Source organism: Haemaphysalis longicornis, unplaced genomic scaffold, assembly GCF_048455015.1.
Source record: "Haemaphysalis longicornis isolate Haplotype H1 unplaced genomic scaffold, Haemaphysalis longicornis Haplotype H1 scaffold_4, whole genome shotgun sequence".
In the NCBI taxonomy this organism is placed as follows: Eukaryota; Metazoa; Arthropoda; class Arachnida; order Ixodida; family Ixodidae; genus Haemaphysalis; species Haemaphysalis longicornis.
Window position 1 is genome coordinate 184,601,748 of NW_027526361.1, and position 144,179 is coordinate 184,745,926.

The 144,179-nt window shown below is 47.2% G+C and overlaps 3 protein-coding genes across 3 annotated transcripts; all 3 read right to left on the reverse strand.

Moving 5' to 3' along the window:
• Nucleotides 1–2,638: 2,638 nt before the first annotated feature.
• Nucleotides 2,639–36,211, reverse strand: LOC144179563 (dermonecrotic toxin LspaSicTox-alphaIA1i-like). Its single transcript, XM_077707967.1, has 7 exons — nt 36,064–36,211; nt 31,947–32,031; nt 22,538–22,826; nt 16,288–16,419; nt 14,625–14,747; nt 12,303–12,534; nt 2,639–3,017 (listed from the first exon to the last, which is right to left on the reverse strand). The coding sequence occupies exons 2-7, from the start codon at nt 32,004–32,006 to the stop codon at nt 2,831–2,833; spliced, it is 1,023 nt and encodes a 340-aa protein (XP_077564093.1). The 5' UTR covers nt 32,007–32,031; nt 36,064–36,211; the 3' UTR covers nt 2,639–2,830.
• Nucleotides 36,212–45,269: 9,058 nt separating this feature from the next.
• On the reverse strand, nt 45,270–108,954 carry LOC144179565 (dermonecrotic toxin StSicTox-betaIB1i-like). Its single transcript, XM_077707968.1, has 7 exons — nt 108,244–108,954; nt 65,091–65,165; nt 61,239–61,518; nt 54,829–54,960; nt 54,032–54,154; nt 49,849–50,086; nt 45,270–47,852 (listed from the first exon to the last, which is right to left on the reverse strand). The coding sequence occupies exons 2-7, from the start codon at nt 65,148–65,150 to the stop codon at nt 47,501–47,503; spliced, it is 1,185 nt and encodes a 394-aa protein (XP_077564094.1). The 5' UTR covers nt 65,151–65,165; nt 108,244–108,954; the 3' UTR covers nt 45,270–47,500.
• Nucleotides 73,764–81,889, reverse strand: LOC144180142 (uncharacterized). The gene is made up of 3 exons (XM_077708534.1): nt 81,467–81,889; nt 80,893–81,321; nt 73,764–73,787 (listed from the first exon to the last, which is right to left on the reverse strand). Exons 1-3 carry the CDS (start codon nt 81,887–81,889, stop codon nt 73,764–73,766), a joined length of 876 nt encoding a protein of 291 aa, XP_077564660.1.
• Nucleotides 108,955–144,179: the final 35,225 nt, after the last annotated feature.

A 144,179-nucleotide genomic window follows, 5' to 3' on the forward strand; every position in this document is an offset into this window, starting at 1 on the left:
TGCTCATATGCCGTTTTCAGTGTGGCTAAGCGAAGAAATCGCCCGCTAAACTTTTCACTGAATACCCTCTATTAGTTTATCCCTGTTTCGACCTAAAACTTCACAACAACAAATGCAGTTCCTACTACAATGGCCAGATTCTAACGAGTTTGCTGTTTGAAAAAGTGGGTGTTTCTCAATTTCAAGCCCCTCTCAACTTTCACACTGACTTTTTACCGGAAGAAATATTTTATATTTCTTCCAAATCAAGCTGCTGCAAACAACGTTCCAAATTCGGATGACTATTACGCACGAATTTCTGATAGCATACCCAAAAAAATAAGTTTGTTGCGCTTGTTTGACCACTGCGAAACTTCGAAAAAAAACTCCCACCTCCCCTCGCGGGAACCCCCGTGTAGATGCGACGCATAGGCGGAGCGGCTAAGGGACCGCGTTTTATAGCGCGCATAACGTTGACGGGACTGCGTAAGCCGGTCCCACTCGATGACGACGTTGGCGTACTTATAAAGCGGCGTGGACTCTAGGTGTTTGAGCCAAGCGTGGTTGTTGCTTCGCCGGAGAACGGCACACCGGTTATATGCGCAGCGCGCCCGAAGGAGAGGAAACCGCGGAAGAGAGAGTACTGCACATGCGTCGGCCCCAGCGCGTCTGCCGCGGCTATGACGCAACACAATCCAACACAATCCACTTTAATCCAATCCAATCGAATTCAATCCAATGCCCATCGCGAGAGAGTGTTCGCTATTGGAGAGGAGAAGGGGTGAGCGGCGGAGAGCGCAGCTGGCGCGGCGAGGAGAATGGGGGAGGGGCGGACAACGCCGACGACGCCGGAAGGACAAGGCGAGTGAATCAGATGCTCTGCATCTAAAATGCCCTCATGCACCCCGTACAACTGTTTAACCAGGCAAGCTTTAACGTGCTACTGAATCCGCATCCGCGTTGACGTTCCTCCTCCCGCACTGCAGCCGCCCCTTGCCGCCGTGGTCGCCTTAGCTAAGCCTCACGCATTAGCTCGCTGCGAGTGCACTTTGGTGCCGCAGAGAGTTTTTCGCTCCCTCGGATGCGCCGTTCCACGTTGGCAGTGCCGCTAGATGCGAGGGCGCCGCTACGTTATGAATAAATCCTGCCACTCTCACCTCTTACTCTTTCCCAAATTGTTTTGTTTGTTTTTTTCTTCGTGATCACGGGGTTCCTCCGTGGGAGATTACTGCTTACGCGGGACCACGGGATTTGCTCTTCGCCTAGTTATATGAAGCGTAGCTTTCAAAGCAATGCTAAATACACCAATGAAGAACCTAGAAATCCAATGCTCTGACGATCGACTGACTTTTTAAAGAAAAGCGTCACTACTTTCGTCCAACCATTTCATGGAGGATGCGCAAGTCAGCCGTTTGACTCGAGACACACCCCCGGGGACACACCCATCGAAGCGCATCGCGTAATTCGCAGGGCCTGCTATTGGCGCTGTGCACAACGCCCCGTTTTCAGTCGTTGTGCTCGCGTAGCAGCGGCGGCCGTGACGGAAGCAGCCGCTCAGCTGATCGGCAGCCGACCAAACCCGCAAACTCCTACACACGCATGCGCCGTTGAGTCATCTCGGGCTGTGTGACTCATCTTGCGCCGCGTTCGCCGAGAGTGAAGGCGAGGCCGGACCTCCTTCTGTGAGCTTTGCACGGGACCGAATGGCTTTGAGCCGTGGTCGGTGAAACCAAGACTCAACCAGACTAAGCCAAGCTTTTACTTTGCATATCCAGGGTTAGGTGAGCTGAGCTGAAACAATTTTTAAAGCGCAGCTTCTTATCCCTTAATGACGGCGTCCGATGTCGCGCCAAATGCACTGCAGTAAATGCAACTTTACACAATGGGTTTCACAAAACGATGATGATGATAAGACACGCCTCAAGAAAAACACGCTTCCCGTTGTCGGGTTCGAACCTGGTACCTGCCCATTATGAAGCCAATGTCTATCCCATTGCGCAGTTATGACACGGTCGAAGCAGTTTCGCGTTTTAACCATCTTTGCGGTAAGAAAAAGGAGCTTGATTTTACTTGGAACACACCCAGTATGCACTTACTCGGCCTCTTCTCGGCGTTCTGTGGTGGTGTTACCCTAAAACACTGTAGTAAACAACTTCCGAGGAACATTTAGGGGGCCTTCGTATTGCAAAAAAGTTGTAAGCGGCGCTTTAGGACACCTCATTTGTATTTGCTTGTGTGAGATATGAAGTTTCTGGGCTCATAATCGTCTCTCACGCTTTAGATGCTTTCATGATCTGGACTATTTTTTGTGTCTCTCTATCTCTGCAGACATACCTAGTTCCTCCAAGCAAAAGTATGTTTGTCAGCGCAACGTATGTGTAATTGCTGCTTTCTTAAATTCTTTATTGTATAGCCATACGGCTGCGTTTAAGAGTGATGGGCAATTTTCTCTAGCCGACACTTACTATAGCTGGAGAATTTCTAAATTGCTCCTCAATAACTCCTCCCTCCTCCTTTGTAGTGCTGTTTTTTTTTATAAGTGGAACTTCTTCAGTGGAACTTCTAAGGGGAACTTTCTTCATTATAGCATTCCCGAGCAGTGTAGTTTCATGCGTCCTCATATGTAGAAGATGTAGAACTTAAGCCTTAGAACAGAAACACTCGCAAAAGATTGGCAAATGTATTCAGCTGTGACATTTTGTAAACTACTTCAGCGTATTGACTGACTGACAGTAACATACATGCATCAAGATCACAATACTTTGTTCCAACATGAGGCGCATCTTTTGCTCCGCTGCGTGAATAACAGCGCACATTCCATTTGAAAGAGAGATCTGGCGGTCTCTGAGAATCACTCTCCTCCCAACAGTTCAGGAGTGGTGTCCCTATGCACTTCCACGTCCTCCAGTCCTCTGTTGAAATTCTGCCATGGGTTGTCGGTGATGTCTGCAACCTTGAGGATGTTTCGGAACTCCGGGCTTTCCACCACCATGCGCACATTGTCGGGACGATTGCTAATGATGCCGTCCACACCATGTCTGCAAGAAAACCGTAAAAATGACGTAAGCGTTCGATTCTTCGACATCCCTTGCTTGAACTATGTTTATCACGAAATACATCGCCGTTACACGGCGATAATCTTTGTAAAGCTGGCGTACAAAAACGCTGATTGTAATCTTTTACCTAGTTTGAACCTAAATCCGCAAATATGTTAGAGCAAAAACCGGAACTAGTGGAGGTGATAAGGTTTGCTAATGGTATATAAGAAACAATCAATAAAATATTGCTCCATTTATTTTTTGTTTACTCTATTATTTGAGTCTTAATAAATTTTGCGACCCGTTTAGCGCAATTGTGTTCGCGAAATGCAATGTGCCTCTTTGCCTGAAGAAGCAACGTAACTGCTTCTTAGAATACCACAAGCCAGGACACTGTAGCTGACAAAGAAATAGCCCAAAAGCCGACTGTATCATCTATGACACATTCATTAGATATTTACTGATTTGAAATTTCATTTTTTTGCATGAATGAAATCATATTAGCCCTAAGTAAATGTACACACGTGCCCGGTATTTTTATTTTCTTAAAATTATGTTTTCGCTTTGTGGGAAAATCCGTGACTTTGTTTAGGCATGACCCTGTCTACTGTGAATATTGTGGCTCAATACAGCAGGTGCCTCCTATTTCTATAAACTCTTCCTCAAATCGCGCACATCCTTCTCGATGACAAGGTGTACTATTGTTTCAACAGACTACACCCAACGTCCATCATCTTGCTCGCACTGCTTGAAATTATTCATGGGACTTCGTCTCCGCCCTTTCATTATCTTACTATATAAGTGAATTCACATACTTTGAACACGAACCAACACAAGCTCCTCGCAAATTTTTCACCTACAAGAAGTCTAGCACTACTCGCGTACCGTAGGTCTTCTTTACGAAACATTGAAGTAACGATGCCCTCCTGCCGTTTCTTGAGCTCCTCTCGCAAGTCCCTGCGACACATGCTCTGTTTTTAAAGGGACACTGAAGTCATTTGTAAACATTGCTGGATTACTAGCGCGAATTGTAGTCCGGAGCCACCAGGCCATGTTTCGACCACTCTGGGTGCGTTTACGCGAATTTATTTATAGAAAAATCAATTCAAAAATGCTGTTCTCCCCTCTGCATCCTCGCCCATTTTGTGTGGCGTTTTTCTTAGACGTCAGAAAAAAATGACTTGACGTGACCGCGCTAATGCACGACTCGCCGACCTTACGACAGAGTCAGTAAGCCCAATCTAGTAGGAAACTCCGCCGGCCGCCGACGGGTCGTCGCAATTCGTTCGCTCAGTTGAAACTAAGCCACGACACGTTTGTGAGCGAAAGAATTTGCCTTTCTTTACTTTGTTAGTTTGTTCACTGTGTCAAGCTTCAAATCCAGGCCGCTCCACAAAAGCGCTGCACAAGTGCGCATGCGACGCTTGCTGACTGCTATGCTAGTAGGAAAATTTAAGGTCAATTGAAGGCGGGAGAAGAGTCAGCGGAGTTAATATAGGAACTAAGGAAATAAAATCAACTGAAACTTTTACCCTACAGCGCAAAACTAGGGTGCAGGAAGCACTTTATGGGCTGGGTGAACAAGCACAACGGTAAGCAGCACTACCACGCATCTGCGAACACTTTTCCATCTAAGAAGTGCAAATGGTAGATGTAAGATCGTGGGGAAATTTGGGGGACGTTTACTGCACGAGCGTTACATAACAGTCAACTAAGCTGCTTGAAATGCTAAAAAAAATGTAAACTGGCTATACATTGTATACCTTATATTTCCAGCAGCGGCAGTGCTGACTGGTGGCCAAGTGTCTCCTTCCCAAGTACTGACCGAGCCCAATGATGCTTAGCTTCGGTGATCGGACGAGACAGTTCGCAAACCAGTTTCTGTTTTGACGGGATGCAAAAGATCCCTTTTTGCGCACCGTTTGCCAAGTGAGACTAGGCAGGGTTTTGCCTGAGTGGTCTGTTACGACATTGCGCTTGCCAGGAGGTATGCGTGGCTATCTAAAAGAAGTTGTAGACTCATTACGTTTTCTATGCGCACGGTTTTCGTTAGAATATTTCAGCGTAGTCACTAGGAAGAGACTGTAATACGATCTCTGCGACACTGTTTTTCCCATTCCTATGTACAGAATAGCTCACTCTGCTGGCACAGGTCGGGATATGTTAAAACGGGTTAAAAAATGCTAGTTGCACCGGGACGTAAAACATTTCTCTTTCAACTACACACCGGAACACTGCCTGAGAAAATATGGATTCAAGAAAAGGGCCTTTTTTATGCCGTGGGGTGAAGAGTGTTGGTTGTGCAACAAACCGGAAACCATTGAACATGTTTTCATTGACTGTTGGGACGGGGTCTTCTTCTGGGATGTGCTGCAACGAACCCTGGAAAAAGATCTGAAAATCGATGCTCATGGTATTCGGTATTTTTCTGTTGAAACTGATGACAGTGGAGTTTCTCTAGATATAATATTATTACTAGGTCTGCACAGTATATGGAGGTGCAGAATGGCAGTCCGTCACTCGGACATTGATGCGCGCCCAGTAAATGAGTATTTCCGAGAGGCCACATTCTATTTTTTTTTTTGAAGTGCAAAAGGCACGCCAATGTGTTCCAGACTGGTTGTCATAAGCGGAGAAGTTCACAAAAATGAAAATATTTTAGCAGCCATCACTGTATCCCAGAGTGCAACAGTGATTTTATGTCTTAGTGCAATGGTTTTTTTGTTGTTGTTGTGGTTGTGTATTATGTTCGTAACAGCGGTGTTTGTCCGAAAATAAAAAAAAAGACTTGTGGCCGAGTGGTTCGGAGCGAAAGGAAGTTTGAATTCCCGAGGGTACATCTCTTTTTCTTTGTAAATTGATATCTACATTTTCGGCTGCTGTTTTTTGTACTATTTTTGGGCCGTAACGTTCATTGCTCCACGAACGAGTTCCGAGAACGCGCGCAGACTGACACTGACGCGCTAGCCAGTTCTCGTTGGCGTGCTCTTGCCATAAGTACTGACTTCTTGAGTGCAGTGGGCACAGACACGAATCAGCAGACCTTTCGCCTGGTGCGAACAAGCTTTTCATGGTACAGGCATGAGTGAGGCAAGCTTCAAAAATGGTGGAAAAGCTCATGGCATTTGAGCGTCTGCGGTGACGCGGAAGGCGTTAATCCGCTTCGTAGGCCTCGTCTACTGATTGCTACGATTCCAAGCCGTCCGTCCTGGTAGGCTTGTCTGAGGCATTTCACAGCTGACAACATGACGGAAGCGTGGTAAGGCGAATATTGGGATATCTAGAATGGTCATCCAACGATAACGCCGGATTTCAAATATGTTGTTTCACAGAACCAAAACCGAAACTTGTTTGAATCCTAATCTTGCACATTGTGCAATCACGTGGCACATTTACCTGACGTTATTGCGGTTAGTTGGAGCGGGCGCCGCAAACCACGCACGGAAGTTTTTCTTCTTTCAGGTTTACAAAATAAATACCGCCTTATCACCCGGATAAACGATAAAAAGTGTGTTCATTTGAGCCAGTCTACGCAGTGCAAGCAAAAACGGGAACTTGACAAATTCACTTCAGTGTCCCTTTAATGGCGGTTAACGCTGGTTTCAGCGTCCCCTTCCTCCCAACCACTTTCTCACCATATCCAGAGCGAAATAATGTTACAACAATAAATTGTACTACAACAGTGACGCAAAAAATGACGTCCACTGCGCCCTCCGAAGGTGGATGACCAGTACAGCTGAAATTATAAATGTTAAAAAACTTTCTAAAGGTCACTTTATAGCGTCCATCACTTTAGGGGAGAAGCCCTTTAGTGGCTGGGGCTGTCGGCGTCTTCTGTCGTCGTCGTCGTCGTAATCGTCGTTCGTCTCATGTAGCCACGGCACTAAAACACCGAAAAACTATTTTAGGGCTCGCGCTAGAACGTAACGCGTACTAAAAACAGCGCGGTACTCCTTTATGCCTTGCGCTAGAGAGCTTCGTGCTTAAAAGACAAGAGACTTTTACAGCGCAACTGTGTACCTGTACCCCCCAACGCTTTCATCTCCGTCGGCCAAAACGCCAAGGTGCCAAGACTACACTTATACAATGCATGATTCGCCACTCACCAGGTTTCACGTTAGTAGAGATGACCCGGGATTTTTCCCTTAGTTTTTATCTCTACTCAGGGAGCACGGTCAGAATGACCTTATGGTCTCTGTGATATCACTTATCGGCACGTTTCAAACACAATACACTATCTTGGATGCCAAATCGATGGGCGTACTTGGTCAGTTTTTCCGGATTGGTGCTGCATCGCAGGCCGAACCTCCCAACGCGAAACTCGGAAACCACTCCTTTTGTTCTCGAACCGGTCACATTGAAATCCCGCGAGAAGCGTAGACATGAAACTTTCGACGCCGCAGTGAGATGCACTGGGATATAGGTACCCGAAAGATGTCCCCATCTGCGCGTCGTTTGTACTGCGTACACGCCCTCACACGCAGTAAAACCTGTAGCCTGCGATTTTATGGCGCACTCTAGCATGCGCGCTTTGTCCTTTCCCCATAGCACAACGCACCCACGCGCGAGTCCGCACGCCTCTCACTCACGATTCCGATGTAAGCGTTCACTTGGAACAACGCATAGTACTACGTTTTCCAGGGAAACAGCCCGGTATGTTAATCAACTGAAAATATCTGCCGCTTATGGTCGACGCCTTGGCCGTAATCTCTGGTGCGGTACTTTTTTTTTTCGTGCACGCCGTCGTCGGTTGTTGTCTTGTCCAAGTTTGTGACGAGGTACTCTCCAAAAAGCCTAGGCATGCATCATAATGCAGAACGCAGAATGCTGATGGCTGTCAAATCTCTGCATCAATCGTCTAAGTTCATCACCTCGTAGCGCCTCTTAAGTCCTTACCATCTATCGTAACACACAGATCGGAACGCCAACAGCTGTCAAAATTCGATGATGTAAGATGCGCAAAATGAAACAATTCTTTGCTTTTACGAATATACCCTCGAAAGATTTTGCCCACCGTCATAAAGATTGTGTTGTGCTTTATCTATTTACAGTTCCGCTGGAAAAAGCAATGGGTAAACGTCAGCACTATCATCTTTATTCTTACCTTCCGCAACCACCACATAATGTCAGCGATGGCAAGCCACTGCGTCGGCTGCGCGAACTGCTTCTCAGGAAGTGATCACAATCTGCGTCTCGGGAAGGGACCGCAAATTGCGTTTCAGGAAGTGAAGGCGCCATCGTCGAGCGCACGACGGCCCGTGCTGCTATGGAGTCATCTCGCAGCGCGTCGCCACCGCCCAGCATGTCTCTCTGCCTCCACCGCACACTTTCGCCATGTGTCGCCGCTGTGGAGCGCCTCGCGCCGGATAGATAGGCCGCCCTCCCCCTGACACTTTCGCCGCGCTTTCCTTCTTCGTTTTTTTCTATCTTTGGTTCTCCCTCTGTTCGTTCGGTAACGAGGCCAATGCCGCCGTCAAACCACAGTAGCGGGCACCAAAGGCCGGCGTACTAAAAAGCAATCATGTCCCACCGGGTAACCCCTGAATCCATATTATCCGATTCGAAAACGGCCATTCCAAATTTCGCTGTGGGCGCCATCTCACCTCAGGCTCTAAAACGCCGCACCTACCTCCCACCACCCAAAACCGAACTGATCCTGACTCGCGCCCGCACTAGGCTTGGAGCCAGCTCATTCAAACAGTCCGAGCACTCAGCGCACAGGCATACATCAGCCCAATCACCTCCCTCGGAACCAGGTCAGATGGCGACAGCCTCTCGGGCTACCACAAGATCACCCCGTGTTACCGCCTCTCCCGCCTCCGATACCACCCCGCCCACTCTTCCCTAAGCTACACGGAAGGTTGGTTCTGGAGACTCCTATAAACAGAATACCTAACAGAGCTCTTCTTCACCGTATTCACCCCTCGCTATTCTCCTCTCCTAACTGCACATCATGTGGTACCCAGGCCACCTTGCAGCACCACATGTGGGCCTGCCCCTACGACCTTCTACCCCCAATAACCACCCCAGAATTATGGGAGGCGGCGCTGGGCGGTGAGATGTTTGACTGGCGCCCCCTGGCTGTGACGTCGGCTTAGGGACTCGCGCTCCTGTCGTCTGCTACCCTTCGCTTATGAGGGGCAGCAGGGCCTGTGCTAGAAATCTCCCGCTTCGATGCTTTAGTGCATTAAAAAGCGTATTTCTGGTAAATCAGTTGTTTTTGCCATCTTCTGACACATCTGAATAATTTCAAGCTGTTTCATCTCAAAGTTTGCAACACACAAGGAGAGAGAGAACACCTTTCTTCAAGTCATCGGTCAGAAGATCGTCTGTAACTCGTCCTTTCTATACTCGGTGACAACTTAAGAACGGGACCGGAAGTTGCCGCTGTGCCTTATCACCGTAGCCAAATGTTTCTCCGCGCGGCGCAAGTAGGGCTTTACTGGGAATAGTTTGAACATGGCGTGAGCCATTCCCGTGATTTTTTTGGACTTAATATGCTTATAAACGACTACAGTGACGACAAACAAACTGCGTGAGACAAGGCAGACGATATCACGCATTCATAGCAAACCCCTTTCAAAACGCACACGCACTGACGTCACGGGACCGGCGCTTTGGCGGAGTGATACACTACATGAGGTGGTCCCGTTCTTGAGTTGTAACCGAGTATAGCTTATTCGCGAGGTTTAGCGCTCAGAGCTCCTCGGTCAGTATTCAAAATGCGTAGGCTTCCCTACAGAATTTTTGAGATGCTCTTCTGAAGACTCAACAGTCTAATGCTACGTACCAAGCAGCAGGCCCCTACATGCGCATCGCACAGCAGAAAATAAAGCAGCTGTCTTCTATTTCTTTCGTTGTTGTTGACTTGTATGATAATAATGTGTTTTATCATGTCCCCAACGCATTAATTTTTCTGCTGCTTCACAAACGTGTTATTAGTAGGGGGGATGTTCGGGAGGCTCACAAAGATCGTGTGGGTATTTTCGTCAGCCTGTATGGCATTCCTTCTTTACAAATTGGGTTTCGTATGGCTGCGTAAAAGAAGCGGCATATTCGCAGCGGGCGTTGTTTATTTGCATGCAAGTACAATGAGAAGGTTTGTGCTAAACCACCGCGATGGCGCCCCAGACAACGTTGTCTAGAGTACTCGAAGGGGGCTTTTGTGCTTCGAATTTCTATCGTAACCATCGATATCATAACGAACTGAATCTCAATCTGCACAATTATGACATGATTCCGGTGTTGAAGGCTTGATTGTAGCAGACAGTTGTCTAACAAATTCATTAAAAAATGCTTCTAAACTTTGTATTGAATACTCTTACTCTTCCTGTTGTTGCTATTTTTATGTCTGTAAATGAATTATTCCATTTATTATATGTTTACTGCATGTATAGAAGATGTACCTATAACAATAATTTGTGTGTTTGCTAGCTACAAACTATTTTTATTTGTATTTAAGGATCCTACAGCTGTACGAGAGAGCCTGTGAATATATGTATTGATCCCCACTCTCCTCACCCTACTCACGTTTCGAGTATATTTTTGTGTGTATGAAATTGAATGTATTGTGTTGATTTCTGTACTGCTGGATTTCCCCGTGAAGCAAGAGCCTCTGTCCGGCTGTAGCATTAAGCTCTTGCTTCACTTTCCCTCATTGTAAAGTGAATAAACTTGAATAAACTTGAATATATTGCTAACGAACGCAATAAATAGTATACGCGTGCATATATTACAAGAAATTCGAACCCATTAATACTTCCAAACAGCTCTTTATTGTTTTCCAACCCTTCTAGCCGTAAAGAACAAATTCTGGCCTACTCGGTATGCCTTTGTATGAATTGAGGAAAATTACTCTTACTCTCTTGTCCTGAACTGAGCCCGACCCACTACCCAGCTCGAATTTTCTTTTAAATAAAGTTTTCACCTCCTCCTGGTCCTCTTGACTGCAATTTTCCTATAACGCATATCTGAATATTGGCATGATATGGCTGTGGAAAATATACCGAAATATCCCTCCAGGTCTGAGCAAACATAGCGTTGCTCTATTTTTGCCAAAGGCGTGACTCGTTTTCCTCAATAAATCTTCGTACTGGTTATAAGCCTGGCATAAAACCAGCACGCGCCTGTACACACAAGTGGGTTCTTTGGAACTAAACCTAGAGTTTTTGCCGCCCATAGTGCATGCCGGCATACTTTCATGCCATGGCGACGTAAAGTGTTGTTATACAATAATTTCAAGCGTTCGGCAAGATTGCAAAACTGTTCGTAATGCCTTCTGCCAAAGCCGACCACCCCGAATGCCTGGAATTTGTTTTGGTCTTGTATTTGCGCTGTTCTCAGTCTCATATTTTCGCCGGGAGCTGTCTGCTTCCTTTGTTGAAAGATTGCTGAATACAGAAGCTCACGCCTAACTCCGACTCTTCGGGCTCCGTATAGCACCGGCTTCGCGTGAAATGGGGCCGGCATGGACGGCAATGTTTCTCGCGTAGTGGTATCAAAAATAGTTTAACTCAGGCCTTGAGCTAGTGCATACGATTTTAAGTCTATTATTTTGATTAAAAGTTACGCGCACGCAAAATATGGTGCGGGCAAGCATCATACGTCAACCGAGCGCAAAGAAAAAGCAGGGAGATCGAGCTCCAGTGGAGCAGACGACAAATGAGAGAATCCCTAAGCCGACGTCACGGAGGCGCGCTTTGCAGCGCCGCCCGTGGTCGTGCTCACCGCCAATAACCTGAGGATGCAACAAGGCCTTACGGACAAACAAGCCAAGGTCGCTGCGAAGCAGCGGCTGCTGGTTATTTGCCCCGCCTAAGAGGGCCCGATATTAATAAAGTCTCTCTCTCTCTCTCTCTCTCTCTCTCTCTCTCTATCTCTCTCTCTCTCTCTCTCTATCTCTCTCTCTCTCTCTCTCTCTCCCTCCCTCCCTTCCCCGCTCTCTCTCTCTCGCTCTCTCTCTCTCTCTCCATCTCTCTCTATATATCTCTCTCCTGAACACCCTGGACGTCCATGTGCACCTAGTGACGACTTCAGCGTATCCAATAACGCCAACCCCAGCTCAAATGCTCAAATGATTCGGCGAGGAGCAAAAATGCATTCTGCCTCGTTAAAAAACAAGATTATACGCGGCAGCTGCGTACGTCAGCATGAAAGCCAGGAAAAGTTATAGCCGGGGACCTGATTTGATTAGTAATGTCTCTATTTTTTCACAGTAGTCGTTAGCCACGCCACACAACTCGCAGTACAAATAGTGTAATATACGCACGTGATACCAACGCTTACCTTATGCTTCTCGTTATGTAGAATGGGAAGTCTATAGTCCAGTGATACACCTTATCTATGAAGCCTTTTCCTGCATTCCTGAGCCGGATCGCCCTGAGCAACCTTTCCACAGGCATGATAAAGCGTACGCAGTTGGACAAACCGTCACCCTGCCATCGGTGTTGCCGGATCTTTAGCCGTTTATACATTTGGCTGATCTTGTCCAGTGGTTCGTTTGCGCCTACATCAAATCCTGCAATTAAGCATTAGAATAATAATAGCACAAGAATGGTAACAACAGGTAGCCAATTTTTATATGCAGTGCCCAGGATCAATGATGCTGTGTAACACAATACCAAGATCGAAACAATTACATCAATAACACAATGACGGCAAAAAATAACATTGTTAGGACAATAACGCACTGCGTAAGAACTCTGGCGGAGCCCCAGCACTTACGATCGCCTGCTGCCGCCTACAGACGATCCCCAGGGGGAATTGCGCTGCGGCTGATCCACCACCGTTGAGTGTTGGCCACGCGGCTCCAGCGTGGCACCAGCCACGAGCGAGAAATAAACTGGGACACAAGTCTGAGTTCACGGACGAAAGCTTTTGAACGTATCCCGCCTCGTATCTTCTCCGCAATCGCGACACAACAACGTTACAAAACTAGACGTCGCGGAGGAAAGAGTCAAAGCTAGTACAACAAGAACCTAACATTACATACTAAGAAAAAAGCCAACCAGCAAAAAATGCTCCGAAGGAGAGTATATATTAAAACAGAGCAGACACAAGTAGCATTGCTAGGATCAGTATCACTGCGCAGCTCTGAGTAGAACTGTGACGGGATCTGCAAAATAGTTTTAAGTGTTCACGGAGCACATTTTAAAGGCTCTGCAGTGGGTGAAAGGGGAAAGATCTGTTTCCAGTTAATGTAGTACGAAAGGAATGGCGCCATGCTTACACTTTTGGCTAACTCGGTCTAAAACTGTTGCCGTTACACTTCCGGGTGGTTAACGACCCCGTGAAAGAGTCTGTTGAGCAACATTCAGCTCAATCACATCGGTAAAAAAGCACTACGTGTTAGTACTTAACGTGGCTACTTAACGTAGCGAACTGAAGCACTGCATGCAAGACGAGTTCCGCGTGGGCGCGATAGATAATGTCAAGTAGAACGTCAGTAACGCTGTGGGAGTATGGCGCCGTGACAAAATCAGGCCTGGTCTGCTTATGACGTAGTGTAACTTCGTACACAATGCTCCGCATATTTTGGAAAACCGCAAGTATTTTTAACATACGATTTTTATTTACTAAATTGCTTGTTGATTTGTTTGTTTACTTTGGGAAACGGCTAAGTCCAAGAAACACGCTTCCGGCCATGTAGTATTTATATGCAGAATGTAGAAAGACGCGGTGCACAATTTTTTATGTGAGCATTATTTCACCAAACACGAAAAATAAAGTTATCAGAGCCAGCTTTAACATTGTAAAAGTGTCTAATATCTTTAAATATTACGTCCTTAAACCGTTGAATTTCTGGACCATTCCGTTCTAATATTGTCCGAGAAGTAAGCGAGAAATGAAACGCATACTTTCGGCACTCGCATCATGGTTCTCGAACACTGATATCCATGGCTGGGGAGTACCAAGAAGATAACTCTTTATAATTGTAATTTCGACTGTTACTTTTGTTCTTAAGTAATTTAAATAGAAAACTCAAGCGGGCAGTACCATTTCGCTCTGAAGTTCGTCATACGCTCACCCAGTTTACAAGTTAGACGAAAAGCGATGTGGAACTATAACTATCAAAAATAAGCCCAGCAGCCTCTTTTCAACTCTATTTTGTGAATATTAATTGCAACGTTATGATCCGAATGATTTTCGGATTACTCTGTATATATATTTAAAATCAGGTTGTATATGCCATGAGCCGAGTTAGACGGGAAGAAGAGCAACGTTATCGTTAAGCAGTCCGATGAAGATATCCCTTTTCTTGAAGTGTGATCATTATGTTAGGGGTTCATTAGATATTAGGGCGTCAGATATAACGCCGCTAATATCTGGACTGTTTGACGTGCCTAACATGTCAAAATTCTTACCATCTGTGAAATTGTTCAGAAGAAAAGGTTGTCTGTTTTTCATTACGGATTAGATAGCACCGTTTTTACCATTTACCAGCATCTGCCAGGTGCTGTACCACTTAATTATGTCATCCAGTTTCAGCTGGCCATTAGGCGACTCCATTACGGAGTATACTAAGAACTGATTGAGATACGCTGTGACTTTGAGATCACAAGTGAAAACGTTTTTTTTTTTTTTTGCTGTAGAACGGTGCCTTCTTACCGATGTTGTCTAAGAGTTTTGGGCTGGCTTTCTGCATAATGTAAGCGATAGCCCCTCTGATGACGTCTCTCTCCTTCACCGAGGGAATCGACAAAAGGACGTTGATCCTGTTTCTCTCGGTCACTGTATGAAAACGAAGACGATAGAAATCAGAGAGTGAAATCGATAAATAATAGTGCTGTAAGTTTCAACACCCTGATGACACCAGCCCTACAGATAGGCGTTCCGTTTATTTTCTCCACCCGTGAATATTAATGGGTTATTGGGTGAACTAGCATCATTCCCAGTTTCCAAGTTTTCGTACTAGCTATGACGGTCGTTGTATGCATACAGTTCAACCTGGATGTAACAAACCGTAAACGTAACGAATTCCTGGATTTAACAAAGTTTTTCAATTCCCCATTGCGAGCCCCATTGAAACGCGTATGCGTTTACGACCACTCTGTAACAAACGCGTTGCGACGGTTAAACGTGATGTAAGGAATTCCCTACGTTCATGAGCCATTATTTTTCGCACTTTTTCTGAAAAATCGGCTGGGGGAATGCACTAATTTAGCGAACCTCACCCGCACTGCCAACCACCGTGCGTTTGCAGTGTCAGTGCGGTGTCGATAAGGTGCTAGGATAGTAGTGAGCCTCCACTGCTATGTGTGGTGTCGGTTCGTCGGTGATGAGTTCTGTTGCAAAAAAAAAAGGAAAAGTTTTGTCTTTTTAAGACAAGCACTTAATTTTAAATGGCAACCCCACCAGCAAGAAAGAAGAAGGTCGCTGCCCCGTACGGTATCCCAGCTAGCCCCCTCTCAACTATTTTGAGTGCTGCAAAGAGCAACAAAGAGCAACAAAAAATTAGCAGAGGCTTAGCTCGGCTATGCCAGGATGTACGTAGCGTGAACTGAGGTTCAGCTGGTTATTCTTAGCTTTCCTGGTTGTCTACAATTAGCTTCATTATCATGCTTATTGCTGCTCCAATGACACACACACGGTATTGGCATTATGTGACACATGCATGCAGGCGCAGCGTCATCAATCGCCCCAGAGCTAATCTGGTTCCACGGGCACACGCCGGTGTTGCTGCGACGCACGAGCCATCGCTTGCACACCCGGCCACTCCTCGCATGATCATCAAGTGGACCGCCCGCCACGTGCGGAACGGAGCTCAGCGAAGACGCCAAGCGCGTGGGGTGTGTGAGAGACACCGGGCAGCGAGCAACGTTCTGTGCGCCGCGTGACGTCACTGCGCCTCGCGCATGCGCAGCACGGCTCTCCAGGAGCCACGCGAAACTGCTCAACCTGAGCTAGTGTAGCTCACGCTACAGTAGTTTACACTAACGAATGCAGTGAAGCTTCTACAGCCCGCTCCTAACGTTAGGCAAATGCGACGAAAGTACGGGGCTCCAATTTTGCATTGCGCACAAGATCAAGGATGCCTGGTTAAAACATCGCAGTAACGGCAACATTTAAATGCAGCGAAATCGAATCCAAATCTCCTGAGCCACGTTTAGTAGTGAGTAAGAAAGGCGCCAAGGAGGATACCTCTAATACGAAAAATACTTGCAGTCCACATCCGTCAAGAGAGTGGGCAACCCGATAATTTAACGGCAAGGCAATGCAAAAGAAACAACATGTGGCGTTTGCTGGCATGCGTCAGAAAGCCGCTACTTGCCGTCGCTCCAGAGGTACTCTACTAGGCTCCTCGCAATGTTGATTCCAGCCTTGACCTTCGCCTTGTTTGAAAGCTTGGCTGTCCTCAAGTCCAGGAACAAAAGTGTAACCTTGCCTTTGTGTTCCGAGTCAGCTGCAGGGCAAAAGGGTTTTCTGCAGCTGAAATAACGGCTAGAGGATATTTGCCGGCAAAAAGTACCGTAAAAATTTCAAATTTGCCGTTTGGGAAAACCAGCAAAAACAAAACACGAGGACACAAGTAAAAAATAACGCACTCGTCTTTTATTTGACTTGTGTTCTCGTGTTTTTTTTTTTGTCAGAATTCACTAATTGGTTCAACAAGCTACACTTAAAATTTGCGCTTGAACATGTCGTAATTCTCATGAACTCCATTTTATATCCAATGCAGGAAGAAAAGCACTCCTACAGAATTCCTAGTTCAGCTATGAACGACGTCAAATGCCTTTCTTCGAAACCAAATCTACCCTCTCATTCTTCAACTGAGTAATATGTATCCCCTTGCTCGTAGCCCCATCTCCTGGTGGCCATTCCGCCAACCTGGAAGTCCATTGGCCGTCATTTTTGCGTACTACATGGTCAAAATAAAAATTCTATTCTTTATCTTTATATTCTTTATCTTTAGAGTTCTGATGTCTTCTGCCCCCAGTTTGCTGTCTTGCAAGACAGTCGTTTCCTATCGCTAAGTACTCTGCCATCACTTTTATTTGTGCGGTAGGACTCATCTTAGAATTCTTTCCAACACATATAGTTGTGCAAACGGCTTCCGCCACGTGGCTACCACCCAGCAGTCTATTTCGAAGAGTATCGTCGAATAATACCGCAGTACTTGTTTTCTATACCACAGTAGCTACTCGACACTTGCAGCAAATACAGTTCTAAAGCAAAGCTTTCTGCCCCTACCATCCAATTGTTCTTTCGTGGAGTGCGGGACAAGAAACTCCCAACACGGCTGCGGAGGGAAGGGCGGTTTTCACTCACGAAGCACAATGTAGATGGTATGTCGAATTTACCCAGCGTTCCCCGCGCGCGCACGCCGGCGGGCACCTAAGCGCGACGCGGCTTTGTCGTCTGCTTTAGCAACGGTTGTTTGGTTCAGGCGCAGCTTCGTGTCCATTGCGCGCTTCCTTCGCACGCCTTGAATAAATTGTTCGACAGCACCTCCTGGGTAACCCGGACACGACGGAATTAAGTGGTCTTATTCCAAAGATACGTTAAATATTGGTTTGCAGGGCACGAAAACAAAATGTAGATACCACATACAGACAGCTGGCCGCTAAACTAACAGTACCTATTGCGCACTGATTACCACGAATTGGACTCCGTTTCCTAATTTGGTGAATGCCGACTCAGTTTTATTTTAACAGCTATTACAAAAGGCGAAAGCAGCAACTGGTTTGGTTAAATCGCGATTATAAGAGATTCCTCAGCTTTCTCGGAATTCTCACACTTACCAAACAAACTAGTTTAAATCCGTGTAAATGGAATCATTGAGCTCACATGCCGAATTGTTTCGGTGTCCGCGCTTGTGTCGCGCCGTGATGCAGCCCCGAGCTAGCCCATCAGGATGGCTGGGTTCCGCTGTCACGCCCTTCGAATGACGCTCCTCGAATTTTCTTTCTGCCGACGCACTCCCGGCTACCGCGCCGCCGTCCGCCGCCCTAGCCCGGCCGTGCCTAACGATTCGGCGTTGGGGACGCCGGCCCTGCGAATTCTAGGTACCGGAAGGCAAAATCTCTCGTTTCATTCTTTGTAGAGCCACGTGCGTGAATTCAAGTGACGTTGCATGCGCAAGTGTTGTGGGTGTCGTTTACATCCTTGCTTTCCAACCACCTTCACAGGGTGGATTGGAGACAATTTTTTTTTCTATTATGCACACTCAAGCAAAATCCTTCCTACTTGAAATATAGAGGTCGTATATAATATTAGATCTTTGTGGCAAAACAAATCATCACAAATTCCGACGGGTTTATTTGCAATTTCCTTCTACTTTTCTTTCTCGTTATTTTTTCAACTGAAAATTTTTGAACGTGTGCGCGGACTGCAAGAAATCGCGTTAGGTGGTCTTCACCACAACGCTCCAGAACTATGAATCAGCGTGAGCAAACGTGTGAATCTGGCATATGATGACGCGGAGGATGCCATTAAAGTAAAAAATACAATCTTTGTAGGGGCAAACAGCGAAAACGGGACCTCGGCACGAATTTTTACTCTAATCCCGTGCTGTACGATCACTGCCGTAGCCCGTACTCTGTCCGGCTGATATGTTTAATTTTCGCGAACACTTGTACGCAATGTATGAATGGTATGAACACGGGTTTTCAACGCCTTCGAGCGGGTTTGGACATGGCTATTAGTTTTCATTAGGACCTCGGCGTTGGAATGCATAATTGCAGCGTGGCCTTTTGCTTGTTTACAGTGAACCTGCCTTTCTTTAGCATCAATTTCGAAACTCACGATTGCTCACAGAAGGCGATGCTGTGTACTAGGCGAAACACGTCGTTAATAATTTGCGGTAATGGGGAGTTTTAGAATAGGAGAACCGAGCGTTGGGTGCCCTCCAAGAACTTTGGGGAACCCAAACGCGACACGCGCGCGCGCGACGAGAGGGTCTTCAACAACAGCTCGCAGCCAGCTTCGGATGCACTTTAATCGAATGTTGGGGGCTTTAGGCTTGGCGTCGCCGCACATATTTCATCGCTGCTATCGTTACAGTTGCGAATGACAATCGCCCAGTCTCCTGCTCACGCAGTGGTTTCAGAAAAAAAAACCATATCTGTCGTCAAGCGTTACCGAACTTGCCAGAAACCCCAGTGCTAATGCTAAAATTGAAGAGCCATCCTGCTTGGGAGAGGTCACTGAGGGCACCGAATCCTCGAGAATTCATTATGGATCATTGGAGACATGGCTACAAGAGTGCCACTCGTTGCCGAGATGACTTGCAGAACCCGCTACCACTGCCTCGAGTCGATGGCTAAGAGCTGACGGAAACCTACAATGCTGAGGATGACTTTGCATTCACCACTCCCCGCGCAGAAGAGAACGACCTCTCCGATTTATATGACGAGGATTACTAACACCGCAACTATGCAAGTAAACAATGATACCGAAGCTTAAATATGTGTCGGGCAATGCTACAACAGCTTCACGGGTGAGGGCGAAGCTTGAGTGATTGATTATGAAGTTTAATGCGCCGACGCTACGCAGTCAATGAGGCGCGCCGCAGTGGAGGGAGCTGTAGGAGGAAACACTTTATCTCATCCGTTGAGTGCAGTCACTCCAGACCAGTGAGGGGTGTCTTCAGTTCACGACTCCCTGGCTGCAACCGGCCTTCCGGTTCCTCTTCACCAGCCGAAGCTGGGAACAGGGGTCGGAGCTGTGAGGGCGCCAAATTATTTTGACCACCTGGGGACCTTTATAGCACGCCGAAATCTCAAGCAGACGGGACTTGAGCATTTCGCATCCATCAGAAAAGCGGCCGCCGCGGCCTGCAATTGAGGTGAGTGAGGGGCTCTCTCCCTGTCCGGCTCCGCCCCCACTGGCGCTCTTCGGTGTGGCTCGGGTTTCTCAGAGAGTGAATTGACTGTTGTCAATTCTTTTACTTTCCTGGTGGGCTCTCGCTGATTTGTTACAGCATTTTTCGGCCGCAACGCACATTTAGCCGTACTACCACCTTCACCCGTAATGCAACGCTCAGGCGTAAACCGACTCTCAGTCCTAATGCGACTCTCCGCCGTAGTGAGACTCTCCGCCGTAGTGAGACTCTCCGACGTATGGCGACGCTCAGCCGTAACGCACTTTTCGCCTTAATGAGACTCTCTGCTGTGTTGCGACGTTTAGTCGTAATGCACTTTTCGCCGTAAAGCGATTGTCCGCCGTAGTGGGGCAGAACCGTGGAAGACATTATTGCAGCTTGCAGCAGTAGTGCAAGGTTGAATTAACAGTGGAGCTTGGGACCTAGCTTCTTTATTTATTTGTTTATTCTAAATAAATAAAGAAAATGTAACGTGGCGGAAGATGACATGAACCATGAGGCGATGAAGCGATGTATTTACAAGACTATTTACAGGCAACCATAACCAGCACAGCTTGGCTGCGCCGCGCACACAGCTCTTCGTCGTCATCATCCTTGGTGGTGGGCCGTGCTACTCCGTGCTACCGTTCGTAACGTTCGCTTACAACACGGCCGTGCAGACCACTACAGGTTTTTCACCTTTCTTTTTGTTATACGGACGGGAGCCATCGTGTACAATGGATACCATCCTTCCCTACAGCCCTGATCCGTCCGAATGCCATCTCCTTTCCGACGCAACGCGCCATGCAGAAGAGTGCCGCCTGCTCGCACGTTCGTTTACGTCGAACGACCAAGCTCAACAGAAGCACCGTCATGACCAGGAGCACTCATCGACTTCTTACAGTGCTGGCGATCTCGTTTGGCTGTGGATACCATCTGACACTCCTGGTCTCTCCTCAAAGCTCCTTTCTAAATATCACGGCCCCTACCGTGTCATCGATTCTTCCTCCCCCGTTAACTACGTTGTAGAACCACTGAAGCCAACGGAAGACCTTCGCCGTCGCGGCCGCGAAACTGTCCACGTCTCTCGCCTAAAGCCCTATTACGATCCCCTTGTGCTGCACTCACCGTAGGTCGCCAGGGTGGCTCTCTCTTCGGCGGAGGGTGATTGTAATGAAGAGAAGTGAAAGGACTAACGGACCTCGATCGTCCAATCCCTGTTCGGGTATGTGCCGGAAACATCAAGCTGGCATCATCTCTGTGCGTCCTTGTGGTCAGATCAGGGATCCCCTATCCGGTTCACCTGGAACAGACTGCGCTGCTTCCCGCCTCTCGCTTTTACTGCTTGTTAGCAATTAAACCGCCTTTCAAAAGAAATAAAGAAGGTAGGTTTAGCTGCCAGCTCTTTAATAAGTTTATTAGCTCTTTAGCCAGAAGCTTAGGAGCTTCTTCCGGTTTTGTTAAGTTTTGCTAGGTTTAGCTAGGCTGTGCTTGGTTTTGTTAGGTTTCGCAGTGTTCTTGCTAGACTAGGCTAAGCTTTGAGAGGTGGTGGCAAACTTTAGCTGGATTTTACAAGGCTGTACGCTCTAAGAAATCTGGGGAGTAGTTGAAGAGTCCAACAGTCATTGTACTCTTGTGAGCGTTGGCGTACTCCCCCAGAAAGCTACAGGGAGTTGGATGCAATGTTCGCTCCCCATGAGGAGGAAGCGCAAAACTGACCGCGTATACCAGTCGGTCCCAACACTGACAGCGAATCTCAAAGGGGAAGAAGCTTAGTCGACGCTCAGCTCTGCTGATTATCCAGCCTTGCACCACTAGCGGAAGCAGAGCCAATTTTTTGACGTTTGAAGAGACCAAGAAGGACTATCACCTTTAAAAAGGTAAATTAAGGGGTGTGCATACGCGTATGTACCTCTCGCTCACACTCGAACAGGCGCGAAAGCTGGCTTCACTATTATGATACCCTATCGTTGGTGGAGCACCCCTTACTAGAGGCGATGTTTTTTTGTATTTTTTTTGCTCACGCCACCGGACCTACCTCAGACTTACGCAGCTCCACCGTTAAAAATAATTTCAACCGTGACGTATTTGACATCAGGCCATGACATGAATGAGTCGCATTTCCTGTCATGCATAAATATACGCTCAGGATTTTGTGTGTTTGAACTTAAAATATCAGCTGTAGCGACTTTGTACAACTCTTCGTAGTTGCCTGCGTTTTGAAATATTCACAGAGACCTTCGAAGAGTGGGAGGGAAGAGCAGATGCTATTAGGCGGCCTAAGCACGTCTAAATCACCGCATAGCCACTTCCTCGAAACTTTTCCGCGACGTCACAGAATCTTGTTTGTCCGCCCGGTGGCCGCAGGATGGCCCAATCGCTAAGACACGTGGCTGGAAGTTTGTAGGGGGGGGGCTCTTTTTTCTATTGATCGCATCAGTTGAGTCTTGTTAACGCGCTGAAAATTGTTTGTCGTGTTCTCCCACACGACATCACCTGTGCTTATAACAGGGCACTGTAACAAAAAATTTGAACGTTCATCAATACTTCTTGCGTTTTCTCCGTTAAAAAAACTTCTTTCATGGCTGGAATGATGTTAAGAGAGGTAGTGAAGCCTAGTTTTCACAAATTAAACCGCGTTGTTATTCGCCTTCATGGCTCCTTCAAGACACTAGTAAAGCAAATAGAAATGTCACTGGGAATTCCTCGGTTAGCTTACGGAAACTGGTGACATCCCGAATGAACTCGAGGAAGTCGTCGATTTTCTCTCGCTTCATGCAGGTGCGGAAGCAGTCGCAGGGAGCGCCATGAAACGTGCCCAGAACAGTGCCGTTGCTGTCGAACTCTATGTTGGACTCGATGGCGTTGGCGCCTTTCGTGAGGTACTCGTCCACCTCCTCCAGCGAGTTCACCATATGGGCGATGATGTAGAAGGGCCGCCGGTGATCCATATTCGGGTGCTGGGGTCCGCTCGGACCGCCTTTACTGTCGTCGGGGCTGCCACCTTTCTGCCGTGTCGGAAAAACAACAGAGTTTACGTTGCTGGAATTTGATACTGTAGCAGGTTTTTTAACAGCCATAGTGCTTTTCCTCCTCCACATGACGTTGTAGACAGTAGATAGAGGTCGCTTTATATCTTCATATGTATAGTTGGCTTGAAATGTCCACAATTGAACTCACTTTTTTTTCACATGTGCAAAACAAACGTTCAACACTTCAAAAAAAATCGGTAATAATTACTTTGTTTTCACATTTTTTCGCAAAATTGACCACAATTTAGCTCATGTTTTTCAAATCGGCACGACAAATGTTAAACACTTGATTGGAAATCGGTAATAATTACGTTGTTTTCAGGTTTTTTGCATAAGTGGCCACAATTAACCTCACGTATGTCAACTGTGCAAGACAAATTTTAAACACTAGCAAGAAAATCGGTAATAATTGCGTTATTTTCAGGTGTTTTCGCATAAGTGGCCACCATTAAGCTCACGTTTTTGAGATGTGCAAGACAAATTTGAAACACTTGCAAGAAAATCGGTAAAAACACGTTCATCTAACGTTTATTTTTGGAAATTTAAACATACTATAATTTTTCTCAAATGCTTTTTGTGCGTCAAAAATGCCCAATGGCCCAATACAACACCCTCCGTAAGTGCTGCTTTCGGCTGGTGCGGAACGCAATGGTTCCTCTTAAATGCCGTAAACTGTCTCTCTTTTTTGTTAACCCTGCGAGGATTTCAGCAACATCGTTATTCATAAATAATGATCTTAACTGCTAATATTGTCAAGTTGCATTATTTGCAGCGATACTTCGGCCGAGCGCTAGATGCGAGCACCGACATCACAGGCTTCTGTGGCACCGTGAGTCGCACTGACGTGCCTCACCACCGCCTAAAACGTTATTCTTTGAAGATGCACGCAACTGTGCGCACCAGTGCAGCGAGCACACGAGGACCTATTTTTCACGAATTGCCTGATTTTTATCTAGATCACTAAGATTGTTTCGAAGTGACGCATGCCACACGACGTCAAGGTTTTTGCATCCGGCACGATAACGTGGGTAAGGGGGAGCCACTTAATGAACAACAAATATGAACAGGATTTTGAAACTGACCCCAATTCGCATCGCTTATACGAAATGGCGTAACATTGTGGGCAGCCAAGATATGGCCGCAACTACCCCATTAGACCACACATCGACACAATTCTTCACGCAAATCGCTTTGTACCGACGCAATATTTATTTTAATAGCGAAGCTGTTGAGCAAATCGTTTGTGTATGGTGTCCGCAGTTTTAACCGAGCGCTCCTGCACGCGTGCTTCGTGCGCACGTTTGTCAAGGTTAGCGTATACCCACTTCTGGCAATTGGCCAATATTAGGCAAAATCTCCTGCTGTCGCGGCGTGCCTCGAGAGAGAGAGAAAATGACATTTATTTGTGTCCGGCGTGCAGCGGCGGGTCAGGCCACGCAGGGCTTCACCGCCCCCTATCGGGAGGCTAGACCTCGGGGAACTCTCGGCCAGTGCTCCAGCTTCGGCTACTTGGCGAGCGCGCTTCCTCCCGCTAGGGGATGGAGGGTCTCCCGTTCGCGCCTGCTGGGCAAGGGCGTCCTCGAGCCGCTGGACGGCGATGAGCTGTTCCTTCGGGTTGGAGGAACTAACGTAGTCCACCATGTCCGGAGGCAGTGGGTCCGACACTGCACTGTAGTCACTCGCACCACACCCCCACACAATGCGGGCCAGAGTTGCAGGTTCGTCCGCGCACACACTGCACAGCACTTCCCCGTAGAGTTCGGGACACATGTGTCGAGCCAGGGCCGGTGTGAGGACTGTCCTCGTCTGCAATTGTCGTAGCAGCACCCCCTCTCTTCTGTTCAATCTTGGGTGGGGCGGGGGTAGTTGCGCCCTTTCCACTCTATGCCAGGCCAGGACCTCGCTGTAGTTGAGAATGGGCTCCATGTCAGGGGCGCTCTCCATCGCAATCTGAGAGGCGAGGCGGTGGGGCGCCGCACGGCGCGCGAGCTCTCGTGCGACAGCGTTCGCCTTCTCGTTGCGGTTGGCAACACCTCCGGCGATGGGTCCTACATGAGCCGGGAACCACCTTATGTGCGTTGTGGTCTCTTTGTGCTTGGGGAGGATGCGGGCTGCCACCATTCCCACCTTGCCTCTGGAGTAGTTGGTGATTGCCATTTGCGAGTCGCTCAGTACCGTAAGGGCCTCGTCGCCGCCGCACAGAGCTAGGGCGATAGCGGCCTCTTCCGTCTGCTCGGCATTGGTGGCTTGGAGGCTGCACGCATTGACTGTGTTTCCGTCCGCCGCGCGAATTACCACTGCCACGAAGTGCTGTGGTCTTTCCGGCATCTGAGCGACATCGACGTACATAGCCGTGCGGTCGTTTTCGTAGGTCTCGGCCAGCGCTGTGGCCCTGGCCTGTCTGCGCTCTTTGTGCCTCTGCGGATGCATGTTGCGCGGGAGCGGCGAGATCACCAGCTGTCTACTAATGATAGCCGGCAGCTTCTTTCTTTGTATGTTAGCCTATTCTTCTTCTCTAGTTGTTGTCGGGCTGAGGCCCGCACGCTGTAGAATATTCCGGCCAGTCCTGGTGTTCTGTAGTCGTTGTATCTGCGCTGTACGCTGAGCCTCGCATATCTCTTCGAGAGTATTATGGACTTCCAAGGACGCCAAGGCCTGGTTGCTAGTACATGGCAGGAGTCCAAGGGCCGTTCTGTATGCTTTCCTTATGGCTGCGTTAATCCTATCCCGCTCGTACTGCAGCCATCGCTGGAAAGAGCCCACGTACGATACGTGGCTCACCGCAAACGACTGCAGTAGTCGCAGGAGGTTGGCTTCCCGCATGCCGTCACGCCGCGTCGAAATTCTCTTTATGAGGCGGGTGGTGATGCCTATTTTCGTTAGCAGCTATTCGAGCGCCGTGTGATTACCGTTGCCTGCGTCCATGTGTAGGCCTAATACTCTGATGGTATTGACGTGCGGGATGGTGGTTCCGTCTTTGGTGTAGAGGTTGATGTTTCTGTGTGCTTCTTGTTCTCCCTTCTTTATTTGGTGGCCGGAGGGTGGTATGATCAACAGCTCCGATTTTTGAGGTGAGCAGTGTAGCCCTGTGCCGTGGAGGCTGGTTTCGACGGTATGTATTGCCTGCTGCAACGTCTCCTCGATGTGTCCGTCCGAGCCTCCTGTTACCCACAGCATCAGGTCGTCTGCATATATGGTGTGTCGTAGGTCCTGCAGCTGGGCTAGCCTTTCGGCCACCGGTAACATTACTAAGTTGAATAGTAGTGGGGAGAAGACCGACCCCTGTGGCGTGCCTATGCTGTCCAGCTTTCGGTTTTCGAACTGTAATTGCCCTATTTGGATGCTGGACGTCCTGTGTGACAGGAAGGCTCGTATGTAGTTATCCATCCGCTCTCCTAGACCAAGTCTGTTGACCTGTTCCAGGATGGCGGAGTGACGGACGTTATCGAAGGCGCTTTTCAAGTCTAAGCCTAGGATCGCCTTGCAGTCAACCTTGCTGGGAGTTTCGAGCATGTCATGTTTCAGGAGAAGCATTGCGTCCTGTGTGCAGAGCTTTGCTCTAAATCCCAGCATGGTGTCGGGGTATATGTCGTTCTCTTCCAGGTAGTCTTGCCACAGATTGTTCAGGACATGTTCCAGCACCTTCCCTGCACATGATGTGAGTGAGATGGGTCGTAAGTTCTGTATGCTGGCTTGCTTGTTCGGTTTTGGGATCAGTATTGTACGGGCTGTCTTCCATTGTTTTGGGAGCTCACCCGAGCGCCAGCATTTGTTGTACATCGTTAGGGCTTTGATTGCCGTCTCGTTCATGTTTCTTAGAATCTTGTTGCTTATGGCGTCCGGACCAGCAGCCGATCTGCAGTTCAGTTCCTGCGCCGCTCTGCCGACCTCCCATTCTTCTATGTCTTTATCGAGTTCGGGGTTTGCCGTTCCTCTATAATGTGGGTGGTCAGTGTTAGGGGTGCCAGGCAGCTATTGTTCATTGAGTAGCTTGGCAAGCTTTTCAGTACCGTGCGTCTTGGTTGCCTTGTAGACGATCTGGGAAAGTCTGTGATGTTAATAGGCCTTGCTTTGCGTCCCGTCCTGCAGGTGCCGGAGGAGCTTCCACGTCTTGCTGGCGTGCGGCTGTCTGTCGGCCTCGTTGCGTATGGCGTGCCATTGTTGAGCGCATAGCTGGCGACTGTACTTCTCGAACTCTCGGGCGAGGTGCGCTATCCGCTTGCGCAGGCTTCGTAGATGTCGGCGTCTCTTCCATCGTCTTTGCAGGGATCCTCTGGCCTCGATCATATGGGCCAGTTTAGGGTCCATGACATGGATCTGTTCGTCGGTTTCAATCTCCTTTGTGACTTGTTTGCTGGAGCGCACGTTCGTCAAGCCAAGCATATGCACAGGGAGGGCAGCCAACATTGGCCACAAGAAGATTTTGGCATTCGGCGTGGGTATCATGGCAACACTTGCTGGGAACACGAAAGACACGTCATAGCGTGATCCCCTCGTTCGTTCGTCCTTGTGTCGTTGTGCGCATGCGCTGTGCCCCGTAGAGGAGCCGCGACTTCAAGGTCGAAGCTGCTGTAGGTGATCAATCAATCCACATGGACCGGCCGAGGAAGAGGCGGCGCTCCGAGGGGCTCAGCGTGGAAAGCACCTGCTAGAGACGATAACTCACGCTGGTAGAGTGGGGTACCAAAACGCTGACCTAAACGACGAGCTCACTCTGGCCTTGCTCAACTTAAGGTCATTGAAATTCCATGCCGCCGCCGTCAACCACGACACGACACTGATATTAAAACTCAACTTTCTGTCCGTCAGTGATCACCTACAAAGCTTCGCCATTCAAGTTTTGCCCGTGAGTGCAAGCCTACATGAATTTTTTTATCGGTCCAAAGCCTTCCATTGTGTACGCCGTATACAGCTAATTAGGAAAATGAGCAGCCCTGAGTTAGATGGAAAAAAATTGCTAATGTAATGATGAGTTTTTTGGTCATACTCAGTCAGAAAGTAAAAATAATCTATCCGCTCCCTGTCGAGTTAGGTTAGGGGTGCGTCGATGATGGGCGTTGGCCCCTTTATTAACACGATAGCGTTATTAGGCTCATTTTACGATTTCCCCGCGGCCCCTACCCGTCCGCTATCAGCCGTGCTCATTAGACCTCCATGGAAATAAGTACGTCACCACTGCCGCCCGGAAGCTACGACTGCTGCAGCAATATTCGAGGGCTCCACTGAACCTGTAATGTGGCGCTATGGCACAGAAGTTTGGAAACGAGCGCAACAATACAACGTCGGATACGAAAGACAGGACACGCATTTTCACCAGGTGCCGTGCCTGCGCGGTGAAGTTTGTTCTATGCCCAGTCGGTGGTAGCATGCGTGGCATACACGGTCTCCAGCCATGGCCGCAACTGCACCATCACACCAAAGCGCGTTTCCACCAGAAAATCAAAAATATACATTTAAGATAATTCATGCCCCGAAGCTACTCGTGGGCTATTAGACATGTCGTAGAGAAAGTCTCGGGAAGAGTTTTGACCACTTTAGAATCTTTAACGCGCGCCGAAATCTCGACACAATGGCGTTTTTTTTCCTTATAACCTTTCGTGCTCGTAAAGCATAGATCGGAAATGCAGCAGATACCTAAGAACACGTTCCGTGGGAGTCGAAGTCTCGCCATCGCACCTTACATCTTAGGATACAAACGCAGATGTCTCTGCAATTTTATTCCTCATATATTAACGATACAGGATGAATATAAGTTCAAGAATATGGCTATTTTTCGATGACTGTGTGATTTATAAACAGGTAGCCACTCCGCACGATGTAGCGATTTTTCAAATAGATTTAACGACCCTCAGGGAATGGTTTCGTGTATGGAAAATGGAGGACAATGCAGAAAAAAAGCGAACTCATTACCTTTTCTTCTCTGTTATGCCCTCCATCTAATATGCATACACTACGCAGTAACTTAATTGAACGAAACCCTTTATTTAAATACTTCGGTCTTTTATTGTTTTTTTTTTGTTGTTTATTTAACGTCTGATTTTGGCAGGAATATGCACGCTGAACATAATACTCCTAAGCTATTCAAAAAACATGTCCCAATCCACCGAGTGAAGGTTGTTGGAAAACGAAGGTGTAAACGACCCCCACAACGATTACCCATGCGACGTCACTTGAATTCATACACCTGGCTCTACAAAGAGCGAAACCAGAGACGACTGAAATGCACTCAACCTTTATTACTTTAAAGAGATATTCCTTGCTAAGGTCAAATCAATGCAATATTCATGAATAGTGGGTGTTTCAGTTGTATTGGTGAAGCCCACGAGTGGGAAATTTTTTATGAAATATAAAGGAAGCTCAATCCTAGTGTTAGATGACGTCACTTCTAATCTAGCAGATTTAAGGGAAATCCTCAAGATGGAGTAAGTTCGCACGATCTCGCACGCACTCACTTCTACGTGTCTACCGCCGCCTACGGAGGCAACGAGATCGGCGGCAGAGACGGAGGAGACGTGAGATGCCATGCAAATACTAACTCCAAGCGCATGCGCAAAGTGCGCACACGGCCGCTAAGCCTGCCGTGGGTGGAGCGCACAGCGGCGTGAGAGGCAACGTGACGCTATGACGTGGCATTCAGCGAGAAAGCAGGGGTAAACCCGCAAATGTGCTTAGTGAGTGTACCGTATGCCTCTGCCATCTTCGCGTGGGCTCGTAGCTTAATCGGTAAGAGAGAGAGAGAGAGAGAGAGCAACGTTTATTAGGCGAAAAAGTAGGTAAGACAACTGGCTCTTGCTCCGTTTCTCTATTTGTTCCAGGTTCCATTGCAGGCGGGGCCAGTAACTTTTTTTGCTTGTTCGCAGGAGCTTTCTGTTGACGCCAACGGTGGCGGCAGGACCCTTGGGTGGTAGATGTAAAAAATGTAGCTTTAAAAATACGAAGAAAGAATACCTAGCGCACGTGAGCGTGCGCATAATAAGCAGCGCCCGGCGTCAGCCAACTCGACCTTCCAGAACACTCTGCCCGGTGTTCGTGCTGTAATATCTCGCGTGCTGTCCCCCTTGCGAGTTGACGCGAGTTGACGCCTGAAGTGAACAGCACTGACGCCGTATTCGCGCATTAAACGCTGAGTTCGCGATGCCGGCTGCAACTGGTTCTAGCGCGTGCTAACTCGGTCCACTGCGGGAGAGATGCGAAAGCCTGTGGACAAAATCATTCGCGCCTGACAGTCATGGGGAACTTCCAGCAGCAAGTTCGGAAATTCATGTGAGTTACAAACGTGCTGAAGCCGTCATGGAGAACTTCAGCGAAAACATCAGTGGGCGAATCAGCGTCCTTGAGGTTGGCTATTGGCGACCAGTCAGTGTTCATTAGAAAGTGAAATAAACCAATGTGGTCCCCGCGAGCAAAGCTGTAAGCATGATTTTGTGATGTGCGAACAGAAGGACTGTGGTGGGGGATAGATGCGTTACACAAAGAAATTAGTACAGGGAGATGAAACTTCTCGGGATTTAACAGTTCAATTCGGCTGTGCGAAACACAGGTGGCTTCTGAGTTATTCAAACACGTCTAAAACATTCCCACATGCATTCCCAACGGAATTACATGGCAACAATTAGGTAAAGGAAACAAAATCTAGTAAAATGTCACACTTCTTAAGTATCGGATAGTATAGCTGAATAATTATCATAGTGCCCCATAAATTCCCAGCAAGGTTGAAGTCTCTATGGACGAAAATTTTGTGATTACGGTGAGATGTTCAATAGTTTCAGTGAAATGTAGGGTTCGTTTAAAGTTATGCGGATGAATCTTGGGTGATATGTAATACGTGCGTAGCAAGAAGCGTTTACCCGAGAACATAGAACCTCTAACGAGGTTGACTCAGCGTATTCTTCATGGTCGATGCGGCGTGTACACTTTATCGAATTATGAAGGGCAACAAGCACACCACGACCACTTCGTTTGCCGTGCAAAGGATCACGGTCATGCCGGAAAACTTGATAATTTGAAGGGAAAAGGTGAAGTCGAAGTAATGTCAGGGCACAAAAAAGTCTCTGTCAGAATCATAACAGGAAAAGATAATGAAGCAACATTTGGAAAAAACACAGCTGATTTAGTTCGAATAATCGAAGCCGTACGTAGTTTTTTGCCGTTAGGATGCTTTTCTGCATGAATAATTTGACCATGCAGCTCTCCATGGAAAGGCTTGTACAAAAAGTGCCTAGGGCAGAGTGCAGGGTCTCTCAGTCGCTGGAAACCAGCGTCGTCGATGGCAATTGAAAAGGACGCATTTGAGTCATGTCGCGTTTTGAGTCGTTTGCACAAAAGCGGCACCCCCCCGGCAGACAAGTGTGCAGAAACTAGGGATGTTGGTCGTGGCCGCCAGTTTAGTGTATGTCTTACAAGTGACAGGTATTCTTCGTCATCCGATTCTGCCTAAACCTTTGAGGGCCATATGTGAATGCTGGGATCAACGAAACACGGTGCGGTCTTCTCTCATTAACCCCCACGCCGTCCGTAGCAAATGGCATGGCTCTTCTTGCCGAGTTCCTGCCCATCAAAAAAACATAATTCAAATTCTGTAGTTTTAAAATGCCGCAGCTACACGTCGGGAATCAGTATCGCCGTGGTGGAAGGCTCAGGAATAATTTTGACCACCTGTGGATGTTTAACGTGCTCCCAAATCATGACACACGGGTGTTTTTGCTTTTCGCCTCCATCCGAAAAGCAGCCGCTGCAGCAGGGATCTAATCCACATTCTGCGGCACATTTGCACAACGTTCTAACCATTGGGACACTGCAGCGGGTCTCTATTAGGACGACAGAGGCATAACGGCCTCGTGATGTGCGCTTACGACCTCGATAATGGCTTCCTCTATTTAGAAATGCCCTTTTCTAGGAAAACAAATGTGAGCATCCTCTTGAGTAAAGTAAGGGCTTGTTCGACCTCAACTCGTGTAGCCTGCGAATACGCCAGCGCTCGAAGCTTCACGAGTGCAGCTCGCTGCAGACTCTAACGATTATATCCAATTGAAAGTTTCTTGCTCGCTAAACCTTTTAAAATTCTTGCTTTCATGTCGTGATACTTTTTGTACTTACCTCCATACAAATGATGCTTCCCAAGAGAATTACCGAGGAGAATAGGTAGCACAGTATCATTTCGCCCTTTGCCCTTGAAGAGTCACTGTTGGATGTAAAATAGAAAAAAGTTTCAAATGGTGTCATAATACGATACGCAATAGGAGCAGGGTGCACGTTTAGCGTATGTTTTAGCTGCTAAACATCGGCTCAGAGGAATTCCCAAACAAAAAGCTCACTTTGTCGTTTCAACTCAAGCGAAATAAATCATGCAAGAGGAAAAAGAACAAAACCGCGGAAGGCCGCTTGGCTAAGTTCCGACTTAGTTCATACCCATTTATAGTTTATTTCTTTGATACCCGGTGCACGACACAACGCTCGCTGGAACGTGGCTCGTCGAGGCAGTGGCACCAGGATTTTTCATATTGTATATTACTATAAAGCTCTATGCCATTAGGTGAACGATTGGCAAGACACATCGGCCTGAGTCCCCATTTCGGCCAATAGTCTTAGAGAAGAAGACTTAACAGGAGCGAGTCGGGCAGTGTCTTCAGCGCAATTTACGTCAACTGCCCCTGGATGACCCGTACCAAGTGCGGAGTGCAGCGGAGGTTGTGCAGACTTTGGCGTAGGAGAACTGGAATGGTGTGTGCCTTTTCTCTGGACATAGAAGACATGCACGACTCGATCCCTCATCGAGGCTTGTTCAGTGCTATGAGGGATAAGGTCACCGACTTCGGCGAGCTACGGTTCAACTCTGCGATTGGGATCCCCTATGATCGGTTTCTCGAACGTTTGGACTTCTACCTTAAGTCTACTGTTATTAATTTTGATGAAAAACATTATGTGAAAGCAAGGGCCTTTTGATTGGCTCGTCACATTCCCCCGTTCTGTCAGATATTTATATTAGCACCTTTTATAAACGTGTTCATAGCAGTCTGGATCAGACAGGTGCTGTTACGGTGATGAGATACGTCGTTGACTACCTGGTAGTCATTAACGACGTACCGTAATTGAGGTTAGAACCCACCGTTGAGAAGGCAATCGACGCGTTTTCGACACCAGCACTCGACACCAGCACATTGACCTACGAGCTGCCGAGTGATATGAGCATTCGATTCTTACATTCGAAGCTCACGTTGCGAAGTGCGCATGTGTGCTGGGAGTACCAGCCACGCTTCAGGAAGCAGGTAATTTTGTACGAGAGCTCTCATTTGAAAGTAATTAAGACCGGAGTAGCCTTGACGTGCCTAAAGAAAGCACTAGGCAAGTCTTGCAATCACAAAGTGGAAATCAGCTTCAATAATTAAGTGGCAAGGCTCAGGAAAGCAGGATTTCTGTCGCCCATGATTTCCAGTGTTTGTGATGGCGTCTTCAGAAACAGAAAATTACGCCCATCTTCCCGCGAGGGAACCATGATGTGATGTGACGCATCAGAGGGGAGCGTTTGGACTGACGCTGGTATTGGATTGCGTCAGTCCACTCGCTGAAGGGACTGCTGCTTCCATCACGTCTTCATCGGAAGATCTTGCACGGAGGATACCTCCGTGCAAGATCTTCCGATAAGGCAAAGTCAAGTCAAGTGCGAGAGCGAGCGCTGGACTGATCCGGCGCCGTGCGCTCCCCCGCTTATATTACCGCTTTTGAAAGGAGAGGAGCCGGGGGCGAGAATCGCGAGCATGCGCACACATGCGCTTACCCAGAGCAGCGAAGCGCACACGCGCAGCTGTTGTTATGATAATGAGACGGAGTGAGAGTGTTGCGCACAGCTGTCGGAGAGAAGAACGGAGGAGAGTTGCGCATCTGCAGTGAGCGTGCCGACAACGCCGCGACAACGACGCTGGAGTGACATACCCGCGAGCAAGAGATGCGTCGCATCTAAAAAGGCAGGCGGGGACAACGAAAGAAAGCTTGCTGACAGGAAGGGTGTGCATGTGATCCCGTATTGGCACAGGGCATCTCACAGCCTTAAGATGGTCGCACAAAGGCATAACGGTAATGTAGTTTTCAGAGCACCTTGCAAAATGGTCAAGATATGCCCGATGATGATCAATGCGAAACCAACCCGTTTCTCTAAAAAGCACGCTGTGCAGTACACGCAGTGTACGAGGGATGTGGTACATGAAATCCCACTGAACTTGCTCATGTAGGGCAAACTGGCCGTTGCTAAAATTAAAGGGCACGACAACACCATTGGGCTGTTAATTATATTTCCGGGGGATATTTGAAGTAAAGTGTTTGTCAAAATTTTGTGGGCCACGGCTACCGTGGCTGGAGCAGGCGCGCGGCCAAGCAGGGGCGCTGCGCTTGCCGCTGTCGGCTGGTTACGCGGCCTAAGTAAGTGAGGGCAACTTTCGCGCTCCCTTTCGTACCACGGCTGGTGCAATAAGTGCAGTGGGGCAGTCAGAGCAGGCACACTTTGCTTCAGCGCAGGCACTTTGGGCAGCACTTGTTGCCCCGGGCACACGACAAAAGCAAGAGCAAAAATTCTTCTCGCATTTAGCCGCGCAACCAGCCCACAGCGGCAAGCGCAGCGCCTCTGCTCCGGCCACGGTCGCCGTGGCCCACAAAATTTTGACAGACTGTACCATTGCAAGCTCTGCAAGAGCAAACCTATTCTGATTGATACGAATTTTCTTGCACGTTCCAGTGACAAGCTTGAGAGGGAAATAGTGGAACCTTTCCCTATCGTGAGGGCTGGCGACAAGTAAATTAGCTCCCCTCCCCGTCTGTGGCGCTTGCCGATAAGGAGATAGCCAGTAAATTAGCCCCCCTCCCCGTATGTGGCCCTTGCCGATAAGGAGATAGTCTTTTTCATGCAATAGGAAAATCTACATGACCCGACTGCATGTGGTGTAATTCTCGTTTCCAATGTATATAAACCTTCGTTTGTTCAAATAAAAATTTAATTGGACGTTAGCGCCAGTCTGTTGTACTGTACTCCTTCGGTCCGTCTGCGCTTTCTTTTCTTGAGGACATCTTTGAGATTACCGTGACACCCATGCAGGCTCAGTGCGCGACTAGACACTTTGGAACGGTTTGGCCACTAGGATTATTTTATGAGGTAGTCACTAATTAGGAGTAGGGTGTGTGTAGCACGTCATGTCATAGGGTAGAAAATAGTTTAGGGTTAAACTCATTATTCTGTGGTTTATTGTTTGTATAGCTCTTTGGGTTCATTGCTTTTTATATTTTTGTATGTGTTCACTCTATGCTTGAATGGAGCGGGTATGTTTTCGAGGCGTATTCGTGTCCCTCTTTGTCGCGTTCCGGTGAAGGGCCAGGCTTCTAGGTTCGTAGCAGCCTTCAAAAAACTCCCACATTTAGTAATACCTGCTCTTACAGCTACCCTTAAAAACGCCTAAAAGACAGCAAAAAGCACTCCAAATGCAACCTTTATAAGCTACAGGTGGGTAGAAGAATAAATGAAATTGTCGCAAACAATGATTCATGTTTTCAAAATAATATCAGTTTATAGGACAATCCCACTCGAAGGGCTATACTGTATGAAGATGTGTTACCATGTTACCATGTGTTACCTTTACAATTCAGGATTACGTATACTGTGTGTGTGAAAAAGTTAATGCCTTTTTAGTCTGTCGCTGAGGGGCGAACGGGCCTCTTAACGAGAAATAGATGCAGTTTTCTAGATTTTATGCACGACCATCAAAACAATAAACCTGGTTTCACTGCTCTCATAAATAGGCACTCTAGATGATTTTGCAACGTTAGTACGACATTCTTAGCAACCAAAAGCCCTTCACTGTCTCTAATGGTCAAACCATTTTTTGCTACACAAGTGAAAACCAATGTGACGCCACTCATTTTTTTTATCTGTCAAAGTTGAAAATATAAATTATCTATCTCGGTCCGTTTGGCAGGCCTACATGTTTATCTCAAAAACTCTTTTTGATAATACTTCGCGCGTATTTGTGTTTAGGTAATCGAAGAAATAAAATTTAACGTTCTCTGAGCACCACCAAGCTCGTGTTGACACTAAGCTCCTGTTAACTGAGTTCTCAACATATTTACCCTCCCAATTTCGTACTTTTCGGTGTGCCACTGTCGCTAGGTTCTTGCAATTAAATGAGGAACGTCTTCATGTAGGTGCACAAAAGATAAATACACGAGTTCCTACCTCAAAACAAAAACCCGTTTGCGGCAAAGGGCTGTTCCCGTTGTTTGCCACGTTCCCCGTATTCCGGTGGCGATCCTGTGGACACATGTAAAGCTTTTCGGCAGCTGGAGGGCTCAGCTGTCGTTTTCATATTTGTTTTTGTTAACAATCGCAGTACACCGCGCAGGGAAGCAGCTATTATTATTCTGGGTTATACAGACACAGATGGACGTGCGTCAGTCACAGCGGCTCTGCAGAGCCGCGACAGAAACCATGAGCACAAAGGCGCAGCTTCTCTGAATAAAAGGCGCTCTCTCCGCTTTGTAGGCGGCGGCGACAACTCTGGTGTCCAGTTTCCCCAACGCCCACAAAACTCCACACGGCATTCTAGGCGCGAGAATGGTTGGAGCGAACATTCAGGGCGCATCTGTTCAAAATAAAGAAAACTAAAAAAAAAAAGACAGAAAATCAGCACGTTTTTTCAATAGTTGGCTTAACGGAACTATTTATCGTGGACATTTTATTTTCGCAAAAGTGCGCGCAAAGACGAGACAGAAGAAAAGAAAGAACACATATTTCCTTGGCCTTTAGCAGCTAGTGGGTGCAGAAATTTGCGTGCAGAAATAATGATTAAAATTGCACCCACCAAACATCTGACTAATTCATTCGATATAATACGCCATTAGCAGTACCCATCCGATCTTAGATTTTGGAACTTCGGTGCGCGGATGCTGCTAGCAGAAATTGTTAGACATATACCACATTTTCATTATTCTATTCAATTCAGTTCTCTTTATTCACCAGATTGGACTCGTTGGTTGCCTGGCCTCAAAGCTGTGCGAGCAACTTGACGGGGTTCCAGGAAACTAGTACAAGGCTGCAGAGAACGATGCATCAATACTTCGTGTGCCATTGGCAACTAGATATCGGCTCGTGTGTTACACCTGGTATAAATATACAAATGTTGCAGGCATATAACTATGGCTATCGCCTTCAGTGGTGGTATACACAATTGTACATATCAAATATTGCAGATGAGCGAGCGCCTTTGCTTTAAATTGAATGGGTCGTCATGTGTACATTGCCGCATGTCTTTTAAGTAGACAACTGGCGCCAGCCAGTGGTTTCGCACCGAAGCTGCAGCCAAAGAAACTTTTAAGGTGTATCTATCCCTCCAGCTTTTATGGAATGGTACGCGAGTCCATGCGACTATTTTTGTTTGTACGCGCATATAATGCTTTACAAGAATGTTGTTCATACCAGCTGAAAGTATAAGATATGCTTCTAACAAGGTTACAAAATTGTCAACCATCATGCCGATACTATTTTGAAAGGGAATTACTCCACTGGCATCAATACAAGAACTTACGCTTTCAATACAAGAAGTTAACATTGTTAGAAGCGTATCTTAGCAGCACTTTTATATCATTTGACAAAGCGCCTGTATGTGCAGAAAAGGGTATTTGTATTGGTTCGTGCCTCACCTCTATCCCGTGCAATATATTCTTAGAACAGATAGACCAGGCCTTGAAGCGAGTTTTTAGTCCTCTTTTAGTGTTGAAGGTTTTTAGATATGGAGATGATTTTTAATTCTTTTTAGCAAACAGTTCTGTGACACAACCTGACTTGGTGAAATGTGTTTTAGACGATTTTAAGCGCCTTGGAAAAGGCCTGACCTTTACTCATGACTTGCCTCATGATGATGCCATCTAATCCTTGGGCCTGAGAATTAAGGTGTTGCAGGGGCATGTGTGTTGGTCTTTTTAACCTCGGTCCCGTAACGAACCGTTCCCGTATGACTCGGCACACTCCAAGTTAGTTAGGCGGGCTATTGCCAGCCTCTGCCTATAATCTGCCTTGCGGAAATCGTGCGCACACATGATGCAATCAAGTTTTCAAAATCAGGTGCAGCGACTTTTGTCGGCTGGCTTTCCTCTGTCGGTCGCGAATGCGGTGGCGGAAACCCTCCTTCAAAAAGTGAAGGGTAGTAAGCCTAGGACGAATGCTCAGCAAAAAAATGACAAGTGACCTGAAGTGGTTCCGTACCTACACAAGGTGTCGCATAAACTGAAAAAGGTTGCGACGAGGTATGGCGTCGCTGTCGGTTTTCGTGCCTCGCGTTAGCACGGCCAACTTTGCTCTCGCATCGCTACTAGTAGCAAAAAGAGGGCCTGTGAAAAACGACATGAGAAGCCATTCGTTGATTGCGCTTTAGGGGTGGTTTGTGAAATCTCCCTCACCTGTGGAAAGTCCTACATCGGTCAAACTGGGAGATGGGGGAACGACCGCCTAAGGGAGCATGCGCAAAATTTAGAGTCTAATAATGATGCACATTTGACAGCGCATTGTGATTACTGCACAAACTGTGAGCCACGATTTTCCGAGACAAAGACACCGGGAAAACGATGATGTCAGCAGGCCCGAGAACTGCTCGAGGCGCATCGTATAAGATTGAAGGGACGTAACTGTGTTAGTGATACTTCGGTGGTATTGTTGAAAGCTGAGGGGCAGTTTTTAAATAAATTCTTCCGCTGACGCTGTGGGCACGTCTGTTGCCCTTTTCGGGATGTATGTATAAATGTACGTTGCTGTCGCTGCTATTAAACTGTTGAAAGTGTAGCGCCCGTCCGTGTCTTCTTTCTTGTGTATTGTGTATTTGCGCCAATCAGTACGTTCGTAAACCTAAACCAACACGCCCAGCAACACGTTCTCTTGAACACGCTAGAGGTTTGCTCAAGTAAATTTTAATTTACCGCGTTCTACTCCTCCAAGTCGTGTGCCTCGATGCCAGCGCTGCCGTACGGCGCAGAAGAACGTGAATCGAGGCACCTTACTACAACGTTTACAGAACCACGTTGCTCTATTCCATGAGCATTCCGAACGGAACGTGAAACCTATCTAGTGGAACCTTTCGTTGCTGGTGTCGTTTGATTTTTTTAAATGCCGCCAGGTAGCGCGGCAACAGCAGGCGGAAGTTTTCTGCAGTTGATGTAGTATTTTTTCGCTATCGCAAAGCCCGAGCATCCGTGAAATATTTCATAAAGGAACACTGCAAATTTCACTCATGTATTGATTTTCTGCCCTATATTTGCGTAATGTCTTGTTCATGTTCAACATTGTTTACAAGTATGAACATTAACACCGGACTTCGACGTTTGGATTGGGCTGTGGGTGTATAGGACTATTGCGCAGTCCTTGTTTCACTTTGGCCGGCTGGCTCAATCAAGTCACAGACAGACAGACACTGAAATTTCTGCGGGAAGTAGCCCAATAAAGACTATCGTCTTTAAAATCTCGTTTTAATTCATATCACTGACTTCGGGTTCATTTTTAAAGCCATATTTGAAAGAATCACAATCGTCCTTGTTATTTATCTGAATTTGCGTCTCAAGGGGGTACAGTAAAGGCGACAGCAGAGGAGAAAAGAGGAGCAATGGGAATACATAACCAAAATACATACCCACGAACAGTTGTGAATTAAAGGGAAAATGACAATAAAAACAGGTAAACACTCAATCTTGATCTTAACATATATTTCTCGCAATTCCTTTAAAGGAGGATGCATAGTCTTCCATATTTGATCAATATAAAAGTTAGGTTAAGTTTCGACATACAGTTTTTATATTCGGTGTGAAAACGAGAAATCAGCCTCTGTTGTGCGTGTTAACAGGATGATTATTAACTTTGTAATGATGAAGAAACTATGAAAAATTGGGTAAATGCTAGTGCATTTACACAATGCTGGTGAATTCTGGTGCATGGAAATTATTCGTGTTCTCAGCCATGATTGTATTGCCGCGAACCATGCATTAGGTTTTTTATATATGTTTTTGGTCTTCCTTTGATAGACAAAGGCTGGTATAGGCGATTAATTTTTGCAATCGCTTTGCTTTTGAGCGAGAACGGTCCCCAAGCCTATATCACTGGCGTCCGTATGCATTTCTGTTTCCGCGTTTTCGTCAAAATGACCGATCACAGGCGGGCATTGCAGGCGCTGCTGCAGCTCGCAGAATTCTTTTTCATGAGCGCTTTCCAAGCAGAAAGAGATGCTATTTTTCGTCAAGCGCGTGAGTGGCTCTGCAATGCGTGCGAAGTTTGCGATGAAGCGCCGGTAGTACTCGCATATTCCGAGAAATCTTCGTACACCCTTGTCTCTCGGTCAGGGGAATTTCGCATGGCTGTAGTTTTCGTCGGGTCAGGCAGGACTCCTGCGGCGTTGACGACGGGGCAAAAAAACTTGAGTTGCTCGTACGCGAAGCGGCACATTTCAGGTTTCAGCGTTAACCCCGACGTAAAGAAGGCCTCGAGTACAGACTCCAACCTTGCAAGGTGTTCGTCGAAAGTCCGGGCGAATACCACAACTTCGTCGACGTATACGAGGCAGGTGTGCCACTTCAGGCCAGTTAGCACAGTGTCCATGACTGAAACGTGGAGAACGTTGTCGAAGAAACAAAAAATCAAGTTAGTGACAAGGTGACACCCTTCCCATATCAAACAATATTACCCGACGCGACGTATCCCAAAAAGAGCAAATGGGCGCTTCGGTTGAAACACCAGATAACAAGACCTCAGGCGGCCACGGGCGGTTATAAAACCAATAAAATAAATCCTAAGCGATAGTTCGTGGAAAAAATGAACAGTAAAAGCACAAGTACATCACAAAGCTTTTTTTACATGCCAGCCTGAGCGCGAGGTACTACATGTTTGTAAACAGGTAATGAAGAAGAGCTACCAGCGTAATGATCTAAGAAAAATCCGGCTTTAAGTTGGCCTTGCGTAAATATAGGTCCAGGAGGCTCTCAAAAGAATGCATTGTTTTTTTCATTCTCACGCACATTGCATTCTCACACACTGTCACATAATAAGAATCGAAGCTGAACTCTCCCGTGCCTTGCCTTGGAATGTCGCGTTTCCATTTCTCACAGAGCTCGCCGTCTCTCGGTAAAGAGAACAAGGAAACTTTTTCTGTTGTAACATTGTACCCGGACCGACACCCCGGACACAGCACGTGTTCGGCATCGTCGTTGCACTACTTGGGTCGCATTACAATAGCGTGAGATGGACGTTATATTTCTTTCCTGCACAAAACAAACACAACTCGCCTAGTCTCCGTCGTTCTAGCCAGCGCAACGACGCCTGAGGATTGACCTCAGACAGATGGTGGCGCCACCACGCGGTGGCCGAACGCAGCATATGAAGCTCTCCCATGAGGTTGCGGAGCAGTTTAGAGACCAGTAATGTATTGGAGGACTCTGGTAGTAGTGAGCCAGACGAAACTGTAAGTGTTCATAACGGATGCAAACACCGTAATAAATCTGCAATTTGGTTTCTAGATGCGACTGCATCTCATTCACTCGCCTTGTCCCACCATACGGCATTGCTGTCCGTCCACACCCCTTCCCCTACACTATAAAAAAATAGCGGCGCCCGGTTTCGCACCCACGACCCTGTGGGCGGAACGCGAGATACATGGTGCTCTTTCCACTGCGCCACATAACCGAGGCAGAATCAAATGCTACGAACGCGCCTTATATCCTTGACTCATTCCAACTACGTTAAGATGCTACTGATACAACGCATGATGGGGCAATGAATAACACTTGCAATAAAAGAAAAGAAGCTCCCACTTACAGCAACAATGATGGAGTAAAGGTCGTTGCGACAGCGAAGCCCCAAGCATACCACTTAGAGTGATTGAGCAAGATTGGCCAATAAAACAATAATAATCATAAAACATAATAATCATACGCGTTCCCGACACGTTTCACGCGATTTCATAATCAATCCAACGGAAACACTAAGTGAACCCCACGATGCGTCGCATCTACACAGGGTTCCCCTCACGGGGAGGTGGGCGCAATTTTTTGTTGGAAGTAGGGCGAGACGACGTGACAAATTTCCGGCTGTTAAAGATAATCGTTTGAAAAGGTTTTTTCGACATGACAACCACATCTAAGCTATAGTTACACCTATAGGGAATAGCTACACCTAGGGTTTTGTATTCTTCAACAATTTCTGTTTCTTGCCTTGAACACCTAATGGGGACATCTAATATGACTATATTATTTCTTCTTCCGAAACACAATACGTTAGGTTTTGCTGGGTTAATACTAATACGACAACATGAGGACCTGGAGATGAGTTTAGAAATCACAATGTCGCATTTTTACCTATAATTCATCGGTGTCGGAACTAGAAATCCAGATGGCGCTGTCGTCCACTTCAATAATAAATTCTGCCCTGTTTTGAATATTCACTATGCTATTTATATGTGTTGAACACAATCGACCTAAAACACTTCGCTGTGGAACATCCGTTGATATAGAAAGTAACGGAGATCGATGAATGGCAATGTGCATGACAATGTACACATACTGATACTTGTCTTAAAAGTACTGCTTTATCAAAGCTACGGGTTTTCCACGAATACAGCAAAAAAGTTTTAGGGTTAAACTGAAACGAACAAGGAAACCAAAAGCTTTACTAAATCAACAAACAGAGCAAGAGTAACGAGTGTGTTTTGAATACTATTATATCAAAGCGTTAGTGTACTCACTGATGCCGTTGTACGGCCACAAACCCTGCAGGAAAGCCAACTTTCTCTCACGATGATGATGATTGAACGTGGGTGAAGTAAAAGAAAAAAAATAGCAGTGGCTAGCTCGGCTATGCCAGGATATACGTAGCGTGAGCTAAGGTTCAGCACCCGTACTCGAATTAGATTGGATTTCAATCCAACACAATTCAATTTAATCCAATCCAATCCAAATCAAATGCAATCCAAGCCAATCCAATCCGATCCGATCCGATCCGATCCAAACCAATCCAATGCTTCTCGCGCTTGCGCAGAACGGCCCTTGACGGCCCTTGACGGCCAGTGTAGCTTACGCTACAAAACGCGTCGCGTGGCCGGAATCGAACTGATCCCGCCCGATATAAATCCGGTCTCGTGCCGATGGCTCCGTTTCGACATGTCGAAGGGAACGCCAAGCAGCAGATACCGATTCGCCCTGTAGACCCCAAACATTAGGCCTACCAAATGCACACCGAAGAGTTGCTTTGGGAATTCTAGAAAAGTGGTGTGTACCTCCTGATGAGAACATACTCGCGGTGTGAGGCTGGCCAACCAAAGAAGCCATCACGAGAAAACTTCGCGTTCAACCATCGTCGTCTTTAGACGGAAGGGTGCAATATTTTTTTAATTCTACTAAAAAATCTTGCATCCCTCCGTAAGTCTTCTGATTGAGTAGGTCGTCCCTTTCCAAATGCTGTCCATCTGAGAAAGCCGCCGTTTTATTGAAAAAAACCCCGCAAACCACGAATGCAGAACCCCATGAAAAAAATAGGTATGAATAATATAGGTCGATAATTCACTGCCACATTTTTATCTCCACCTTTGGACAGGACGGGCACTCAATTTATTTCATCACTCTGAGAAGAACACCTGTCTCCATGACAAATTTAAAAATGTATGTAACTACAGGGGTGATAGACCCTAAGACATTGGCCGTAGGGTCTATCAGTTTGGGCAAGACATTGGTCGTAGGGTCTTACGGTTTTATTGGCCTAACCTGGAAGTTATCGATTGATTGATTGTAGGGTTAACGCGCCGACGAAGCGCAGGCGATGAGGCGCGCCGTAGTGGAGGGCTCCGGATTAATTTTGACCACCTGGGGATCTTTGACGTGCGCCCAAATCTCGTACACACGGGCGTTTTTGCTTCTCGCCTCCATCGGAAAAGCGGCCACCGCGGCCTGGAATCGAACCCGCGACCTCGTGTCAGCAGCGCAACGCCTTAGCCACTGAGCCACCGCGGCGGGCTACTTGAGCAGTTTCATTTGCGGAATAATCAAGGTGCAACTCACGGCTCAAATTGAATGACGGTCCGGGCGCAAATCGGGTGTCACTCGGGGCGCAACTTGGATGTCATTTCGAGTCCCCGTACTCCGCACCTTGTCCATCATCCTCGCAGTGGAGATGCTACCATTTTTAATTAAAGAAACGTGTATCGTCCTTGGCTACGTGAAAATATACATCTCAGGCAACAGGTTAGACGCCTCAGTTGCCAGTAGTGCTCCAAATACCTTCATGAGTAAATCTGCCAACATTGACGAGTCATAGCTATCATGCGTTAAGAAAACCATCCTCTATTAACGTAACATCGACAAATATAGCGAAGGCCAATTAGATGCTACAGTTACATTCCACACATTTCACTCAGATGCGGTAAGCAAGGCCGCCGCTGCCTTTGTATGAAGCCACGCAGAACTTCATAGGCTACAAACGAAGGATCCACAAAGGCGCTTTGCATGAAAACTTTCTCACTGCCCCATGACCACGGCAACTTTTCCTGGCACTTAGAGTATCCGCCACTACCTAGGAACCTTTTGTCCTGTCTGGTGCAATGGTGTCCTAGTTATGACGTGGCTCGCTCTAAACTTCTGCAATTAACAAAAAGGGAAAAACAACACTGAATACAACATTTGTCCTGAGGGAAGTTTTTTTTTTAAATAAATCTTTCACAGGTGGACAAACAGTATATCAATTCCTGTTCAGGCATACACATGAATGACTCATTTGTAAAATTGCAGAAACAAGTTAAACGTCTATGGCAACATCCTATGCACTACCCGCAGTACGTAAAGCCACTTCCAACGACAAGACCTTGGAGAAATTGCTGAGTATCTACTCCAGGGAACCGGTATGTTGTGTTTTTAACCACCTGAATCAATTGCAAGAAAATACGTATCTTGGGATAAAGCCCGTTCTACATGGGGCGAATTTCGCCTGCGAATTCGCAGTAGCGGCGCCGCCCGTGGGGCAATTCGATTTATTTAACCATTTTCACTGTTGCGACATATTGCCAAATGCACTGCGGCATTCAGAAGAGAAGTTAGACTCTTGCAAACATTTGGAAATTCGTCACAGGAACGAGAATAAATCGTTTTGGTGCACGAGCGGCGCCGCAGCTGTGAATTCGCAAGCGAAATTCGCCCTATGTACAACGGGCTTAACAGGTTGGTACCGACAACATAGAGCTTTTTTATGACATATTATTGTTGAACTCCACACGCCAATAGTCATTTAATACACCACGTGCCACCAATTCATGTGCCCTCATTTGGCCCCTAGTGTCTTTTAGGCTGCACAGAGGGAACTAGTTGTGTCGGTTAGGCACGATTTTACTAAAGCTCCACGAAGAACGAAACGCAATCAGTCGATGGAAGACACTGCGAACGATGTTTATTTACAGTTGCTCAAGGATATCTAAAGGAGCACAGACATTCAAGGATCGCAAAATCGTCTCAAAGAAACTGTCATCCCTTTCAATACAAAAGCAACAAGCAGAAAACCACTCTAGCGCACTTTTCTGTCACGCTGGCTTCAGGCGCCACTTGTAACTCAGGGTGCTTGTTTCAATGACAGTCAATTACACGTCAAGAAGTTCCGCATGCACACAATAAATATAATAAATAACTGTACAAAATTGTAGACGTTCTGACATAACTGACTGTGTCCCCGCACAGCCGCACTGCGGATGCCACCAGCCGTAATATAGCCATTTCGCACAAATTCCACCGGCATTACATTATCTCATCTGAATTTGTTTGTCGTTATTTGATATATTATTGTTACAACATGGTTGACAAAAAAGAAATAAATAAAACAAATGTGCATTGTCAACGGGGTGTAAAGGAAACAAAAGGGTGGTGTGTTATTAAACAATTCAGCAAAAAGACATTTAAAACTTGCAGGATACGAAGAAGAGAAACCCGATTTGATATTACATATCTGTGTTAACCACCATTTTTTTCCTTGCCGAGTGTAATGTAGTGCTATTCAAAAACTTGTTGTATCGTTTACTCACATGCAATATTTCACTTCAACACCAATCATTTCATGTTTGAAATTCTAAGGACGAATCGTGAGTAGAAGTTGTGATCGTCAAGGTACGTGCGCAACAAAGTTTTTTTTTTAATTGACCGAAACTGAGCCGCTTCCTAAAATAACGCTTGGGTGTCTGCCTTTCGAGAAATCTCTCTGGAGTGAAGCTTTGATTTGCAGAGATCGCACCCCCAGTTTAGCTATTAATATTTTATGTTCATAATAACGTGATAATAGGCGGCTGTGCAACCTACTTTGCAAGCTGTTAGGCACACAGAAGTAGCCACAAGCTTTTTAAACCGCCCAGAGAACACTTCGAAGCGCGGTGAAAGTGCAGTGAAATAAACAAAATAAATTGCCCGAAAAGGAGAAGATGAAGAGAAAATGACCACCACAGCAAGGTAAATGTTTCCCAGCTCTCAAATCACTCATCACCGTTGCTGCAACAAACAGGAGAATCTTGTAGGCCAAGAGAACTGCGTAAAACCTTAAGGATCAAGACCACTATCTCCCCAATATAGACCACAGCTATGATAGAGATTTAATGAAACACTTCCTTCAAATGGTAAGGCACTTATGACTTGGCTGGAATGACCATGGTGAAGGAGAATTTCGATGCTTGCCACAGAAGGTTCACAGCCATTCAAAAAGGTGCAACTCAATATGTGATAATGCAGCAATTAAAAAAGGCCACGCAATGAGTACAAAGTGTATGAAATGATTTGTCCAACTTGCTACAGCGTGCCAAAAAGAAAAACAGGATTTTCACACAAATCGCGAAACCCGTTGTTAGAAACGAAGCATTACTGCTACTTAATCAATCCAAATTTTTATGTTCTTTTACAACATTGTCCTCATGTGACAGATATATTTGAATCAGCAGCGTATTGAGTACAGCAGAAGCAGGTTAAAACAGCTGCAGTAAAATATTAGACCGCCACTTTACTGAAAAGACTAGGACAAAGAAAAACTTGATGGTAAAATCTGAACGCGTCACACACATTCTTTCTTGAAAGGCTATCTTTTAGCCTTAACAAGTTATATTCTTTAAAGGATGAAATCCTGCGAACATATATGAGATCAAAAATGATCAACAGAGAGAGAAAGAGCAGCCACACCGAAATTTTAAATCATCTGTTGCACCCACCTGGGAGCTGTAGGAAAGTAACCGCAAAATTATCACTTAGGGGATTGTGACAGAATAGAAATTTCAGACACGTGCTCAAAAAACTATACCAGGGCATTTTACCAGCATCTTGTACAACACTTCCAAAAACTGAAAAACGGAAAGCATTTAGTTGGTTCGCAAGCTGTTGTCCTGAGATTGCATTAATCCTAGCTCGGTGAGTCACTGTATACAACCAAATTTCCCTCCAGGTCAATGCCACTAGAGGTTGAAAGAGCACCAGGCATTTCCTTGGCGCTTCCCGTCCAGAACATTTCCAATTGTATTGCCACAGGTGGCAATATAAGTGTCGGACGACTAAATTAAAATCCATGTGCGACAAATAGCCAAGCAAAGCACGAATCTCCATGTGGGTCAAGATCTCGTGCGTCCTCTTTGCTGCTTGGGTCATCCTAAATGTTCGTGAAGCCAACGGTAGTATCGCTGCTCGGCAAGTTCTCGGGGGCTCATGGGCGGGTCTGCGGCGTCGTAGTCGCGCGAGCTACGTCGTCGGAACACGCGCCCCGACAGGCGTGTCACCAGGTAAGCCCAGAACTGCTGCAGCACTTCGGACACATCCCCAAACACGTTGCCGATGGGGTTGCCTCCCCCGCCACCGGACATCAGAAGCTCGACGCTAACCTTCTTCCAGGGCGTGTCTTGAGGACTTGCGAGTTTGAGCGCCCGCTTGAAGGGGGCCTCCATGATGACGGTTGAAACGCGCTCCGGATAGTTCGTGATGATGCCGTCCACACCGAGACTGCGTGCGGTGCGAAATAAAAGGTTAAATATGGACGACAAGGTCTCTACTCCCCATCGACAGGACAAAACGTGACGGAATTGTATTATTCTGCAATTGGTATACTTATATTTACCCCATTCAGAGAAAAGATTAAGACACATTAGTTTTATAGTGCAGCCCACGACGCCTGCAGTTTTACAAATATATGCGAAAACGACATAAGGCATTATGGTACGTGAAGCGCCTCCAGAAGGCACACTTTGCAGTCCCACACTACGTTGAGGCAGAAACGTGGGCAAAAGGGGACCGCCGTTTATTTCCTTGCGACCGGTAGGCTCTATGGTTTCGTCATCTGGCTTTGAAAGGATCTGCCCTCTGTCTGCTGAAATGAAATGCAAATCCTCTTTTATACAAAATTAACAGGGCTACTTCGAGCCTTTGTGATAAAATAAGGTATTTCTGGTGCACCCGTAATTTAATTTTAAGTAACCTGTATTGATGCTTCAACAAGGTGGAAATTTGGGCTGGTTGGTACATTTTTTGATGAGCGAAAAAAACAGCGCGAAGAACGGGACAAGGAAGGACAAACGGACGAAGCGCTGACTAACAAGACGAAGCGGTGACTAAGGTTTGGTTGTTAGTCAGCGCTTCGTCCGTTTGTCCTTCCTTGTCCCGTTCTTCGCGCTGTTTTTTTCGCTCTGTATTGATGCACGCACTTTTTATACCATGTGTTTACGGTTCATTTCTGATACTAACACTGTCAAGTATAAGTAGCCTAATGTGACCAAAGCTTGCGTATATAATAAAGAGTGAAGTAGCCCAAGCCTCCATTTCTCGTTCTTGGTGACGGAAAAAGAGGGCAGAGGTAGCCGCATTTTTTCATAAGTAGGGAAGCTTCGTATTCGGCCACAAGTTATTTTTCCAAGGCTCGACTCGAGCAGTTTTTGCGTTCCGCCATGCGACCGCGGGAGCAGAAGGCGCCACTGTAGAAAAAAATCCCGCTCTCTTAGCAAATACTGACTTCCTTCGACGACAATGCGCAGCTTGGAAATAAAATAGGATAAGCAGCAAAACCTACCATGTCAACAGCCTAAGCCCTATCAAAGCCATCTCTTTCAAGGTATTTTAGCTAACCTGGAACCGCTTTGAGCGCGTCGGCAACAAAGAAGTAGGGTGAACAGCTGAACTTACGCCGCAATAATTGTGTGCAACCTTTCTTAGCCTTTTCATCCGAACCATTGCCCATTCCTTGAACATAAATTTGTCCAATGCACCCGTTAACATCGATTGTAATAGTTTTTCGTTCAGATGTACGAGTTCTTCAGCGAAGAAAAAAACTATGAAAAAATAGGCTTCCCACTTGCAAGGTTAACTGTGTATATGGAATTTAGAGCTATGTAGAAATCCCGAATACTAAGAATAAGTAAGCCTCTACTACTCTTTAAGGTTCTAAAAATTCCAGTCATCTTCTGTCAATAGCCCCTAAGCTCTCGCCTCCTTACTTGAGCTTCATCTAAACATGGCTCAGGTTTAGCACTTCTAAGAGTATAGTTATCACGAACTAAACCAAAGGCTGTGGAAACAGTGTTTTCTGAAAGTTTGCTTTGAAATTTTGGAGACTGCCGCCTAGCTAGATCTACTGGATGATCGAACTCATCGTTTAGCTTGCACTGGGGGCACACACAGATAGGCGAGCCCGCGCGATATCGATGGCGGTACTCAGGGACCAAGCTCCGGCGAAGCAGCCGTTAAACTCTCGCGCAATCACGTGTTTGTTTGCGCTGAATTGCCTGCACAGGGGTCCCAGTCCGCGCTGAGCGATTACGCCTTTTCACTTTCGCCTTGGCACGTAAACGGCAGCGGCCAGGCTCCAAGCGAGCGAAACTATAAGAACGCGACCCGGGTGCTGGCGTCTGAAGGTGACTTGGGACACGATGAATGACTTTCGAAGATGGCGTAGTGTATCTTTCACTCTAAAAGTTCTTCAAATCAGCAAGCGGTTAGTTCACCGTACCGTATGGAGTTGCGTATGGCCGAGCTGAGGTCGATGGTCCAGTGGTAGACCTTGTCGGCGTAGCTGCGGTCGGTTCTCGAATCCCGGTACCGCAACGCCTGCTTGAGCCGGTTCGCGGGCCGGAAGAGGCTGAGGCAGTTGGACACGCCGTCGCCTTGCCACCGATTGTGGTCGATGCCCAGCTCGCTGTACATCTTCGAGATCTCCTCCAGCGGGTCGTTTAATCCCACGTCGAAACCTGCATGGGATGTACGTCCTTTATGCTCCCCATTAGTGACCACATTGCATATTACATATATAAATTGTTTAAGTTACGCTATCGTCCCAACATACAGTAAGCAGCCCGAGTTGTATCACTGAGCAGAGGGAACGACGCAATGTTTGCATTGCTACGAAGAGCAGCAGCCGAAGCTTTCCGTCAGCAGTTTTCTTTCCTGCTATTTATTCCTCAGTGGCCGCAACACAGCCGGGGGTTATTGATACCACAGAATATGCTGACATTAAAGGGCTTATACGTTAATTCAATGCCGCAATCTTTGGAGGTTTCGGCAAAAATGAGATTTTACTGCCCTCAAGAATTTTGTTCCTGTGACCACGAGAAGTATTTTGTGCTGTACTATGTGCCCGAATAACATCGAGAAACTGCATGCTTCACCTGGACAAATGGTCGAGTTAGGACTGCGTGTTTCCCAAACAGAAACATTGGGTCCATGACCAACACTTGATTCTCCCAGCTGGATTCTTTTGGACGCGTGTTACATTTTGCGCACTGATATGTTTGGTGGGGGCTTGAAAACAATGCAAACAAGCGAATGGACAAAGTTTTTTAATATATGAAATTGCAAAACTCTCCATAAGTTTCATGTACCAGTTCGCAGCCCATGCTTGACCTCCTGCTCTAAGGGCAAACCATTTGAAAGAGGGAAAATCAATTCGCCTGCCATTTGCCAAACAAAAAATGATGTAATACTGAACTTCTTGAGGCTTCTGTTGCCAGTCATGAAAATCCCATAAAGGATTATTAACCACTCTATGATTTAATGTTTTCTAACTGAAAAGAAAGCTGTATTTATTACGTTCTGTTAATAAAACACAAGAGCTTAGGAAAGTTAAGTTTTCAACCGCGAAGCTGTTCCGCAAATCGTTATCTTTCGGGTCCGCAGTTAAACATGGGAGGAAAATGCCAAGCTCGCGCACTTTAGCGCGTGCCTCACGGCGACCTCCCGGCAGTTAAAATAACAAAGAAAATGCCGAGCGCTCATATGTGCGAGCCTTGCAGTGACTGCCAAGCGTCTCCGCCGCATGTTTGTCATACCCACTTAGGGAGGTTGGCCAAGATTGCGATTGATCAAGATTCACAAAGAACATTTTAAATTTGTTTAATATTTATTCGTGGCAACACTTGTTTGGAAGGAGAAAGACTCCAGCATTCACCGTAATCGTGGCAACAGTTGCTCGGAACAGGAAAGACACGTCTTTGCGTACGTGCCTCCAAAGTCATGTCCAATAAATATCACTTCCAAACAAATGAAACAAGCGCACCCTTATAGCAACATTGAGGGAGTAAACGTCGTTGCAGCAGTGATGAAGAAGCAAATCGGCTACAACCGTGGGATTAAAGAGTCCGGATGGCGGTGAAAGTTGCGTGCAGCCTCCCTACCTTCACGTCACACGCGTTAGTCTGGGCTTCCCCGAATTTTTGACTCGTAGATGCCGCATCATTACGCTTGCCCTTTATATACGACGAAGCAGGAATGCTCGCACGGCTTGGATTCGTAAGAGGAGTTGGCGTGTACGGCGTATAACTCTCAGCATGGGTATTTAGCGCCTATTTTGCATCAGGTCATATCTGAGAGGGTACGAAAAAATCACGATGAGGAAAGGTAATCAGATGAACATGAAATGGTTGGATCCACAAACGAAGTTCTAAAAGAAACTATGCCTGAGCCCATGTGTGCACGCAATGTAAGCAGACTCGTCGTCTACTCGGAAGCCCGCCGCCGCAAAATATCGCATCATCGTCGGACGTGAGGCGAGGCAGCACCAAAGTGAATGGTGGACGTCCGCTTCTGTATCACTACGGTGAAACACTGCGCACCCGGGTTTTCAAAAAGAACAACGGAAGTGGGGACATCGGCGGGTCGCGACAGGAGTCAAGACCCCCTGATCTTTGAATGCTCCACAGGGTAATCTTCTCGGCAAAATAGGATGCGCGGTGAGGCTGACAGCACACAGTGGAATGAAGCCCGTAAACGGCACGGGGGTATTCCTTTCTTGTCAGCCAAAGGGTGGCATCATCCAGCTCTAGTGAGGAAGTAGGTGAGGGAAGGAAGGCTGCTAGCCTTACGCGGGCTGCCACGTCAGCCTTGTAGTGTACGTAGGTCACACGGAACCCACACAACTTGAAATTCATGATCAGTTTCTTTAGCGATATGATGAATGCCCTGGACGAGCTTAAGACCTAAAAGGGAATAAGCGAAGTAAGGGAACTGCTTGAAAGGCATCGGTGCGAATGACGGTGTGTCCTCCAGGCTGTAAAGCGATTCCGGTTACAATGAAGAAAGCCACCTAATCGCTGCACGTTCCGCACAGAAGGATGATAGGGGTTCTAGGAACTGAATTCTTGTCAATTTATCCGAGTGACATCTGGCATATCATTAGCGATAGTTTCACAGGACTATAACGTTGACGAAGGTGGCCATGTGGGGAAACACGGTAATTACCTACATTTACTCTGTAAGTCTGTGAAAGTGAGTATTTATAGAAACCCAACGTGAACGCCCAACAATCGCGACTAAGCAAAACCCCGTCAGGCCGGCAAGTACTTATGAACCTGGGATACGCCCCTTTAATAAAAATGGAGACTGCCGAAGACATTCCACTGGAAATTAGATCGAAGCTAAAAATTGCTCCCCTGCCAAAAAATACTAACCCTCATCACCATAAGGGCAGAAGAACAGCCAGGTCACAAACGCTTGAAAGTCTGTACTCTCACTCAAAAACAACAGTATTCACAGACGCAGCGGACTACGCACGTGCAAACACCAAACAGCGATTGTCGCCACCCCCACTGGTATTGTTACGAGTATCAACCTTCGCCAGACTACCATCCTACCACCAGGCTAGCCATAACCCACACCCAAGCCAAGATCATTATCCCCGACTCGCAAGAGGCGTGTCGGAAGTACATAGCCGGAAGGATTTCCACGAAAGTCCTACGCATCCTAGCCCAAAACTCTCCTGAAAGAACAATCAAAATCATTTAAACGCCTGCCCACCCATCCATTCACGGCAATGCAGCGGCTCACGCTCACGCCCGAAATCTTGCTCACCTGGCAGCGCAAAAAGTCGTCAAGAGGACCAGACACTCATTTATCATATACAACATCACCCAACACTACATGCTCACACGACGCACCTTCCCACACCGGCAGAAAAATTAAAAGAACAACAAGTCACCCTCCGACAACTTCAAACAAACACATTTCCACATCCCACGCGGCTACACGCCATTCACCCCACATTATACTACCCCCTGTGCAGGCACTACGGCAGCCCAGCAACGCTCTTCCATATTTTTTGGCACGCCCTTCAAACCCTCACCTTGCACCAATTCCCAGTCGTACAGACGAGCAGTGGGAGAGTGAAGTTGCCAGCTCGGACCTAAGTACGCAGCTTTGGCTCCCTTAAAGGGCGAAGAAGGCTGAGGACCCCGCCCACTTACCAGCTCTATTTCAATGTTCAATAAACTTTTCTCCTCCTCGTACTCGTCCTTACGAGTGACAATGCTTCCCTGGATACAACAACGCAGTGTGGGCGCGCTGGCTTTCCAGTGACCTTCCTACTCACCAGCTTTGTACTCTGCATAAAGGCCCACGACTTCACGGTTTCTCTATAACACGCCCTGTATGCCACCTGAGAACCGGGAAGCGCCGTTGCTAAGTCTAATTGCACGAAGGTCCCGGAGCCAGGTGGTCACATGCTTAGGCAGTGACCGAAAGCCGACTGAAGGATCAACCACTAGCAAAACACTCTTACCTTACTAATAAATGCCGCTCACTGAAACTAAATTCTAATCAGGGCACATAAATTACGTTTTGAAGATTGTAGTTAGAAAACATAATGTTCGTTACAAAAAATGCGGTATGCTGTTTAGTCATTGCAGCTCCATGTTCTTACTCACCTATTCTTTCGGCGATCGCCGCATCGCCATGTTTCATTAAGGTTTCCACGACACCCTTGAAGACATCTTTATCGGAGACATGTCCGATAGAGAGCAACACGTTCACGGTGTTGTTCGTGTCCACTGTGAAAAAGCCAGAAAAGAACACCCTCTGAGTATGAGCAAACGTTATCAACAATGCTGGCACATACACATGCGCACGCGCGCACACAGACTTATATATTTATACTGATACCTGCGTGTCCCTCCTCCACAATGTAATGAGACGCTCTTTTTCATGCTTTGGGGACACACAGGCGTCAGCTTACCTCGTCTCCTACCGGTGGCTTAAAAAAACTTTCAGATAGTACGATACGAACAGGATTCAGGTGCAATGCGATGCCGGGCAAACCGTTATCCCTGGAGTACCATTTTTCAATGCTTTTTCATAGGCAGAAATCTGATTTGTAACGCAGTATGGGTATCAAACGGGTAAGTCTACTGAAAGGGCTCTACTACACATAAAAGAAAAAATGCTGTAAAACTTCTAGCAAGAGGTGTATACGATCGGTATTTCCACAGACTTATAAAGCTTTCGACTCTATCAAGCATGACATCCTAGTTAAAAAACTAGAAATGTATGAAATTTGTGGATTCAATAGAAAGATATCTGAGTACAAGAAAACAATATACACAGCCTCATAAAGCATGATTTGCTCTTTACAGCGGCAGCCATTTGCTTAGCCGGGCAGCAACGGCGCTCTTTCGCAAGATTTAGCACTGAAGGCCTTCCCCTTAAATATGCTCTGAAAACTTACCGTTGTACCAAAGATGTTCGAGGAGCTTCTTGGAGATGTCCTTTCCGGCCTTCAGCTTGCTGTCAGCAGGCAGGTCCGTCACCTTTAGGTCCAGGAATAGCAGGGCGACCCGATTCTTGAACTTGGCGTCAGCTGAATGAGATAAAAGCCAAGCTTTGTTACTCAAGCCACAAATGAAGATTGTTGTGACACACCCAATGCCCGGGTCTTTTAATATTGCACATTTGAAGGGTGGAATTTTTTCATTTATGACAAAATAAATAAAATAAAGAGCATGCGTGTGTTGGGTGATACGGATGTCCTAGTACGACATATTGGTATAACATTAGAATAATTCAAGGGTGCGTCAAAATCGCGCGAGTGTTGCACTGTTGCGCTGCTATTAATATTCCTGGTGCTTCTCAACAGGATGCCAATGTTCAGTGAGAATGGCTAAAAAACAAGCTGTGGTTGATTCCTCTGTCATAGGAATCAGTAAAACACGACAGTGAAATGTGCAGCGAAATCTACAGCTGAGCATGATTTGCAGGTCGGCGGCTGTCTTGTAAGTATGCTTGTTGAGCTACGTCCTGCTGGCGGGTCGATTCGACAAAAGTGTACTGGTGTCATTTCCGTGACGGGTATGGCGCCAGTAAAATCTTGTGGTATCCGCCATAAAACAGTTTCCTGTTAAAATACGAAACCTGAAAACGAACACTAAGTATAACGAGCTGATAATGATGATGATGATTGCTCTTGGATTCCCGTTTGTGCTTTGTACTGTTTAGTACTAAAGGTTGCTTCCCCGCACGAAGACACTGTGTTACGGGGTGCACCCTTTACAGGCTGCTTGCTTCGCTGTACTGGCGTCCATTCCGTGACGGACATGACGGCAGCGAAATCTTTATATATCCGGGAATAAAACACTTTCGTGTTAAAAAGCCTACGAAATAAAGATGTCGGCTCCAGAAAGTGAGTTTCATTTAACACCGCTGAAGGATTCAATAAAACTGACGCGTTACGGGAGTTTTTATGAGCAACGTTTGAGAGAGTGGGAAGAAAAATCGTAAGAAGCCCTGGCCGTGGGGGCTGAATGCGAAAGCAAGCATGTTTACTCGGATTCCAGAGACGTCCTGCTTGCACCTCGTGTTGCCGAAGGGCTTTTGAATGGCTTCAATCTGCTTCCTACGCGCCGCATCGGGAGTTGGTGTGCCGCGCAATTGGAGAGTCAATTGCGACTGTGAATTTCGCCACTGTCCTTCCGCTCCTTTCACCGGCACGAAAAACCGTCTCTCACTACTGCCCAGTTCAGGCGCGCGCTGTTGAAAGCCTCCCAAGGAGTCGTTCTAACAGCAGAGCTGTTTAAGCCTCAGCTTGGTCCGGTGGCGTTCGCACAAAGTGTTCGCAAAAAAATACCCTGAAAAAAAATTAGCAGTGGCTTAGCTCCGCTTTGCCATGATATACGTTGCGTGAGCTAAGGTTCAGCTGGTTATTCTTAGGTTTCCTGGTTGTCTAGGATGACCTGATTATCATGCTTACTGCTGCTGAAACGATTTCCAATCCAATCCAATCCAGTCCAAGCCAGTAGCGGTAACTCCGCCGCGCCAGCTGTGCGCCGTTAGACGTCACTGCTCCTCGCGCATGCGGAGCACGGCTCTCAGAAAGCCACACAAAACTGCTCAACCTCGGCCAGTGTAGCTCACGCTACAAAAATACCGAGCACGCGTGAGCGTGCGCCTCGTGAGGAGCGCCCGGCGTCGGCCAGCTCGATCTTCCAGAACACTTTGCCCAGCGTTCGTTGCATGACCTCTCACGTTCTGTTTTCCTCGCTGGTTCACGTGAGTTCGCGCCTCGAGTGGGGAGTTCGTGAAGCTGGATGCCGTGGGTTCTAGCGCATGCTAACGCGGCGCACTTTGTGAGAGACGTGAAATCCTGCGGACGAAACGATCAAGGCTGCAGTCATGGAGAACATTCAGCCGCAAGTCCGGAAATCCACGGGAGATGGAACAGCCAGCCTGGTCTCCGACCGACAAAGAGGGGCGGCCAGCTCTGCGGAGCACCGCTCGCCGGAACCGCACCGGCGTTTCCCCCGAGGAACCGGGAACGCTGATTGCCTAAAGCATTTAAAGGGGCCCACCAATAGCGGCGCCGTACTTCCTGCGTCATAAAGGCTGCGCCAGAGCATCCTTCCGCACGTCAGTGCGCGGCAGTATGGCGGCGAGGAAGCGGTAGGTAAACAAGGAAAGAAAGAAAGGATCATTTTTGCGTGTTTGTGCGGCCCCTGCTTTACCCAGAGGTGTTATATTTGGCATAGATTGTCGTGAAGGGGTCCTCTAGCGATTTCGAAGCCTATTTAGGCCCTAAATAGCGAAGCCTGTTAAATCTCCCGCTGGGTATGCGCCATTCATCATAATCATCATGAAAGCGCCCCTGGCAGTAAAGTTATCGTCCCCGCGAAGGGCAGCCATGGCCCAGGTCTCGCTTCTCTCGTTCTTCCGTAACATTTTCTGGTGCCGTTAAACCCGGGAGGATGACCGCACACGACGAAGGAGACCACCGACGTCACCTCCGGCTTGAGGTACCCAGAACCCCGTTCCGTTGACTTCTGTTTCCGCTGATCATCCCCGCCCTCAGCCGGAGGTCGGCATGGCTGGCCCAGACCGTCCAGTGACGATCGACAGTAAGTGTCGAATAGATAAGCTGCGCAGGCAGCAACGCATCTTTCGAGTCGCTACTGCGAGACTGCTCAAGGCAGCGAATGAGCTTTTGGAAGCCCCCTCTCCATCTTCGCATGATTTGCAAGCAGCCATTAACCTCCTTGCAAGTAAAGATTCCGCACTGTACGAGATTGAAGGGAGAATCGTAGAACTGCTTGACCGTGACAAACTGGACCAGGACTACTTCGACACGTTGGCTTGCCGAGAAGAGATATGCCGTACCCTCGTGTGGCTGCGCGATGCTTTGAATGTCTCAAGGTCACCCTGCGCGACAGCCACCACCAACGGCACATCAGGCACGACAATTTGCCCTCTCCCAGTGACTTCTGTGTTCGACGGCGTTCGGCCGGAAACGCATCTGAGCGATCCCTCTGAAGTGCGCTCACTTTCATCGACCTCGAAGGTTACCTTGCCAACGTTCCATGTTGCCGCCGTTAAGGTTGAGCCGCGTGAACTGCAGAGGCTTGGAAGCATTTTCGAGAGGACTACGCGCGAGTACACGGACTTGTCCGAGATGGAGCTGAGAGATACGCGGTCGTTCACGTCTATCACGCCGAGAAAACGAACGGAGAGTGCACACCGCGTTGTGCACATGACGACGTATAGAACATCGACTCGGGATAGCGTGAGGCCAGCAGGTCGGTCAAAGTACAACGGCTCCAGGATGGTCATGCAGGGACCCGTTTCGTTTAACGCGACGCGCTACGCTAGGAAGCGCTGCTTACCCACACTAGACAAAGAAAAGGCGATGGACATCAATTTTCCCGCAACCGTCTCCGAATTTTCCGCAAAGAAAAAAATTGTCGCTGCAGCTCAGGCTTCAACATGCAAGGCCGAAGACGAGGCTGAATGACAGGACCTGAAAGTGGGTGCCTGCTACGAGGGAGCATCGAACATCCCAACGAGAGAAGGGGGTGCAGACCCCGAGGCTACGCCTGCCGCACACAAGGACGACTCAGAAGCTGCAGTCCAAACAGACAACGAAAACCCTGGAGCATTCAAGGATGAGAGAGAGAAGGCAGAGTCACCACCGTGCGATATCGAGTGTATCTTCCTTTCAGACAAAGTGAAGAGCGAACGCTTACTGGAAGCAATGAAAAGTCGACGAACTCTAACCAACGGAGGATTGCTACACGTTGTACCCAGGCACGAATCTGAGGTGTTCCAGCTCAAAGAAGTTGGGATAGCCGAGAAACCGTGGCGTGTCACGTCTGCCCCATGCGAGGAGGCAGCAAGGCCCGGTGGAGAACCATCCGAACCGTACATTGAGCTGACAACAAGCAGGAAAACGATCTCGTCAGGAGAGGAAAAACAAACGGAAGGCAAGCACAAAGCCGACAGAAGAACACCACTAGACTCCCTGCGCAACAGCAACCGTTTCACCAAAATATTAGGACTTGCAAGACATCGACTTCGCCACAAGAACTGCACGGCTAAAGGACTGCAACATTCTGAGGCAACTGGACCCACAGTCTGGTTATCGTCCGCATTGCATTGGCAACCCTTGGCTGTCGTGAGATCTGCACGACGGCGCAAGCACCGGTGGAGGCGAAAGAGGGGATAGCATTCCCCGACCGCGTGGCAAGGACTTACCTTATGGACAGAAAAACCAAAATGTTAGGATGGCGGATTTATTGTTCACCCATCGATCATCTCGGGCGCGGGAGGATGTTAAATCTCCCGCTGGGTATGCGCCATTCATCATAATCATCATGAAAGCGCCCCTGGCAGTAAAGTTATCGTCCCCGCGAAGGGCAGCCATGGCCCAGGTCTCGCTTCTCTCGTTCTTCCGTAACAAAGCCTATTTAGGGCCCCTTTAAAGTGAATATGACGACAAAGTACAACTAGGCTTCAATAAAAGGGCGATGAAGACAAAATACAACATTTTATTTGAAAAACATAGACGTGGTTAGCTCACTCAGCTCTATTCCAGCAGCAAAAAGACGTTTTTTAACCGATGATAAACACAATAAATGTTGAACTTTAGAATGTCACGCCATAGTGACGTAATATGCACAGAAGTGACGTGTTATGGATCGGCACTAAAGACATATTTTTCAGCGTTTTACCTGCGAGTTACCATTCAAGCGTTACCATTTAGTTACCGTTACCGTACCGTTACCGTTTAGTTACCGTTTAGTTTAGTTTCCGTAGTTATCATTTAACTACACGTTACCATTGGTCATTAAGGGTAGAGAGTGGATTCCTAGAGTAGGCAAGCGTGGCAGGGGCAGCAGAAAGTTAGATGGGCAGAGGAGATCAAGAAGTTTGCTGGGATAAATTGGTCGCAGTCAGTGCAGGACCGGAATAATTGGAGACAAATGGGAGAGGCCTTTGCCCAGAAGTGGGCGTAGATAGGCTGATGATGATGATGATGATTATGATGATAGTGATGACCATTCAAGCTATACGACCAAAAGGAACAAAAGGCCCCACTGCAATTTCTCAGTCATGCTTCTTGGCGGTGGCTTGGTCACGGACTGCCAATCGCAGAAACAAGACTCTGTGACGTCATAGAAGAAGTTCCCGGAAAGCCCCCACTTCTTCGTTGGTTTTCTGTAATATCTCGGTTTTTTTTTTTGAACTTGGCGATGAAATTGTATTGCTCCTATAAAGAAAAAAAAAGCTTTTTAAATAACCGAACTCGTATTTTGTCTTGATGGCCCCTTTAAAGGCTACTTTGCCCTATAACAAAGATACCAATAATGTCAAAATCTTAGAGCAAAATGAAAAACGGATGAAGTATAGTGGCGACTCCTTAGCCACTTTCTGGCGAAGTCTGTATGAACTTAAAGAATTTCGTTTGTGGCATCGGCGGCTGCCAACCAAAGGCACCGCCAAGGGGTATCAATGGGCGATTGCACTAACGCCTGCTGTTCCTTTTTTTCATTGTATTAATCTAATGCTAACGTACGGTTAGCACACAGCTATGTTTTTAGTGTTTGTTTCCACCAACTGCGTCGTCACTGCTACCACTTTTGCGCCCCTGCTGCTGTATAGGTTGTATTAAGTAGCGAGGCACGATGCAGGCAACCATGTGAGTGCGCCGTCACTGGTTACGTCGGGCTCTGCGGGATGGCGGTACTTGTCCGCGCTAAGCACACGATGTGTGTTGTTCCTTCCAAACTCTACTCCACCGAACGCAACGTAATGCCTCGACTCCAATATGATTGCGATTAATAACATCTCTGCTGACAGCACCGTTGAGAATCGGGGTGAAACGGAGCAGACGACACATGCCGGTGTCTTTTTTTCTCTGTGGCGTGCGCAAGCAGTGGCTTAAGCCAGGCCATGTCCGTGGTCGTTCCTAGTATTGCCAACCGAATAAATTGACAGCTAAACTTTTCAGTGAATACCACCTATATAGCGCGATTTTTTTTTTCATTATTTGTTTCGTTTTTTGTATAAAACGGTATTTCGTGGCTGACATGGAGGTGACTGAGCTTCCAAAGACTGGTTATTCTAAAGTGAGCGAGGTTGTACTTTGTCTTCACTGCCTCTTCCACCGGGTGTACACTTCCTTACAGTACGTACGGAGACTTGGCAATGGTCCCGGCGGTTAATGTGTGGACATGCACCTTCAAATGGTCTCTTCAACCGCCCCCCCCCCCTCCAAGCCGTACTGAGCATAAAGACACAGTACTTTGTTGCCCTAGGAATTGGGTGTCTCACTAACAGCAAAAGTAGACGGTTTCGGGGGCAGTTGGTACCCACATAAGCTGGTGATCTTGCGGATGTACTCGAGGTAGTCGACGATGTTCTCCCGCATGTAGCAGTTGCGGAAGCAGTCGCAGGGGCTTCCGTGGAAGGTCTGCTTGGCGGTGCCGTCGCTCTGGAAAGTGACGTCGGCCTCGATGGCGTTCGCGCCTAGCCGAAGGTACTGGTCCACCTCCTTAATGGAATTCACCATGTGCGCGATGTTGAAGAAGGGGCGCTCCAGCTCGTCCAGGTGCTTCGAAGACCCCGATGTCGACGCAGCCGCCGCCAAGGACATCTGCACGGCACGACAGAGCTGTAAGCTCGGGAAATATTTCTTATGAGCAAGCACAGGTTCAACTCTCGGTGGCGTGTAGCTGCTTTACACACCGGGACTTATTTCTCACCTGACCTAACAAAAGTCTAGAATTTCCTTAGCATCGCCGCTAGGGAAACAAACACAGCTCAAATTTTCTCGGACTAAGTCCATGGTCTAATAATCGACAGGTTTAAAAAAACCACAGTCATTTAGCACTCTAATATTCCTTAATGCTTCATGGCCTCAGCCGCACGCTGCCTTAAAGAGGAGGCGACTTGGATACAATTCTTGAGTAACGATTTCGCCACACACACGTGTAAATACGTGCGTACAGACGGTTTTTACGCATTAGCCAGGCGATTGCCCATCAGGCGATAAACGGTTACGTATCGCTGAAGACAGCGCATGGATGGCGAGGAAAAAGAAGCTTCACTAATAGCGATGGCTATAAGCGGTCATTTCCCACTTACAGCCGCCTACAATATTAAAGAAAATTACTTAACACAATGAAAGCGTAGTGTGCATCAGGTAGTGTACCAGTTCCTTCAGCAACTCAAGATTGTTAGTGTAAAATCGGTTTATTTTTTTCGAATGTGTCGTTGCTACAAAAGAGAATTTGAGAAAAGAGAACACACCTTGGCCCAAACAGCTAACCTAGAAATAAATGTTTCAATTTACTGTACTCGCCATCCTGAACATGACAAAGATGGTACATGCCGAACGGATGCCGAACGGATGGTACACAGATGCGAACATATCGTCTGCAGTCAATTCTTAAGGGGTCCCTGCGACACGTTTTTCAAATTTTTTTCAAATTCATAAATGCTTGCAGAACGTAGTCAACCAACACATTCAGTACTTAGATTAAGGGGTCGCAATAAGCCTCAGCCAAAAATTACTGCTCAGTACCCATCAGATAACTCAGAAACTTGGTCAAAAGATTCTTGTCTATTTTTAGGTATTGCTGTTCCTCGACCAGTCCAATTACGTCATTACAGCGGTGTAGCGGCTATTGGCCATCTTTCATTCAGTTTATGCAATGAACGCATTCAGTAGCCCCTTTAAAACGGAAGCCACAAAAGCAAAGCAGAAATGGTAGGCGTATCTGCTGCGCGAACCAAGTCACGCACTGCCGCTACCTGCTGTCGGTAACTATAAGCTTTCGCAGTAGTTCCAGACGTGAAGGAAACAGTTAAAGCGGTTATACGAAGTGTTGCAGAGTCCCTTTAATCCACTATCACGCGAAGGCAACATAGATATGGCTTCCGTTTCATTTGCAGATAGTGTTTGTGGTTTTATGCACTTGCGCACAAACATGCCTCCCCCCTTGCTTGGCTTTACGATGCACCATTGCAATGACTTCGCGTTTTGCCAAATTCTTTTCCTAGGGCTTCATTTTTCTGTGCCTGGGTTGATATATTTTTGTTCCTTCTCGCGAGCTCATGTTTCTTTCTATCTTTGAGTTGCCGTACATGTCAACCTGCCGAGTCACTCATCAGGGATATTATTTATAATGTACGCGACACAGGTCGAGCGGTCTATCTTCCTTTTAAGTTTCACCCCATTCACCAATGCGATCATGTATACCTTTTTGTTTTGTTTCGGAGTACGAATCTCTATTTCTGAATGTTCAACTGCCCATTGACTGTACTGCAAATATGCAAATAATTGTACGCTGTGGGACATCCATTGATTGTAAAGCAGGGCGTACGGGCCCAGTAAAGTGATATGGCTTTTGTTCGTACCTCCTAACATCGTGTGATATTGAAAACTCGAATTTTTTAAAAAAGCAACCAATTAGGGAGGTACCGAGCAAGCCGAAATTTGTCTTCAGTTGGATGTTAACCGATCAAGAGTTGTATAAGCTGTCTGGTGCTGAATACGGAAGAAAGTTTTTTAGATGCGGAGCATCTTATAGTCTGAGCATGTCCCGCGTCGGCGTCCGCACTCACACTGCGCATGCGCAACTCTCCTCCTTCCCTCTCTCCCACAGCTGCGCGATACTCCCGCCACTTATTCTCTCGTACCAGCTGCGTGCACTTCGCTTTCGCTTCTCCCGCGTTCTCGCTTTTGCTTTCGCGGCGAATGCTCGGCGCTTGCGCATCTCTCCTCCTCTCGCCTCTTCTCCTTCAACCTTGAATGTAAATCGGGTAGCGCGCTGCGCGCGTTCAGTTCAGCGCTTGCTGCGGTCGACTCCACTTCACTCCGTTTTTCCGATGAAGTTCTACGAACACAACGGAAACACAACGGAACCCCGAGATGCTCCGCATCTACTCAGCGTTCCCTTCGAGAAGATGGGGCTAATTTTTTTTTGTCTCATGTAAAGAGCGTGCTTTAAATTAAATGTTTAAATTCCTCCTGATCATGCTCACTAGTCCCGTTAGAGGAGCTTCTGTAAATGTTTAACACGCCGACGGCAGAACACTCATCTGCAATGCCCGGCGTTATGTGCGGGGATGTGTTTATAGAGCCAATTTACCAAGACTTCCGTGATTTTATCTGCATCCTAATAATCAGCACACTGTCTCTCAGCCCTGTCTATCTCGCTGTCGCTTGCTTATGGCCTGCTTCTTGCCGGCCAAAAGCGAGCGACCGAGGGGGCCAAGAGGCAGGATATTGTCACGAAGTCAAAGACGACGCAGTTGTCTTCAAGGAAAACAAGCTCATTGGAGCGAACTTGTGCTCCCCTAACAACTCAAAGAATGCACATGCGGCGAAGCAGCAGTCAACAAAGTGACATGCGCAGGCGAATGTCGGCGAATCGAATGCCGCAGCGTCTGCTCTGCAGGCTTTTATATTTCGGCGCGAGTGTTTCTCGAACCGTCGATTTGCATCCAGAACATTGTAGATAAAGGATGATTATTCCAGGCTAGTGAGATTAGGACGAAACGCTCTCCGTATCAGAATGAGATAACCCGTGAGGCATAAAAATAAAATACTGTAACACGCGCATCGCTTGGCACACATGACACAGACCGGCGCAGCCGGGTGGTAAAACAAAACATAAATAAACAAACGCAATGCATGGTTCGCGGCAATATAACGTAGTGTGGCAAGATCGCCGTCGTCAGCCCCACTAGTGCACTGTAAACTCTTGATTCACGCTTGTCGCGTCACTCACAAAAATCGCTCATTAGGTTACTCCTTGATAGTCCCAAAGTAACATTTTCAGGTCATTTTTTTTTATTAAGGCAGGTTGACTTCGCGGATAAAATGAAGCTCTTTGAACTAATTCAGGGGGAGCTAGAGATGGCCCCTCGAATGAATAACCCATTCACATTAATGTTATGGCCCCTAGGCACCACAAATACACACACGTCAAGCGAACAAATAAACCTACGGAGGGAATTGGGGCGTTTTACTCTTTCGACCACTCCTGACGACAGCGACATTGGTGGATACGTCGGCCACGTGCAATGCGGGTGGTGGTGGCGACCGTGTGGAAAGGTCACGCCTGGTGTCGATAGAATTTGTAGAAGCCAAGCAATAAACTATTCACATTTGTTTGTGGTAAAATCCATACGTATCGCATCAGCTGCGGATGAACTCACCGCTGCGACGAACCACAGCAACGCAGCGGCGATCATCCCAGTACTCCTGGGAGTCGCCATGAGTGGCTGGGAGCCCTGCGAATAAACGACAAAACAACCTTGATTACTTGCTGACATCTTCAGCGAAGACAGGCTCAAGACAGATATTTAAACAGCGAAGAAAACTCACGTCGTGACAACAAACACACAAGCCCGACCGGGTGCTCCTCTACCACGGTCACTTGAGAAGGCAAAATTGCGAACTTGTTTCCCAACGCTTGCTTTCAAATGCCTCCTCTAGTCATGAGTCCATATCAGAATAGGTTTGTTTTTTGGGGAGGGTGATCACACAACACGCATACGGTTGAGGAAAGCGATGGGAAAAAGGCGACTGGGTCTTGTCTAAAAAGCTGTCGCGTGCGGTTAAAATGTTTTTTGTTTTTTTTTGCAGACAGGCTGATTAAAGATACAGACGGAGCAGTCAGTCAAACGCGCTCGCCTACACAATCTCACACCCATATTCTTCCCACAACCCTGTGGCGGTTCATATAACATGCTTTGCTTCCTCCTTGTATGGTGGGCTGCACTGCCTGAATCAAGCGTGCGCGTCTGAATTGTGTGTAAAAATGGCTGCGGCAAAGCTCAGCTAGCCCTGGATATGCAAGAAAAAAGCTTGGCTTCGTTTGTTTGAGTCTTGGTTTCACTTGGTTGACCTTTGATTTAGCTGCAGTTGTTATACTATTCGTCCAAAGCCTGGCTTTGTCTACGGTTGTGGTCCCGCTTCCGGTGTTTTCCGAGCCTAAGAGCTCACTCTTCCTCAGTGTTCATTGATTCATTACGAAGTTTAACCGGCCGACGCAACGCAGGCGATGAGGCGCGCTGTAGTGGAGGGCTCCGGATTAATTTCGATCACCTGGGATCTTTAAGGCGCGCTGAAGTCTCGAACACACGGGCGTTTTCGCTTTTCGCCTCCATCAGAAAGGCGGCCGCCGCTTCCTTCTTCCTTAGTAGCCGACAAGCATTGACAGCGCAGACACACGAAGGACGAAGGGAGAACCATGGGCGCCGCTGCCGGGATGTCGACACAGCGGCGCATCCGTGTACCAGCAGCTGTGGGGCAGCAGGCTGCGGGTGGTCGGCTGCCTATCAGCTGAGCGCCCGCTCCGCCGCAGCTCCCACCGCTCAGTTGAGCAGAACTGACTGAAAACACGGCCTTGTGCGCAGCGCTGAAACCAGGCCCGGCCAGTCACGTGATGCGCGGCAATGGGTGTGTCGCAGCTGCTGTCAAATGAAGGTCTACTTGCGACCTCCTCTTGAGACGACGGCGAACTCGACGGGGTTAGTAAAGCTTTGTTTTAAATACAGCAAGGCCCACGGCATAGTTAACGCCGGCTATGCGTGCCGTTGAAAGGCTGCAAGGGCGTTAGGGTTGGGCCCTCATGCACGAATATGGTTATGTACAAAAAAATTCCCCCGCATTTCCCGGAGGGGGAGAATGTGAAAGTGCGAATGCACGGTTGTCGGCCCGCTTGCGGCGCTTGCGCTCGGCCCCCGCAGCCCACCGCCTCGCCGCCTTCTCTTCCATCTCTTCCATCGGGTTTGTAGTATCAAGTGTACACCACGCAGTTATCAAGCCGCTATAACGCCGCTGAGTCGCCAACGCACGCCGCTGACGACGTAGTTTGAATGCATTAAAGATATAAGGCGCGTTACTAACACTGATATCAGCGTCGCGTCCGTGGCTTGGTCGGTAGAGCGTCGCGCTGCGGCCGCAAAGTCCTCGGATCGAAACCTGGCGCCGGATGCTGTTTCTTTTTTAAATATAGAGGAGCACTGCGGACGCCGACGCCGCCGCCGCCGCCGGCGGTGGATGGTTTGGGGTCGCTTATTCTATCCCAGTCCATTGCTCACTAGCCCTACTCCCCGGGGACACCGCACACCACTTCCACGGGCCTGGTGGATGTCGCGTATCGCGAGTCCACAGAAAATGCAACGCTCTCCTTCCCTGCGTACTGCCTGCGTCCGACGGGAGATGCTCTCGTCTTGCGTTTGCTTTCGGTGGCAATTTGCATAGGTCCTTGTTGCTCGACTGTGCGTCGTTATTCTCAAAACGCCGTCTTTTCGGGTCAATGTTTGTGTAATGTTTGCATTGTTCGGGGAAATTTAGAAATTTTGCAGGTTCTACGCGCCGGAGCTGCAGCTGGGCTATGATGTGCGACGTAGCAGAAGAAGACTCTGGATTAATTTTGACCACTCGGTATTTGCAACGCAGGCGAACAATGGTGGAAACCTTGGTGAATTGTGAACACCTTTAACTAGTCGATCAAGTGGTGGTCCTACCTATGAATGGAGTGAGTGTGGCTTTGGGCGAAGCTCATTTCTCGACGTAGAAACACAGGAAACGCAGGGTAGTGTTCCTGTGACCTTCAAACAGGCGTCTCGTGCGATCAAGCTCAAGAAAACGCCTCGTGCACGCCTTGACTGCGCAGACTGAAGTTCCAGCTACTCGGTTACGGGTCGCCGACCGAAACAACGTGAGGCACCGACGGCTTGCCGTGAGTTATAACAAAGTTAACAGGTTGTTCGGTAAAACGTTTATTAAAATGAGTAAAGTGATGTGGTTAGCCCCGTAAGTCCAGGAGGCCTCTTGTACGGCCTGCCTCCAGCGGGAAAAAACATTGATACAAACGGTGATTCGAAACTCTAGATTCCGCCCTCAAAAATTGGTAAGCGTAGCAGGATGACCTATGACATGTATGCAAGTGCGTTTAGTGGAGATATCCAGCGCAAAAAAAAAAACTTAGCAAGGTACAGAAAGGTTAAGTCCGCAACGTAATTCTCTCGGTGCGACGAATTTCTGCTGCTGGTTTTGAAGCACAGCATGCGGGCGTTTTCGCCATACGTGCACTCATCTTTATTTCCAGACAGGTGGAGGCTCTGCTACGCCTGCGCCACAGATGGCATTCCGCGAGGCTGTCCGTCTACGAGCTGTTTTTTTCTCATCCTGGCCTACACGTCGGAATCCATAGCTGAGATGAGAACGGCAGTGTCCGCTCACCCGTCGCGAATTGTTCAAAGTTGCCTTCCAGCGATTAGCGAACTCTTATGGGCACAGCTTCATTAAGTCAGAGTCGTATAAGGGCGGAGAGGCCTTTAGGCCGGCCTTGATGGGTGGTTGGGGGGGTCGAAGGCATGTCGCTCGTGACGTGAACGGCACTTTCTAGTTGGCTGTAGGCGGCGTAAGGTGTCAATATGCCCCGAATAATTCGGTCCTAAATTCTTGTGGCTTGGTCCGGACTCCGCCACACGTAGACCAAAAATGATTCGAATAAAGCGAATTCGTTGTAACCTTGGTTCCCTTTGTTGTCTGGATGGGCCGCAGAAACGTACGAGCGCGCGTAGTTAATGCCACGCTGCTCTCTCCGTATAGCCGGGGCTGGATAAACGCGAGGCCGTCGGAAATACAACAGGACAAAACAAATGAGGTTATGTTACCGTACAGCATAGGAAAAAGGCGTTTCACTGAAATACCCACCGTTGAATACAGATCACATCGGAGTTTCACAAACATTTAGGCCAGCGTTCTCAGGAAATGTCGACCGTAATGTGGTGGGACTTTATCGAGCATGTGGTCTATACCTGCGAAATCCCGGCCTAAAATGGCGCTGAATTCCATTCCCAAGCAACGCGCGACGCTGAGGTTTCCGTGTGATCGAGAAAAACGTGGGACTGACCTGTTTCCCTTGCGAACGCGTGCCTTGCGAAATGTCTGCGCTGACGGGGCGGGATGCACACAACAGTAAAATGGAATTATCGAGCATAGAGCGGACGAATGGCTGGCAGAACAAGCGCTGATGATGACAAGTGTGGTGATTCCTTTTTGACAATGATAGAGATCCTACAGTCCTCATTTTCGCATAAAGGTCAAATGTGATTAGATTTTAGGCGCCACTCAGTCAGTGACTACCGGTGCCTCGAGTTATATGATGCAAGGTTTGATGTCTAAACAAGGTAAAATGTAAAAACAACTTGGCCTACATATGTAAATTAATTGCCGTGAATAAAAATAGACCCATCACTGTAGAAGCTGCGCTGATTCATTCAGAGACTGCCAATAGTTGGAAAAGCATATCCGGACTGGAAAAGTGTGAGGCCACATTTGTTTTGCTTTTTTGAATCATCATCACATTATCGTGTAAGTTTAGGTTACATCCCCTATCAGTGTTTTGTAGTTTACAATAGTCGATTATGATCATTTCTTTTTTCCACAAATAACAACGGTTATGCCCTTCCCAGGCGACAAAATGATCTCCGATATCCTTGAAGCGCTGACGCTTGCTTTTACTGCTGCTTCGCCTCGATGTGTAGTAGGGCATGCCTGTTTCGTCCACTGTCATAACTCGGCGGCAACAGTCCCGCATACTGCAATTATGCATCTCCAGACAATGCATGAACATGTCCAGTCTTTATTACTACAGACAACAATCACGGCTTAACTTCGCACGCAGAACCGTTTCTCTGCAATGATCTGGGTAGGAGTTTGCGCACTACCGCCGTTAAGATGCTTACGTCGTCTAGAATCTCGAGCACAGTTGTTCGGTGTGCTGGGGAAGAATTTCATACGTTATTTGTGCTATGTCCCTCGTGGAGATCTCAACAGAGCGTCCAGTGCGGGCTCAGTTTCCGTTTATTGTCACCGCGTTTCAATGCATTCACTGCAGAATGAGGCATACAGCGCTGTTGCACAGCTTCGTGTAATTAATCTAACTCGGCTTTGGTTTTTGCAGCCCCGTGCTTCTTTCGAAACAACTGGTCACTCCACGGAACTCCTCTCTTTAAATTGTCGTGACCCGTGATGGTATACGGTCGCTTCAAACATATCACGGCTGGAAATCATTCCACACTTATCAAAAATAGTTCATCTGGGTTAGATTTAAAGCGCAAATTTTCCACATATGACGCCACAGCAATGATTGTTTAGCTATCTGAAAGAAATTAAGAAAACTTTTAAAGAGACCCTCTTTTTTTTCCGTCGTCGTGAGTGCCCTCGGGCAGAAAACGCACTTTCCGCATTGTGGAGAGGTGCAAAACGGAATGACCGCCCCGGAGGAACGTGTCGCTTAGCTCTATGTCATATTCAGCTCCAAGTTCGAAATGACATCTGAAATGTATTTTAAGTCCAGAGCACTTTAGGGGCTAGCCTTGTCGTCGTAGCTCGCTGCAATGCTCGATGTCAAGCGACTGCCGGAATCAAGCGGCGCCGCGAGATAACGCACCCAAGTAGATCCCGGCGTTCGGTCATAGGGCATCCCGCAGAGGCTTCGAAAACCAGGCGGTTTAAATAGTCATAACAGTTCGAAACTCGCGAAAAGCTGGCGCTTGTCATACTTCTCCCAGTTGTTCAGCGCTTTAATAACAAAAAAAAACTGTGGTTGATTCCTCTGTCATAAGAATCGGTAAAACATGAAAGTGAAATGACAGCGAAATCTGCAGCTGAGCATGATTTGCGGGTCGGTGGCTGTTTTGTGGGTGTGCTTGGCGAGTGATATCCTGCTGGCAGGCCGCTTCGGCAAAGGTGTGCTGGTGTCATTTCCATGATATGAGGTTTCCATGATTCACGGATATGAGGTCAGTGAAATCTTGGTGTATCCCGGCGTAAAAACGTTCGTGTTAAAATATAAAACCCGAAAACGAACAACCCTAAGTATAACGTATTGTTTAGTACGAAACAGTACGTTATACTTAAAACACAAAAACGAACAACCCTCAGTATAACGTACTGTTTAGTACTAACTTGCCGCGGTGGCTCAGTGGCTAAGGCGTTGCGCTGCTGAGTACGAGGTCGCGGGTTCGATTCCCGGCCGTGGCGGCCGCTTTTCTGATGGAGGCGAAAACGCCGTGTGTACGAGATTTCTGCGCACGTTAAAGATCCCCAGGTGGTCAAAATTAATCCGGAGCCCTCCATTGCGGCGCGCCTCATCGCCTGCGCTGCGTCAGCGCGTTAAAACCCGAAAATCAATGAATCAATGTTTAGTAGTAAAGGTTGTTTCCCCCCCAGAAGACCCTGTTGCAGGGGTGCACCCTTTACAGTCCGCTTGCTTCATTGTACAGGCGTCATTACCGGGACGGATACGACATCAGTGAAATCTCGCTGTATCCGAGAATAAAACACTCTTTTGTTAAAAAACTGAAGGTACATTTGACGCAAAATATATACAACAAACCGGCAGCACCCGCGTTTATATAGTTCAGAACGATCGTTGGGTTGGTTTTTGCGATAGTAAGCGCAAAAAGTGCCAGTGCAATGCCGGCACGGGCGGGAGGAAAAGCCAGCACAAAAACAACAGAACTCCTGCTGGCGCTGTTTCAGGCAGAGGGCGCGCGAGAACTGCGGAGGCGGGAAATTTGAATAGCACCGGGTGGTAGCTGCGAGCGGATAACGGCGCTACAGCCCATTATAGCGAATCACTGCTCTGCACTTCTGTCAGCTTTCACGTTGAGTAAAACAGCTTTTTCTTTTTTAAGGCGATAGCGTTATTAGGCTCATTTTTCGATTTCCCCGTGGCTCCTAGCCCTCCGCTATCAACCGTGCTCATCAAGCGTCCATGGAAATACTTCACCGCTGCCGCCCGGAAGCTACGACTGAGGCAGCAAGATCCCAGAGCTCCGCTGAATGTGTGATGTGCCGCAACGGCAACAGAAGTTTGGAAAGGAAGACAGTGATACAACGTCAGCCGCAATGGAAAGGACACACGTTTTTATCAGGTGCCGCACCTGGGCAGTAAAGTTTGTTCTATGGCCGAGTCAGTGGTAGCATGCCCGGCAGTCACGGCAGCCATGTCCGCAACTTACGCCATCACACCGAAGCCTGTTTACACCAGAAGATAAAAATACAAATTTCCGGTAATTCATGCCCCGAATCTACACGTGGGCTACGAGGCATGCCGTAGCGGATGTCTCCGGAAGAATTTAGACAACTTTGGGATCTTTAACGTGCGCCGAAATCTCGACACACTGGCGTTTTTGTTTTCGGCCTCTATCAGGAAAACGGCCGCCGCAGCCGGGAATTGAACCCGCGTCCTTGGGATCAGTAGCTCAACGCCTTACCCACTGAGGCACCTCGACGTGTTTTTCAGTGGGTCTTATGTGACACCAACATTGCGTGACCTAATTGAAACAGGGGCAAAGGATTAACGCCGGTCTCTCAGAAATCAGGGAAGGCATAGATAAAAATAATAAAATAACTAAAATAAAGCCCACTATATAGAGTCTAATCAGATAGGTTTTAAAATACTTTTATATATTTCCACGGTTCTGTCTCCGCTGCAAGCTAGTTTCGGCAAACGACAGATGGCGCCACGCAGCCAATATAAATATCACCCTCAAAATAGGTACCGATGTCCTCCCAGAAAACAGTCGCGTAAGAAGACTCGGCGTTGCTCTAGAGATAAGCGGTAGTGCCAAACTTACAATCGCCAAAAACGGAAAATATCGACTGCCCACAAACAAAATGCCCAACCGTGAGCACAGCAAGTAAAAGAGAAAAAGAAATGATAAGACTCATGCAACCACTGATCATGACCCGAATATTGTAGCGGCTACCACACCACAAATTTAGCCGCACCACAGCAAGGGTTAGGGACACCAGCATCGGGACAGCAAATAATAAGGCAGCTCTCAACCTCGCAATTTTGACCGTGAGATGAACTAACAAAGGGTGGACCACCTGGGTAAGAGAATGTACATGTATAGACGGGTCTGGAAGAAGGGGAAGGTCATACTCTCGATGCAGGGATAAACTAAAATATTCGGAGCAAAGAATAGACTCAGGAAGCGCAGGACAAGAGCGGGTGAAGGTCAACAGGAGAGGCCTTCACGCTGCATTCGTCCTAAACAGGATGTCGGTTATAATGACGATGAATATGTCCTTAATTTGTGCCTTCCTAAGGCATTTCAAGAAAGCGAAGAAACTACTCTCCGAGCTCCAGCAAAGCGGATGGAAAAGCAAAATCGGCAGGGGCCATCGTACCCTCCGACCGACACCCCCCTCCCCCCTTGACCTGTATTCGTGCTTTGTAATCGTATTTCCATCGTTCTTTCCCAAGCTTCCCTTTTGTTTAGTCTTTGTTTGCGGAGGAGACATATAAAATAAGATTTGTGCTTTCCCCAGTACATTTTTGTGAAATTGTGATTTCTTCGATTTATTGATTTCTTGTTTTTTTTTTTTTTGAATTCCGTCGACGAATTATCTCCATTTACGCTATAATAAAGACTAAATGAGTTACCTCTGGCAGTTATGCAATCTTTTGCGAATGCGAGGAGTTACATGGTGCTGGCTGGGGGAACGCGGGGCGGGTACTCAGCCGAAAATTTTACGCTTTAATATACTTCACAGATGCCATGGTTGTTTAAGAGCTGCATGGTTCAATTGTTACTGCAGAAACCTTCGTCGTGACACATGCGCATGCGCGACTACGTGCAAGCGATTGGCTAGTGATGCTCCGCGCCATCGTTCGCATGTGGTTGCTTTGAAGGGGCAGTTCCTTTCTACCATGCAAAATACTGCTTATGCAGATGCGCCTACTTAGGTGGCCCCCGGCTCCCATTGATTGACCTTTCGCCTCAGTTATTTTCATGCGGAAGCGTTGTACGTCCCATGGTGTGAAGAATGCGGCGTTGTGAGCAGCGGGTCGCCTACACATTCCACGTGCCTTCAGCCTGAAAGGCGAAAAAGCAAATCTGTGCCAGGCTGGGGAATCGAACACAGGGGCTGGCGGGGAGCGACAAATGACTTAACCGCTACTGTGCACTTAATTTTTTTCTTTACTGGATGCCACATCGTAACACGGCGTTCAAGGTGGCCCCAAGTGCGCATAGTTGCTTTGAATGAGAAATCATTATGGCCGCTCATACTGCATCATAAGTATGTCATGCTGGTTCTACGAAGCAACCATAATAAATGTTTTAGTTTCTCAGTACGAAATTTTCAATGTTCGTCAGACCGGCCACGGGCCGGTGACGATGACAGCTGCGGTAAAGGCAGCTTTCACGCATTCCCGTCCCTACAATGCTTTCCCTCTCAAATCACGTAAGCAGATTCAAGTGGCATTTCGTTCTCTTTCCAGCCCGAATTACACTGCTACTCCATCGCGTCTTCCTTTCCTACGCAGCCGGAAAAGCTCGGTATCGACGCTGTTGGGGTTAACCTGATTGCTCATTGGGCGTCCTTGATTCAGCAGCCCTGGACAGTCCGCGGGCAGTCCGAGGCCTGCATTCGGATCGAAAGTCCCAGACGACTACATGGGAAAATCGAGCACCGGATCTCGTCTCGGGAAGTCCGCAGACGATCCAGGACTGATAATCGAGGCGGCCCATTGTATCACGCTCAACAAACATGTGAACGCTCATATCAAACAATTGCAGACGCCTTACTTTCGTCGCCTTTAGAACTTTCGCGTAAGGTGGCCTCGCCAGACAGCCCCAGCGATTCTTTTCTTCCAATACCTTTCGAGGCGGCAAATCCAGGTGACAGCATCACTTCGTTTTTAAATACAAACTGCTCTTTCAAGTCCTCTTGAAACAAGCGAAGTTTTGAGGCGTTTGACAAGTCTGAATGAGATCCCTTTCAAGTAACTCGCCTTCTCACCCCATCCGCCGATTGTATTTTTTTAGGCGTCACGTGGGCTACAGAAGCGTGCAGCAGAGGTCGGCATGCGAGCGTGAATTGACGTCGTTCAACCGGGAGTGTCACCGTGCCCGGACTTCCGTCCCGTCCTGGCAGGGCCAGACGAGAAGCCAAGGTAGACGCTTGGCTACCCCGGTATGCGGCGTGCGCGTTGCTTTTTTTTCCTCCGCATAAAGAAAAGACATCCGTCCGTGCGACCCAGACCTCCATCTCTCCTTTTCTTATCTCCACCGCGCCTCATTTTCCTATCTTTCTTCTTTTGCCCGAGCATCTACTTCCGCCAGATGCAGTAAAACTCCCTTCCTTGCCCGGTCCACTCTTGCGTGCCTTTCTGATGGCCCAAAGCGATTTCTGTGAACATCCCGAATAGCGCTCTATCTTTTGCCGTATTCCGCGGCGTAGAAGGCTAAGGCGGTTTAATGATGTGGCTGCGACTGGAGTGAACAAGCCGGCAACCGGTCCCGACGGCCCTGGAGAGCTGTTCGCGTACGTTTCGATAGAAGGAGCGTTTCACGGGCGTCCGAATCAATGTGCGGGTGACCAGGCAGCTCGGAATCAAGTTTCCGTACACGCTGCTGCCTCCGTGCCATGGTATCCGTAGTCGGGTACTCCTGCCCCCAAAACGCTCAGCCATGATAGAGTACCTTTTAGGCTCAATTGGTAAGGCACCCAGCGAGCACTTTTGCGCCGTTTTTTCATGTACGAGTGCGGGGAAAACGATAATACGAAAAGTCAAATTCCAAGACAACACATTTGGGGATTGTAATACTGATGCTGTTTCGGCATATTCAGAGCCCTGCATTACGGCATACCGTTATTATAACCTGGCCTGGGGGTGGGGAGTGGGGGGGAATGCGGAGAGGAGGGGGTACCATTGCATTAAAATATAAAGGGATATTTGGGGATGCCGGATCATATTCACAGGTCTGAATTTCATTTCTTTGTGACTGAATTACATAATTGGGTGTGTTAAAACTGTACCTTCGACCTCGGTGCACTTTAATTCCTGAAGTCTGGTTTGTCCATTCGAGTTTTAACTTGAAGGCTGAAATTTAAGACAATAACGGGTCATAGACTATGTCAGTTACAAAAATGCGGACGATGAGGACAAATTACAGGTGCAGCACAAGCATAACTTGCCGCACGATGGTTAAGACGGGCAGAGTGAAAGAAAGTTCAACGACGTTCGTTTTGGTGACAGCGCTGCAGGGCACAATAGGAAATGCGAAGACACAATTAAAAAAACAAGTTTGCAGTAACGGGACAAAACAGTTGCGACGAGTTTGAAGCAGTTGTCAAGGCAGGTGGCGAGTAGGGTTAAACGAAGCCGCGCCGGAAACGGAACAAGGAAGGAGAAGTAATACGGCTTGGGTTTCAGGTCGTGTCTGCAATGGCTTCCGTCAGTTCTGCGCAAAAAGAAAAATTTGCCGAATATATCTGACAGGCGGTTTTAAACTTGAGGGTCATTCCCTTGTAGACAAATTTTATGTTCGTAACAAAAGTGGCTGAACCACAAACACTTTCGAAGTCGCAATGACCTCGTTTGTGGAGGACCTTCAATCGTAGACAGGTATCCCGAGTCCAGTGCACGTCACAAATATTGCAACTAACATTTGTTTCAAAAATGTTATATTTTTTAATTTTAACACGAAAGTCCTTTATTCATGGATGCACGAAGATTTCGCCGACGTCATATCCGTCACGGAAGTAACGCCGGTACAACGAAGCAAGTGGCCTGTAAAGGGTGCACCCCTGCACTCAGAATATTCTTGCGGGGAAGCAACATCTAGTACTACAGATACATTGGACTTAGCGTTGTTTGTTTTCGGGTTCTATATTCTCTCACGAAAGTGTTTTATGTCGCGGTACCCCAATATTTCACTGGTGTCATATCCGTCACGAAAATGACGCCAGTACACCTTTGCTGAAGCGACCTGCTAGCACGAGGTCGCTCGCCAAGCACCCTCACAAACTAGCCACCGAATCAGAAATCATACTCAGCTGCAGAGTTCGCTGCACATTTCACTTTCGTGTTTTACTTTTTATGCCCGGGCGCTTCATCCTTACGTCGATTGCAGTTATTTTGAGTGCACTCGGCGTCTACTTCAACGTCAGCGTTTTTCTTTTGTGAGACCGCGCTGCGAAGTAAGACCGTCGATCTACAAGGTCTTGGTAGGCTAAACCGACATTAAGAATCCTAGACTATCCTTATGTTCGACAAGAATGCGTATAGTTGACCTAAGATAACATGCTGCAGCGAACGAACTTCCAGGTCTTACGAATAAGCTTTTAGAGCCACTGGAGCTCAAACCCAGGCCTTTAGTGGAAACCCGCGACTCTACTCCTAATGTTTCTGAGGACTTTTTTTCCTTGATTGCATAGGAGAATACGCTCAAATATATTGACTGTAGGAGGACAGTATACAGGGTGTCCCAGCTATCATGCACCATGATTTAAAAAAAGAGTAATGGCGTAACTCGAAGAAAAACTTGTGGGTAATGTTTGCAGTACTGTGGAGAAGCGGACAGTATTTTTTTCGTTAATGAGACTTAATTAATTAATTGTAATTAATTATCTAACTCGCGAAGTACTGTCCTAATCACTAAAGTGTCAATGAGGCACTTGGAGGTACCCACGAGGGGCATCTAACTGCGGTATTTTCAGCGACGAAGTAATTGCGTACACATTTATTCTGACTGATAAAGGAAACCCGCGAAATATGAAAAATACCACGTGACAGCGCGTCCGCGCGCATAGTAAAGCAACGCCCTCAAACAAGCTGCCTCTGAATTAGCCAGAATGAAATAAACAAAAGAAAGAAAGAAGAAATCGCCACCGAGTTTGTGCCTCATCTGCACACGCGCCTTATCAAGGTGATGCGCGGTCTCTTCGGGCGGGTAACACCGGAAGCAGTTGCTTTCAATCAGCTTATTTGGGGACGCTGCTTTACAATGCGCGCGGATGCGTCGTCACGTGGTATTTTTCATATTTCGCGGGTTTTCTTTATCAGTTAGAATAAATGAGTACGCAATTATGTCGTCGCTGAAAATACCACAGTTAGATGCCCCTCGTCGATACCTACAAATGCCTCATTGACACTTCAGTGATTAGGACAGTAATTATCGAGTTAGATAATTAATTACAAATAATTAGTTAAGTCTCATTAACGAAAAAATTAGTCACCGCTTCTTCACAGTACTGCAAACATTATCCAACAGGTTTTGTTCGAGTTACGCCTTTACTCTTTTTTTAAAACTTGGTGCATGATAGCTGGGACACCCTGTATATTCAAGCAGACAAGTGAATCTAGAAATAAGGGCAAGCACGAAAGCGTCTCAATTCGGGAAAACCAACACAAGCGCGCAAAAGTGGAAACCAGTCAGGTGGTTTGTTGGTCCGAGGAATTATACACACTGCGTAGAAACGCCGCAGTTTTTCTGAAATACGACCTTGTTGATCTAGGTGGCTCGGCATGCCTATCACAAAATCGGCATTGCCACAGAATGTATAAAAAGCAGGACACAGACCAATGTTACAACAAAATTGACGTTTCGGAATCCGTACGTATCCCTTAGGAGAACGAGGCTCCAAAGTAGCGTTGAGCGCATGACGTAAGTACAAGTGGTTTAGAGTGACAGATGAACTGTTGATTGTGTTGCTTGTCTGAATCATTAGTGATTCGAGATTGAGCCTCGTTGTGGTCCATCTTGTGGTCCATCTTGTGGTCTATCTTCTCGGCATGCTCTACAAATGCATTCGTCGTGGTGTGGCCCTTGGTGACGTCATTTTTGTGCTGTTTAATACGCCTGCAGAAAGTTCCGCTTTCACCAATGTATACCGATTCGCAGTCGGTGCATGGGATTTTGTAGACCCCACCAGGGAAACGTTGCCGAGGGAGATGATCCTTCACATTAAGCAAGTAACCCTTGAGCTTGCCTAATGACACACGCGCGATCTGCACTCTTCACTGCATTGTTCAATTCATTGTATACAGGGGATCCCTATGGATCCCGAAACGTCAATTTTGTTACAATATTGGTCAGTGTTCTGCTTTTTATACAAATGACTCTACCTGGCCAGACGACATTCCATCCAACTCTTGACTATGCCGCAGACTGGAAAGACTAATTAAAACAAACATGTCCCAGGGTGGCTCACCAGCACAGCCGAACAGGCCGCTAAGGCCTAACAGCGAAGCCTGCTTACCAGTTGCTCAAGGGAGCCGCAAGAGTGTTCTGCGTGCACCCGGATCTGCACAGTAGCAGCCCACTGCGGTCCCAACTGTGCTATCTCCTCACGTCGCCAGCGTAGAAAGAAGAAAGCTCCTCTCCCTGTTGCTGCTGCTTTTTACGTCGCACAGACACGCTTTTAGGACTGGCCAGGCAACGGAAGCTTTGAGGGGCAATGTGCGCGCATCACAAAATTCACAAAACTAACAATTTGAAACGTAAACGTTGTATAATAATGCGTGAGCGTTACACCTGAGTGCGATGGCACGGGAGCAATACACGTGCACAACGACCGCACGGAACCTTGATTCCATGGCGTGCGCAACTTCACTAACTGACGTAATTCGCGCTCTAAGACGAACACACGAAAGCGAAGAGGGACAGAAGCACAGCAAAAAAGAAGGCGGTTAAAGTATTTATCGCTAAAAGACAAAGAATGAAAGCGATGCAAGTGATACGCTCCTTAAAGGGACACTTCAGTGATTTGTAAACATTGCGGGATTACTAGCGGAAATTGTAGTCCGGAGTCCATACGCCATGTTTCGACCGCTCTGAGCGCATTTACGCGAATTCATTTCGTAGAAAAATCAATTCGAAAATTCTGACCTCCTCTCTGCATCCTCGCCCATTTCCTGTGGCGTTTTCGTGTGACGTCAGGAGGAGATGGCTTGGCTTGACTGCGCTACTGCACGGCTCACCGACCTTGCGGCAGAGTCAGTCAGCCCAGCGTTTAATCCGTCGGTCGCCGACGGGTCGACGCAATTCGTTCGCTCAGTTGAAGCAAAGCCACGACACGTTTGTGAATTGAAGAATGTGCCTTTCTTTACTTTGTTAGTTTATACACTGTATCTAGCTCCAAGTCAAGGTCGCTCCCCACAAGTGCTGCACAAGCGCACATGCAATGCTTCGCTGACTGTTAATCTAGTAGGAAAATCTAAGGCCACTTGGAGGCGGGAGAAGAGTCAGAGAAGTCAATATAGGTACTAAGGAAATAAAATCAACTGGTACTTTTACCGTACAGCGTAAAACTAGGGAGCACGAAGCCCTTTTTTGCGCTGGGAGAACAAGCACCGCGGTCAGCAGCACGACCACACATCTGCGAACGTTTTCCGTCTAAGAAATGCTATTGCTAGACGTGAGATATTGTGGAAATTAGGGGGACGCTTACTGCACGAGCGCTATACAACAAATAGTAACTTAAGGTGCTTGAAATGCTAAAGCTAAATAAAAGTGTAAACTGTTTATACATTATATTTCTTATATTTGCATCACTGGCAGCGCTGGCTCATGGCGGAGTGGTCTGGAGTGGTATGTTATTTTGCAAGTCATGAGTTCGAATCCCCGAGGGTGCATTTTTTTTTTTGTAAGTTGACTTTTTCGTTTTCGGTCGATGTTTTCTATACTGAGTTCACCATTTTTGGGCCGTAACGTTCACTGTTCCACGATGTAGTTCACAGAATGCGCGCAGGCTAACACAACCCGCTAGCGAGTTCTCGTTGGCGTGCTGTTCTCGTTGGCGTATTAGGGCCAGTGCTATGGCTACCTCTTCTGCCACGGTCGGGTGAGTAGTCTTCACAGACGCGCAGGTCTTCAGCTCGTCGATGTTCGTTACGGCCACCACGGCTTTTGTTCCGTGTTTTGGGAGTGAGGCGTCCACGTACCGGACCTGGGAGTCCTCCTCCAGCTTCCTGGTCAGGGCTTTGGCCCGTGCCGTCTACCTTCCTTCATGCCGTTCCGCTGTCATGTTGCGCGCTAACGGTTCGGTAGTGATGGAGTCACGCCATCCCTGAGGGAGTGGTGCCTCGTCCGTCTGTGGTTCAACCTTCCATCGCATCTTGTGTAGGACGGCTCTTCCATGTTCTGTCCTGCTCAGACGAACTCTCTGGTTGGACAAGTGCGCTTCGCTGACTTTATCCGTGGTGTTGAGGGTGCCCATGTCCATCAATCTTTTCGTTGACAAGTACATTCGCAGACCCATGGCTATCTTGGTTGCTTTACGCATCACCGTGTCCAGCGCGTCCCTGTCCGCCTTCGTTAGCCGGAGGTACGGGGTGGAGTAGGTTACGCAGGATACGACGACCACCTGCACTAGACGCAGGGCGTCTTCTTTCAGTCCGAGGTTGCGGTTCGCAACTCTACGTGCCATGCTTGCGATCTGTTCCGTCGAGTGCTTGATCTTAGTGACGGTGGCCGAGGCTTCTCCGTCTCCCCTGAGTACCAAGCCCAGGATCCGGATCTGTTCTGTCGGTATGATTTGCGTGCCGTCGGTGGTTACGGTTACGCTCGGGGGTGCTTGCTTCTTTGGCCTGCCTGGTTGGACGATGAGCAGTTCCGACTCCTGCGGGGCGAAGCTCAGGCCGCAGGACTTGGCGTATCCGTGGAGAATCGCCGCCGCTCTCTACAGCACTCCTTCCATCCAGGCGTCATAGCCCGCGCGGGTTGGCCCACACCGTGATGTCATAGACATATAATGCGTGGCTCACACCTTCTATTCGCTCGAGTAACGAGGGTAGGGGAAGGAGTGCCAGGTTGAACAGCAGAGGCGACAGGACAGGCCCCTGAGGGGTGGCCCTGTCCCCGAGCTCCACAGGTTCTGACTTCTCCTCGCCAGTCCTGATCATTGCCGTTCTTTTGGTTAGGAAGTATTTGATATAGCCGAACGTACGCCGGCCGCATCCCGCCCTTCCTAGATTTTTCAGCACGGTCGCGTGCGACACGTTATCCAACGCCCCTTTCAGATCTAGGGCCAGTATCGCTCGCGGTGCTGTCTTCGTTTCTTCCTTCACCACCAGTTCACTGAGCTGGATCATCACGTCTTGCGTGCTTAGGTGTTGTCTGAAGCCGTACATCGTGGCCGGCATCTGTCCCGTCTTATCCAGATGAGCTTGCAGCCTCTTGAACACCATGCGCTCGACCACCTTCCCCACGCCGGAGGCCAGCGATACGGACGCATGTTTTCGATCGTGAGAGGTGAATGGAAAACGGACCTCGGCCGTTTTCCATTCGTGCGGTATTCGCGACTTCTCCCAGGCCTCGTTAATGTGACCTAACAGTTATCTTGCCGCCGCATTGCTCATGTTACCGAGCAATTTGTAGGAAAACGCATGGAATTTGAGTGGCTGCAGTGACGCGGAGGGCGTTCATCCACCGCGCAAGCCTCAGCTAGTGATTGCTACGATTCCAAGCCGCCCTGGGAGGCTCATCTCGGGCATTTTACTGCCGACAACATGGCAGAAGCGCCGTACAGCGATTACTGAGATATCGAGAACGCCCATGCAACGATGCCGTCGGATGTCAAGCATGTTGCTTTACAGAACCGAAACCGAAACTTGTTTGAATTCCAACCTTGGACATCGTCCAATCACGGTGTCGCCTCCTCCCGACGTCCAGCCTTTAGTTGATGCGGCCTCCACAGACCGCGCACGGTAGTTTACTTCTTTCGCGCTTTATAAAATAATTACCGACTTATCAACCGGATAAGTGATGAAAAGTGTGTTAGCTTGAGTCAGTATACGCAGTGCAAGCTGTAAGGCAGCAGATATTGCGGTGGTTGCTTTCCGTAGTTTGTCCTGGAGAGGGGGTAAGTCAATGTTGGATGCGACGGAGCGTTCGAGTTATTGCGTTTTTCCGCAATTTAGCAGTACCTTGCAAGGAAATACTCCCACTCTTTATTTCCTTTATGCAGTGTCGTACAATCATGTACAAATATAGGAGCTAAACTGGAATCATTTTTTGATCGCGGTATAGGTCTGTAGACGGAGAACGGCGAGAACGCTTTATTGCATTCCGCAATACCTTGTGTTGCAATGTTTGAAGTTTATTTAGATGGCTTTGTGCAGCCTTCCCCCAGACTAACAGAGCATAGGTGAGCATAGAGCATAGGTAAAATAATGCGCTGTAAATAAGCAATTCAACATTTCTGGAAGAAAGTACCGGTCCTTGCCTAACCCTCCACATGGCCTTGAAAGATGAATTTTTACTTGATCAATATGCGAATCCCAATGCTCATTGAAGGTAACACCCAGGGTTTGCACAAGTGAGAAAAAGGCTGGTGGCATCTGCATATATTACAAATTTTGCATCTGGGTTGATTTTGATAAGCTCATTGACGTACAGAATAATAGTAACGGCCTTAAATTGCTGCCTTGTGGAATCCCAAACTAATTTAACTTATTTATATAAACGCTTGGTACTTAATTTTTAGTGTTAAAGGGGGCTGCAAAATTTCTCGTAGAGGGCATTGCAAAGTCAGGGCTAAACACTGCGCAGAGGATGCACGACCACGAGTCCCAATTTATAAAGACCAAACCGCAGTGAGCCCAGGTAAGTGCAAATCTCAAAGAGTAGCAAAATAGTACAATATTAAACTTTCTCACGTCAAGGCGGGGTTGACGAAAACCAGATATGTCGTCAGAGAGATTACTGAGTGCCACAGGCACAACACGAACAAAGAACCATTAGACGGAAGCAAAAAGCTAGGATGAAAAACTCCGTTTTCACTTGTTCCGTTCATGTACAGCAACTATATAATGAAGACATAGTTCAGATCAAGGCACTACCTTCTTGCATAACGAGTTGACGAGCTTTTGCATGGGAGCTGGACATGTGTGCGTGGGGGAAAAATCGCTGAGGAAAATCCCGATGTCAGTCTTTGTGCGCATAATCAACCGAAGCAAACGAGCAGTCAAAGCAAGGAAATAGCAAAGACGCAGAAAACAGACGTGGCAATCAGTCCGTACCATGGGGAACAATTCTGAAAAACAGTTTGTACAATGGAATTTCTGGAATTTACTCTTTATAGGTATGGTCAGGACACTGCTTGGACGATGCTAGCCCGCAACCCAGATGAGCTTTACGGATGCGAACAGCTATTTATTCGTACAAATTGAACAAGCAAAAACGTAAGCCCTTGCCTCCAACGATATCAAATAACATAATCTCCAAACACGCGAAAGGCTCATACGGAATTAGCGTGACTATACAACCTTATGGTAGCAATTATGCTGCAACGTGAACAATTATTAGTGTTTTGTGAGTTCTCCCAAATGCCCACATCCTCGCAGTAGTGGCAGTCATTAGGAGCGTCAGAAACCTTGTCACAAACCCTGTCACGATCCCATACAGGGGATCGTGACAGGGTTTGTGGCAAGGTTCAAGGAGTTGGTACCGTGCACGGTATCTATTTCTCATTGCTGTCAAGCCTATGGCGCTACTCATGTGATTCAGAGTGTATCCGGACGGGTGCGAAGCGGTATAATAATCAGGAGAAGCACAATAACCATCCTAATTTTGGCCTAATTTAGAACAGAAACGCTGTAGTCATGTCGATGAAACACGTGTCCGCACAATTAACAGGCAACTTCCACAGAGCACAAGGTCCAGACTCACTCAAGGGTAAACAGCTCAGTCCGTGTACGTGTCGCACCCCAGGGCTAGAAAAATTGCAGACGAAATGGGAAATTGTTGATCCAACTCCAAATACACAAGAAATATACAGAGAAGAACGGGCGCAAAAGCACGGAAACAGACACCTTCGGCCATCCCACAAAGACGCGTCGGACCATAAAACAAACGCTTGTTGGTACTCGTCCAAAGCCCGGAGCAATGGATACGCGCTCAGTAGTCTTCTTTATAGCATCCCAGAACGTAATTGCGCGCGTGAGCGATTGCCGGGCTAATCGGCCTCGGGCGAGGGGAGTTCCGCCCGTCGCTTCCGGGTAATCGCGCGTAGCGGACACGCGCGCTCTTACGACCCGCTCCTCCAGCCGATCTCCTTCGGCCGAGCCCTTCGCGGGCCTACGCTGTCGGGGATCGTTTTAATCAGGTGACAGGATGTCCGCAGTGATGCCAGCTTCCGGCTGCACCTCCTCTGCGCCGCGCAAAAATGAAATTCGAATACTGCCAGCGGAAACTGATAGCCTTAGTCATTATCACACCCGAGCTTTCTACTGCCTAAGGGGGTGGGAAGAATTTGCCACTGGCTTCAAAAGGGGGGGAAGGGACGAGTTCGAGCCTCCACGATGTTAAAAAATTCGCGCATCTCCACGAAGTGGATCATGACGAGTGGGCGGAGCACTGGGGATCGTTCTTACCGTAAATCACCCGTGAGAGTGCTAGCTTGCTGCTGCTAAAAAGATTTCCAATTAATTTCAATCCAATCCAATCCAAATTCTATTTAATCCAATCCAATGCAATGCTCCTCGCGCATGCGCAGCACGGCTCTTCAGGAGTACTCTCTCCCTCCTTTCTTCCCTCCCTCTCTAAACTTTTGTGAACCTTTTGTTCACAGACGTTTTGATTTACACGGTGCTGTGCCGTGAGCACGGACGCCGGACAAGCCTCGGCCTAGAGGTGCTTCGCCCCTGAAAGTGGGGGCTACGCCCGCCGCCTGGACTCAGCCTTATTGCTTGTGTAATCGTTTCAATACCAGGGAAGGGGGGCAGAAAAACAAAACGAAAACTGGCTGAAGGGGTCTACGGCGCAAGGCTTTAAACCCCTTCAATAATTTTTGAGATATCGAATTGGTGTTTGCTCACAGAGGTAACCATTACGAATGCTTTTAAACGGTTTTATAGGATTTTCCTAAACAACCACTAAATGGACTTATTTCGATTCGGTGTAAATTACGAGTTCTTACGGACTTGTCAATATATGTCCCGCCCAGCGGTATTTACAAATCCGTTTTGTTTACAAAAAAAAATGTTACCCGCACAAATGCCCAAACACCAATTTTAGGGCTTCGTCCTGAGAAATGTGTAAAGGGGTGAGCGGAATTTTTCAAATGCGCTCCTCACGAAGTACGAAGTACGAAGGCTAAATTATCGTATCAACTCGCAGAACCAAATTCTGGGTCTGCAGACTTGAAATTCCCGGATTACTTCCTATGGGCATGTGGTCCTTTGAGCACACCAACTACGTACAATTCGTTTCGGGGGTAGTTCAAATATAACACGAGTTCTAGCCGTATTGTATAACCACGTGCCTCTGGTGGGAGCACAGGAAAGAGGAAATTCCTAATTGTGTATGCTGAAATAACTAATTATGACAAGTAACGAAGCGAACATTGCGAAATGGGTTATAAATCTCGTTACTTTGGCCCACTCGGGCGTCAGGGTACCACCCTTTGTGTATAAATGTAGCACCTTTGTCATTACGCTTACTTTTCTCGTTCTTTGGCTGTTTTTTTTTTCTGTTTTATTGCAGTTTCTATATTTTGCGTATGCATTGTGAACGAACACGTCTGTATAGGGCGTTGGTGCGCGACGGTACTTGAATAAGAACAAAGTTGAATAAAATAAATAAACAGGTAAATAGCTTAACCGCTGTTTCATTAAGGCTGATTGTTTGGAGATGTTTAATATGGAGCTACATCTCTCAATCCCCACGTTCTTAACCCGGAAACACCTGAACAGGTCCCTCCTATAGTTTTCAGCTTTCAGCCAGCCACCAGTAGGGACGTCAGACATTTCAGTGGAAAAACATTAGGCGCGGACGGCCGTTGTTATGTTTTTAGCCGTTCTGTGTTATTAAAGATCTGGCGCGTCCATCAGTTACAATTTAGAAAAATCCGGCCTGTAACCATGAAATATATGCCAACCGCGTTACCCACTGCCGTGCCTCTTTATAGGTTCAAAATAAAAACTTATTTGCTCTGGGGGCCAGTCCTGAACACAACCAAAAATTAATAAAACGAGCCGTGAATCGGATATCATGTCTGAATGGGCTAAAATGATCGATCTGATTTCGCGTGAATAAATAAATTGGCGGCGTATATATCTGTTGCTTCGCAGCAAATGTCGTTGAAATATGATGGTCTTTTGCCGCAATTTCCCCGTAGCAAACTGTCCTCCTTTCCTCTCGCTTTTCAACTCTTCTCTCGCTCCTGCAATGATAAATGCAGTGGAGGTTTTCCCAGTTGAATTCAGTCCGCCCGTGTTCACACTACTTGCGTGCCATAACTTGGCATTATTTGTTTACTTTGTTTGGGTGTAACTCGAGCTCTTTTTTTTATGGCTACTTTCAACTCGCCTCTCTTCGAGCCTGTTTTAGTGTGCTTTTTTTAGTTTGCTACCGCCAAAACCTATTCAACAAATATTTGTAATGAAAGTACGCTGGTACTCTCGTTTACCTACTTATGTGAGGCCAAAATATGCTTGAGGTTTGTTTCTCCTGAGCAATGTTGACATGTATAATGCATGCCACCAGTTTTAGTACCTCGGACAGGCTTGCTTCTATATTATTCGAGCTCAGTCTTTCTTTCAGCTGTTTGTGGTCGGGCGTTTGAATGGGATGTTTGCGTCTGGCTTGGCGAACTGCGTAGAGTGAGGGATGCGTGTTACTCCTCGGGTGAAACGGCGCGTGAAATCTGGAAGCGCCTCCTTGAGACAGTGGAGCAATGCCTTCGGTTGCAACAAAGTACAGGGTCGCCCGGTCAAGAGGCATCCTGGACTAGGGACGCTTCACCACCACCTTTTTCCTTTCCCTTTTGCTCCAATAAACGTTTACTACTATTACTACTACTCCTTCGCAGAGCGAAGCTACATAATTAAGTCTTCCGTATCGGCGGCGCTTTTTTTTTTATGAGGCACGCGTAGCAAAACAGCCGCGCCATTTCACCCGACCCCTCGCTGTGAAAACTCGCCCGTTTTACTGGGCCGAAAGACAGTAATAGCGTCGTGCGTGCTGTTGAGGCTGCCCACGCCCGCGAGTGAGTTCAGCCTGCTTTGCTTTCAAAACGCGTACAGTGCGCTGGCGGTACGCGAAGCGTTCGACCTGCTTGACAGTACTGAGTACACGGGTAGGGCGCTGCTGCAGTATTTCCTTGGAACATCTCGCCCGTTGTTTTATTGCGAATACAATGTCATTCCTGTCGCCGAACAGCCGCCGCCGTGTTATGTGCCCCTTATGTGACACTTAAAAGTATCCGATCTACCTTGCCAAGTTTACTTTCGTGGGAAACTATGGTAGCCGAAGCTCATTTTGAAGCCTGGGGATCTTTAACGTGCGCCCAAATATCGACACATGGGCGTTTTCGCATTTAGCCTCCATCAGAAGAGTAACGACCGAGGCCGGTATCGAACCCGCGTCCTTGGGCTCAGCAGCGCAATGCACGCCTGAATGTATGATGCTCTCGTATGATGTACCGCGGTTTGCGCAGCTCACACCGCATGTAATCTTTTCGTACCTTTGGTGTCAGAATTAACCGCCGTATTCGGGGAACTAATCCGCCACCAAAACTCTACGTTTAGGTGTTCCTCAAATAACCAGAAAGTTCCTGCTAATGGATGTCAACTTCTGCATTATTAGCCCGAGGCATGTAGGGCATGGGGTGACGAAAAGCTAAGCTAAAGTAGCACAAAGGGCTACGACTTCTCTGGAACAACCCCCTGTTGACTGTCGTAATCAGCAAAGCAATTAGTAGAAGCAGCAGCTTGCTGCAGTCGTAAAGAGGTGAGTAGCCGGCGATATGAAGCGGGGTGCAGCAAGACTTCTTGTTTGCTTGAAGGTTTTTCTTTATTTTTTTCCTTTCTTTCTCTCTCATTTTTTCCTTCTGTCTTTCTCTGTTTCATTCCTTGTTTATTTCAGTCAAATACTTGCACCCCACGTATCCCAGGCGACTGCGGTCTTCCTTGGTGGTCGCCCACCAATATCTCAAGCATGAAATCGAGAGCATGACGGAATCCCGTCTGGCCGGGAGGGTACATTAGAAACGAAAAAGAGACGCCGACAAGTCCAAACAAAACGTACTGACAAGGCTTCCGTGCTGGAAGCCGAAACGTCAGTACGTTTTGTTTGGACTGGTCGGCGTCTCTTTTTCGTTCCTAATATCTCAAGCACGGCGTGCAGCCATCGTAAACAGTGTCCATCTGTGTACACCGCCACCACACACTGCCTTTTATACCGGTATAACTAACAGTTTCTCAGTTGTGCGAGCCCCCGAGTCGTAATAGCTGCGCCCTCTCATTGACCCCTGCAAAGGGCAGACGCTGACCCGAAACGACCGACAACAGAGAGCGGCTAAACTCATGGCTGTACACCGCGATAACGACGTTCCTCTAACGCGTAGCGCTCTCCTATATATATTTTCTTATTCCTTTTGCAACTATATTGCTTTTCTCCAGAACAGAGCCTCTCCAGTACGTGACAAGAAAGCTGATAAAAATAAATGTCAGGGGGATGGGGCTAAAGTTGCAACCATTATTGCAGGGTGCTTCGACTTGGTAGACAGTTCTCGTGATAAATAGAGAGATTGTCACACAGATTGCCCTACGTGTGCACTTCGCCGTTGCGCCGCTTTATGTGTATGTGACTCCTGTGCGCCGGAATGCAAGACGGGTCTTGTTGTTGAGAGTCTGTTTGGTTGTTTATGTCGGCCACGGCACCTCGGGAATGCTTCTCTCTTCCGGTGATGCGTTGCCCTTGCGCTTCGGTACTGAAACATTTCGCTAGGCGCTTTTGGAGGACGGAAAGCGGCTTTCACTCTCAGCCATCGATAACCCTTGCGGGGTTTCATTCACGCGCTTTGAAAAATCATGATTTCTTTCGCCTGCGTGAAAAACATTTGCTGCTCTTACGCTTGCTCTTCACCTAAATTGACACGGCAAAAAAAGAGCAGGAGATCGGTTTTAAGTGACTAACATGCATTTTGCTATGTGGTGTGCCGTAGTTGAGGTCAACGAATTAATTTCGAGAGAAAGAGAAAGAGAGATAAGAGAGAGAGAGAAAACCTTATTGAGAGGAAGCGTCTTGAGGATAATTAATCGAAGTCATGGTGGTGGCAGGTAACGAGCGGAAAGCCCGCCCCCTCCTGGACGTCTTCCCCTTGACTAAGGTTGGTGGTTCCATGGCGGCCACAGGCCGGCGACTTCCAGCGACCTCTTCCGCCCTCTTGACCACGCGGACCTGTAGGTCCGGGTTGGTGCTGCGAATCGAGGGCTCCCACCTCTCCTCAGAGGGGGGAAACGGTCACGGGGCATGTCCACATGATGTGCGTCAGGTTGGCGCGGGCGCCACATGCAAGTAACGCCGAGGTTGGCTGAATACTCGGGTGGATATGGGTTATGATGGCCGGATTAGCGAGGACTCGCGTCTGGTGTGGTCGCCACACCTGTGATTGTTCCACCTTGATGGATTTATCCGCCCGACGATAGATTCGGTGGGAGAGGACATAATAGGTAGTGATGGCATCAAAACCGATCAGACTGTCCCGCACGGACCGGACTCCCTGGTAGGGATACGGGTTCGGCCCAGCCCGGTCAGTAAATCCTCGAGCTAGGTCATGGGCAGACTCGTTTCCCTCCGGCCCAGAATGCGCCGGGGTACAGGTCAGCTGTACTGGGGATTGAATTGGGCTTCTGCGCAAAGTTTCAAAGCGCCATTGGGAATATGCGTCCAGCGGCAAAACGTTGGAGAGTGGTTTAGAATCAAATGATTGTTGCGGGTTAGGGGGTCAGTGAAACGGCTGGCTATTTCAAACGTGCACAGTAATATTTTACACATGGTCGCGTTTTGGTTTCACCTTCATCATAAAAACTGTCGCCGCTGTGTGGCACCAAACCCGGGACCTAAGGGTTGGTAGCTTCACGCCTTATTGGGTGAGCCACCGATGCGAGTATTTTGTGGCGGCGAGATGGATGCCATAATTACCCTATTACAAATAAAATGTCGCCAACAATGATGTCTTGAAAACAAGGCCAACACGCGCGTCACTTATTGTTTGAAATTGCCTAACGTGTAAGCTCACCCCGTCGTTTAGAGGGTGCTCCAAGACTCACTCGGTTTTGCCCGAAAAGCTCTTAGTGACTTGGTCGCCAATATTTAAAATATATTTGAATATTCTGCGTGATCGCCTTTTAGAGCGGAGTAAGGTTCATACTTCTTTTTTAGGTGTGGAGTTTTACGACCGCATAATGTCCGTCCGCGTCCGTGCGCATAGCATTTACAATCGCAAAAAAAATCACACAAGCACCCGCATGGTTCGAGCCTGTCTGGCAGACCAGACATAGTTATTGTCTGGTTGTCTTACCCATTGGGCTACGACCGTGAGTTAGTACCCGAGAGTCAAACGGCTTACTCGCTCGCCTGTAATGGTGCGGAGTACCTTAGGACCTCCCAATGTGCATTCGCGTCCATCCGTGCGTACACCACCATCAAGCGAAATTCGACTTGAGCCGTGAGTTGCAGTTTTATTTAGGGAATAATCAAGGTGCACCTCAGGGCTCAAATCGAATCACGGTCGGGGCGCAAATCGAATGTCACTCGGGGCGCAACGTGGAAGTCATTTCCAGTCCCCGTACTCCACACCCTCGCCATCATCCACGGAGTCGAGATTATGTCGTTTTAATTAATCTTATACTTTCTTGTAACAAGTACCACGAATGTACATCATTAAAACGAATAAATGAGGCCATCATGGCAAGCAAAAAAAAATTTACCTAGCTGCCTGCTACTAGTCACGCGGAAAGTACCCGTACACCAAAAGTGGCTGACCCGCCCTCACGAATGATTCCGTGTGCCCATCTACCAGGCCGTGTCTGCAGGAGCGGCAGAGACATCGGCATCATGTAGGCTGCAGCGTAGCAACAGCGTTCAATAATAATCCATTTTTGAAAATAACGTAGCACAACGTAGGGCCATGAAAACTGTGACCCGATATTGAAAACCTCTTTGAAGTACATCCCCGTAAATAAGGACAAAAAAGCTACACCTTGACGCACGAAAAAAATTCAGACGCACAAGCGTGCAGCAAGAGGACGAGCGCTAAGGACAAGGTGGCGTTTGTCATTGTCCTTCACATCCTTCGTCTGAAATTTCCTCGCTCCTGAAGGTGTTGATCATGGAGTGCCAACCATCTCTAACTTACACGTGGTTAAGTCATAAAAAGCTGCAGTGCCGATCATTCAGGAACCCAAAAAATTGCATGTCTCGCAAGAGACGCGTCTGGGGCTGTGTACTGTCGCCGAGAGAACACGACACCCGCCATTGTAAACAATTTGTGACACGTGTCTTTCGGCATGCAATTATTGCGAGATAGTAATCATTCCAACGGATACAGCTTGCAAATATGTGTACACGAGAAAATTAATACTTTGACGAAACTTGATACTACAAGAACTACGAAAATGTTCTTTGGTATCGATGTGTAATAAAAATTTCAGATTTTGGGCGAGGTTGACTGCCGATCAATCTTGGAGTTTGTACTAAGATGTGTATTTGCTTCTCTACTGGGAAGAAACGTCCGGTGTAATGCATTCGTGTGGTTCGCTTATGGAATCTAATTTGTAAAAAACTGTACATTATGAGATAGCCACAAAAAGGTAGAAAACACAGGGCAGGCGCAGTCCTGTGTTTCCTCCCTTTCTGTGGCCGTCTCAAATTGCGCAGTGTTTTATTTTACGTTGAAGATGGATCAACTCGCCTACCAAGTAAGTTTAATTAGATTCGGAGCAAATGATTTTGTTTTCTAGGGTGAATCGTCCCGAGGCCAGTATTTAACGAAGATGGCTCGTTGGATGGGTCGGTACAGCATGATTCTACTTAAAAGTTACAATTTACCACGGGAACAGCAGCGTGAGGAACAGCGCACAAAGAAGTTCCAGAACAGATTTTCGCTGTGCGTGCAGCGAGTCGTTTACTCTGCACCCCTTGCCCTTGGAGTAGGTGATACGTGGGGCAGACTAGCCAGTGCCTGAATTGTAGGCGGCGCGAGCACAACGCCAATGTTGCCAACGTTGGTTGCGGCAATCTGGGCATTCACTGCCAGCGGTGCCAGTGCGTGTCTCGGTTTGAGCAGCGCACTGTGATCAACCGGCACACAAATAAGACTGCAAAAGAGATCGTAGAAGCACTTATTATATAGGAACAGGGTGTCAGTGACTCGACCATACCGCTTTCCCCAAAATAACTGAGCTATTTTCGGCGTCGAGAAGTGCAGAGAGCGGCATTTCAACATGATCAAATCATTCAATGTTTCTGGAGATCTTAGATTGCTTAAATAGTACGGTGGCCATTGCTAGTGTTTGTATGAGCTGTCTCTAAATAAAAATTCGCGTTGACAATATATGTTTGATTTGGTTCTCTAGTTGTTTTTAGATTCGGTGTATGTTGGCGTTTTCAAGTGGAAAACTTTAACGAATAGTTCCCTCTTTGCGGCTGGTGTACAAAGAAGGTTGTGCGAACAGCAGAGCTTCGTTAAGTGTCTTGCATAACCACATATTTCAATCCCGTCATACTTCCGGTTTACACGTAGCGTGGAAACGACCTTATACGCTGGCCATTTTATAACGTAGGCAGATTATTACAGCAACGGTAGTGACTACGGTTGGTGTATTCAAAGGTTTGACAAAAGTTTGTCTGGTCAGCCATTGTATGAAGAAACCGTAATGCGGTAACTGACTTAGTCAAAAAGTTAAAACACGTTTTTGAGCCCGTACGGGTTCTTTGTCCACCGTGTTCTTTTGACCTTAATGTTTCTTCTTGATACAGGAAGGCTTTTGCATTCAGGCAAAGCAGCGCTTGTACTATTAGCGTTGTGTCCCTGTGCTTCCTGCACCATTGCGCCTACTGTAGGCCTGACCTTAAATATTTCTGTGCTTCTGGTAGCGTTCGCTTTCCATGTGCAGCTTTCCCTCTCATGGCAGTCCTTTCAACAGTGATTACTCTGCAATTGTTTAGAGAAATGAAAAGTTCTTTGGCACAGCTAACATTTGGTGTGAATGCTTGCTTTGTGCGCAGTTTCAAGTCGCGCACGTTCCGTGACTAGGTTCCTGAGCCATGGAAACTATCCCATAGAAATGCATGGGGAGTTAGATTTCACAGCGATTTACACAAAAAATATTCAGAAACCTGGAAATGTTCTTTTAGTCTTTTCATCTTCACGTTGACTTCTGGCTTTTTGCCAAATATCACTTTCCTAAAGTGGTTTTGCTAGGTTCCTGAGAGGTTGGAATTTTGAGCGAGAAAGCTGGGAAAACCTTTCAGGGAGAAACACAAAAAAATGGAAAAAAATTAGCAGTGGCTTAGCTCGGCTTTGCCAGGATATACGTAGCGTGAGCTAAGGTTGACCTGGTTATTCTTAGCTTTCCCGGTTGTCCAGGATTAGCTTGATTATCATGCTTACTGCTGCTTCAATGACACACACACGGTATTCGCATCATGTGACACGTGTATATTTATCAAGCGGCTCCGGCGCAGCGTCAGGAATCGCCCCCGAGCTAAGCTGTTTCCACAGGTGCACGCCGGTGTTGCTGCGACGCACGAGCCATCGATTCCAGACCCGGCCACCCCTCGTATGATCATCAAGTGGACTGGGCTGCCACGTGCGGAACGGAGGTCGGCGAAAACGCTAGGCGCGTAGGGTGTGTGAGAGACGCCGGGCAGCGAGCAACGCTCTTGCGCCGTGTGACGTCACTGCTCCTCGCACATAGCGCAGCACGGCTCTCCAGGAGCCACGCAAAACTGCTCAACGTCGGCCAGTGCAGCTCACGCTACAAAAGCAAAAGCCGCCACAACCTTTTGCTCATTGTCATCGTGAAGCGTCATGTTCTGCGAACAGCTATTTTTTATTTACTAGTTTGTATTTATTTATTTATTTATTTACGGATACTGCCAATCCCGCTTGGGATTATAGAAGAAAGGGCGTTTCATAACGAAGAAACAATACAAACAATTATTCGCACTTAGAAGGTATCATAAAATGGACATACATGGCGGGTGTCCATGTTAAGGGATAAACACTAACCAGCTCCTTATGTTCTAACGTTGACCCTACTAGCCCACGACGTAAAATTTTAAAGTAATTCCTTTCATCCCAGATGTTACCCATGGTCAAGAAACAGCTGGCAATAACGCTACGGCGCTTGTTGCGAATGTCGATCTTGCGCCGGAAAACCCTGCCTCGTCCTCATCGTCGTCGCCGCAACGTAGTAAGACGCTGGAAAACTCGCTGCCCGATCTCCATTTTGTGTTTTTTTCTTTACGCCCTGCCTGCCTCACCATGGTTTCTTCCTACTTTTTTTTTGTCTTCGAAAGATTGAATAATGTTTCTACGCTTAGAGGTTACACCCTAGCTATACGTCACGCCATTGTAGAAGTCTACGTATTATTGGGAAAATCCGGAGCGCTATAACAAGCGCCGCAAAATCCCCTCGCTCAAGGTTTCCGCTTTTCGTCTAATCAGAAAACAAATTGTGTAAACCGCCGAGGGGGAACTTAAGCAGCTGTTATATCCGTGGAGTCCCTCTAAAGTCGGCTTTACTTTTACACGCACATTTATTTCTGGGATCCGTCACGCGCTACATCAGCGTTTTTTGACGACGAGTCAGGGCGAACCTACAGCGCTTTATTAAATACCTCCACAAAGCCCCATGCATCCCCATCCCTATGAAGCGCCTTTATAGTCGGCTTTGTTACCACGCGAGATGCATTGCTGCGGGAACACTTTCTTCAGGGTGCAATAAATGCGGTCGTGTACAAGAATACCAACGCCGTAGGCTTTAGACAGTGAAAGTGTGAAACATCGTGTTACAGACCGGCCACGGTGTTTTCTCATTTAGCCCTGATAGAAATGCTTAAAGGGACTCTGCAACACTTCCGATAAACTCATTTTTTCCTTCGCGTCTGGAAGCATTGTGAAAGCTATGTTATAGCCAGCAGTGAACGGCACTGGGCGTGTTGGGGAGCGACCACCTCGTTGCGGCTGAGCCCCCAGTGAACGGAGCCGCCAGACAGCCTGTTGGAATGCTTTAATGGGGATGACTGACTAAACATGCTATGATGATGAGACTGGTGCCCTAGAGCCACATTTTCTTCCTCTACTATTTGAAACAGGGCGATTTGCACGTCGCAGCAGCTCCGCTTTTCGTGTACGCTTTGCCTATGCGGCGTTTTTAAACCAGATACCGAATGTGTTTATCGCTGCAGCAGAAAGGAATTTCGGCCAATAAACGCTGCATCGCCCAAATGACGTACATCTAGCGCTCGAAGAATTCCAAGACAGCGATAGCGAGAAAGGTCTTCTGAGCTAGCTTCCAGGTTATCTGAAGGGCGTACAGCAGTAATTTTAGGGTGAGCTACTTTGTGACCGGTTATTTTAAGTACTGGATGTGTCTGTTCACTACTTTCTGAAAGAATTTAAGATGTAGAAGTTGAGAAATCATGCACCCCTCCGTCTAAAGACGACGATGGCTGAACGCGAAGCTTTCTCGTGATGGGTTCTTTGGTTGGCCAGTCCCCACATTGCAAGTACCTGCTACTCCGGAGGTAGGCACCACTTTTCTGGAATACCCACAGCAACTCTCCGGTGTGCACTTCGTAGGCCTGAAGTTTGGGTTCGGGGTGTACAGCGCGAATCGGAACCTGCTGCTTGGCGTCCGCTTCTACCAAGTGGAAATGTAGCGGTCGGACAGACGCGGGCTACAGAACGCGAGGGACACGGGTTCAATTCCGGTCACGGGAAGCGCTTTCTTTTGTACCGTAGGCTACACTGGCCGAGGTTGAGCAGTTTCGCGTGTGCCGTGAAGGGCCGTTCTGCGCAAGCGCGAAGGGAATTGGATTGGCTTGGCTTGGCTTGGACTGGATTGGATTTGGATCTGTATTGGATTGGATTGAAGTGGATTGTGTTGAATTGTGTTGCGTCATAGCCGCAGCAGATGCACTGGCGCCGCCGCGTGCCCAGGTGTGCGCCTGAATTACGCAGTAGCCAAGTCTGGCTCTGCGCCGGAGCCGCTTGATACATGCGCGAGAAGCAGTAACTGGACACGGATTAGACTGAATTGGACTGGTCTGAATTGGACTGGAGAGGACTGGACTGTATTGGACTGGATTTGACTCGATTGCTGAACCTTAGCTCACGCTACGTATATCCTGGCATAGCAGAGCTAAGCCACCACTATTTTTTTTCTTTCACTTCCCCCACGATCACTCATCATCATCGTAGGAAAAGAAATGGAAGCGGCCCAGCTCAGCTAACCTTGCACATGCAAAGAAAAAGCTTGGCTTACTCTGGTTGAGTCTTGGTTTCGCTTGGTTAAACTTTGATGTAGCTCTATTGCCGACCACGGCTCAAGGTGGCCAGGCCTCGCTTTCATTCTCGGCGAACGCGGCGTTCCTGTTTCACGGCAAACGCCACGCGAAACGAGACGACCAAGAGGCGCATGCGCGGAACGCGGCGGTTTTCGTCAGCTGCCAATCAGCTGAGCGGCCGCCGCCGCTACGCCAGCCCAACGACTAAAAACGGGGCCTTGTGCGCAGCGCTGACATTGAACCCGGAGAATCACGCAATGCGCTGCGAGGGGTGTGTCGCCGGGGGTGTGTCTACGGTCAAAAGGTCACCTTGCGCATCCTCCATGAAATAGCTTGATGAAAGTAGTAAAGCTTTGCTTTTGCTTTAAAGGTTGGCTTTCCTGCAGGGCCTAGCGACGTACAACGGCATCAATGAGCTTCGCCTTAAGCATTGATGCACAGTCACCTTAAGCATTAAACAACTGCGACGCGCGACCTCGTGTTACGCCAGCACCGAGACGCCCCAGCAGCCACCTAGCCTCAGCGTCGTGCCTTTATTCTCGGCAGGACATTTTCAAGGTCTCCACTGTTGGCCTAAAGCGGCCGCCGGAGGGAAGGAATCCCGGAGGACAAATGGAGGTTCGCGACCCGCAGCCAAAGCGGTCGTGCTCGTCCGCGGTCCCGTTCGACCGCGTCTCGGCGGCCGCAAGGTCGCTCGCCCCCCACCGCAAGGCGGCTACCGGAAAGCGACGCTTCCTGATGCTGCCGCCGCGCAGGCCACGAGAGGATCACGCCGTGCCGAATGTAGACCATGCGGCGGCTCCGAACAATGACTCCCTCGTGACGCCGGTCGCCGGTGCACGCGTCCACTTGCGTGTTCGACGCTCGTAGGAATAACTTTAGAAGCCAAATGAGCAAGCACCGCGAGGATGTGACGTGACGTACGACGCCGCTGGCTGATCCAACCGGTTCGAATATCCGTCGCGGCTGCCGTGTTAGGGTGCAAGCCGCTATTTGAAGCGAATGTTTCTTGCGACGCTGTGAATTCGGCGTTATGAAAATGAAATACTATATCATACGCGGCGTGAATCTGCACCACGGCAGTGCTAACGGCGTCATACAAGGGAATCCGATCGGCTTTTTGTAGCGTGAGCTACACTGGCCGAGGCTGAGCAGTTTCGCGTGGCTCCTGGAGAGCCGTGCGGCAAATGCGCGAGGAGCAGTGCCTTCTCACGGCGCACAGCTGGCGAACCGGAGATGCCGCCGCCGCGATTGAATCGGATTGTATCGGGTTGGATTGCATAAAATTGGATTGTATTGGACTGGAAAACGCTTTAGCAGCAGTAAGCATGATAATGAGCTAATCCTAGAAAAATAGGAAACCTAAGAATAACCAGCTGGACCTTAGCTCCCGCTATGTATATCCTGGCATAGCCGAGCTGAGCCACAGCTAATTTTTTTCCTCATATCCGTCCAGCATCTTGTCGGTTACGGACAGGAATAAACAGGAACGCTAAACTTATCTCGCTCTCCACCTAGTTCTGTAGTAAACGATTTAATCTCGGTGCAAGCCGTTATACGGAAAAAAATAAGGTAAGGATCTGTTTGCAGACCAAATTCAAAACAAAGTTACTGTAAAAAGTACGTCGTCTCTGTGAATTGCATTATTCCGGTGAAATGTTGTATTACAGACCCGCACGCCTCAAGTTGCCCTTTACTGTTTCGGTGATATTACGCTGCTGTGTTTTTTGTTGTTCTTGTTTTTGTTGTCAGTAACGCGTCTATGAGCATTTCAAGAATGGCTCTAACCAGAACTAGAAGAGCAATGACAGGGACGCGATGGTGGTACACAACACGGTAGGTCGGAATTTACGCGATCCGTACTGATCGTGAATCTATATGTTCATTTAGGAACAGCATGGCGTTATTAATCAAGACTACGCTCGATATACCATGTCCCGTTCCAATACCGGCGCACAATAGACCGCAGTACCGCCAAAATTCTGTATATATATCTGGAATAAAACTCTTCAAACGCGCAGAAATAGTACAAGTAAACAGTCGGATACACAGCAAGAACAATAACAAAGAAGGTAGCGGACATGGGACTTCGGACTTGCTTTCATCAGATTACAGTTACATGATGTTGCTGCATGTGTGTCGGACTGTGTACCAGTGTTGTACGGAACGGCGTTACAAGGAACGGCGTTCCTGGAACTAGTTCCTTTTTGGAGGAATGGAGGAACGCCACTGTTCCATTAAGGGTCGGTGGAACTGTAACGGTAACTCGTTACGTTTCTGAAGGAACGGCAGGAACGGCGTTCCTGCCGTTACATCGCTAGGATTTGGCTGTTTTTGATGCCAAGGCTCGAGTACAAAAATCCACAAAGCGCTACTGCGTCTCTCTTCCTATAAGATGGCCAGTTTGCCCGCCCTTCAGCCGTACGTGCTTCCTCGAAAGTGAAATGCAGAAGAATAACCACGCAGCAGGCCACAGCTTGTGCTTCCTTTCATGCTGGTTGCTTACGCGGGGTTTGATGGGTGAATAGCGTAGCCGCGAGAATGCTTTTTGCCCTTCATCGTTTGTCTGGGGAGACCAGAATGCGCGTCTGGCCCATAGAATTGTTCCCCGGCGGGGAAAGAATAGAGAGTTTTAGCAGTCCGTCCGTTCTGTCGTATGCGTTGTTACTGGGTTGACCGGGACCCGGCTGGGCACTTGGGCATTCGTCGCGGTAGGGGGATTGGTTCCGCGGGCCTGCCTTCGCCATGTCCGTGCTTCCGCACCCTTCCTACTCGCCCTTCCACGCGCTCAGGAGAAGACCGGTCGCGGTCGACCCGGTAACAACGTAGCCAACGAAACGGACGGACTGCTAAACGGGATCCGGACATGTGGTGTCGGACATTTCGGTCCAGCACGTTTCGGTGTGGACATTTCTGTGCACGGACATTTTGGTGCATGACGTCTTGGCCCAGACATTTTGAGTGAGGGGATGTCCCAGGCATTCTTTGAACATTTTAGCTTAAATATTGTAATTTCGTGACTTGATATGATTTTACGTTCGAGACTTGTGCTTGCACCGCCGTTCGTGGAAACGAACGCTAAACCCTGGCGGAGCATTGCCACGTGAAACCCAATTTCTGTAGCAGGTGGTAAAAATTAACGTTAATTTGGATCCGTTCAACCATTTTTTTGTTATTTTAACATTCATGTGAACAACCCTAATACTTCAAGTCTTACCAAAGCGCTTTCCTTTCACTTCACCCAACGGTGCAAGAGGCTGCTGCTTCTAGTCTATTCCTCGCCTCCCTCCCCCCCAGGAACTCTTCCGCGAAAAAACAACAGAAAAACGAGGTCGATTAGGCGCGTGTGTATTTCGTTTTAATTAATCTCTCAATTGATTTCGCCTTCATTGCATTCGGTGTCAGTTGAACTCAGTTCTACTTAAAACTAACAAACCAACCATCGCACTTACGGTGGCGTTACTTAGGGGAGGGGAATGCTGAGCCCCGCCGGCAATCATCCACCTAAGTAGAGAGAGAGGGGTGTCACTTGTGCTTCACCATTGCGTCCACTGGACTTCGAAAACTCGAAGATGACTGTTGCCGCTCTCGTCACACTAGCCTATTCATTTTTTTTTTTTTGCTCCTGATAATGGGAGGAAGCGATGTATACCTGGGGTGTCCATGAAATGCACGACTTGACGAGTTAATTCCCAAGGGGGCGACTGAAGGCGCAGAAAGAGCGATTCCTGGAGTGGGGGCGCCGTCGATATGACCGCGACGCGCGGAAGGGCGTAGCCAGCAAACGATAGGGGCCATTGTGTTCTCAGCTGCTTTTTGGGTGGCTTTTTGTGTCACATTATACAGGTTTCGTGCGCCCATGGTGAATGTAAAGCTTTTTCTCTGTTTTAAACGCGAAGTGTGCTATGTCATTGTTCTGAATGTATCACCCAATTCCTGCAAAAGCCTCCACTAAGAGGCTAGCAGTATGTTCTAAATAAAAAAATAAAAAATCACTGCGGTGACGCTTCGGAGACCGTGAACTCCACCACGCCAGTAGGATTTTCAGGGGAAACCGAAAATAATATGGCTGAAAAAGACATCTGGATTCGAGAGTACAGGCGGGAAGTGGGAGGGGGGGGGGGGGGGCGCTAGAACAAAGAATGAAAATGTGGTAAATGTAGGCTTGTAAACATTAACGAAGGTTGGTTGTCCCGAACACAATGGGTGGAATTTGTATGCCCAACCGGTACGCGCTTAATCAGCATTTAGGACATTAGAACCTACGGCTCTTTTCCAAAAGGCCCCTTTTTCCTCCCCGACAATATCCTAGACCAGTGTTCGCGAATTCATTTTAGCAAGGCAGCCCAGCCCTTGTAAATACTCTTCATAAGGTTTTCTTCATTCTGGGGTGCTAACTAATGTTTGTTACTTTTTGGATATTGAGAGTGTGCATGTAATTTATGTAATTTGAGTGTGTTATTTTAAAAAAAATACAGAAGAGGTGATCGTAAACATGGGTAATTGTCTTAGCTAAAACAGAGCAAATATAAATTAACAACCTGTCATAAATGAAAAAAAAAACGTGTGCTAAAGAATTCCATCGGCTGCATACCAGGTGTCCCCAGGAAGAGGTATTAAAAGTATATATATAAATGTAAAATTTCTAAAAATAATTGGCAAAGATCGAACATATGGCATCAATCAAAAAAATAAATTGACGGCTCCAGATTGTTGTCCATAGCCGACGTTAAGCGGAAATAAAAATATAACGGCTGTCGCAAACAGGCAAGCACCGGATAGTTTGGTCGCCGAAATGTCCGTACACCGATATGTGCGTTCACCGAAACGCCCGTACACCGATATGTCCGTACACCGATATGTCCGCACCGATATATCCTGCACCGAAATGTCCTCGAGCCGTCTGGAGTTTGTCCGGTGCTCCCTGAAAAAATTCGCCTAGGAGCGTTTCTTTTGATTATCTTTATCTCCAGATAATCTGCTGCCGGTGGTGTTAATATTCGTATAATATACGTAGTTCGATGTGAGTTTTAAAAGTCTCACTTATTTCGACCCAGGGTTATCCTACACTATATTTTAATTTAAAAACCTAATTGTAACGTTAATGTAACGACACGTTCCAATTTTCGAAGTGGAACTGGAACGCGTTCCTTTCGCAATAAAGGAACTTGTAACGGGAACTCGTTTCAAAATTGGCAAGGAACGAGGAACGAGCTTTCGTTCCTATTTTGGAGGAACGTTTACAACACTGCTGTGTACTTATAGCATATATATATATATATATATATATATATATATATATATATATATATATATATATATATATATATATATATATATATATATATATATATATATATATATATATATATATACATATACATATATATACATATACACATATATACATATATATACATATATATATATATATATATATCTTATAAACCCTGCCTGCCAGGCGAGAGATTGCCCTGAGGAAAGCAAGTTCTCTTTGCTGAAACGTAGGCCACAATCGTGCTTTTACCTTGTTCGAAGTTTTTCTTCTCTTGTATATATATATATATATATAGCGAGAAACAATTTCTTGGACACCGGTAAGTATAATGAAGAAAATGAAACACGTCGAAAGAGGACAGGTTTTAACGTTTCGACCGGGGACCGGCCTTCGTCAGAATCTGTCCTCTTTCGACGTGTTTCATTTTCTTCATTATATATATATATATATATATATACATATACACATATACATATACACATATATACATATATATACATATATATACATATATATATATATATATATATATATATATATATATATATATATATATATATAAGGTAAGTAGAGACAGAGACACGCGAGAAAGACATTAACAATAACAATAAAAGTTTACTGACGTTTCAGGAAGAGGACTTCAACTCTGAAGAAAAGAAGTCCTCTTCCTGAAAAGTCAGTAAGCTTTTATTTTTATTGTTAATGTCTTTCTCATGTGTCTCTGTCTTTACTTACCTTATTTTTTCGCGCTCTCTGTGAGTTTTTTTTTTTGTTTCCAGACTACATATATATATATATATATATAGCGAATCAGAACTGGGAAAATCATGGGTTCGGTGAATTAAGACAGAATAAGGGTTGGCAGTCAATTGATTTGATTGATTGATTGTGGTGTTTAACGCGCCGACGCAACGCAGGCGATGAGGCGCGCCGTAATGGAGGGCTCCTGATTAATTTTGACCACCTGGGGATCTTTAACGTGCGCCGAAATCTCGTACGCACGGGCGTTTTTGCTTTTCGCCTCCACCAGAAAAGCGGCCGCCGCGGCCGGGAATCGAACCCGCGACCTCGTGCTCAGTAGCGCAACGCCTGAGCCACTGAGCCACCGCGGCGGGTGGTTGGCAGTCAAGAAAACCTCGGAAAGCAAAGGGTGGAATGCGGTAGGTCATAGGAACAGCTGAAGAATTTTTGAGTCATCAAACCCGAAGAAAGGTCGTGGGTCATTGAGGTGCGAACGCACGACCTGGAGGTCGTGGGTTCGGATCTTACCCGGCGGGCATTTTTTCACCACTTTCTTTGTGACTCAAAAAATTCTTCATCTGTGTCTATGACAAATTTGCTTTCAGTGGTTTCTTTGACTGCCAACCCTTATGCTCTCTCTCTCTCTCTCTCTCTCTCTATATATATATATATATATATATATATATAGAGAGAGAGAGAGAGAGAGAGAGAGAGGGAGAGAGAAAGCTTGTATTTGAAAAACAGATTATAGAGCCCCAATACAACCCTGTTGGCCAGTCCACACGCATTTTCATAAAGCTTACATTCAAGCCTTGCGGCTAACGTGTACTAACGTCGTGCTAAGGGGAAGCCAGCTTAAGCAGGCAAATTGTGCTTTGAGGAGCTCGTCGAGCAGCAACTTCGAAAGAAATCTAAAAAAACTTCACGAAAGCCAGCAGCGCCAATGCATGTTTACCACCGGAACATGTGTAGTAAAATTGTAACTGCGTCAGCCCTCATTCACACAGCCGTTTTTCACCTCGTCACGTCACCTTCATATCACCGTCTTTCGTCATGGGAGAAGATATGTCGGACGATTTTTGCCGAAAACGGTGCGATGGTGACAGGAGACCGAGCTCTACGTTTCCGTTCCGTTAAAGCGACGGGACCCCGCCCTGTGGTAAACCAGCCAATCAGAAAACAAATTTTTACGGCTGAATTTAGCAAAAAGAGCACATGTAAAAATGTAAGCCATTTTGCTTACTTTCAGATTAAGGAAGCTTAATTCTAGGCTAAACTGATCACTAGGCAGACGACCCTGTACTCTGACGGAGAGCTCCAGTACGAATGCTACTCTGTTTACGTCTTCCGCCGCGGTTTCTTGACGTGACGGTGCCGTGACGGAGAAGGTGACGGCTGTGTGAATCAGGGCTTAGAGCATCTCCAAAGCTGATCTTGTGATTATTTCCTGTTTCTGTGTGACAGTTCCGCAGTATCGGCGTGAAGAGCGGCAAATGAATGCAGACGTTAATCGAACCATGATGGTAATTATTTCATATGAACGCGGGGACGAGTTGGTTCTTATTTTATCATTGCTTTGTTTGTGCTAATGGCAAAATTGTCACGAGGAGAGAAAACTCATTTGCGAATACGAAGATAGCTACGTCTTCAAAGAATTGATGGAAAGTTCGTATAAATGCCACTGTGATTTGCGGCCATGACATTATTACACCGAACTGCGTGTTGCACGTAAAGTGTGCCATCGGCTGAAGTAGAGGAAACCAAAGGTTGGAATGACGAGCCTTTTCAATTTATCTGGGCGTTGCTAAAATGCCTACCTAATCATGAAAACCTACTTCATTAATACCTGAAAATGCCTGCTTAATTCATGATTTCCGCGGCCCAATGAGTGCAGAACAGTACACTGAGTGGGCACGCCATACAATCAAACGAATTGCCCTAATAAACATCAACATCATCTTGCGGAACCAACAGTTTGTTTTAGTGTTGCAAACCTCGTACCTCCATTGAATATAACTACCTTCCCGCTCTGACGGCGGCCACCCAAGATTAGCTAATATTGTATACGTAGGAATACTTTTTTGTATCGTATAATGCACTTCTTGTTTGTTAATAAAGTCGACAGTGAAGATCAATTTTTAGAACGAACTGTTCTTAAGTTTTAGTGTTTGTTATTTTTCGTTTAAGACTTGTAGAGTTTTCTGATTTTTTTTTTGTTTCAAAGAAGGAAATTTTTTTTTTCATGTTTAACAACAACAAAAAAAAGCCCGCTGATAGTTTTCCCGTTCCCGGGTGGTGGTCGCTGATCTATCTTCTCTTCCCCATTACCCCTTCCTTTTCCTGCCCCAACCACCTTTCTATCACTACCTAAACCCATATTTCTACCCCCTCTCCTTCCCTTTCTCTCCCTGCAATACATATGTGGTTTAGGCTGGGAACCTCTTTCCCTCTCACACTCACCTCACCTCACCATACGGTGTTAAGGGTATAAAAATAAATAAATAAATAAATAAATAAATAAATAAATAAATAAATAAATAAATAAATAAATAAATAAATAAATAAATAAATAAATAAATAAATAAATAAAAATACGGCGTGAACGTGGTGACTCAGTGCAGCCAAACGAGGAGACTACACAAAACACAATTGACAGACGCGCAGTGCGAACGACCGCGGGAAAGGAAACGTGAATGTTTGTAAGTTATGATCGAGCATTTTTTGCAGTTAATTAGCACGATCGAACTTCGGAGGACTACTGTTATACCTTAGCAGGCAAACATGAAGCTATCTGTTCCGGGAATGGTTTAGGAGTGACGTCTCCCTTTCTTTTGTATTATCTGCGACTGAGAACTACCCATGATACCTGCTGAGAGAAAACATTCTACGCCTACGTAGTCGTTTCATTGGTTCGACGTATTATAGTTTGTTTCAGGGTAGTTCCGCTAAAACACGAGCTGCGACCGTCCTCTGTATAAGCGCACTCGGACCCCAGCAGAAGGTGTTATTTGCAACTTCACGGTAAATTAACTGATAGTGAGGGGTAAATTAAAATAGGCGTGATGACAGAGCCATCGTTTTAGCAAACTTCACTTAAAATTTCCAAGTTTTCAAGATTCAACTCCAATGGATCAATCTTGACTGGCGTCTGCACAGCAAGACATTCTTGCGAAAAACCTACTTTCCTCATAAATGTTCTGTAGCTATTAATCTAACGTAGATATTTCGTAAAAATTAATATGCGATACGGTGGTCAGGCGACTCTAACACCACGCCGTTTTATTGACTCGTCAGGATTAGTTGGTTCACCAAGGAGTAGCGAAAATTCCTAAATCCCATCTGCTGTCAATACAGGGGCTTATGCGGAAGAGCAGCGTGGTTAGAGAAAACGGTTGCAACTCGTGTTTCGTCGCGCCTATTTCAAACGAATTGTGTGTCGTTGGACTGCCGAAAATACTACATAACCATTAGAAGTTTAATCTCAGCACACACGATGGATAACTAGCGGTCACCGTTTTAACACAAATAGCCAAAAGCCAGCACCCTTCAGCACTCCAGGAACCTCACGAAGTCATGGCGAAATGGACAGTCCCACGCTTGCTTGCTAAGATGAAATTTGTCCACCCACGTTTTATCAAGAAAATAAGCGACAAGTATGCGAATTACCAACCACCGTGTTCTGTGCCCTGCTCTCGTTTTTCCATCTGCGTGAGCATACAAGCTCAAAATGTCTTCATAACATTTTAGGTGACCAGAGAGGTATTAATAAAAGTCTCCACTTAAAGGAGCATCATCATGTTAATTCGAGACGGGATAACACAAGAAATCTTAGACAGTATGAGTGCCAGAATAATGTCTTCAAATATACTTTTTTTTTCCTAACAGAATAGACAACTGGAATGCTCTCCCGAGTGATCTGGTCACGGTAAATAATTTTCAGACTGCGATTGAGCACTTTGTTTTCTAGCCCATTATAGCAATCCATCACCAACTGTGCTGTTTTGTAACTTGCTGTTTCACTGTGATGCCAGTGTTTTGTGTGATTGTATGACTGATTTTTGTTTGTTAGCCCCCCTACAATAATTTCATAATGGCGCTGTAGGTATATCGCTACAAATAAATAAATAAATGAATAGCTACAGCGCATTCACCCGAAATGTGGCTTTGCCGCCGTGCATTTTCCGGCGGCGGATACCGAACACGACTGGGCGTAGCGGCTTAGAGCGCCGCTATGGAACGGCCGTGATGCCGCGACCTTCCGAAGTCCACGGCGTGCCTGGCCTAGCGGGGGCTTCACCGCAGCCCTCGGCCTCCTTCCGCGGAGGAGCGCGAGAAGTCGGCGGAAACTTATCTAAGAGGTGTGAATAGGGCACCACCGGAAAATCGTTCTACAAAGTTGGATCTGCCACAGATATAACTGGACGGCTCGTGCGATGCCACGAGTGTCCATTTTTTGCCACTCTGCCATAAACACCTCCTCGCAGTCGTCCGTCTTCCCGAAAATAAAGCCGTTGAATTGTGCAACACGAGGAAGTACTACGTCTGTTCATTCCAGATGAGTTTTGTTTGCTAAAATGAAGAAAATTTGCGTGTATGTGCCTGACCGTCAAAGCACGCCACCGCCAACCGCTTTCAAGTTCTCCTCGAGGGTCTATGTTTAATGCAGTACGGGTACCGGAGAGATTATGCGCGGGAATTTGTCACAAAGGGAGATCTTGCACACTCGCAAGCTGGTCCGCGCACACGTGCTTTTCTTCGGTATTTCAGGGTTTCGGGAACGCCAACGGTTATGTAGCTATTCCGGCACACTCTATTCAGCGAGTGGGGCGCAAGTGACCCGCTAGGCAGCATTAATTGAGTGTTCAGGAATTGTCGCTACGATCAGAAACTCACATTGATTGATTGATTGACTGTAGGTTTTAACGCGCCGACGCAACGCAGGTGATGAAACACGCCGTAGTGGAGGGCTCCGGATTAATTTTGACCATCTGGGGATCTTTAACGAGCGCCGAAATCTCGTACACACTGGCGTTTTTGCTTTCGCCTCCACCAGAAAAGCGGCCGCCGCGGCCTCAAACTCGCGTCCTCGTGCAGAAAACCACCATTGCCTTTTCTCCCAGTCCCTTGTGGCGTTATAGCAAACTACAAGAACCCCCATATCAGTTGGGTAAACAAGTGCCAATAAAAATTACTAAAATATTTCCAAATTTTCGTACGTACGTTCACGTCTGCGTCGGGTGCAGACGGCGCTGACGTGCCGGCACCAGAAACGGAAGCGGTTGTTGTCTCCGCCGCACAACGGACAAGAGAGAGACCACGCGACGGCGGTAGCCCAGGAGCCGTTAAGTTCCGCAGCGGCCAATGGGTCGGTCAGTGGCACGGCGCAAGGACGGCAGCGCTCTTGGCGGCGGACGATTCGATGCTGCGGACCGCCGTGGCAGCAGGTCCCTCGCCCCGAGCGCCGGGATATCCTCCGTGTTGTTGGCCGGTGGCGGTGCTCTTCTGCCGCCCTAGACGTAGCTTCTTCTCCGGCCAAGGCCGCCGAATCTGTCCCCCTCGCAACCGCCGTCCGGCCTCCTCGCCGGCTCACCCCGGCAAACAACGGCTTCATCGGTGGGCTCCCTCGCCGCTTGATCGCCCCCTGCCTGCCTTCCTTCCTGGCTGTGCAGCGCTTCTTCACCCCTTGTATTTTCGGCGAACCTGTTGTACGCCGACAGTGGTTAGGCCACCTTCCTTGCGAGGCTTCGGACGGGGAGGCACACGTTCGAACACCCGCTCTTTCCGAGGGATTAATTTTTGTTTGCACGGGCGGCACTCGAAAGTACTCGCACCGTGAAAAACCGCCGTGATGCTTAACTGAACGAGTTAAACGTTTGTTGATGACCAAGACTGCTTCTGTTGCGGAAATAACACGCGATAGACACTTAGCGATCTCCGAGGCATCTCGAAGTGAACGTGCCTTTAGAAATACGTCCGAACCGGAAGCCGTGATGGTTATGCGTGGCGCATAATTAGAAACTATGATTTTTAAGTGTCAAAGGATAGACAACAAGTGTCATGCAGCCAAGGCAGCTTATCTCGCAAAAAGTTGTCTCGCAACGAATAGAAGTGGCAAGAGCATCTTCACAAAAATGGCGTGTACGATGGCCTCCCGCAGGGATTCCGCATGCGATGACGCGAATTGGAAACAGCAGCCAAAAATATTCCCGTTTCTTCCGCGCAGGCTTTTTTGGCAGAATTTTTTTGCTAAGGTTGCGGCTTTATCACGGTTGAGCTACAAACTACATTTCACAGGGTGACGTCCCATAAATGTGGTCAATGAGCAGATAATCTAACCTGGATAAGCGACTGCCATTCAACTAGGCAGTTCAAGCGAAGTAACGCCAATGACGTTTGCCATACCAAAAACAAAGATCAAATAGCAGAACGAAGACATTAAACAAATTAGCTGTGGCTTTGCTCGACTATGCTAGGATATATTACGTAGCGTGAGCTAAGGTTCAGCTGGTTATTCTTAGGTTTCCTGGTTGTCTAAGATTAGCCGGTTATCATGCTTACTGCTGCTAAAACGATTTCCAATCCAATCCAATTTAATCCAGTCCCATTCAATCCAATTGAATTCAGTCCAATTCAATCCAATCTAATCGCGGCGGCGGCGGCTCCGGCGCACCAACTGTGCGCCGTGAGACGTCACTGCTCCTCGCGCATGCGCAGCATGGCTCTCCAGGAGCCACGCGAAACTTCTCAGCCTCGCCCAGTGTAGCTCACGCTACAAAAGCTGCGAGCACACCAACGCACAGTTTACGAGTTGCCAATGCGAAAGCATAAATGTCCGATTGGGCGCCGCTAGGTTCTTTCAGATTTGCGCTGCGAATGATTGTAGCTGTTGCGCCGCTGTGCGAGGGCAGCGGTGAGGGTGATCGGCTGCCGCCGAACACAGCCCTCACATCACAGCTTGACTGTCGGCTTTCCATTTTTCGTGGCCGAGCAGCGCAGCTCTCGTGTTTTTTTATTAACGTGAACGAAGATAGTGATATGGAGCGCTTCGCAATCGCGTAAGAGCGTTCATATTGCTTACAGACGCCAACACCGGACGCCCGCCTCAGCGCTCAATGGGTCATTGAGGGTTAATAATCGCAACTACGCAGCGCCCGTGATGGAATACGGCAGCTTCCACACAGAAGCTTAAAAACCGTGGCCCCATTCTCTTACGGTTCGTTTATCAGCGAGAAGTAGGTACGTGTATGCAGGGGCCGCCGATGACCAAGCTTTCCAGCAGAGGGGCGCCCCACATCCTTCCTGTACTTTCCCGACCCTCCAGGCAACTCCCGAACGGACGAGTACAGCCTCCCAAATTTTTAATAATATAGCGGGAGCGACGACCTACCGGCATGTCAGCGCCTCATTACGGTGTTCACCAGCGAAAAAGGCGAGAGTATATGCTGTATAACTGTCATCTGCTACGCTGTTTCCTTGAGAGTGGCGCGCCCCCTGCCACTGCATCTGAATGACTTTGTGCCCCACTCTGCTTAGCTATCTTTGGCGGTAGCGAAACGGCCTTGCAAGATAAGAAAAACAGGGGGTGTGTTGCCCTGAGAAGAACAGCGGAGCAGACGGCGCTCCCACAACAGATAGTTCCATGCGCATGCGCGTAGCCTCGCCTATTTTGCCGCTGAACACTGTGATAATGCGCTAACATGCCGATAGGTCGTCGCTCCCGCTATAAAAATTTGGGAGGCTGTGCGTGCATTGCTCCGCCAATACCGCGTAATTTCAGAGTGATGGCACCCGGTTTAGAAAATTCGGCCCCAGGACACCGCTATCTGGTGAGCATCGGCCATCCTTGATCGTATGCGCCAGTCATAGAGTTCTTAGGTAGACGTGGTACGACAATGAAAACAGCAGAGAACGGCAGTGCTCACCGCTGCTGTCATTAATTCTCCACCCGATGCAATTAAATGCAGTTGAATATTAGCTGATTGCAAGGCTTTCCCCAACTTTTGTTTTTCGCAGTATGCACAAGAAAAAAATCGAGTGGGAGTACTGCGTTAACCAGAGCAGCATAGCAAGACGTCATAAACTATCCAAGTATCCTTGCTAGGCTTTTAGGCGACTGAAAAAGCGTGTTCCTTGAAATAAATGTGGGTGAAATGTTCTTCGGCGCGACCGCGGCGTTTCTGGAGCTAGCAGCTGTGGTTCAACTTATTCATTCTGATCCACTAGTGGACGCCGAAACGGGGTAACACAAGAGCTCGCCCGTTTTGTTTATTATATCTGACAGTACGCAATAATGTGCTGCAATTTAATTTCTTTTATTTGCCGTTCTTAAGGCTCTGATTCAATCGATCGACATTTAGCAAAACCTGTGGCATCATTCTCTTGGTATGCATACAAAACGCTCGGAGGCTGCATACCATATATGCTTTCCTTTGGTATGACAGCAACCTGCTCCTAAACCTGTGAATGCCACATTCATTTCAGCAGGTTCTCGTAAAGCCTGGTTGTTCGCTAGCAAAGATGCAATCAGTTAATTATAAGACAGCCTAATCGGTCCCGTCCGAGTAGCTCATTACTAAAAGCGTCCCAACAAAGAGGAACATTGGAAATCGAGTGCCATTTCGCCTTAAACCAGTTTTAAGGTGAGAGTCGTACCGGTTACATCCTCCGAAAAACTGCTGTTGCCGTGCTTGTTGTCCAGTACAGATAATGGGTGCCGTTGTAATGAGTCAATAAAAATTCACGCATCTCCACGAAGGGAATCATCACGAGTGGGCGAAACACTGGGGATCGTTCTTACCGTAAATAACCCGTGAGTGTTCTTACTGCTGCTAAAACGATTTCCGATCCAATCCAATCCAATTCAATTTAATCCAATCCAATCCAACGCTCCTCGCGCATACGCAGCACGGCTCTCCAGGGGCTCTCTCTCTCTCTCTCTCTCTCTCTCTCTCTCTCTCTAACCTTTTGTGAACCTTTTATTTTGTTCTTGTTAACCTTTCGTGAACCTTTCGTTCACAGATGTTTCAATTTACACGGTGCTGTGCACTCTCTCCCTCTCTCTCTCTAAGCTTTTGTGAACCTTTTATTTTGTTCTTGTTAACCTGGCGGGAACTTTTCGTGAACACAGATGTTTCGATTTACGCGGTGCTGTGCCGTGACCATAGACGCCGGACGCCGGACAAGCCGCGGCCTTGAGGTGCTTCGCCCCTAAAACATGTTTGGGTCCACACGGGATTCGAACCCGGGTCTGCAGAGCGGGGAACGACTTCATTACACCACCACTTAACCTCCGTTTGTTGTGTCGGAGCGTCCGGGATAACGGTATCTAGCCACCGCAGTCACGCGGCCTTCCCCTAGTCGGGATAAAACCTGAGTCCCTCGCGTCACGAAGCCAATGTCGATTCGACGGCGCTACACGGGCACACGGCCCTCATATTCAAAGTGCGGGGGGTGCCCAGTCGACAAAGACGACAAGAAAAAATTCTGTAGTTTGTCGTATTTTCGCGTGTCGTATTGTAGTCTTGTTGTACTCTTGTCGTATTCTTGTCGTGTCGGGATTCTGATGTTTTGTTGTGTGCCGCATTCCTTTCCTAAGATTGATGTTCCGTCGTGCCGAATTCCCGTCTTGTCGTAATCCTGATGCTCCATCAGTAGTTGCGCATGATTTGAATGTTATTGCCCATTGTGAAGAGCAGCGTAAATGGCAGTTCTGTGGTGACTGCAACAATGTTTGTCGTTGACAAAATTCACTTTGTCGTTACGACAGAAATGTGTGTCGTAACAACAGATGGCTTTGTCATAACAACAGGAATTCTGTGGTCACAACAACGTTTTTGTCGTACGACAGGAATTCTTGTGAGGTTTTTGCGGTATTTCTGTTGTGGTTTTCTACTGGGTGATCTGTGCGCTGCGCTGTTGCACGGAGGCTGCCGTTTCTAGGCGGCAAAAAATTACGCAATAACATAAAATGAAAAAAAAAGCATCATGAATTACCTAGAACTACTGAAAATTCAAAGCAGTGTTTCCTCATAGGCCTTTTCAGGGGCTGCGGCGCCCTGAGACTACTTTCGCCGTCAATGAAGGCTGATACTGAAACAAGTCAAGAGAGGGCACCGCAGCTCCTTCGGCGAATCACTGATGTGCACTTGACAACTTTCACGTTGAGTGGAACTGATTTTGTTTTATTTTTTACTGCCTAACCTGTCATTACGAACAGACTGTCGTGCTTCGGGGCTGATAGTAAAAGCTGGCCCGCGCGCTTTCTGGGCCCTTAACATTTGTGGACTTCAACACACTCGTTAGCGTCAAACCATTGTCACCTTACCCTTGTTTGACTCACACTTCTTCCAGCTTGCAAACATTTCCTGCAAAGTACCGTGCCCACAGGCCTAGAACTCATGTCACTTTTTCTAACGTCCACTCTCTTTCGCCATATAGCAGAGAGACCACACCCGCCACGGTGGCTCAGTGGCTAAGGCGTTCTGCTGCTGAGCGTGAGGTCGCGGGTTCGATTCCTTGCCGCGGCCGCCACTTTTCCGATGGAGACGAAAAGCAAGACCGCCCGTGTGTACGAGATTTGGGCGCACGTTATAGATCCCCAGGTGGTCAAAATTAATCCGGAGCCGCCCACTGCGGCGCGCCTGATCACCAGCGTTGCGTCGGTGCGTTAAAGCCTACAACCAATCAAGCAGCATGGAAACCGCGAAGGAAACTGCTGGCGTGCGGACGTATATGGCGCGGAAACAGTGGACTGCGCTACGTTGCCAGCGGTGGAGCAAACGTTCGAGCATTGGCGGGATAGGCGAATTAACACGAGGACAAGAGGAGAAAACACCAACATGGACGAGACGAAGCGCTCCGTCTTCTTCTTCGTCTCGTCTATGTTGGTGTTTTCTCCTCTTGTCCTCGTGGTAATTCGTGCTTCCCGCCAATGCGAAATTTTACCAACTCGCCCAAGCTTCCGCCCTTGCAAGTTAATGAGAGCGTGCCGCGTGACAGGTGACACATGAACGTGATTCCACGTGAGCAGAACAATTTCACCGCAGCCGCGTGGATCTCCGATGCTGGGGAAGCCGTGGCCTGTGTTAACTATATGCTTGTTGAAAACAAAATTGGCGCCAAAATACGGAGAAGCGAAAGCGGACAGACAGTAAACGCAAACACGATGTAGCAGTAAAGGAGCATGGCGAAGTAATTCTCACCAAAAAGTAGGAGAAACGAAAGGGGAGAAAGCAACGCAAATACAGCGTAGCAGTTAAGAAGTCTTGGGTAAGCATGGCCTCCAAAGCACTTACACAAACTCGAGTGCTTCGAGGAATTTTTCGCTGTTCCGATTGACTAAACACGTTCCAGATTTTGACACTCCTTTCTTATGAAATGACGGTGCAGTCGAGGTAATACGTGGCTTTTCAAAAATATTTGTCAGTAACGCTGCTAAGTTGAACATGATAATAGCAACCGGATTTTCACTAGTTTCGGAAATAACTCGATAGGATCGCTGCCACCACAACCCTCCCCTCCACCCCTCCCAAACTGCATATCATCTACCTTACCCCACCCTTCACATACACACACGCACGTACAGCACTCCCTGCCAAAACGGCAATTTTGACTATACTGGGTGTTAGGCAGGCAATATAAATAGTCCGCCATTATTACTGGTTAGTGGCGACGCTGCCCACTGCGTCCGTGGACGTGTACTATTGTTTACGTGCAAGCGTGGCATGCGGCCAATTTTGCACACGGGCCCAAACAATTGTATATAACGGCCAGAAGGGTCATGGTTTGTGCCTGTTGGTGATGCATAATGGAACTGAAAGCGCAAATTAGACACGGACAAAAAAAGGGGACAACAGGACGAGCGCTAACTACCAACAAAATGTATTAGGAAAAAACCACAATATATACTGCCAAGCTTTCTACTTGCATACCACCACACATGCGCAGGGACATTTATAATCGCCAGAGATAACAGAGTTCTTTTTGAGAAAGGGATCCAGATGGTGTGCTCACGCATTGAGACTCCAACCTATCTAGTTTTTCAGCTTCTATAATTTCTCTGGTTAATCTATCTTTATTCTTGCCGATCATGCTGCATGCATTTGTCGAAAAGCGGTTCGCAGTGCGGTTTGTGGTGACACCTGGAACAGTGATGCGCTAACCATCCGCCACTCCCGTTTTTTACTTTGCCAGAGTGCTCGCGAAGCCGGTCATTAACACAGCGACCACTCTGCCCAATGTAACGTTTGCCGCAAGAAAGAGGAATTTCATATATCACGTTTTCTGTGTATGTTATGCGCTTACATTTATGTCTCAGGCGATTATATTATGTACGCTTACATTTATATCTCAGGTGATTATAAGTGTCTCTGCGCGCGTGTGTGGGGGTATGCAAGTGGAAAGCGTGGCATTTATATATTGTGGTTTTTTCCAAATACATTTTGTTGGTAGTTAGCGCTCGTCCTGTTGTCCCCTTTCTTTGTCCGTGTCTAATTTGCGCTTTCAGTTGCCAGTATATAACGGGTGTGCGCGCCTGCCCGGAGGGGCTTTTTCTTCAGGGATAGCCCCCACCACCGGGCACTATTTCTGCGAAGGTGCCGACAGCGTCCTGCACTCTTGGTCCTTCTGCAGAGAACCCTTGCACCGGCCCACCGCGTGTGCGGTCTACGCTCGAGAGCGCGAACAACTGCTGCTGAGGGCAGCGAGCGCCAGCCGTGAATGCGCCGCCGCCGCCGCTACTTTTGAAAGGATAGTTTTGAAGATATTCCAGGTTTATTCGGTAGCGAATAAATCATGCCGTCTTATTTCAATCACTCCCGCAGTGTCGGATCTTTTCCGGTAGCAGCCAGGCAGAATGGCTTCACGTCCCAATGGCGGGATTTCAGAAACACGCAGGAAAACTAACTTCGGTGCTGGGAGTGCTCGCGGAAATGGATGTGTCACGGAGAATATTAGTCCCTATTATCCGCTAGATAGAGAAAACGTGTATCAGAGTGGCGCTAACACAACGTTCTGGTATGCCCTTTAGGCATACGAAAATTGCAACCGTATTACAAGGCAATTTATTTGTTCACCAATGGCATGAATCAGTTGTGATGGCTTACGGCTTCGAAACGCATACAGGTACATTTAAGTTGAGAAATATTGTAGTCGAGTGCCACAATATTCGTAGGCGTGAAGCCACGGCAGTCCGGAGCAAAGAATTGTGCAGAAAGAATAAGAAAGGCTGCGATGTTGTCCTCAAAGACAAGGACATTAATCCCGTGCTTCTATTCTGAAGCGTTACCTACACTGGCAGAGGTTCAGCAGTTTCGCGTGGCTCCTGGAGAGCCGTGCTGCGCATGGGCGGGGAGCAGTGACGTCTTACGGCGCACAGCTGCGCGCCGGAGCCGCCGCGGCCGCCGCTGCGACTGGATTGGATTGGATTGTATTGTACTGTATTGGCTTGAATTGGATTGGAAATCGTTTTTAGCAGCAGTAAGCATGATATCAGCTAATCCAAGGCAACCAGGAAACCTAACAATAACCAGCTGAACCTTATCTCACGCGACGTATATCCTGGCATAGCGTAGCTAAGCCACTGCTTATTTTTTTCCTTTCCATCATCTTCTTCTCTGCAGCTCAGTTTAGAAGGTGTTACAGGCGCAGTGTCGTTCATATTTCGACAGTTACGGCAGTGTAGGTTTTCGCGAAATGAAAGATCGCACTGAAACAATGGGGATGAAAAGAAGCGGAGGCAACCCAAATGCTGCTAACAGGGCCGTGACCTTGCGTGTGGAGGACCGGTCTGTATTTGAGCACGCGTACGAGCTTATGCCGCTTGAGTAGCGAGGGTTTTTGCTGAGACATCGGAACCTCACTGGGTGTTTAACGTGAAGCCGGTGGTACGAAGGTGTCCTCGGGCAACCAAAGTGCAGCGACAACAGGTTTTTTTTTTCTGGCTTTGCATCTGTTCACATTTTTTCCTGAGAAAGCCATCGGGCCATGCAATTGTAAACAACAGTCCCAGACTTTACTATAAACAATTCACGCGACTGATTGCGGTAAGAGGCGAAAGAACGAGCTAGCACGTTCGGAAACCGGCATTCTAGCATTAGGCGCCGAAACGTATGAATATATTCCCGGCAGATTCAGCGATGTGTGCAACGTGCATGTGGGTTATGCGAGCATGAGCAGTTTCCTTTCCTTGACGCCACGCAGACCTCTTGGACGGAGCCTGTGAATTCATTCTTGGCCTATATATCAAATCTAAGCATATGTTCTATTGGAATAAAAACCAGCGGAAAACACAAGACACAGAAGAAAACGACGGGACAAGCTGGCTTGTCCCGTCGTTTTCTTCTGTGTCCCGTCGTTGTCTTCTGTGTCCTGTGTTTTCCGCTGGTTTTTATTCCAATCGAACATGTACCAACTAGCCCAGTCCAGCGTCTTGGTAAGCATATGTGTTGTGTGTGTGTGTGTAGGGGGGGGGGGGGCGGAGGAGGGGGCTTGTGTGGTTTTCCTGGAAGTTTTTTTTTACCCCAGTTCCCCTACAAGATATTTGACGTGAAGAGCTGCTGCTCTTGAGGTTTTCCATTTCAGGTTTCGGCCAATTTCATGGTATTGCACAAATCATCATTAGGGTTGTTCGTTTTCGGGTGAAACCCGATTTTACCGATTCTGACACCCCGAACATGTTTCACTAGAATCTAATTAACCCGATTTCTCCGCGAACGGACCTTTTCAAATTAGCTACCTGCACAATCGTGCGCTGACGGTCTGCCGTTCTCACCCAGAACTTGCTGGAAGCTAGCCGCGCAAACACAGCTGTCGAACTCATTGAGTATTTGGATGACTCTACCGGTCGCTACCTAAGGCTCGCAAATGCTACCCAGACATTGTTGTGCTCACTTAAGGGAACCTGTGTTATTGAGAGAACTTTCTCCCAGTTAAGATACGTTCAGCGACCCGACATACAGGTTTCGAATGAAGACCGCCATGATGCGCAAGCAGATGATGATGTATGTGAACCTGGATGAGTGAAAAATCGATGACCATTGCTTTTCGTGAATAAAATGCTTCATTTCTTAGAAGTTATCAATACTCTTTACTGTCACAATTACTGGTTTATTTCCAAACAAATGCCAAAGTTCGGAGAGCATCTTCTAGAAAATCCATATGCCTTCCCCCCGCCCCCTCCACGATTACTAGCTTAAAATAAACGCCTATTTAGCGCGTTAGAGTTAAGAAGCTCAAGATTCCGTCTAAAATAAACTGAGTGTATTATTTAATACATCTGTAGATTTCACCAGAAGAAACAAATTCCAGTTTCTCCCCGATTATCAGTAAAAAAATAGCACCGAATTTTTATCTCACCGGTTTTAAAAATATATAAAACAAGAGAACGAACAAGCCTAATCATAATAGACCATACAAGGTGCACGTAAAAGACGCACTTAAAGAAGCCATGAAGAGAAAATGCAAGTTGATTTTATTCGAAAGATTTCGTGTTTTATAGTGCCCCCAGTGCTTGTCCGTATACAAACGGTGCTTTATTCACTGAGAAATTAAACAATTTAGGTTAAAATTTTGATTTTCCCGCTGAATCATGCGTTTTCGTGGTCCCAAATGACATCACAGGAACCGACCGCTCTGCAGCCTAGAGTACCTTCATTCACGCATGCGCCGTACAGCGTAGAGACACGTATACGCTGGCGCCGCCATTTTCGGTTGCTCGCTCGCCGCCAAAGCAAGTCATTGTGTCAAAACCGCGCTAAAATTATCGCCGCAACGCGGTTTACTGAAGAAGTTTTTATCATATTGTCTGTTTCGCGTTGCTAGGTCTCGTGGGAAACGAAAAGAATAACGCGTTGAGCCCGTTGGCCCAATTGCGGCGGCACGGGACCGTTCAAAGGTTGTCTCCACCCTTTACAGCGGTGTTGGTTTGTTCCCGCGTTTCTTTACGTTCCGTAACATAGATGGCGCCACCATACCGTGGCAAGCGTTTGATTTGTTTTTGGCCGCATTGAAACCTGGCTTGTTTTTGTTCTGGGAAAAAATATTCGTTCCCTGAAACAGTGCTCACTCGACAAATGGGGTCACGTAAGACACCGTTGCTTGCGTCAATCGGCCAGTGTCGTCTGAGACAACCCCAGCCCCGTAGTGCTGTGCAGCTAAACCAAGCATGCTGTGCGCAGTACGAACAGCAGAACGCATCAGTACTTCTATGTTTACATGTGCTTTCGTAACTTCCACTGTTTGTCCCATCATTCTTATTGCTTTGTAAAGAATGTGCCCTAAATTTAAGCGCAAATCGCTCGTGCGTCTAGTTTGTAAGCTCTACCTAATTTGCGTCTATATAAATGGCCTCCGCCAATCGCAGAGCTTAGCTCATGTGACATCATAGGTTCTGTTGCGAGAAGTGAGCTGGTGGGTCGCATGACCATTCCCGTTTTTCCTAATTAGGTAGCTTATTTGAGCGAAGTTTACGTTAAAAGTGGTGTCAGTATGATTCTAACGAGACAATCTTTTGAATGAACCAAACTTGTGCTTTCTCTTCATGGTTCCTTTAAACTGTATAAATCAGTCCTGCTGGTGTTGTAGCTTGGGAAGTCACAGGGTGTGCGTTACACCCTGTTCCATACTGACAAGTGCGTTTTATTTGTTGTCAGATCAGTGCCAAAAGTCCACGCATGTCAGCTCAAAAATTGCACGATGAATGGGGCACCGCTAAACGCAATCACTGCTTAATTGTTGATTGATTGATTGTAGGGCTTAATGCGCCGACGCAGCGCAGGTGACGAGGCGCGCCGTAGTGGAGGGCTCCGGATTAATTTTGGCCGCCTGGGGATCTTTAACGTGCGCTGAAATCTCGCACACACGGGCGTTTTTGCTTTTCGCCTCCATCAAAAAAGCGGCGGCCGCGCTCGGGAATCGAACCCGCGACCTCGTGCTCAGCAGCGCAACGCCTTAGCCACTGAGCCACTCCTAAACTGTGATTGAACTGGATATGTAGAGCAGGCGAACGTGTGGTAGCAGATCCCAATTACGCGTCGGAAGCCTTCAATGGAGTAGTTTTTGTAAAAAAAATAACAGACACTTTACGATGCGGCCCGTGTGGTTATAATATGCATTGCGGTTTAAGAAGAAGACGTCGAATTTTCGTTTTGTATGTAGGTGGTAGGGGGGGGGGGGGTGAGGAGAGTGAGCTTTTTGGAGAAATGTTGTAACTCAGAGGGGCTGGCCATCTTTCTTACATCTATCTTGCATCCTTCTTAGATGTTTCCTACATCTATCTCTCTGGTCGTCACTGGTGATGTAAATAAAAACACAACATACAGGAATGGCAAAGGGGAGTTTGAGCGATTTCCGCTGTTTGGCATCCGCCGGCGCGAGGAAGAAGAGAGGCGGCTTTGAAATGATCGGCATTTAGTAGGAGAACACGTCCGCGGTCGAGGAAAAGGCGGGAGAACCAAAGCGACCCGTCGGGTAGGCAGCGGGGGGGGGGGGGGGGGGGGTGCGGGGAATGACCATGACCTTGGCCTCATCAGTCTGCCCGTCCTCAGGGCCGAAGGGCAGAACGGTCGCGTTTTCCGCAAACACGCTCGTGACCCAGTGGCGTCACGTACCGCCACTGTAGGAGCAAAGGCCATTGTAAACGACTTACGATATGGACTGTAATGCGACGCACGAAAAGAGTGGTAGGCTGGCCAAGCATCCGCTTACAATGCGGCGTTTAATATTTCGGTTCCTCAGTCTTTTGGTCGTAATTAAAGCGTCTTGTTACAGGAGCGATACGGGGCCGCAAGGTTCTTTTGTTTTAGAATATGCCGAAACAAAAAATTGAACGCACGTGGTAGGTCATTGAAACAGATTTTTTCCTCCACTTCCGTTCTGTTCTTCCGAATTCTTTATCTGTTTCAATGCCCTACCACATTTTCCCCTTTGCTTCCCGAGGTTTTCTTGACTGCCAACCCTTATTCTGTGTTATTTCTACGAGCCCCTCATTTCCTATTCTTTTTCGCTACATGCATGGCGAGGGCCTCCATTCTGGTGGTCTTGGTGCCATAGGGAGCTTAAGAGGGTTCAAGGCTGGTCGACCCCTCTCGACATGTCGTAGACACTCGAGGCACCGCCCGGGGGTTAAAAAGAAGGTCCCCTTCACCCCGAGTAGTCCGAGTGGCGCTGGCTACCACCCCCAAGTGCAGAAAACAAAAAATACCGTAACATAAATACCCGCGAAAGTGGTGGGGAAACATTCCCGCCGCTAGCGTAGTGGTCATCGCACCAGACCGGTATTCTGGTGGTCGTGGGTTTGGATCCCACCTGGCGGGCATTTTTTCTCCACTTTCTTTCTTTCCAAATTTTTTATCTGTTTCAATGACCTACCACATCCTCCCCTTTGCTTTCCGAGGTTTTCTTGACTGCCAACCCTTATTTCTGTGTTATTTTCAACGAGCCCCTTATTTCCTATTCTTATTCGCTATATATATATATATATATATATATATATATATATATATATATATATATATATATATATATAGTATAAGTAAGGAGTCGGATACACAGCAAGAACAATAACAAACAAGGTTTACTTACGTAGCGGCAACGAACGGGACTTGCATTCATCAGAGTACAGTTACATGATTTTGCTGTCACAAACATTTGGAACACATTTCTTAGATAGCTTTGCAGAAAACTGTGAGAACGTAGGCATAGCCCGACGGCACGTATACGTTTCAGCAAAGAGACTTGCCTTCGTCAGAGCAAACCCTCAACTAGCTGGCACGGTTTATACAGGGGTAGGTCCCCTGGTGAGAGGAGAGAAGTGGAATTGGCAAAGCGGATTATGTTGCCGGGAAGAAGTCAGCACAGCAGAATTACATTACGTCTTTACGTAAGTGCTCCTAAAGGAACATCATTGGCCAACTTCTTTCGTCACAAATAAACGTCAGGTTTTGTTGAAGCAGAAAAACAGGAAATAATATAGGATATTGAAGACCTCTAATTAAAAAAACAGGTCCGATTGATTGCATGCAACTTTTTCACCCGATCTCAGTCGCATGTTTTCAGTATGGTGCAAATCTCCTTCTGCCGTCGCAAGCAGGATAAGACCACGTGCCGTAGCTATCGGAAAGACACCGGTAGAGGGCGCCAAAGTAAGGTCGTTTACAAACTGCGATTTACCTTAATTTGGAGCTGCTGCTGCAACAGCGGTGACGCCAGCGGTGAACTGCTCTGTTTTTTATGGGTAGACATGGTTAATGTGTCGTTGAAAAATCTGTGTGTTCAAAACATTAATATGGAGGCCTCACTTTACCGAAGGCATAGCGCTTTCTACGCGGCACTGAAGGAAGGGTTCAAAGCATATCACGATAGAAGGTTGAAATAGGACTCCAGGCACGTTCATAATCACTTTGAAAGGCGCTACAAGCGTTCACGCTGGCCGGATATTTCTAAAAATGAGAGCTTGGGTAGCCGTACGCAGTGCCACCAACGAACTAAAATTGTCTACCCTATAAAAGGCCTACCCCGCACCTATCTTTACCCCTCACCTCCACCAAGATGTTAGGTGGCGACAGGGGAAAGATGAGGCGAATATTGGACTATGGAGCAGCGATGTATTTACATGGATGAACTATGTACAAGCGACCATGAAAGCTCGAGCTGAGCCCGTGCCACGCATTGCTTCATCCTCGTTGGCGTGGATCCATTGGAGCTATGTTCCAGTGAACCTTTTCTGTTTCCCGTAACATTATAAGCAGCTTAGGTCAGGGAAAAACGAGATCTCTTTAGCGACCATTGAGAACAATAACACGTTAAGTCTAAATTTGAGTCTGTAGGCGCGTATTTAAGTTTTACGGGCACCTGCCTACAGTAAGAAGTGCCCCGATGTCGTTGGAATACTTACCATTCAGGAAGGAAGCTCCTGATCCGATCGCCTCAATGGGACGCCGCTTCCACGTCTATTTATGCAGGCAAACAAAAAAGCTTATAAGAAAAGAACAGTGACAGTGGAAAATGTGCATTCTTTCACGTCAGGCGGCGTATTGCCAGAGATGACATTCTGAGACGTTCGTCAAAAATAGAATGCGCCAGGAGGGGACGACTTTCGACGTGACAGGCAGGCGTCACTCTCTTTTTCCGTTCTCAGCGCCGCAGGCAGCTTATTTTCGTTTCCTGTCAGTCGGCACAGGTTCGGAGTATGAGACGACAGGTATGGACAAAGAATCAGGAGCGGTGTGTCTAGATAGATGGATCACTTTCTTGTGGCGTCGAGTTCCTGCCGCTTTATGTATTGACACCGGCCCACGCGACGTGTTGCTGCCATGTATGGCAATGTCGCGTGGATTCGAAAATCGCGTCTTCATAATGAAGGACCTATATATAGCGAAATTCTCGGGTATTGTTGTTCCGTCCTATGTATGCTGGTTTCTAGAGCACAACGTATGTCCATTTATTCAGCATGACGAAGCTTTTCTTATTTTGGTGTGTTGACGCACGTGGATGTCAGAGGGAAGAGAAATTCCATTGCCCGATTGTCAATGGAAGTTGTCAATGCGAAGGAATTCATTGGCGGCGGTCGACGAAGACCGGCAATAAGTCCAACCAGGCACGTTACAGAGCAGCGCCTGTTGTTTCCGTACACGCCTGCCAAATGATGGCCGCTCGTAGTTATCGGCACATCAAAATTAAGGATGTATACGCACGAAGTTTGGTGCAGACCGTGCATGCTTTCGCTGCAAAGCATTTGAATTACCTAGGGTAGGACTCACGAATAAATATATCAACATCCAAAAAATGTTAGGGGCATTGTGGCAGCTTAAAATGCACAACCACAGTAAAAAAATCCGACCACACTCGCAATTGAGATGCGAAAACGGAGTTAATAGTCGAGCTGGTGGTCGTGACTAGCTTTAACTTGGATTCCCTGAGGTCTTGCCATCTTAACGGTGGATCGGACTCTGAACGCCGCCGAGCGAACGCCGTCTCTCTCAGCTAGGAGAAAGTTCTGCACGTCAGAGCGAACGCCGTCACTAAGCGCAGCCAATCCGAGACGAGCCGCTCCCCACCCGAAAATCTGCGCCACGACGCGCACTCCCTACAGCTGCTCGTCGGCTCCTTGCCTCCTGGTCACTTCCCCTCCTACTTCTTGGCCCACCTTGCTTTTCGTGAATGATAGAGAGCTTCAGCGGTCATTATGAAACGTCCGACGGCCTATGATTTGGAGAGTGCTCTGTCAGTTTTAGTACACGCAGTGATGTTTGTTTTTCTCCCGGAAGGAGCGCGGCGCACTCCCCGAATTCATCGAGAAAGCGTTTGCATCATTCGTAGTGCCAGAGTCCTTCCGGTGCTTTTAAACTAACACACGAAGTGGCCCGGCTGTGGGGCGTACATAAACTAATGTTCCATGCATTTTTTTTTCTGCGTGTGCAAAAACGCCTCACGGCAGAGCCACCTTTTGCGCGAATGCTCAGGTAAAAACGGCTGTAAGTCTTGTTTTATCAAAACTTCCCCAAACCATCATGAGACAATTGCCCGCTAAGGTGATTAATCATGATGACTAATTTCGTTTATTACTCGCAGTTCACAGTAATGTGGCAAAGGTTATGAATTCTTGTCTGCTGACAATGCATGGGCTTTCAAGTGACAGAATCACACAGTCCCATGTTTCTGTCTTAGGACGAAAGTCTAGACCTTCCAAATTGCAATCAGTACCACTAAGACAAAGTCACAAGTGCTTATTAACATCCCCAAATGGTGAGAGAAATAAACAATCATGCACACCTCCATCTAACGAACGCGTAGTTTACTCGTGATGGATTCTTTGGTTGGCCAATCCCAAACTACGAGTATGTGCTGCTGTGGAGGTAGGCACATTTTTTTAGAATACCCACACTCTGGGGTGCGCACTCCGTAGGCCTAACGTTTAGGTTCGTTGTATACGGTGCGAATCGGTACCTGCTGCTTGGCGTTCGCTTGGGCCATGTCGAAATGGAGCCATGGGATAGACGCGGGCTTCAGAACGCCAGGACCCCAGGTTCAATTTCGGCCACAGGGAGTGTTTTTTAACACGAAAGTGTTTTATTCCCGGATATACTAACATTTCGGGGCCGCCATATCCGTCACGGAAGTGACGCAAGTACAACGGAGCAAGCGACCTGTAAAGTGTGCTCCCCTGCACACCGGTTCTTCTTGCGGGGAAGCAACCTTTAGTACTAAAGAGTACGTTATACTTAGGGTTGTTCGTTGTCCGGTTTTATATTTTAACACGAAAGTGCTTTATGCCGGTATACCTCGAGATATCACTGACGTCATACCCGTCACGGAAATGACGCCAGTACACTTTGCCGAGGCGACCCGCCAGCAGGACGTCGCTCGCCAAGCACATCCGCAAGCCAGCCGCCGACCCGCAAATCATGCTCAGCTGCAGGTTTCGCTGCACATTTTCATTTCAAAGTTCATTTCAAAGTTCATTTATTCATTTATTCAGCATTGTAATCTCGTACAAAGTGGAAATAATATGGGCAGAAACAAAAAGCTGCTAAGAAGCAACTTGACAGGGTTTCTCCTTGTTTTTGACAGCGAAAGAACAGCAGAAGAATGAATGCAACTGGATGAAACTTTTACAGAACTTCGATAAAAAGTGCATACACGAAAGAATACTGTACACGTGGATGTATCTGAATACAAATAAAAATGTGTACGAGATTTCGGCGCACGTTAAATATCCCCAGGTGGTCAAAATTAATCCGGAGCCCTCCACTACGGCGCGCCTCATCGCCTGCGCTGCGTCGGTGCGTTAAACCGTGCAATCAGAACAAATAAAAATGCACATAAGCAGTCATATGTACACTCAGATATACTTATATAATAAGAAAGTAGATACAAACACACATTACATATACATACACCCAATTAAAATAGTACAAATAGTTGTTTAATGTATGTCAGCTCTGTATACTTGGTGCAGTGATAGGTACTAGTGAACATCCATACAAAGTGGAAGAACAAACAACCTGTGTAGTGAAACATACAGCCACAGAAATAATAGGCTGATGTAACAAACTAGAAGAAAACCTTTTCGGTGAACGAAAAAAAGGAAAAAACGAATTGCATTACAGGAAATGTTTCGGAGAGAAATTCATTCAAAAGAATTTAATTGCGGTGTGCATGGCCGTCACAAATCTATTAGTGTTATAAGCAAATACCCATTTCTATGACGTGCTCTTTCCATTTTCTGGTGCAGATAATATTTATGTCAATATTTTTGCTTGCTAAATTATTTAAGAGACTGGGCATACAGTACTGTAGCGTGCGAAATCCATGGTTTGTACATGAGAAAGGAGTCATCCAAGGATTTTTATGTCTGATATTATACACAACTTCCACAGGTGGTGTAAGGTTGGATAAAGTGAGGAAACATTTGTTATTGTAACGGACAGCCTGTTTGTATTTCGTGTTTTACTGATTTCTATGACAGAGGAATCAATCACATTTTTTTTCTTTCACTTCCCCCACGATCATTCATCATCATCATCATCACAGAAAGTTGGCTTTCCTACCGGTCGTAATGGCGTACAACGCCATCAGTTTGGACACTTAAGCTTTAATGCGCGCATTATCTACTCTATAAGCATGTGTGCGACTGCGTATTTTATGCAGCTTTTCTGGCCATCCACGTTCATCCACATCCACTTTCACCTTCAACTTCACAGATGTATGAATGTACAATTCCTGTGCTGATATTCCCAATTGATTACGTGCTCTTTTTGTACTGACTGTTTGAGTTAGCTAAACGTCAAAAGTTTTCACAGTGATGCTCACCCCTGTAATAATCCCCATGGGGGACTGACGGTATAGTGTAAATAAAAAAAGGCAGAAAAAAGTGGCTCCTATTTTTTTGCGCCCTGGGGTGGTATTCTCGTAACTGTCCCTTTTGAAAACGTCCCTTTTGACTTACTTTCATCATGACATACTTCCGGTTAAGCATTGGGCGTTGGCAGTAGGTTTGTTGCGCTTGCGTTACGTCACTTCCGGTTGTTTCTTTTTAGCCAATCAGGGCTCGCCAAAAGCGACACTTTTGAAAGTGACGCAAAATGGACAAAACTCGAGAATACCGCCCCTGGTACCATCTTCTGAGGCGACTTCCGTGGGTGATGCTGCTGCAGTCAGGTATACGTTTCAAAGGTTTTAGTGCTGCTACTACAGAGTCCATCGCCGTAGAGACAGCAGAGACGCACCTAAGCGTTTCCACTGTTGCTACTCCCATCATTACCACTGTCATTACAACTATTCCCATTGCCTTGTGGTCTTTAGTGGGCTACTTTGACTCGGAGAATTGGCCAATGGCCTTTTTACCAAGACATATACGCTATTAGGGTACACACGTGCATTCCTACTTTCGTAACTAGCGTGCTCAAAGTAATCCTGTCAGCCTCCAGTGGTGGGACTGTGTCCTCTTACTATAATCATCACTGGGTTTTTCCTCTGTGCGTTCTCTCCGTTTTCTCTTTGGTTTTATTCCTCTTCTGATTTGGGGAATTGACGCGCATACGGGGTAAATGGTTTCTTTTTCATTTGAAAAATCAATACGAGTTGCGTTGTTCCCACCAATTTTCTCGCAGCAGTGGCTCAGGCATTGCTCTGCTGAACCCGAGCTGGCAGGTTCAGGGCCGCAGCGGCAGTTCATGGAGGCGAGAAGGATATCGGTGGAGGCACGTTGCAAGATATCGGTGCTTATTCAAGGTAGCCGTATGCTCTAACTCATCCCGTAGCTCTCCATTACGGCACGCCTCACAGCACAGGTGTAGCTTCGGCGTCAACGAAAGTGGTAAATATGCAAGAAATAAGTGTGAACTTTCTTGACGTCCCATGCGCTTTTAAAACGAAATGCAGGACGCTTTTAGTAAACAGAGATATTTCCGTTATAACTCGGTGACCTGTGTCTCGGGGTGCTTAAGGGTGCTTAAGGACTTGAAAAAAAAAAGAGGAAAACGACTTTGAAATACTTTTATACCTGCCGAAATGCATCGCCTAGAATATACCTCAGCACAAAATATATGCGTAGGGTTGTGTCTGTTTAATATGGTTTGCGCGTTTGTATTTCCTATTGTGTTTGTTTCTCACAAGCTAATGAAAATTGATGCATGAGGGTAAGGCTCGCAATCTGTAAACTGATAATGCTCATGTTCATGTTTTTATCTTCATTTTCAAGGATATTCTGTGTTTTAACTGATTGAAACGTTTTGGAAACTGATAAGTGCACACCTTCAATGCAATATGCGCACCTTTCTGCAATATGCTTCGAATTACTGTGATCGAACTGTTGAATGTAATAACTGAATTGGTAAATTAAGAGGGCTAAAAGCGAAGAACCGCCCCTAAGCTCGTCGGGCGCTTTTTCGCCATTCGCTCGGTTCTCATCTTAGACATGTACAGTTTAAGAAATAAATAAAGGAAAACAACAACGAAAAAAGCTTTAGTTCACGAATGACTCTACGCAGTCAGGAAAGGAGGGGCCTTCTATGAATCCATGGTGTATCACTCATCAGAATTTACCTTGACTCATTGTGAACTAACTTATCTGAAAGGTACTTCTGAAAAAAAATTGTTTGCATGTGCCCCCGTCGCCGTAATATGAAGCAACATAAACATAACTTGGGTCCCCTTTATGTAGAGATAAATTCCAAGTTGATGAAATATTGCGACATAAGTAATCTCCGAGAAAAGGGGTGAGTGGCCTGGTTTTGGAATGGCGGGACCGTAGTGTGTGCGGGGTTGGCTATTTATAACGCGCAAACGGGAAGCAAAGCTTCCGACTCAATGGTGTGCTAATGGCGTCCCCCTCTATCTCGTGCCCGAGCAGGCTCTTCATCAGGACTTGATAATCGTTCCGAGACGGCAGGCATCTGAGGACCGCCTATCGCCGCGATCTCCGCGCTGTACACGGCCAGAGCAAGAACTTCACGGTTGGGTGAACACTGCGACCGTACCCCACTCACAAAACAGCTCGCCGGGCGGCCTACGCCAAAACGAAATAAAACACACTAACAAACTGACGTTCATCACCGGTAAAGACCACTAAGTACGGTTCTTTGCCCCCTCTACGAGGCAACTTGGCCGCAGCGCTGTCCATACATTAGTTAACATTTGCTCATTTTGGTCATTTATAAATGCAGAAAATTCCGAAGAACAGAAAATATTCATTATCGCCTGCATAAGACATATTGTACGCGCTTCATAATTCATACAAAAACATTAGTTTTATTGTATATAAAAATTGCACTGCGGGGGATACTACCCCAGTTTTGGTATCTCTTCTTTTGAGCGGCGAATGTTATTTCTGGTAGCCCATACGACGCTCCAGGTATTAGCTGCTGCGGGAGAGAAATGCACGCCAAGGTATACGGAACTTTTCGCAAGATTTGAGGGTGCAGACAAAACGTTGGCAAGTAATGTTTGCTTTTGAGTTTACGGCATGCCAAAGCTAGCGCCGAGTCAGGCGGCATTGGTGCAAGATTGCTCTACTAGGAGGCCGCATAGGGAGAGGTTGTTATTATTTAATCCCCCTAACTCACTCTCTGTACTTTCACACCGTGGCTTCGCTAAGCCATTGCGGTAAAGTTACATTAAGACAAGGGAAAGTAGGTTAGGTTCGTTATTTGTTTTTAATTGCAGTTTTAAATGATTAGTAACTGCTCATGCGACATGGATTATGATTTATTTAACTCATAAATGTACAGCAATGTTGTCTCGGGCAAGCCTAACCTTTCATTTGGCTTATGCGGCGACTCCCTGCAGCAGCGATAGCTTTACAGACTGATTGCGTAAAACGTGTGGTTTAGTACTTTTACCGAGCGGCGGACTAATTTCTGCCGCCGCTAAATTAAAGTAGTTCTGTGTACTTAGCGTTATTACGACGAAGTAAACGTGTGATTTCAACTTGCTGAGGTAAAAAACGCCCCTGACGAAATAGTGACAGGAAGGTTAGTCTCGAAAGCGCGCCGTTCATTACGGGGTGTCGTCGCATGATCCTGCGCAAAGCGCTCGCTGCACGATGGCCCGGCAGTCACCCGTGTAATCAGTTTATGTGTACTACGATGTGACCGCCGGAAAGCTGACAAATGGGAACCATGGCTCGCTTATGCCTTGCCGTCCAGTTCCTGTACTGTTCCGGTCGGCCGCCAGGCACATGTAACAAGGGGGGTGGAATATTACGAGGCGGAAATGTGGTTTTTCTTAACACAGAGCGACGAACCGTGAACGCGGGTTGCCCAGATTGATGATGATGTCCTGGCGACCTTGATTTCGACTGAAAGAGCACCCGATCAACCCAACGTGTAGGCACTGCCGACGAAAAGCGCTTACGGTTTACTATTTCCCCAAGTTGTGCTTGCGCTTGCGTTTAGCGTCGTTCGGTCAGGGCTTCATCATCGCGTACATTGAGCAGGAAATGATGGTAACTGAATGCAATCGCAGCAATGACTAACGCCATGGGCACAGGCTGTAATTGGCACACTAGAGACTGAATTCCCCATTCTCAGCGGGGAATAGAGTGAGTCCAGTCATGAAGGATAAGACCCCGGGCTTGACAGAAGATACTTCAGTAAAATATGTTGTTGGTCTAGTTGGTGCATACTGCTTTAACAAAAATAAGGTTAGAAAACTGATTTTTTTTGATTGATTCTAGGGTTTAACGCGCCGACGCAACGCAGGCGATGAGGCGCGCCGTAGTGGAGGGCTCCGGATTAATTTTGACCACCTGGGGATCTTTATCGTGCGCCGAAATCTCGTACACACGGGCGTTTTTGCTTTTCGCCTCCATCAGAAAAGCGGCCGCCGCGGCCGGGAATCGAACCCACGACCTCGTGCTCAGCAGCGCAACGCCTTAGCCACTGAGCCACCGCGGCGGGTCGGTTAGAAAACTAAACACATAAGCGCGAAAAATTACGACACAGATGCTCTTTTGTGTCGTTTTTTTTGTTGTTTTAGCACTTTCTTTCTTCAAAAACTCTTCAGAGTAGACTGAATCTCGCGATTTATAAGTGGTGCCCGCGCTCGAGAAGAGGGAAGCAATGTCAGCCAGAAATCGAGGAGGCTTTGAGCGAAAGAATCGGAGGGCGATGAATGGAACTCGTACGACAGTAATGCGCAAAAGCTGAGCTTCTCAGACTCTTTCCCTTTCTCGCTTGAAGTGCATAGTTGGGCTAGTACGTGCTCAGACATCATGACTTCAACTGCGCAAGAAATATCACTGGATGAAAGCTTAGAACGGACCGGGCTACGGCGCAGATTTACAGTTGATATTTATGTTCACGTACTGACGTCAGCCGATACAACTGAACACACAAAAGGAAAACGGAGAGAGAAATGGAACACGCTACTGACTTACAAACGCGACAAGCATTTTTGGTTTCTTAGCGAACGAACTACCCTGCAGTTTCTCGCTCTGCACAAGATGTTTATTACCTCCACATAATTTCTCGTAATCCAATAACAAGGGCGGGTGGGAAGACGACTATTGTCTTTCGCCGGCATTTGCACGAAATCGGCAGACACGCGGCCAATTTTGTATTCTTCTTTAAAGCGGCGGTACGTTTTTCCCCGGACAGCAACAATAACGATGTTTTTCCACAATGTGGAACCAAAAGATCTCGCCCTAATAAGTGGTCATTCACTCATTATTTTACAGTTACCATGAAGGGGAACTGAATTCCCAGGTTTTGAAGGCGCATGCGGTGGCAATGTAAGTGACTGACCTTACAATACAGCGTATGTGTTTATGTTCTTTTCATCTTTTTATTGGTATCTTCTTTTTTCAGTTATGTGGTACTTATGCGCTAATTTCGTCTAACCAACACTATGCCTGAACACGAAGCTTTCGGGTGACAGATTTTTTGGCTGACGTTTGAGTTTTCGAAACCGCTGCACCCACGTCGAAATGAAGCTATCGGAAAAACCCCGGCCTCATAACGTGGTTGACCCAGGTTCGATTCCAGCCACCACAAGCGTTTCTTTCTTTCATTTCACCAACGATAATTCCTTATCCTCGTCAGAAAAAGTTGGATACCCTGCAGGGCGCTTTCGTGTTAGCGACGCCATCCCTGAGACCTTGAAAACTTCGCTTCATAAAAAGTTTGGGTACTACACTTACGTTTTTGTATCGCACTTGTGTCTCGCCTTTTCGTCATTCGTCCCTGCCTACTTACGTGATCAACTCCACAAAGTGTAGAGTACCAACTATGACAGTCAAATACGGAACTCAATTGTCTAGCCAACGCATCTCATGTTTGCTAGTGGTATGCCCCTTGAAACAGGGTGATGACGTGTCATCTTTCCAAGAAAAAACCAATAGGTCTATGTTTTATACTCTTCGTTTAATACTAGTGCTGGCCTGAGCAGGCACAAAATACTTATTTTTTCTGTTACAGACAGTATGTGACATAGGCGTTATTTTCCTCTTTGCTTTATATCCACCATCATTCTAATCTTCGTATCGTCACCTCGACAGTTTTGAAGTTAACTTCCTCTGTGCTACCCTTAATTTCTACGGCTTCTGGAAGCCGAATATTTTTTTCTTGAAGATTTGTATGGGTACACTCACATTGTAAAACTATGTGCTGCATGGTTTCTGTTTCTTTTCCGCAGACCACGCATACCCCATCATTTTCTGTACACTTCCCCACAAAGCTCCCAGTTCCAAAGTAACCTGCTGTAGCCTCAAAAAGCAAAGCACTGCTCTTCAAATTATTGTTGAAGTTTTCTTTTCTGATGTCCAATTTCTCTGTCCTGTACATCTCTAACGACGTTTTAGCTCCAATTATTTCTCTCCGTTTATTCGTTTCTATCTACCTTGCTTCTTTTTTTGTTACCTTGGCTGTTTTTGATTCTCCAGTGTTCTTCCGTATTTAATCATTAGCCTTCTAGTTTTTCTTAAGCACTGCGTGTCCACTCTTTTCATGTATATGTACCTAAAAACTTAGCTGGCCAAGTACGTTAACCTTTGCTCTCAACCTCCTCTCAAAGCATATTTTACTCTGCGCTTCTCAAACTTCGAACGACGCCCAGCCCATATCTCCCTGCACTGCTTCGTTAGTTGAGTCTACCATTCTCTGGTTCACTTCCAAGGATGAATGAGCGTCTGATTCTAAGCAGAGTACTGCGTTCGCAAATGTCAGACCCGGAACCGTTACTCCTTTCCACATTCCTCTCTCTACTTCATATTTCTTATACCCCCACAGACCTCTATGCTTGATTATAGCTGCGTTCCGGTTTCCTTTATTCTTACGTTGCTCCTCGTGAATTCTTAAGTCGTTGTCCCCTTCATTTATCCACACCCCGAAATATTTATATTCCTTGATTCTTAGTAATTCACCACGCTGAATTGACACTGTGTGTTTTCTGGCGTCATTGAAATTCACTATTCCAGATTTTGCAGTGCTAAAACCTAACCGGAGGTATGTGGCTTCCTGGCCACTATTATTTATGAGTCGTTGCATATCGCTCCGTTAATGAGCTAAAAGAACTGTGTCATCTGCGTATAACATTCCAGGAACACGCTGTTGTACCACTTCGCCTTGCCACATATGCGCCAAGTTGAACCTTAATTGAGTTTCTTCGAGTTTCTTTTCTAACCCTGCCATGTAAAGCATAAAGAGTATTGGCCTCAAAGTGCACCCCCGTTTCAGTCCTCGATGGGTGTTGACCTGCTGTGCGCTTTTCTGCCCCTCTCATGTCAGGTGCACTCATTATCGTTGTAGATTGCTATAAGAGATTGCTATAAGAAGCTGTATTTTCTCTTCATCTAAGCTTTGGAGTTTTAATGCATTCCAGAACAGTTCTCTGTTTACGTTGTCGTATGCCCGTTTATTTATTTATTTATTTATTTACATACCCTAAAGGCCCCGAGGGGCATTACATAGGGGGGGAATTAATACAATCAATATTGAAAACAGATGTAAGGGAAAAAAGGCATGCGCAGGAAACAAAACATCGGGGCGAACTTGAACAGTAACATGGCGGGTTAAAAAATCGGGTCAAAGTCGCGTATATTCAAAAGTCACTTTCAACATTGTACAATCGCTTACAATAAATGCACAGTTCTTTAGTCGAGATAGGCAAAAAGGGCTTTCTGAAATGAAGCAGGTTCCCTTATTGCCACAATACATTCAGGCAACGCATTCCATTCTTTGATTGACAACAAAAGCGGGGAAGTTTGATACTTTACTGTCCTTGCGAAGATGTCCTTGCGAAGATGTTCAAGAACGTAATCCATAACGGTTTATTCTGCGCTTTCGCAATTTCAATGCATCGTGTTATCACGAACAAATTATCATTCAATCACCTGTCTTGTCTAAAGCCATTCTGCAGCTCCACAAGGATTTCATTTTCTTCCATCCATGCTTGAATTTCTGATTTTATCACCTGCAATACGAATTTCTACACCACTGACGTTGTTGTGAGTGGTCTTATGAGTGAGTACTGGGTTTGTTCTCTCTGCCCAGCTCTCTCCCCAGCAACGCCCACAGGGTGTCCCAGCTATCAGGCACCAAGATTTAAAAAAAGAGCGATGGAGTTACTCGAAGAAAACCTAGTGCATAATGTTTGCGGTACTGTGGAGAAGTGGACAGTACTTTTTCGTTAATTATAGTTAATTAAATAATTGTAATTAATTATCTAACTCGGTAATTACTGTCGTGATCCCCAAAGTGTCACTGAGGCACTTGTAGGTACCCGCGAGGGGCATCTAACTGTGGTATTTTCAGCGAAGAACTATTTGCGTACTCATTTATTCTGGCTGATAAAGAAAACCCGCGAAATATGAAAAATACCACGTGACGACGCTCCCGCGCGTATCGTAAAGCAGCGCCCCCAAATAAGTTGATTGAAAACAACTACTTCGCCTGTCACCCGCCCGAAGAGACAGCGTATCACCTTGATAATGGCATGCATGGAAGGAGCAGCAACAGCAAGATTCGCAGGGCGCGTGTGCAGATAAGGCACAAACGCGGTCGCGATTTCTTCTTTCTTTCTTTTGTTTATTTCGTTCTGGCTAACTCAGACTACGCCTGTTTGAGGGCATTGCTTTACGAAGCGCGCTCACGCGTGCGGAAGCGCCGTCACGTGGTATTTTTCATATTTCGCGGGTTTTCTTTATCAGTCAGAATAAATGAGTACGCAATTAGTTCGCCGCTGAAAATACCGCAGTTAGATGCCCCTCGTGGGTAACTACAAGTGCCTCATTGGCCCTTTAGTAATTAGGACAGTACTTCTCGAGTTATATAATTAAATATAATTAATTACTTAAGTCTCATTAAAGAAAAAATGCTGCCCGCATCTCCACAGTACCGCAAACATTATGCACTAGGTTTTCTTCGAGTTACGCCATTACTCTTTTTTTAAATCTTGGTGCATGATAGCTGGGACACCCTGTATATTACATACCTGTATTAGCTTGGTTTGTATCCCCTTATCTGTTGCCCTCATAAACCATGCCTTGGGTTCAAGCAGGTTCATTGGATTGGTATTGCGTCCGGGCCCACTGCTGTTTGGGGAAAACCTATTGCGCTGCTTTTTTCTAATCTAGGCTGCTCAAATTTATTTCCCTTTTCGCTGTCTTTTGCGGCGCTTTTGTACTTGATGTTTGCTACACTTCCTCTCTTTACCTAAATACTACTAATCACTCAATAAATAAGCGCCAATGCCTGTTCCTCTTCTAAATGTTCCCGGCTATTCAGCACAGTGCCGTCTGGTGGTGGGGATTTTCAGACTGTTGAACTTGCCGTCTGGGTCCTGCAGCGAACGCGCAGTGGAGCTTACGAAGGGACGCCTTTTGTCACTGTGGCCCAAGCACGCGGGCAATATGCAAGAAGCACCTTGCATTGCGCCCGATGTCCTACGTGGATGGACCGAGGCGAATGACTCGCTCCGGTGGAACGGAAAATAGCGCTTGCCTTTGGCCGTTCCAAATTCGCGTTTGCTCCGCGTGGCTTGCGGCGACAGAAGTTCAGGCGATATGGATGACCCCTGCGGAGGCACTTAACCGAAGCTCACGTGCGGATGCTTATTTTTGCGTTTTTTTTTGCGATGAAAGAATACGTGTTGCGCAACTTTGCGTGACAGACGTGCAGCGGATACAAGTCCGAGCAGAAAGTGTGGCGGATCTATATTGACCTTGGAAAGCTCCCAAGCTTTTACTACGTATCAGGCAAACGAAACAAACACGACGCTGTCATAAAAGGCACCCGTGTGTGGTGGGGTACGGGGTACTTTTGTGGCACGTGACACCAAGCCACTCGAATACAAATTGCACTAACCACTTGTTGTCTGGTCTTGAGATTCCGATGTTGAAATCACCAACGACGGGGATGGGTGGGGTGTTGTCGTTAACTACCCAATCAAAGTGCGTCAAAACAAGCATATCTACCTCCTATTGGGGGCACTCAGAGACACCTACGCGATCTAAACCACAATTCCATCTGTTATTGCAACGGCGCAGACATTCGGCACGGTCAATGGCAATTTCATCTGGTGAGGCGTGCAGGAAGTGCGGACCCACGTAAAAGCAAACAAGCGCGCAAAAGAAAGAGAGAACGACAGAGAAGAGAGAGAGAGACACACACAATGAGAGAAAGAAAGAAAGAGAAAAAAGGAAAGCACGAAAGAAAGAAAGAAAGAAAGAAAGAAAGAGAAAAAAGGAAAGCAAGAAAGAAAGAAAGAGAAAAAAGGAAAGCACGAAAGAAAGAAAGAAAGAAAGAAAGAAAGAAAGAAAGAAAGAAAGAAAGAAAGAAAGAAAGAGAAAAAAGGAAAGCACGAAAGAAAGAAAGAAAGAAAGAAAGAAAGAAAGAAAGAAAGAGAAAAAAAGGAGAGCACGAAAGAAAGAAAGAAAGAAAGAAAACAATCACTGACGCATTGCACTTCAAAACAAGCTCCACGCACTACGGAACGCCTCGTGTTGAAAAACATGCAGAGCCCCGGGATTTTTCAAGACAATAGTCCAATAGCCTACCTTCGCATACTTAAATGCAAAACTTTTGGTCTGTATGTCTCTGTCTGTCTGTCCGTCTATTCAGCCTTGCGCAAGAAATTGAAACAATCAGTCAAATAGAAGTTTCTATAGGCCTAACCATTCCAACCTACCAAAACTGCTGGCGCTGGTCATTCATGCTCTCATCGTTTAGCCCAGAGGAAGCCTCAGGCACATTTGAAGCAAAATGGATGTACTTAATTGGTAGTTCCGTGTTCTTCTAATTAAGGATATGCCTTAAGTTGGTTTTTCAAATGGCAGGAGAAAAACACAAGGCCTTAAAAGTAACGCACAAATGCTTCAAGTTGTGCGCGATAAAAGCAAGTACAAAAGGCAAAGGGCTTCCGCTTGTGCTGCTCCCGGCACACCAAGAAGCGCAAGATAAAGATGTAAAAGATGTGCGCTGTATCAGCAGACTGCGCATGAGCAGTGCGAGGGCGAAAAAAGTGAATTGCACTGAACAAATGTCTGTTAATTTCATCACGAGAGGAGCGAGACAAGGAGGGCGAGTTAGTGAGAGGTGGTAGCGAAGAGCGGAGGACGGATTACGTGCAGAGGCGGCAGCAAATATCGTCGTTCCACGATATTTGCAGCGAAGCAAGCAGGTACGGGGCCAATTTTTGTTCGCGCAGAGTCAAAGCGGACGGAAGTCTAACCATAAGCAGCTTCGCTTTAAAACTGGTCCTCAGGCTTGCGCATGCGCAGCTGAGTGAGTGAGCGCCTCCAGCATTTCTTACCGCTCTATGATGTCAGTGTGCCCAGTGGCTATGGCGTTGCGATGCTGAGCACGAGGTCGCAGGTTCGTTTTCCGGCCGCGGTGGCCGCTTTTCCTATGGAGGCGAAAAGCCAAAACGCCCGTGTGTATGAGCATGTTAAAGATCCCCAGTTGGTAAAAAGTAATCCGGGGCCCCCCACTACGGCGCGCCTCATCGCATTCGTTGAGTCGGCGCGTTAAAGGCCAACTGCACTCAAAATTTCGACCGCGCGAAATCACTGTTCCTGCATAGTATGACTAAAAAGACCGCGATGTACGAAGTATGACGCCTAAAATGTGCGTAATACGCCACAAGCGACCAGCAAAAATCGAGGATTTTGAAAACGAAACTGGGCAAAACGCGGCCATTACGGGCAGGCAGAAGTGACGTATCAGCCGTCGGCGCGAGCGGCCAGACGGCCTGGCCTGTCGGCGCGAGCTGTGCGGACCGGCCGACGCGGCCGGCTCCAACGTTTATAAACGTTGGCCTGCTCGGCCTAGGGAACCACTCCTACTTTATAAGGCTCAATAAAGTTTCATACTACTACTACTACCTGCTCGGCCAGCCAGGAGGAGAGTAGGAGCGCGCGCGTGCGGGGGTGTGGGAGGCGCGCGGAAAAGCGAGCGCTTGTCCCGCAAGCACAACACTATTCGAGCGCTCGGACAGCAGCACACCGTGCAGGCATTATGTCCCGACGACACCGACGACACTCGAAAAGGAGAGAACCGTACGGTTTCCTGGATTCCTGGATTCTTCCGCTGCGAGGCAGGCCGATCGGCCTGGACGGCTGGCATGTCACTTCCGCTAAATGGCTGTTTGCGCGACACGCCGACAGGTGCTTTGTCGTCTGCAAGGGCGTTATTTTGAGTGCCTGAAACTGAATACCCACGCATTGCACAGAGCTACCTGCCACGTCGCAGTAGTTCTCATGCTACCATACACATTTCGAAGGCATTTATCCAGGGTGAAATTTGAGAGCAGTTGGCCTTTAAGCCCCAGAATTAATTAATGAAATATGATGTCAATGTCGCTCACATCTTCATTCCGGCAAGATTTAATTTCTTTATTTGGCGACTAATGTGTACTTGTGCATTTATTTGTAAAGAAACGAAAAGCAAAAACGCCCGTGTGTACGAGATTTCGGCGCACGTTAAAGATCCCCAGGTGGTCAAAATTAATCCGGAGCCCTCCACTACGGCGCGCCTCATCGCCTGCGTTGCGTCGGCGCGTTAAACCCTACAATCAATCAATATTTGTAAAGAAACCATTGGCCGATGAGCGGCCATTAATAAAACTTGACGCCATCACACCGCAATTTTACCAGGCTATGCACAACAATTTTCAGTGTTGCCTGACCGAAATGACGTCGGTCGCGACGACTTACAATTGGAAATTTCAAGTTCATTATGATTTATGAAACGTTGTATAACAAAATTGTGCCATTCCTAGAAGGAAAAAAAATGGAATAAATAACGTACGTGCGTTGTTTTTGTTCCTGCGTATTTATGGAAGCATATTCTCTTCCTCGGGTCATGAGAGTAGTAAGACCAGCGTCTGTTTTTGTTAGGGCATTCATTTGCATTCCGCGTTTCTTCTCGTTGCGTGCCCTCTTTACTTTTTTTTGTGCCGCCAGCAGTTTGGATGCTTCTGCGTGCCTTCCGATCAAGGTGCCTTGGGAACATATTTATGAGGAACGTTGCTTAAGCAATGCGCACATCCTAACCTCAAAACGCGTCTTTTATTGCAACAAATCAACTTCTTTTCTATATCATCTCTCATCTTTGAGCAATGCGAATATGATCCTTCTTAAAGTTTTGAACCACAACGCCTGCATACGCCTCACGAATTACCCTTTCGTAAATTGATTGGGATGTGCGCGGAGCGGGGCGCCGCGGGAGCATCTCTAATAAACAGCACACAAACATGGCTGCTAAAAGGGGCAAGGTACCTGGCGGTCGGCGTGTTAGGCCGGGGGAGACCCGAGAAACACTTGCCCGCAACCGGACTTCCGCGATGTTTCCCCGCTGAGCCGCGTGGGATAAGTAATGATGGTACCCTTTTCTGGCGCTTCTTTCCAAGACATCTTTTTTGCCCTTTTTGTTTTCTGCCTGGCTCACGACTCGTCGCGTTCGAACACAGCTAGCTCTTCCAGCGCTTCAGCGACCTCGTTTCTGTTCGCGTGTGTTCTGGCGATACGATGCCTTCGAGCGTGATGGGCCGTACACGAAAGCTATGCTCTCGCTTTAGGGGGGTGTACCAGTACTTCGGTATGTGGAGAGAGTGTGCGCGAAACGTGAGCCTTTGGGAAGGGGGGGGGGGGGGGGGCGGGTTTCTCCTTGCTTTATGGCAACATTGATCGGCCTGCTCATCTAGATTGCAATCTATATTTACTATATAGTTTGTAAAAGTGGTCAGAAAAAAAGCCGTGCGGGTAGAAACTGCAGGTGTCCATGCGCCTCAACGGTTGGGCAACGCTAATATGAGGCTGGTTCATGCACATCCATTTCAACAGCGCTGGTAGGCTACATACAGCAAAATACACAGGGGTTTGTCCTCTCTGTTCTTCCTCGTCATGTGAATCCGATCAGCGCAGTCGAAAGGAAACCAAAAAGGTAAGTCTGCTGTAAGTTTTAAAGCGCGGGCTATACTGGGAAGGCACTGTTTCTTTTGGACTGCATTTGCTTGTTACTGTGGAATCGGAATGGCGCCCGGAGGGGCACATTAGGTGCAGGGAAGAGGGGCATATTGAATGGATAATATTCTCTCTAAAGATAATGGGAGGATTTGTGACGTGTAGCTTAGTAGTACTCTTTTACATCATCGTCGTGAGGCAGCCGCCCTTGGATGCTCATATTTTTGAAGGGAAATAGGAGAGGAGGAGGAGAAAGCCTTTATTACAACAGGAAGACGCTAGGTCAAGAGGGGGAAGCGGGAGTACAGGGTGGGTTGTTCGTAGCTTGGGACATCTTGAAAATACACAGTTCAAGTTGAAGCTGGTTGGCTCCTTACGAATGCGGAACAGGCTACGTGGGGTGAGGAGAGCAGGCTCACGGATCTCAACTGCTCGCGGTAGACCGCTTTCTAGAGAGTAGTGCGCAATTATTTCAGTGTTCGAGGGTAGATGTATGAGGAGGAGGCATTTGGAGGAGGGTTGAAGGTTCTGTAACGCGTAAATTTCGGAGAGTGCCAAATTAGGTGCTGGAGATTGGCGGGTGTGAGGGAGGCGCAGAAGGGACATCGAGGTGGCTGGGATAGGGTGTACCGGGTGTAGCCCGAAACAACCCATTCCCGTTTGAACCCGTCCCGCTTGAACCCATTCCCGAAACGCCCTTCCCGTTTGGCCCGTCCCGTGTGCGCCTGTTCCCAAAACGCCCTTCCCGTTTGACCGGTTTCTGTTTCAACCCGTTCCCAAAACACCCTTCCCGTTTCAACCCGCTCCCAAAACACCCGCCTGAAATAGTTTAGATAAGTTTCTGAGCTCGCAGTGCCTTTTAGGCCTCCAAAATTGTGTTGGGCAAGGTAGTGTAGGTTACTGAGTAATGACTACAACATATTTTACTCATTTCTTGCATAAATTTTTAGCGCGGGGGCAAATTCTATTTTACCTTGACTCTAACTCTAATAGGTGGATGGCGCCAAAGACACGTTTTCTTTTTAAGGCTCTAACGTGATGGCTGCAATATTATCAAGACTACAATTATTGTGAACGCTTCACCCGAAAAGTGAAATTCAAACTTTTTTAAACAAAATAAAATAGATATGAGCAACAAAATGTATGCGTGATTTGCTTTGAGACTAATTTATCAGTTGTTGTTACTTGCGTCGCCGCGGCCGGAGTACGCAAACCGCAAACGGTGTGCTAAAACGTGTCCTACCGTTCTGAGCGGCAAACGGAAATTCCGGCTCCCGGTAACGCGGTATACGGTGACGCAAACACAGTAACGATATGCTAAAACTCTCGATTATAGATGGAGTATCCAAATGTTTGCTTTTGCTTTTCCGCGTATTGCGTCCTCGCCTATGTATTATAAAAAGTACCCACAAGAGAATACAGCTTGGGGTGTCCTTAACGCCTGGATGAAAAATTTGTGGGAACTATTCCCTCCAAGCAAAAATTTTAGCTTTAGATGTGGCCATTCTTTTACAGACATTTGCATATAAAGTGACCGTTATCCACAAATTAAAATGGATCGTACCACTGGCTTGGCCCATAATAGTTACCGCTTTCACAAAATTCCTTGTCTGTGTAGTTAGCTAGATTTGGTAATTACATTTCTCGAGATCTTTTTCCTACGTATATAAAACAGTAGCCCTGTACTACCTCTAATAAATTAATACTTGCATTTGTTAGAACACCCAACTTCATTCTCGACCAAAGCTACGGACGCTACAAACTGGCACTTCGACCGCGGAAAGGTTCTATTTTGTTATTTCTCGTCCTTTCTTTTTTTGTGGGTGTTACATATGAGTGCATGTGCATTCGTAGATATGCAACCAGGGGGACTGGAACGATCCCCGTTGCGGCAGAGTACGCATGCAAGCAACACGTTCCAGACCACTCGACCAACGCAGAAGCAGACGGAAGGGTGCGGTTTCGGCTGCAATTCACCAACGTTTTACCGGGCCGGACGAAACGCAGCAACCTACGCGTTGTTTTTTTAATTGTCGCCGCGTATCGTAAAACGGACATGGCAAAAAGGTGGCAGGTTAATATAGGGCGTCTGCATACTTTGGCTACGCCAGCCGTAACGTTTTTTTTTATGTTGAAATACGGTTGACGTAACATCAATTTAATTTTAAGGTTACTGCGGACGCAAGTAATGTTTTACTTTCGGTTGCGTCGGACGTAACTCGAAACATGAGGTTTAAATATAGTCGGACGCAACTTTAATTTCAAAAATCGCGCGGCTCGGTCCGAGTCACCCGAGTCGAAACTACTTTTGTTATTCCTGGAAGCGGCTAAATGGGAAAATACGAAACGGGAAGGGCGTTTTGTACCGGGTTGAAGCGGCAGGGATCAAACGAAAAGGTTCAAATGGGAACAGGCGAAATGGGAAAGGGAGAAAATGGAAAGTCGTTTTGCGCCGGGTTGAAACGGGAGGGAACAAACGGGAAGGATGAAATGTGAATGGGTTCAAACGGGAACCTCCCGGTATACCATTTACTGAATATCTCTGGGGTCAAGCTAGCATTGGCAAAATATTTGTTCATAAAAATTTCGGCTGATCTTTGGAGCGGGGGCACAGCAGATAAAAAGGCGGTTGGAGTGAGGGTCTTGAGGCGGTCCTTTTGTTTTCTTTTTTGTACCGTGGAATCTGTATGGCCGGCGGTAATTACTCAGGAGGTGGAGGAGCCAAGTCGGGTAGCAGCGGAGGACTGGAGGTTATACTCTCCCGTGCAGCCCAGTGGGCTGCCTGGTTCCCCGGTGAGGACTCCTCGTGTCCAGGCGACCAGTCGATGCGAAGATGGATGCCGCTAGATTTTAGGATGGAGATCTGATGCAGGATTTAGTTGGCAATGGGATAAGTTGATGCAGGACTTTGTAGATTCTCTAGGGCTTCGAATGAGTCCGTCAGGATGCGTATTTGGGAAGGGACGGAGGAGTGAAAGTCGAACATGAAGAAGTCGATGGCTTGAATGATGGCATGGAGTTCCGCTTCCAGGATGGTAGTACATGGAATATCAAGGGTTCGTTTGCCTTGGATGGAGGGGAGATCAGGTGAGGTCCATGCGGTGCCAACTAGTGCATGAGCTATGCTTGCGTCGCTGTAAATATCAATTTCGTGGGAGTGTCTAGTGTTCCGGAGGGCTTTCATGCGGGCTGTGCGGACGGGGTGGGCGTTAAGGGGGACGGGATGGGTGGCCGTAGAGTCCGTGACAGAAAGGCGGTTCCAGGAAGCCAAAGGCGGTAGGATGTCGTGGGGTTGTAATGGCTTGAGATTGTCCTAGGCGGTGATGGAGACAGCTTGTTGAGTTAATGAGCGTTTATGAAGGGATTGATGTACTTGCTCTTGAATGATATTTTTCAAGGGGGGAAGAGCAACTGCAGCTTGCAGGTTTTCAAGACGAGTATGTTTGGGTAATCCACTTATGGAGCGAAGGGTGGCACTATGCAGATTTTGGAGTGGTCTCATGGCGTGTTTTTTATTGTTAAGGTCGTAGGATTTGGCTGCGTTAGTTGTGGTACCAATGGCGACAGCTTGTGCTAAAGTTTGGGTCGCCTTCTGGCTTCCTCCACCAAATTTGTTCGACAGGTGACGTATGGCATGTTGGATTGTTTTCCATTTAGGTTTGAGTTGTTGTAGCCATATTGACGGGCTACTTTTGTGTCCGATTGGGATTCCGAGTAATCGAATGGGTTGGATACTAGCGGTTATAGGGGTACCGGCGAG

Coding starts and splice junctions, on each gene's coding strand:
- LOC144179563 (XM_077707967.1), bottom strand. CDS start 32,006: ATGATACTGTGCTACCTATTCTCCTCGGTAATTCTCTTGGGAAGCATC. Junction 16,420..22,537: donor TCGGGATGTCACCAGTTTCC/GTAAGCTAACCG, acceptor TTTGCCCTGCAG/CTGACTCGGAACACAAAGGC. Junction 14,748..16,287: donor AGAGTACCTCTGGAGCGACG/GCAAGTAGCGGC, acceptor GTTTTCATACAG/TGACCGAGAGAAACAGGATC.
- LOC144180142 (XM_077708534.1), bottom strand. CDS start 81,889: ATGGTGTTCAAGAGGCTGCAAGCTCATCTGGATAAGACGGGACAGATG. Junction 81,322..81,466: donor TACTCGAGCGAATAGAAGGT/GTGAGCCACGCA, acceptor TTCGCCCCGCAG/GAGTCGGAACTGCTCATCGT. Junction 73,788..80,892: donor CCCTCAACACCACGGATAAA/GTCAGCGAAGCG, acceptor TTCGCCTTTCAG/GCTGAAGGCACGTGGAATGT.
- LOC144179565 (XM_077707968.1), bottom strand. CDS start 65,150: ATGGCGACTCCCAGGAGTACTGGGATGATCGCCGCTGCGTTGCTGTGG. Junction 54,155..54,828: donor CGAACATCTTTGGTACAACG/GTAAGTTTTCAG, acceptor GCTTTTTCACAG/TGGACACGAACAACACCGTG. Junction 47,853..49,848: donor GCCATACGCAACTCCATACG/GTACGGTGAACT, acceptor CACCGCACGCAG/TCTCGGTGTGGACGGCATCA.